A 144,179-nucleotide genomic window follows, 5' to 3' on the forward strand; every position below is an offset into this window, starting at 1 on the left:
AAAAAGAAGTTCCAGAAAGGCTTGTAGAGAAATACCGCAACCATTGATGAAGGCTTCTTCACCAATGCCACGCACTATAAGGTCTTTAACAGATTTCGTTAGCTGGGCATGGGGAGGGGAGCAATATAAATTTTCCATATATAAGCTGAAGGCACAATGGATGTTAAACGAACTGTCTTTTGGGTAATTGCAAAGAGTAGTACAGGTATGTATTAGCGAACTGTGTATCGCTCTTCATGACAAGGAACGGCGTTGCATTTGTCACTTTTGATTATGCGTTAGTTGGTCGCCATTCCCTTGATGTATCTATGCCATGGTCCATGGCATGGTCTTTCAAGTGGCACCTATATATATATATATATATATATATATATATATATATATATGTATATATTGTGTGTGTGTGTGTGCGTGTGTGTGTGTGGTGTGTGTGTGTGTGTGTGACATCTCTGCACAAAAATATCAGGTGAGAGTCAGCGCCGTGTCGTCGTTTTAACCTCCCTTTTCTCCATGTGTTGTGTTGCGCTGCCACGTTACCTATACCCGTTGTCATTAATTATAGCAAATTCTGTGTAGTCGTACAAACTTACTATTGTACAGATGCATCGAACTCTGTCTTTGTACGAAGACGAATATGTTCTATATTATCCTTTCGATTATGTGTGCGATCACAGCGTCTAGTGGCGCCAGTGTCATCTTGTGTATATTGGTCATGTTCCAATAAAGGGCTTGCGCCTCACTGGTTAGGCTATGTTCATTCACTTGCGGCACAGGGCGCTACTACATTTCCTTCTAAATTGCAAGAATTGCGCACGTACATTTATGTCATGCGGATGAGGTCTCACACTGTGCGTGCTATAGGGGTTCATGACGCATATCCGTTCGCTTTCCGAACGGTCCTTCAAACGAAAAGTTATTGTTATCTCAAGTTCATAGTTTCAGTACCGTTCTGGGCACTCACTTAGAAAACATCAGATGTTGAATAGAAACACATCCAAGTATTGCATCTTCGCAATCAGTTCTTTGTGTCTTTTACCTTGTGTAATATCTGCTGCACGAAGTGAAGCTACACCGCAATGGTAGGTCTTTCAAGTGGTAAAAAAGGAACTTTTGTTAAGTCCCGATTCGTTTATTTCTCTGAGTCAATGGAACAAACAAATGCAGTATGTGTTTCGGTCATTTCCATACTCCTAAGCTACGTCCTTTCCAGAACAACAGGCGCTTGACCTGTGCGGACACATTTATGCGGCTTCGACAATTATTGATACGCAGGAATTTGTACCAATATAGAGCTCACGTTCTCCAGCTAACATAAACAATACATTAAAAGAGCAAATACACAGGTCAGGGAAGCTGTCCCTTGAGATGTTCTTTAGAATTTATTTCAATGGTAGAGAACAGATCAGCATGTGTTTTGGTGCCTACATCATAATGTACACTTTGATGGCAATTAAAAATGAACTTATTTTGATGCTCCGTGCATTTTCCCAGCAGGTGCTTGAACTTTGGTGGGTTTCATGTGCAACCTTTAGCAATTTTCTTGTCCAGGATTATTCAACTGAAGGTATGTAGCCACTGAGAAACTAGGCGGTGAGAGAAAGAGAGCGTAAGAAGGGACCGATGTAGGAAATAATATACTAATATCAAATAACTGTAAGAAGAGATAGACAGGAAAAGGCGGCTGTCAATCGGGGGTGCCATCGGGGATGCCGTCAAAGTGAATCAAATAACAAAGAGATGTTTTGCCTAAGGCGATATGCTTAAAGGTCGCAAAACTCGGCACTCGCCTGACCGCCATGATACTCTATTCCGCAGACACGGCTAAGCCTTGCACGGAGGTGTGTGGGAGGCTCTGACCCCTGGCTGCTTGGGTGCGTCGTGTAGCAAAACATAAAATCCGGATAAGAAATGAAATGAAGAGACAGGCTAGTCGGTTCAAACACACACTAAAATTGTCTACGTTGACAAACTATAGTCGACTATACCTACCCCAACCACGCTCTTTTTCAGTGGTAGCTGACGTCGTCTCAGTCCAGAAGCTTCCCAGTGTCTTTATGGCCCACGTGTCACAGTAACTGAATAGAACGTCCGTAGGACAATGAGCGTGCACCGAAGCTTTCCTGTCTGTGGTTAACTGCTTATCTGCATGTATGCGACGCAGCTGTTCAATGCCTAGGAAATGTGACACATGTTCTGTGACCGGCGATAGCTTCGGGATGATGGTTCTATTTCGAAATATCGCTCATACTAAGACGTAGTTCTATCCGTCGAAAAAGCTGGCCGGAAGGACTGGAGCGCCATAAAAATGAGTGCTGTATGAGTCTAGCACTGCATTATAGGCTTTTTGAATCTTCATAGAGCTGCACAAAAACGCGAGTAATACGTGGCCTATTTAACTTCTTTAGCCTTCCTTCGTTTACGTTCGGAGTCTTTCGGCATTACCGATGCGAGTGGTTTACAGAAAAAAAAAACGTTGGTGTAAACTAACTTGTTCGTCTACGCATCTAGAGAAGAAAAAAGAAGTATTTTAATGATTGGAAATGTAGAGAGGTCGGCCGGATAATGGAGCATCTGGCCTGCTACTCTACGTAAGGGAAGGGGAAGAGGGGAAGAAAAAGGGTCACAATGGGGAATGATAATGGGAGGAACGAGGTGAATGACACATTACACAACTGTGGTATAAAGTTTGTAAACAGGGATGAAGTGCCTCAGACAGGCTGGCCAACGTTTCGATAGGAGGACCTATCTTCGTCAAAGGCGGCCTCGTCATCCTCGGCGTGTTAGTTTTAAAGGGTTAGTGCAGTGACGTCACGTGCGGGTGTTGTCGCTGGCGGCTGGTTTTAAAGAGAGAGATTACACGAGGAAACAAGCGCTGTCGTCCGCCGTCTGTGAGCTTCATTCTCAAGACGAGGAGACAAGAGCATGAGAGTGGGCACGCGGGAGAAAAGAAAAGAAATAGAAGCAGAAAAAAAGGAAAAAAAAAGGAAAAAATAAAAAAGGGGGGTGGGGAAAACCAGGGCGGCACCAAGACAGACAAAAAAGGGGGAGTGAAAGAAAGAGAAGAGGGAAATCTTTAAGAAATACGGGGGCTTGGGAGCGTGTTGGGGATGCGAAATGTTAGGAGGTATTCAGGGGGAGTCGTTGGCGGCATGTTTTTGAGGCATTAACACGGCCGGTCAAGCGGTACGCGCGCGAGTAACACAAAAGACAAAAAAAAAAAAAAAAAACCGGAGAAAGGAGAAAGCCCAGACAAAAAAAAAGAAAAAAAACATGAGTTGAAAGTGACTTGAGTAGCATAGTAATAATACGTCGAGTAATTTTGAAATAGTTAAGGTGGCGACGAGGAGTCTGCGGTGCAATGTATGGGGTGACTGAAAGGCAGCGGCATGGTCCTTCAAGGGGCACTGCCCCACGCGCTTAACGTAGGTGTCGTTACGGCGGCATCCAGAGATGCCGATACTCTGGGTTGAGGCGCCGAAACAGGCATATTGACTTCGGAATGTGTTGTCGAGGGGATCTCAAGAGAAAAAAAAAAAAGGATAAAAAAAAGGGGGGGGAGGGGAGGGTAGGGAAGGGAGAGGGGGAGGGGGGTCGAAACCGGTATAACAAACAGGAGGGTGACGCGCGCAGAAGGGGGCAAGTGTACATGGAAGAAGGGGATCGTACAGTTGGTATAGACGTAAAAACCTGAAAGAGTACAATAAAATAAGTAGTAGGCAGGAAAAGATTTTTTCCCCCACTTTTCCCCTTCCCCCTCCCTTTCTCCGAAATGGAAGAGTACGTGAGGTTAAGAATTAAAGTTGGCTGGTGGCCTAATGTGTTTTGTGTATTGGTTGATGATATGAGAGTTTCAGATTTAAGTTACAGCTTTTAAAGATTCTAAGTTGCCGCGTGCCAAATTAATTCCTGTCGGGTGTAGGCAATGAAACTTGTGTATGAGGTATGATTCCGTATACTTCCTTTCGCGAGGGGAACGGAAATTTGTTTGTAGTATATAGAGCCTTGCTTTGTCAAACATATGTCCATGTTCATTAAAGTGGCTGGCTACTGCTTTGGGTAAATTGTGTTTTGTGTCCGCGCGGTGACCATTGAGTCTTGTATTAATTTGTTGTCCAGTCTCACCTATGTATTGTTTGCTACAAGCGGCGCATTCTAGACAGTAGACTACGTTGCTTGATGTGCAGGTGAAAGCCGAAGTTACCTTGTGTGTGTAATTCGACGCTGTACTTTTTACTGTAGTAGTAGATTGAATGTGTTTGCATGTAGAGCACCTGGGGCGGCCACAGGGATTGGTTCCCAACTTCTTCTTTTTCTGTAGTTTGGCGTGCACAAGAACATCTTTAAAATTAGTGTTGCGTCTGTAGGCCACTCTGGGAGGGTCGGGAAAAATCTTCTTAAGTTTCTGGTTGCTGGTGAGAATCGGGTAGTATTTACTTAGGATGTTATTCACGTTTGGGAGTGCGTTTGAGAATTTAGTAGTAAGAAGAGGCGTTGTTGTTCTTGTGATCCTCGGGCGGGGCTTGAGGACCTCGGCTCGATCAAGTTTGGTTGCAGCGATGTAAGCTGTTTGAAGGTCACTGTTTGGGTGGTTCCTGTTTGATAGCGTTTCTTTAAGGTGATCGAGTCTATCTATGTAGTCTTGGTTTTCAACGCAAATGCGACGTAGTCGTGTGGCTTGGCCTTTAAAGATGCCTTGTTTGCAATGTCTGGGATGGTGGCTGGTATATTCTAAGTACTGTTGTTTCAAATTCTCAAACGCACTCCCAAACGTGAATAACATCCTAAGTAAATACTACCCGATTCTCACCAGCAACCAGAAACTTAAGAAGATTTTTCCCGACCCTCCCAGAGTGGCCTACAGACGCAACACTAATTTTAAAGATGTTCTTGTGCACGCCAAACTACAGAAAAAGAAGAAGTTGGGAACCAATCCCTGTGGCCGCCCCAGGTGCTCTACATGCAAACACATTCAATCTACTACTACAGTAAAAAGTACAGCGTCGAATTACACACACAAGGTAACTTCGGCTTTCACCTGCACATCAAGCAACGTAGTCTACTGTCTAGAATGCGCCGCTTGTAGCAAACAATACATAGGTGAGACTGGACAACAAATTAATACAAGACTCAATGGTCACCGCGCGGACACAAAACACAATTTACCCAAAGCAGTAGCCAGCCACTTTAATGAACATGGACATATGTTTGACAAAGCAAGGCTCTATATACTACAAACAAATTTCCGTTCCCCTCGCGAAAGGAAGTATACGGAATCATACCTCATACACAAGTTTCATTGCCTACACCCGACAGGAATTAATTTGGCACGCGGCAACTTAGAATCTTTAAAAGCTGTAACTTAAATCTGAAACTCTCATATCATCAACCAATACACAAAACACATTAGGCCACCAGCCAACTTTAATTCTTAACCTCACGTACTCTTCCATTTCGGAGAAAGGGAGGGGGAAGGGGAAAAGTGGGGGAAAAAATCTTTTCCTGCCTACTACTTATTTTATTGTACTCTTTCAGGTTTTTACGTCTATACCAACTGTACGATCCCCTTCTTCCATGTACACTTGCCCCCTTCTGCGCGCGTCACCCTCCTGTTTGTTATACTGGTTTCGACCCCCCTCCCCCTCTCCCTTCCCTACCCTCCCCTCCCCCCCCTTTTTTTTTTATCCTTTTTTTTTTTTTCTCTTGAGATCCCCTCGACAACACATTCCGAAGTCAATATGCCTGTTTCGGCGCCTCAACCCAGAGTATCGGCATCTCTGGATGCCGCCGTAACGACACCTACGTTAAGCGCGTGGGGCAGTGCCCCTTGAAGGACCATGCCGCTGCCTTTCAGTCACCCCATACATTGCACCGCAGACTCCTCGTCGCCACCTTAACTATTTCAAAATTACTCGACGTATTATTACTATGCTACTCAAGTCACTTTCAACTCATGTTTTTTTTCTTTTTTTTTGTCTGGGCTTTCTCCTTTCTCCGGTTTTTCTTTTTTTTTTTTTTTTTTTTTTTTTGTCTTTTGTGTTACTCGCGCGCGTACCGCTTGACCGGCCGTGTTAATGCCTCAAAAGCATGCCGCCAACGACTCCCCCTGAATACCTCCTAACCTTTCGCATCCCCAACACGCTCCCAAGCCCCCGTATTTCTTAAAGATTTCCCTCTTCTCTTTCTTTCACTCCCCCTTTTTTGTCTGTCTTGGTGCCGCCCTGGTTTTCCCCACCCCCCTTTTTTATTTTTTCCTTTTTTTTTCCTTTTTTTCTGCTTCTATTTCTTTTCTTTTCTCCCGCGTGCCCACTCTCATGCTCTTGTCTCCTCGTCTTGAGAATGAAGCTCACAGACGGCGGACGACAGCGCTTGTTTCCTCGTGTAATCTCTCTCTTTAAAACCAGCCGCCAGCGACAACACCCGCACGTGACGTCACTGCACTAACCCTTTAAAACTAACACGCCGAGGATGACGAGGCCGCCTTTGACGAAGATAGGTCCTCCTATCGAAACGTTGGCCAGCCTGTCTGAGGCACTTCATCCCTGTTTACAAACTTTATACCACAGTGTGCTCTTCCATCTGTCAGCCCCTTTCTTGTTTTTGGACTTCCATTACACAACTGGTATCACAGGCGTGAGTCCAGGCCCGTGTCACCTAGGAAACGTGAAAGTGCACGCATTGTCTCTGTCGTCTGCCAACTCTTTGGCCACGCGCCTAGCAAGAGGTCCTCCGACAGTGGTCCGTTGTGTAAATGTCTCAATGTATCTGCCAATATCAGTCTTTCTCGCGCATACTCAGGGCACACCACGAGCACATGTTCTATAGTCTCTACAGCGCCACACACTGAACAGTCCGGGGAGTCTGTCCGTCCAATAATGTGCAAATATTTGCGCGTGAAGGCGACGCCTAATCGCAGTCTGTGTATCAGGCATGTATGAGGGCGTGGAATTCCACGCAGAATAGGAAATTTCATATCGGGATCCAGGCTTTTAAGGCGGACATGACGAGCGTCTGGCTGGGCCCAGTATCTTCTCGTCGCACTCCTCATTAATTCCGACAGGAGGCATGTGATGTCCGGTCTGGAGAATGGCACTACAGTTCGCAGGCCATTGCTGAGGGCGCGCCTTGCTGCAGCATCGGCCATCTCATTACCGTTGAGCCCACAGTGTCCCGGGATCCATTGGAACACTATGCGGTGGTGTTTTTCTTGAGCGTATGAAAGTAGCTCGGTGATCTGCAGGGCCAGAACCTGATATGCGGTGTGGCGCAGGAAGCATCCCAAAATTTGCAGCGCGGGTTTTGAGTCCGTGAAAATGCACCACTCTTGAGGTCTTTCCCCGCAGATGTGGCGAATCGCTTCCCGAATAGCCACAAGCTCTGCAGCGGTTGATGTTGAATTATGGTCTAGTATGAAACCTCGAGTCATCTCTTGGGCTGGTATCACCACAGCTGCTGTCGATGCCTTAGGTGACGCGGAGCCGTCTGTGTAAACATGAACATATGTCTGGTATTCTAATTAGTGATGCATGGCCTACTGATGTTTGTTTAAGTAGAGCATCGTGACGCAAAACATTAAAAAATGCACTCTTCCAACAAATGAGAACAGTTGTGCAAGATACGCTAATGCTTTTCCAAACATGGTATGATCGCTAAAATGCCAATACGAAGGTGAATAAATGTTTTTTTTTATTTCTACGCGCGGAACCCACGTACTGCTTATGAGGCAAGCCGTAATGAGGGTGCCCGCATTATTTTAAAACAACTGGGCTTGTTTGACTTGTTCTCATATAAGTACATATGCCTGATTTCACGTCAACCCCACCGAAATGCAGCCGCCATGATCAGGATCCAACACGCGACCTCGAGCGTCGCATCGCTAAGCCACAGCCACGAAGCTACCGCGGCAGGTTTTTGTCAGCTTTGGCACATTACTTCTGACGCTTCAATATAGGTGGTAAAAATGATTGTGTAATGAATGGGTTAGACACACGATATTGAACTGATACTAGTGATCAGTCTGGTAACATTAGCGATGAGTTCGTGACAAATTTCACATAGAGAGTAAGATGGTGATCCACATTATCAAAAATCAGCGCCAGGTGATCAGTCCGTCGACCCGTGCACTGCATAAAAGCGATAATTTCATAAAAAAGGGATGTAAGGTGCACCGGAGTTTCTTCGCATTGCTTGTCGAAATGGAGGGCAATGTGGCTGGTACAAAAATTTTGTTTCTTGTATTTCTCGTGTACGATAGATGCACGATGTAAAAATCCAGGTGGTCAAAACTATACCGCAGGCCCCCACGAGTGCGTGCCTTATAACCAGATCGTCCTTCTGGCAAGTAGAACTCAAAAATATAATTTTGATTTCGCTTATGACATTTGGGAGGGGGTGACTGGTTTCGATAACGTTATAGGCGTATTTGCATTTTTCTGTTTGAATGCTGCTTTATAGGAGCACTTTACAAGAACACGTGTTGTGTACAAGCCATAATGGCGGTTATAATGTATTTACTGGTAAGGTAATCCACCTCTGCGGAAAACAAATTTCAGTGTGGCTGCACAGTTGGATTAGCACATAATTTTCGAGGGGCCTCAATATAGTCACCCAGCTCTTTGGCTGTTAATTCACCCTTAGGCAAAGCGTCTTTCGCCTCTTCTCCTCAATTTGTGAGTGCTGACTGCATATATCTTATCGTTTAGTATCCACATCTTCGAACACCATTTACGCTTTCGACGGGGATGTTGATCACCATATTTAAGCCCTTTTATTCTCTAGCATAAGAGCCACATGAGCTCTTCGCAACGGCGCATCCAACAGATGTTATCCACACTTGATTTGTGGCTACTAAAGGGTTTTTAAACACAAGCATCTGGAGGCATGTGCTTACAAAACACTGTCGCCGCAGCATCCTCTGGCGAGAAGATGTGCTAGAACTTTCCAGGACTAATAAGATTTCATGTGATGTAGCCTGCTTGAATTAATCAGGCGTGTAAGAATTGTTGTTTATAACATCAATACTAATACATCTCCATAATCTTCTTCCTCAAGAACTTTGTGTCTACCTTGTACCTGTGCAACAGCTACATGGTGTTCTACCTGCATGGTGTAACAATATGGAGCTACAATAAAGGGGGCCCACGTAGGGATGCCTTGCGGCGCGCATCTTGCATCACAAGGCAAGTGGCACAATACGATGGTAATCATGATGAGGACGATTTTTTATTGGCATCCCCTTTGGAATGCGGCCATGACAGCCATCCAGCCAGCTTGATTTAATCAGACACACAATATATATTTTCCTTGCACTTTTGGATACACCTCCTTAATGTACTTTTATTTCCTCAAACATTCTTTAACTGTCTTGTACCACTACCTGTGTATCTGCTACGTGGCCTTCTACGATGGGGTAATAATATGTAACTGCAATGCAAAATGTACACGTATTGACGGTGCGGGGCGTGTATGTCACAACGCGTGTCTCCCGGCGCGCTCGGACGGGTTTATAGAGCCTATTCGTGAGCGTGCTACCAAGCGCTAGTGTGCCTGAGTAGTTGAGGAGCTGACTCCCCTGTATCGAGCCCGTGTTCGACCCCGGGGACAACTGGGTACGTCTTTTCTCAGTCCCGTAGATAACTGCTACGGCCACCGGTGGCCGAGGCAGCGAAGGCAGAAGCGGCGGCGGACACAATCGCCACCCGAAATGTTTATTAGAATTCGCCCGTAAGAGCTTGCTTACGCTGTAAAACGGTTCTGCACCAAGAAACACTACCGCATGGAGACGGATATGCTTGCGGTATATTGGAGGAGAGCGTTTTCTTTTTTTTTTTCAGCTACTCCTTTCAGACAACTCAGGACTGGGAAGACGGTGAGGATCTCAGCACATCTACCAAAACTGCGTTGGTGGTTCATTAAGAAAGAACACAAATTTGTGAGTGCAATACCAGTATCCCATCTCGATTAGAGAGAATACGACATCTTCTCATCTCATTTTCATCACGGGGGGCCAAACGTTAAACTGCAACTTAATGACGGAAACTGATTGTTCGTTTCATTCTCCAACACGCGTTTCCAGTGGCTTCGCTGTTTCTTTCATCAGAAATTATTCAGATTTATGGCAGGCACAAAAGCGGTAAGATGCGATAAACGTGCCGACTTTGTCGGCGTAGCCACTACCCTCCATCCCTCCATGCCCAGCAAGCGAGCATAGAATCACATGCTGGCACGCCTAGGGGACAAACGCATAGAACACGAGCAAAGAAACTTCTCCACCGTTGTGCCTAGGCAAAGTCAGATATTCAAGGAGCAAAAGACCCCAGGCTTTCTCTCTCGCACCCGCTCCTACTTGAGCCTGCACAGAAACGTCGGGCGCCTCAGCAAGCACCACGCCGCGCTGTGCTTACTAGCAATTTTAAAAATGCAGCCCCGTTTGCCTCATGAATCGTTTCTCAGTCACGCACATCGGTGGCCACGCGCAGGTTTCGCCGTGGTAGAGCGAGATTGTACCGCGTCTACTGACGCAATGTGAAAGAGGAATCGCGCTGCAGTATACGCGTCATACGTAACTCGTTTCGATGGTGGCAACAGGTTGTGTCGCTAAATTCATCCAATGCGAAATACATTCCCGTTGACAGTCATCGTGAGATGTGTTGTGCTAAATTTTTCGCAACTACAACGTAAGTTAGCACATGCATGAGCGACGAAGTTGTGGTATGCACTTCTTTTGTTGCGAGCGTTTTCATTCTGACGTTTTGCATTCTCTTTGGCTTATTTGCATAAAAAAGAAAGGAGCCGTGATATTTTATGGTTGCGGCTATATTGCTTGATCTTCAATGGTTTCGACATTTTTGTGCGGCCACCAAATGCATGCGGCTGGCCGAGCGCTGCCCATGAGATAAAGAGCACCCTGCCGCTTCCTCGTCGTCAGTCACAATGCAGCCGACTTTGTTCACCGAACACACGCTTGACTGCAGCACAATACCACTGCGCAAACTCTCCGTCACGTGGCTTTTTATGTTTCGCGGGCTTTCTTTGCAACACGAAAAAAAGGACTACGTGAGACGTATCCTAAAGGAAACAACCGAGCAGTGGTTTCTGAAGGCGCTCTACTTAATTAACCTAATGAATTTGTGAGCTTTGGAAAACACAAAAAATTGTTTGAGTTACTACAGGCTATTGCAAACAGTATGCGTTCGGTTCAATTCGCTTTCGACGCACCTTTCAGTTTAAATCCTTGGCTCACGTTACGGGGAAAACCCTGAATATATGTATATATAAGTGTATATATATATATATATATATATATACGAAGCCCACATGCGCATTGTATGCTAGTACATTAAGACGGGCCCTCATAACCCTTTATGCTGACCACCAGAATCATACTCAGAAAATTTGGACATTGCTCCTTCAGAAAACTGCTGAATTTAACCGCAACAGACCTACGTAACGGAAGGCGCTGCACTTTCAAAAATTACATCTCGAAGATCGACCTAGCTTAACGACTTCTTGTTTGCAACGTCGATAGGTTACTTTCTTCTAATAATATGCCCATTTATGACACCTAGTCGTTAATTTGTTAGGCATTACAGCATTTCTTCGGTCCGGACTATGACGCTGCTACAAAGCCGCGGCAGAGTGATAACTGTCGCAAATGCGTACGCTATTAGAACGATCTAACCTCTTGACTTTCCTATTCAAGATGTATTAAAACTCGGCAGAACATTTAAAATGTAATGCTTTTAAAATGTTGCCGTTCGAGCGATGCTCATGTACTGCGGAAATGCACAAGAAATTGCTGAAGGGGCAATGTCCGAAATTTCCGGGCATTAGTGTATATAAGTGCATCTGTGCCCTGCGCATAAAAAAAAAAATTCCCCCATCAGATCTGAAAACGTGATGTCTGCTCATAGTCATTCTTAAAGCACACCGACTGCTTAGTGAAAATACGTATTATATTTAATGACTTGATTGATAATCTTTATTTTCTATGATTCAGCCATTCCGTATGGGCAACAGGGTGTGGGCCTTTCTGGCTAATACTCAAGTATGAGTATGTGCCGTTGGGCCAGACGGAGTATAGAAACGTTAAATGTATATGTATGTGTCAATGTGACACATTCGAGTGTATTAGTTGTGAGCTGTGCTGTTCATAAACATGACTGTAGCCGGAGATTCCGCAGGTTGTATAACATGATAGCAAACTCAATTATAAGCACCGCTTTTGGTCTTATGTCATCTGTTTGTACGACTCATCAAAGCTTCATTTTACATTGACTGCAACATGTTTGTTTACTGTGATGCGACTAACCAAGAGCCAGCTTAGAGACTACAACGTTCCCGGTCGTGGATTTGATCCCGGCTGTGGCGGTCACATTCTAATGGGAGCTAAATGCAAGAACATACGTGTTCTTAGATTTGGGGCGCTATAACGCAAAACAACTCCAATTTTCTATTCCAGTGCTGCAATCAGCCCTCCGCGATTGGTCAACTACCTTTCTGGACCACTTCACTTTACCTGTCTGTCACGAGACATCACCGAAACCCGCGATAGCTCGCCATATGATATGACGTGTACACTCTGATTATGCATGATTTGACCAATCAAAAGAAAAATAGTTATTTCTAATTCGGCGTCGTTTCCCCATTAGCCTTCGGCTATTGGTCAAAAGTTTTCGGGCTGCACCCACGTCACGAGACGTCGAAAAACGGCAAAAGCTCGCCGCGTCGAAGCGACGTAAATGCGTTAAACATGCATTATTATACCGAACAAAACTGAGTTTCCTTTTGAATAGCTGCAGGCTGGCGCGTTCCGAAAGGAATAAGATGCTCGCTGCCGATCGCTCAGGCACTGGCCACTCGCGCCTACCGGAGATCGTGGGTTTATTTGCGTATAATAAGACTTCTTGCGTGGTTGTGTAACGTTTTCGAGCACTTTCGGCGCGTTTACGACCTCGTTCTACCAACTCTGCTGAGGATCCGTTTCAGCCTAATTCTTAAGCATCCGTTGCATGCCGCCGTGATTTTCGACCAACCACCGCAGGTTCAGTAAAGGAAGGGGACCAATCGCAGACGCTGGCACCACCCTCTTCATCCGGCTATCGATTTTCAGTGCAGTGGCTCGGCCCCATTCAATCCGTCTCCACTTGAGCCTGCTCCTCGCCTCTTGTCAGCCAATTAGATAAGACCAGCCGCTAATTGTAGGCAATGCTATTTGTTTTCAAAGCAAACAAAAGTGACCTCCTTTGGATCAGGAGAGCGTTTGATTGGTGAGCGCCAGGTGCTTGCGTCGGCAGTGCTTGCGTCAGCCGCACGCTCCATGGTTTACCCACGACGACGTAAGCGAGAATGGACACATATTGTTCATGCTGGAAGGGTTGCCGGGTTTCGGTATTAAAGCCACTTTAGCCGTCTTCTATTCTACGTGAACTTTGCGTGAACGCCACGTCTCATTAACTATCGCTGTGAGCTGTTGCGTGCCGCCCTCGTCCAGATTGTGGATGGCTTTGTTGCTGATAACGCAGCAAATAACGTACTTGTGAAACAGCATACCTGGAGTTTGAACAACTCGCTCACTATATATACGTCAAAAACAAGAGCGGTTTTATTTAGAGCTGAAACAAGAAAGTCATCATTGATTTAGCGCTTTTTCTTGGTGCATAGAAAATTGGCGAGGTGATTGCTGTGAAATGTTTTGGTGGACTCTTTAATGAAAACATCTCGTGGGACTTGCAGTCTGATTCTGTTTGTTCCAGCCTTTCTGGCATGGTTGGTATATTATCACGCACACGTTTTCTTTTTCCTGAGTAAAGTAAACCTGTTCGCGTATAATTCACTTTTCCTTTCAAAAGTGTGCTATTGCTATCTCGCCTGGGAAACCACCAAATTTGCAACATTCTGAGGCTTTCTGTATTACGGAAAAGGGCTGTCCATCTGATTGTCAATGCTCTGTATAACGCACACACAGGGCCCATCTGTAAAAAACCTAAACGTAATACCTGTTATCGACTTGTACGATTCCTTACTAATGAGATGGTACAAACAAGGCATTAAAGCAAATAATCTCTGCTTGAAAGAACTTGATAATTCGACTGAATGAGTGCATGTTTATGACACGCACGAAATGACTTTTTGGTTTACGCCACGGACCCGTACTATGGCCAAGAAATGATCCCGTATACATTGCCTACTCTTTTAAACAACCGGCATCGTTTTCTGTAATGCTGCTGCTGTTTTTTGACATTGTTCTGGGAAGTTTCTCTAATTGATAATAAATTTTATTTTGACCATAAAAGTAAAATATTTCCATTTTAATGGTAATTACAACGCTGTTATTTTTGATTTTTCAGATCTATAATTTTGGCATTGTGAACTTGTCGCATACGAACATTTCCTGTTGCCCCTGTCAAAGTGCAATTATCGGGTACAGACCCCGTCAAGCTTTCGGCTTCTAGCCTGTGCCCGCCTCGGCCTCGGTGCGGATCGGCTGTTGAGAACTCTGAGCGCTTGTATGATCTCCTCCGTGGTGAAGTCGGCGTCAAGCTCTGCATTAGGTTGACCCGAGTATTGGGAGGTCGCGTCCTCGGGAGCTGGCACGTCCGCCACAGGAAGGCACTTGGCCGGCAGTCTTGCTGTGACCTGATCCAGTGTTTCGGTCTTACATGCCTCATATAGTGCTTGCTCCTCGCGTCAGTCTGCGAGTTCTGTTCTAGGTGTTTGAGCCTGCCAAGAGGTGCTTCAGAAGGTTCCAAGAACCGCCTTTGCGTACCCGCTCGTCAGTCATGTTGAAGATCCCGTCCCATTGCTGCCTAACTAGTGTGAAATTGCTGTTCGATGCTCCGGTTTAACTCTGCAACCTTCTTCCGAAGCCGGTGGTTGAGGCGCTGCCCTTTCCATCTTTGCTGTAACGATTGCTTGGCATCTAGCATGTCGGCGAGTCTACTGTCCATCTTCTCACTTTCCAGATCCCTATCCGTCAGATCCATCATCACTATGATGTAGTGGTCGCTGCCCTTATCCACCCCTGTGTTAGTCCACGACGCTCGAGTAATGTTCTTGGTGAAGGCGAGGACGGGCGTGGTGTCCCTGCTGGTGGAAGTTCCCCGTATTGTTGGTTGTGTCGGGTCGGTTATGACCTTCAGGCCTGCCTCAGTGCTCTCTTCCCATAGATCGTTGCCCTTAGGTGTACTCTGCACGTATCCCCACGTCGGATGCGAGGCATTAAAGTCTCCCGCCACGAGCAGGGGGTTACTGCCTGCCAGCTGCATGGCCTTTGTTAGGAAATCCCGAAACCTCTGCCTTTGCTCTTTTGGGCTGCTGTATGTTTTGAGGATGAGCGTTTGCTTGCTAGGTTTCCCCTTACTTGCTATATCTACCATCAGAAATCTTGTTTTTAGATGGCATATGTATGTCGTGCTGTACGAAAGGGAGCTCGTTCCGTACCAGAATGGCGACACTCCCCACTGTTGGAATGCTTGGCCAAGGAGCGATACGCCTGGATTTTAGTGTGCTCGGTGAGTGTCTCCTGTAGCAAGACGCACTACGTTTCGTTTCGCGTGTCCTGAGGTACAGCTGTAGCGTTTGTGCCTTGCCTCCCTGTCCACGACAGTTCCACTGCGATACTATGAAGTCGCTTGTGGTTCCTGCCATCATGAAGATTTCTACGCATGCTAGCGTGACTACCTCGCATTACTCGGCCTGATGGTTGACTGGTCGCCATTCCGGAGAAGCTAGTCACTCGGGGTCCTATTGCATTATCCTATTGCACCACATTATCTAGGAACGCCTCAATCTTGTTGCAGCGTTGGTTGTACCTTTCTTCCATAGCCACCATGTTGGTTCGGAGACTGGTCCTGATAATGTGTAGGTTGGCTACATCTGTTTCCAGACGAGCGATATTGGATTGCATGCCGGCTTCCGACTCCGTTAGGTGCTTGACACTGTTAGTGAGCGCGCTGTGCATCTCACGGATGTCGGAACGAGCGCCCCCGGCCGCCATCAATTCTTGTTCTCGATTAAGAGCCCAGCGCTTGTGGGGCCTCTCTCTATTTATTTCATTATTTGTTTCGTTACTGATCGGGCGCGGTTGAGATGTAGGCTGGATCGTCATCCTAGCCGTATTGCCGCTCCTAAGTTCCTCCAATTCTCTCCTGATGTTGTTGATCACGGTTGGCATATGCGAGTTTTCAATTTCTAGCTTAGCCAGCCTGTCATTGCTCACATGTCCCGTTGTCGCGCCGCCGGTTACCTTGTTTGGCCCGGTTTTCGTCAGGCGGTCGGTCCATGTTGTGCCGGTTGTCGTCGGCCTGCCTCCTCAGTGTTGGTCCTCAAGGAACGCGCAGTGAAACGCTGTCGCATTTCGTATATTGAATGACATTGGGAACCATAATAACATTTTGCAATCAGGAAGATCGACATTGGTAAAAACTGCTCTAGACTAATATTGTGTTAAACGGAACACGAATTTACCGTCTGTATTCCCGAACCAAATTTATGTGGACTGTTTGATTGGCTTTATCCCGTGGATTACATAGTTGTCAGCCAAGCGCGGGTTTTTCCGACCTCTTAGCCAGTGCTGAAATTCTTCGTTAGCGTCTTTGAACAAATCGTGCCTTTCTTCAGCGCTCAGGGTGTTATTTCATGGTATCAATGCCGTCAGCATTCCTGCAGAATACGTACAGAACGAAAAAAAACGATGTCCATGCGCACGCTAAGCACTGAGTATTTCTAAGCAGCGCTGGGGCTTTAAATTGTACCGATTCCTTTATTTTCTGTACTTTTTGCAGTTCTACATCTTCTCGCACGATGCTGCTTTCCAGCTATTAAATAAATCGGGTTTGGCTCGATGGATGATCCGATATACATTATATTAAATAAGAGAAAAATAAACCCTATATTATAGGGGGCTTTAAATTGTCAATTTTCTTTGTTGTAGGCAACATAGATATTTCAACATCAAGTTATAGATAAGACATTGAAAATATTGAGTAGCATAATAAGACAGATCAAAGTGAATAAGCACCAATTTCGAGAACAATGCTTCACCAGGATGTGGCAAGTGCACAATGCTTCAACAAAAAGTCGAAGAACGTCAAAGGTGCGTTTTTTTCGCCAAGAAAGACGCGGCTAAGAGGTGTGTTCATGCTGGCGTCATTAACCTAATATATTCAGCATCATTATTTTGCGAGCTATTAGGGCAGCAATATTTTCAAAAATTTTACCCCAAGCGATGCAAACTTTCATCTGGTTCACAAGAAAATATGAAGAGACGAAAAGAAAATCAAACGAAATGTTTCTAGCAATCGAACTTACATGCATTGAGCATTTCGTCACATATGAACGGAAAGAAAGTTTTGCTTACCGTGTCCCAAAATACTACTGGCCAGCTTCTTTCCGAGCAAGGTTTCACTGGGGTTAGCTTATATTACGTGACTGCGACCAAGCTAAATGCAGTAAGCTATTCGACTAGCCTTACTTGCACGCTGTGAGAAAGATGTTTGGATTTGTCTGGCCTCGCATATGCTAACGAACCTACTGCGGATTGTGTGACACTGGTCGGGGCCCAAATACGTACCGGACCATTCTTGCAGCGGGAGGTAGATGTGAGCCATCTCGCAGCTCCTCAATTCCAGCGCAACGTCTTTCGCCAGTGATCGGACGTGGTTCAGCCTTTCTTCATTGCTCCCCATGTCCCGTGAAGGCGGAATGAGGCCTTCCCACACCTGCAACGGTGCGTTGCAGAGTTAGTCGTGGCAGCTGTGGCACCAGGGGCCGCCTTCACAGAGGTTTTCGTTCGTAAGGATTCTTGGCTATTAGCCGGTTAGCTCCTTCGCTGATAATATCTCCAACGTCAGAATTGGCTTCAGCGTCAGCTCTCACGCGCACAGTGGTGGTGCAGTTCCGTCAATTTCGTCAAACTGCTACATTTTTCACGTCTTTGCCAAGCTGTGCCTTCACCATAAAAACCTCTACGAGCACCCGAGCTGCTGCAAAACTTGGAGCGCCACCGCCACGTGCCCATGCTCTAGCCGCATTTTGAGGTCATATGCCACAACTAGGTGAATGGCCTAATTCTGCAAATTTCATGCCCAGGGAATCGGGTGTGCCCCTGTTGCCGAGTGTCGCGCCATACGAACCTGCGTTCGGCTGCATTCACATGTGATATTTCCCGGTGATGATAGCATGCCTGCAAACGCGAGTGCATGTTTTTTGTGGGACTTATATCTTCAGGCTTGTCTCGCGAGACGCGTCGTTTGTGAGGGAACATCGTTGCTTCGCATGCGTCTTATTTGAGCCTAAGCACATTTGCTAAAATGTGTTTTTGAAGCGCTGATATGCAGTTGCAAAAACGTTACCACTTTTGTCGGTTGCTAATGTATACTCGCCCGCTGCATTAGTTAGCTAGTAACACAAACGGGAGCGTCCACTTGATACAACGCTACCCTGCAATCTGCGAGTGACCGCATTGTAGCTGGGTTAAACGAGCTTCAATAACGATAATAGAGGCCTCGTGGAAATATTTTTGTAATGGGGTGACCGCGATGGTTATGTCATTAAGGAAGTCTCAATGATCCAACCCACACCTTGAAATCTATGTGAACCGTAGGTTTTGCGAAGCGGTTAAAAATGCTGTGAATCCGCCAATTTCGCTTCTTCCTCTTTGGCTTAAAGGTAACCGGATAGCGCGCTTGCGCTCTCTCGCAGCCATGTTACGAAGTTGTGACAATTTTTATATTGTGTTGTGTTTCTTTGTTTCTTTTTACTTTGTTCAAATCTACAGCTCGCCTCTTGGGCAATGCTGCGACGAGTGCCAAGCTAGGGCTACTTTACCTAATGCGGTAATCTTCATCAACATTCAACGATCATTCCGAGGAGGAGGTGGGAACAAGGAAATAAGGGGGGATATTAACGAGAAATACGTCTGGTTGGCTAGCCCACTCTGGGGGATGGGAAGGAGGTAGTTGGCGTTGGCGAGGTGGAAGTGTACAGGTGTACGTGCTATTGTGACTTTATGGCTATTAAAGTAAGCATAGAAAGATAAAAATGGTCTACTTCCTCAAACGAATTGTGTTCTTGAAGACGTACGGTCGTTCTTATGATGATATAATGGTCTCATTCAATTTATCATTGTAGCCAGGAACCTGGAAACCTATAATGCTATTATAGGTGGCGGTGGTGTTCTTCGTCTGAGCTATTCTACGACCATGCAGCAGCAGCAGTGCTCAGCCAGGGTTAGGTATGTCTAGCAGGGCTCGCAAAGACAGCTTCGCTTTAATAGGATCTTTAGCATGCAAGGGCAAGCGGAAGTGAGAAAAGTGCATGAAAATGGTTTAGCATATCGAGACTGATACCACGTGTAAATACGCGCATTGTAAAGCTGACTAGGCTGATAACAATCCTCGAATGTCGGTCGCTGTAAAGTAATGCGTCGGCTATGCCAATGATGCGCGGGTTCAGTGAACAGCACAAGCGTGTTCCGTGATTCGCTGCTTTAGGGCCAAAGGAGATCCGCGTACGCCAAACCACGGGCTTGGCGTACTTGTGAATTCACAACGTCATAACTGATGGTTGAAAACACCATAATTTACAATGCATTTTTAGATGAGCCATGGTTGGAAATATTGCAAAAATGGGTGCACCATGCAAAGCATGCCAAGTGGGAATGGTGCTGCGGTACGCTGTGGTACATCTGCGTTGTCGATGACACGTAGTTCGATGCGCTGAAATATACCATACACCGGAGCTATGGTTGAGGGTCTGATTAGGAAAAAAAGAGAAAGCCGACAAAATCCATGAATGTGTGCTTTTTGGAGTTGGACAGATATTTCTGCTTGTATTCTGATCTCATCCGTACAGATTAAGCAGCGCAAACAGTGTTGGTAATAAACTTCTCGCGCCTTTAAGAGCTCGCAAACCCACAATACTTTTCATGATAAGGGTGTAGTGCCATGGCGGGATCCAAAATGGTGTTCGAAATATTCGTTAGATCGAATTATATGAAGTAAAATAATGAGGACTTCCCTGTACCAGGTCAGCGGAGTACGGCCGTCTTCTGTGCACTCAGAAGTTTGACACACGATTTCAGTAGTTAGTGCAAAGGGGAAGAACTTGAGTGAAAATTGCCATCAATTGCTTCATTGCGCTGCTCCAGATTTGAACTATGCTGATCCAAATGCGCTAAGCTAAATTTGAAATTTCGCGGTCAAAATATTTATCTTTTTCTAGTTAAGCTACTTCAAGTTGAGGATAGCCTGCTCCAAAACTATGATTGTTCTGCTCCAAAAAGGGATCCAAAGCTCTTTACAACTGTCTTATTACTGTCAGTAAATCTGGCGAACAAAATTCATGTATATGCGCATGAACTTCTTTGAAATTTAAGTGGCTGCCAGCTGGTGCATGACCGTAGTACGAGGAGCAACTTGTGCCGTTCACACGTTGTTTCAATATTTCTATGATTGCATTAATGTGTTCATATTTTTGTGTTTGTTTAGGCTTCTAGAGGCCAAGTACTCGTACCTTTACAGCTATGTAGCTTTGTACCTAACAGTCTTCCCGCTTTCCCGGGTGACTGGGCAGTCCATGGCCAAGTCGATACCACGTCGGGCTGCTGTGCTGAGAGAATAGCTTTGGTAAATCCTTGACATAAACTAGGGTCACTGAGCATGAATCATTCTGTACTGATGGGCCTCTCTTCAACGAACCCCAGTTCAGGCCCACATGGGTAAAGGTAGATGTGGACTTCGTATATACCGCAGTTCGAAGAAGCTCTCTGACAACGATTCATTGTTTGATGGTCTTCAATGAACCAATTTGATGCTAACTTGGGTCTCTCAGTATGTGTTAGTATAGGTGTGCTTGTGTTCAATGAACGTCTTGAGACTTTTCCTCCTAAGTGCTACTGAGAATGTACCGCCCAGTAATGGCAAAAAAAGCGTAAGTTTATCCGATGCTGAGTAGAGTCTAACCCAAGTCACAAGGGCTCTTAAATAACGGCAACCTGACGTTTTACCTGCCTGCGCTACAAATACACTTGGCACGTGCCACTTTTCAGTGAAAATCTCTTCACGCCAATGCTTTAGGCAGCTGTGTAACGAATTCAGAGGGTATGCGCTGCTGTTAATTGAGCCTCCCAACAACTTGGGTCACTCATTATGCGCGATTTATGTGTGGGACATGCGAGGGAACTGTTCTACGCATTCGCATACACCTTCGCGACACGCTTTTAGTCTGAAAATTCAGGCACGGACTGTTCAGCAGCGCCACTACATGGTGCAGCGAGTCTAGAAAGAAGTCCGAGAAAGGTACGCGCATGTTTTACGCCGAAGGTGTTGGATGGCACCGAGTGTTCTTAGGGAAGCGTCAAAAAGGAACCGCGCTGCAATACACACGTTATACATAGTTCGTTTCTTTGTTGGCGAAAGGTTCTGTCACTATATTCATTCAATACTAAAGGTATTCCTGTTGGCTGTTATTGTGAAATGGGTTCATGTTGAATTTTTTATGATTGTAAGGTAATGAACCACACGCATGTGTGATAACGTTCGGATAGGCATTTTCTTTCTTGCCAGCATTTTCATTCTAACGTTTTGCATGACTTTTGTCACAATTCTATAATCAAAAAAAGGAGTCAACAGATTATATGGCCGCGGCATAATTTATTATTTGTTAGTATGTACTTAACTTAATTTTCATTGACTTTGATACTTTGTATGGTCCCCTGATGAATAAAATAACGCGTACTGACTTGCCGATGGGGCTGCTACCATTTTGATTCGCAAATTCAAAGTACGTCTTAAATCCTGAACATTTTTCGTTCACTATGACACACGCCTCTCACGTGGTTTGTTCACCGTTGTGTTTATTCAAAATTTTGATCATAGTCTACATCTGTATACAGGTTACTGAAAACTAAACTTCGTGAGGAGCAGCAGATGGCTTATTGGCTCAATTCCTTCTAGTCAGACCTTCTGGTCATCGACGCAGAACACAGTGACACACAATATCTCGCGAAGATAAGCGAAAAAAGTTTAGCTCGAAAAAAAGTTTCGCCAGAAAACGACAAAGCTTTTGGTTTAGAGATTTTGGCTAACATAGTCCGACTGCCTTAACAAAGTTGTCGAGCATCACCACTGCTCGGCACCTTCTTTTACGAACAGTTATATAAGAAGAACATTTCTGGTGGCTACAGCATCTGCTTATCCACCACTCACCTCTGCAAACTTTCTCCAGCGTTCCTTTCTGGCCAGTGCCCTCCAAATTTCTGGTGTAACGTACCAAGCGCCATAAAACAGAAGGCACTCTCCACCAGGCTTCAGTAGCTTCGCCATGTTGATCCATGCCTTCGGCTGGTTCTTCACGCGGTTAAGACTGTTGAAGCAGTAGAGGCGATCGAAAGGTCCGTACTGGTGGAGGCACTCGGAGACGTCTTGTGTTATGTCAAACAGCTCGTACGCTAGCTTTGGATGAGAACTGTGCTGGCGAGCGTAGGAAACCATGTTTGGGCACACGTAGACCCCTACAATTCTCTCTACATTGTCTGGAACGTTGGGCAAAAGGATATTCATGGTCACTTGACCGCAGCCAGAGCCCACGTCGAGGAATCGCAATGGCCCACATGGACTCGCGCTTTCTTGCCCGATGCCACTGTCTTGCGCATTGTCGAACGTCAGGTTGTAATAATTTAGCAACTTAGTTATTATCGGGAAAGAACACGAGACGTTCTTTGAGTACGTACCCGCGTCGTAGTCAGGTTTGTTGTCTGGGATTCTTCATTCATTTTAATTGATTCACAGTGATGGTTATGTGTGTGGTTTCAGTGACTCACGAGACTTCAGTGCATTGACCGTTGTTGTAGTGGACAGTGCGCCAAGCTCAGAGTTGGCAGTTCGGAGTAAGTGCCGAGTTCGAACGACGTGCATTAAGGATAGCTCCAGAATCTCGGGTTCGGAAGAGCTCTACACATCCCAATACGGCTCAATATTTTTGCACTTTTCGCTTAGACGCTGATGGGAAGGAGGCAAGGTAGTTCACAAGCTTTTGGCGCCGGTTGGCTACTCTACAGATCAACATAAACCATTGTGCTGAGGAGTTACAAAGAGACAAAAAATGAAGAACCATAGCACCCTTTGGAATACATGTGAAGCCGTGCTTTAGTCAAGTCGATAATAACGCGCTAAACTAACCGGGATTCACGAAATTATGAAAATGTTAAATTGCGTTAGCATTCTCAGGGCCTTTCACGTACTTCCCGTGGGCTGCGAACTTCTTTCGCGCCGACATGGGTCCCTGTGGACGTGTGACTCGGTAAATGATGGTGCTCGATGAAAATCTTTGACGCCTTCTTGGAGTTAAATTTGAAGTTGCCTGCGATTTGCTAGCCACCCGGTTGGCTCAGACGGTCGAGCGGCGGCCCCGGAAGGGTGGTGGTCCCGCGTTCAAGCCCCGGACAAGGACGAATTTTTCTTCAACTGCGAAGCTTGTCTTTCGAGGAACCCGTATGGGTTACCTCTGTAGCACTTAGCTACGTTGGGGTGGATGTCTCATTTTCGTCTTATTAACTTCTCTCCACCTTGCGGGTTTCCGCAGAACTATTGCGCTCTTTCTTGGTGTAATATGTATGGGCCACTGTGTTTTTGCTGATCTCGAATGAACATCTTTTCTGCTAACTTAGGTCACTGGCTATGTGGCAGTAAGTGTGGGCTGCTTTTAATGAATCCCTTTGATATCAACTCGTCTAACAAATATGTGTCAGTGAGAATGTGTCGCTCATTAAGGTAGACTTCGTTTAATTCAGCGAAGATTACTCTTACACTACCAGCGTAAGTAGCCTAAAAACACAAGCATGTCTAATAATTCATTTTAAACAGTATAAAAAAAAACACACGGACATGGAAGAGCACAGGATCAGCGCTGACTGCTAACAACATCTTTACTGAAGCCCGCATAGGGCAAACGGGATGCTGCCTTATTGAACGTTTACGCGAGCATGAGTACTGTGTCAAGGACTGGTAGTAATCTATCTGTTCAGTGCGCAAAGTGTGTCTGTTCACCCCGCTTAAAAGACACGTGTGTGCTGAGAAGATACAGCAACCAGATGGCCAGGGAAATCTTTGAGGCCTTATCAATTTGTGAGCTAGGAGCCACTTGCGTAAACGCCCCTTCCAAATCTCTTTTCGATAAGGAACTCAAGTTTCTTAAAAGCTAATCGGTTTCCATTGTGTACATGTTGTGTATTTTATATTTTTATACATTTACATTTTACACATGCGCAACGGGAGCTGATTGATGATGACTCGCCTTACCTTTCTTCCTTTCGCTCTTTCAGCCCGTTGCGAATCGTATATATTTGCGTGGATTTAATACAGATGTTGACAGCGCTGCTCCTGTGCGCTTCCTGGTCCTTGTCTTTTTGGCACAGTTTAAAATAAATGACCTACACCAACTAGGCTCGCGCACAGACCCTCCTATTTCTACTAAGTCTTCAAGTTCGCTTGCAAAGTGCAAGGCTTTCAATGTAGCACAAATATTTTTTTTCATCTTTTTCCTCATCGTTCTCCCATCAATCAAGCTCATCGGTTCTTACAACGCATCACCCGTGTTAATGCTCTGTACCCTCCACGTGGTCGCATCGTCAGGCACCTTCAGTCGTTCTTTATCCAAACAGCGAGCGACTTGAACAATCTCCCCTCAAACATTGTCCTTCACGTCAACCCTGTTCTGTTCAAAGCCGGCGTTGAGTCTCTCTTCGTAAACGCCAACGAAATTTCTAAGCGTCTACTCCGACGCCCTTCATGTAAATACAGGTGTACAGGGTCCTTGAAGTTTTGTCAATAAATTAATAAATTCGGAGGCACGCAGATACGCCCACGCGTGAGTTCATCGCGGTGTTTGTCATTGTCAAGCGCAGCACTGCGCACGTCAGCACGGCATCCATTCAATTGCTACACAAGGAAACGCGTGTCTGAAATTTAGCCCTTTGATCCATGTGCTTAGAATTTCCATGTTTTTCAGACTCTCATTTGGTTTTAGGTGGTTTTTCTTTGCTTTCTCCTTTATTTCTATGGCTATATAGCATATTGCCCCTGCACAATAAACCTAGTTCGAAATCAGCGCCCATTTCGTGTGGTGCCTTTCATTGTCTTCATTAGGTAAACTTTATTTGCCGAGATAAGTCGGAGTTGATGTAATCGGGACCCTCATTGTAGGGCTCCAATTTGCTGCACTGTTCATGCATGACATACTCCATTCATTTCCTTGTTCTCGCACAGTTTGCAATGGGCTTTCTTGAAATCAACGTGCCCTACCGAAAGCCTGTGTTGGCTGCTGCACGTTTTGCATCTGCCTTCCTTTTTGTCTCTCAGCCTCCTTCTCTCACGTAGGATAGCCAACCAGATGGTATGTGTGAAAACTTTTATTGTAATGGGGTCCGGAGGCTCGACTTGTTCAGCCAAGGCGGGCCGCTCCCACGTTGGCACTGTCAGGCCAAGCCTTTCAGCGACATCATGGGCCCTCTGGACGGCCCTTAGTTGGTCCTGAAACAATGGGCTTTGAATCCTTTTCTCCCACTGTATCCATTCTTCAACGAGGTTGGGGAGAGTCGCGGGACACCCCGCCAGCATATGTTTGATTACAATGATGCCATTACAATTGTTGCAGTCCATCTTAATCTCCGTCTCTGGATATATTTTATTAATGGTGTACGGTCTGGGATATGTGCCTGTTTGCAATAAGCGCAGTGAGACTGCCTGAGCCCGGCTCAGTTTTGAATGTGGCAATGGGAATTGCCTACGTCCTGAATAGTAGTGTTTGGTAATGTCATTGTATGTTATTAAATTATCTCTAGATTCCCTGGCTTGATGGTGAACGGCTCGGTTGTGACTGTCACGGTTAGCAAGTCCACGTGCCAAGTCATGAGCAACCTCGTTGAGGTTTACCCGAGTCTCGTCCACTTTCCCCATTTGCGCAGAAAACCATCGGATCTCTGTTCTCATAATCCCAATGTTTTCCAAAAGTTTAACTGCAACTCCAGCTACGTAGCCTTTATCGAAACACATTATAGCGGATTTCGAATCACTTAAATGCAGGCCCACTTATTATTCCTGATGGCTAGTGCAATTGCCACTTGTTCCGCCACCATGGGGTCCTTGGTATAAATAGTCAAAGCATCTTGCACCTTCCCTTGATAATTTGAGACAATGGCCGTATATGCTTTTTTACCTTTCACCCAGGCAGCATCAACTATAGCTGCCAGTTGGTTCTGCTGCTCTATCTCCTGCAAAATTGCTTTAGCTCTTGCATTTCTCCTTTCGACATTATATTCTGGATGCATGTTTCAGGGGAGAGGGTTGATTCTGATCTTGTTTCTAACGTCAGTCCTTAATTCTACTTCAGCCTCTATTGGGCTCCTTGATGTATTCAGTTCTGCACCTACTGCCTGTAATATGTTCCTGCCATCTCGTGATTTTGTCAATCTTTCGTGTTGCGCTAGCTGTTGGGCGTCCGCGATTTCTTACATTGGGTTGTGCACCCCTAGACTCATGAGTTTGTCGGTTGCAGCGTTAGTGGGTATCCCTAGAGCTACTTTAACGAGCTTCCTGAGCATCACATTAGGTTGTTGAGTTCTGCCTACTTCCATTTGAATAATCGAGCCACATAAGTGGAGTGAAAGAGAGCAAAGGCGTGTATTAGCCTCAAATCGCTGTCTTTTCCTAAGCCTCTGTGTGTATTGGTAATTCTCCTTAGTAACCTAATGCCTTCTGTGATGTTATTGGGTGCAGGATCACTCCAGCAAAAGGCAGCAGCAGCACGCAGAAGCACAAACATACATCAGACTTGTATTGACGCACACAATATATATAAACGGCACACACACGCGACAGTTCCCCAAAATACCTCAGACGACATGCAGCTATACACACGTATCGTTCAAATATAATCGGCCTACAGTTCACGCGGAAGCGCGTGTCGCCGTGTCGGAGACCTCGTCGAACCGATGTTGGCCAGCGGGGTCGGATAACAGTGTCGGCCGGCCGGGTTGGACCGACGCGTCGGATGGCCGGGTCAGACGGCCTCGCGGGGCTCAGGTGGCCGCCCGCAGTCACCGGTTCGCGTCCACAGCTGGCGGGGTAGCCCTGTGGCCGCTCACCCGAATGCTCGACCGCCCCGGTTCAGGACCGCCAGTCCTCCAGGGCCAGTTGCCCAGCGGAAGAGCGGGGCGCGGTAACCTCTCAGCGGGCGACAGCGTTGACTCGGGTGTGGCGTAGTGGCGCGGGCGGCGATAGCTCCTATGGGCCAGACGCCCAGCGAGGAAGCTCTTTTTCGTCCAACGCTGAAGCTCGCGCACTGCTCACGTCACGGGCACACTCTCTCGCGCCACGCTTTTTTAGGCGCCACTGCCGACGTTCCCAAATCGGCGTCGATGATGATGATGGGTCTCTCGCTGGTATTTGCAAAGAGTCGCTGTCCTCTTCGCCCCCTCACGGCGCACTGCCTTCCTATGTTTATACTTTCCACTCCCTCGTACCATATATTATGACAACTTCATCTGTTTTATTCGAGATATGTTGTATTGTTGTAAAGTTAACATTGTTTCCGTCTATGTGATATCCAAAACCTTGATTTTTCAACTACCCAGATTGCGGATCCTTCATGAGTGCATAAGCACACTCTTTGCTCATCTTCCGGAATGTAACCTCTTGGTTTACGACCTTTTCTGCGATATTTAATGACCAGGAGTTCTGATTTGGCTGCCGAGCATTTCAACCCCATGTCTTTCAGTGTGTCCTCTACAACATATAATCTTTCCTGTATTCTGGTCTCTGTCTGTCCTACATTACTCTTGGCACTCCATATGGTTATGTCGTCGGCATATACCACATAATGAATACCCGGCTTAATTTATTTAATAAGTGCATAGTCTCAGTCTGCCTTATTTTTTTTCCTGTATCTCTGAAATTCCCCAAGGAAAGCACTCAGCTAACTACGACACCTCTATATTCTGCATAAATATTTTATTTATTTTTCTTTTTGCTTGACGTTGTCTGCCACAGCGAGTAGGTCCTCTGCCACACGAACAATACCTTGTTCTGGACACAAGTATTATATAGCACGACCAACCAGCAAGAAGTATGTAAAACAGAAAATGTTTGATTTCCGAAATAGTATTCGCAACCCGCCGTGGTTGCTCAGTGGCTATGGTGTTACGCTGCTGAGCACGAGGTCGCGGGATCGTATCCCGGCCACGGCGGCCGCATTTCGATGGGGGCGAAATGCGAAAACACCCGTGTACTTAGGTTTGGGTGCACGTTAAAGAACCCCAGGTGGTCGAAATTTCCGGAGTCCTCCACTACGGCGTGCCTCATAATCAGAAAGTGGTTTTGGCACGTAAAACCCCATAATTTATTTATTTATAGTATTCGCAGCGGTGAGAATTTTTGGCACATATGGCACAAACAAGAGCCGTATTTATCTCCTAATAATATGTGCTGTTGCCTATCATTGGAAAGATAAGCACAAACGAGTGTCACTTGTTATACAGCACATTCACCCTCACTGATAGCAACGACCATGGCTTTAGCATGACAGAGCATTCTCGACAGCAAAGTAACGAGCGCAGCGTTTTTAAGAAAGAAAATGCGGGCAACACAGATGACGATTATTGTTGGATGGCAAATATATACCCCAAAGGGTGTAAACTTTTCTTAATGTATTTGGCACATGACTGATGCCCTACCTTGAATACTGTAAGAGAAAAAAAATATACTACACAATTTTTGAGGGCACAAGGTGGCGTTGAAAATATGTGTATAAGATCTGAGCAGCTGGCGCGAGTGAAATACCTGACACAACAATTTGTCGGTGAAGAAGTACAACTCGACCAGGAAACCATTTTTGTAAAGTACCAGAGCTTAACGGCGACATCTTTTAAAGTTTATTTCATGCAATTTTTCTATCGTTTGCGGCCCCTACCATCATTCGCATTTGCCAGAAATAAAAATCGCCAAGTAATAAAATTTTTGTCCCCATAAGCATATTGTCACGTGGAGTGACGTATGGAGGACACAGTAGCAATACTGCGAAATACGAAACTAACTTTTATTGGGCGAACCTGTCCCACAAAAACAGGCTACATTTAAAGAACGGCGACAACGGCAACACAGTCGGCGATCGTCAAAATCTGATCAGCGGGTCAAGTGCGTCGGCTTTAATGCAGGAGTCCTCGAATGTTCCTGACCCATCGCTGGGGCCCGCGTGTCTTCCACAAAGTTCTACACCATTCGCGTCACGCGATGAAATCAGATAACACAATGTTCGGCGACAACAGAGAGCGGACAGAAGCATTGATAACATTCCGGAAACTTCCGATACATGCAGGCACGTCCAGCGCTGTGCGATAACATTTGTAAGGCGGCGAAACGTAGTTGCCCGATAAAGATAGGCAAGTACCCGTGTCAATATGAAACTTACCCGTTACGGGGGGACGTGTGAACCATAGGGCGAAACAACCCCTTTAGGAATAAAAATGTTTTTGCGGCTTACGTTGGCTACTAAACATCAGAGATGTACGAATAGTTATTTTGTGAACAGATCGATTATGAAGTGAACAGTGCCAGAAGCATTTTTAATATCGAAAACATTGCTGGCCGTTTTCGAAAAAATGAATGGCCGCTTTGACTATTACTATAAATGAACATTTACACCCTAATATACATAAAGTGAGCAAATTTCTGTTGTGAAATAGATAGGCACCATGGAATGAAGCATCTTTTATTAAAGCAAAGATGGAGCATAAGGAATAAATAAGCAGTTTGTTTGCATGTCTAAGGAATCATACCGCTGGTAAAGGTGAACGATCCCTTTATAGGCGGCGAAGTCTGACTCCCTAACGAACATAGCCTGCTCCAATATAGAAGTTCTCGGGTTATATGTCAACACAAAGCCCGGGGGATAAAAGTTATACTTTAGCTTCAGTTTTTTGTCGAACTGCGGCACAGTTGGCGTCTCCAAATATCTCAAAGGCGTTAGGTAAGTCGCACTCGAGCCCGAAAGCTTGAAATAGCCAAGATTCATATAGTAAATTAGTAGACAGGTATACGAAGTCAGGATAGTAGTTTTGTCAGCAGTATCAATTCGTAAACATTTTCTTACAAACTAAATTAACAACCATGGTCTCACGCGTGCAGAGGCAAACAGAAACACATCTCACTCGAGGAACGCAGACACACGCTTTGAAAACGCTGGCGCGAGGAAGAGCGCAGACCGCAGTGAGCAAAGTAACCTTCGTGCTGCCTCTCTTTTCAACGCCAACTAAAAGCAGCCACAACACAGTGCAGACGAAGGAGGAGGAATAAACATTTGATTGATGAGGAAAAAAAAGGTGGCGGAAGGGAGTGGTGCAGGGTGGTTCCCTATTCCAAGACTCCAGTGGCCATCGCGACCCGCTCAGCTTGATCCAGGAGGCCCTTCTGGGCCTCGAGGTCAGCAAGTGCGAGGATGGCCTCCCAGCGCTCCCTTAGTAAGGTGAGTACCAAAGGTGAACTAATGGCATGAGGTTTTTTGGCGCACTCCCATGTTACGTGAGGCAAAGAAGGCCATGACCCGCACCACGGACAAGAGTTAGTGTACAAGGTTGGGTTTATCTTATGGTATCTACCTAAATGTGGGTAGCTATGCGTCTGTATTCTTCTATATTTCTGCGCCTCCTGTACGTTGAGTAGTTTGTGTGTTGGGCCTACTGTGGCCTGGTTCTTCGCTCGTGCTCCAGAATATCGCGGACCAGTAGGCTATCGTCTTTTTCATCGTTTTGCGTATCTCCAGCTCAGTTAGTAAAGCCTCGAGCTAGAACGTATTCCTCTTCGTTTCCCGAAATACCCTCGTGGCCAGGACACCATAAAATTGCATGATCTTTTTTCAATGTGTCGCCTATGACCTTAAGGGCGACCTTGGGTATGCTGCATTGTAGATATATTCTGCATGCCACTTGTGAGGCGGACACTATTAAAGCTGAGCTGTTTTGCTTTTCCTTGTATGCGATGGCGAGAGCAATCGTCGCTGCTTCCGCTGTAGCAGTGCACCTAGTACGTATCGAGGCTAATTTGTGAAGCGTTCCGTGGCGTGTGGGTTGAACTGCTACTATTACATGTCCTTTGCTAAATCTAGCTGCATCAGTACAGATTACGTCTTGATTGCTGCCGAAGGTTTTCTGAAGATGTTTAGCTCTCGCTTGTTTTCTCGCTGTGTGGTAGTTTTTGTTCATGTTGCGTGGGATTCGGGAGAACACTATGCGCTCGCGTATTAGATCCGGCATTGTGGTCGTTTGTTCCTGGGAGGATTGCGGTCGCAATGGGTAGCCCAAACACGATGGAATGTTTCTACCTGTGCTTTTGAGGCATAGTCGTTCTATTTTTGTCATAATAATGGCTGCTCTTAACTCTTCAAAAGTGTTATATATGCCTAGAGCTTGTACCCTCTCGTTAGCGCCAGTCGTAGGAAGTCCAAGTGCTGCCTTATACGCGCCGCGTATTAGTAGGTCGATTTCTTTGATTTCCGACGGGGTTAGCTCCTGATATGGTAGTCCGTATGTAATTTTGCTAAGAGTAAAAGCCTGGACTAGTGTTATGGTTTCGTTTTCGTGGAGCCCTATACCTTCCTTTGTAATTCTGCTTATTAGTGTAGCGATGCTCCTCGTGCTTGTCTTGAGAGTCGCAATGGTGTGAGTGCCTCTTTTGTTGCTTTCTAACCATAGTCTTAGTATTCTGATCATACTTCGTCTGGTAACGCCTAGTCACCCATAGTTAAGTGGGTGCTCGGTTTGTTTCTGTAGTTACGCCCGTGGATCCGGATAAACTCAGATTTTTCCGGAGCGAATTGCACACCATTTTGTTCTGCGAAGTCCTTCACCGAGTCGATAGCCTCTTGGATAGTTCGTTCTTTTTGCCCTAACGAGCCTTTGCAGGCCCATAGGGTAATGTCGTCTGCGTAAAATGCGAAGTTGAGGTCGTTAATTTTATCTGTCGTGCCAAGCGGTTCATTGCAACATTAAATAGAAGTGCTGAGAGGATGGCACCCTGTATTGTGCCTCTGTTAGGCATTGGGAGTTTGGAAGATCGAATATTTTTCATACCAATTGTGGCTTTACGTTCAGTAAGGAAAAAACGGATGTAATTGAGGATCTCATTTCCACAGCCCATTCTTCGAGCTCTTCAAGTATCAGGGTACGGGAGATCGTGTTAAAAGCGCTTTTTAAGTCAAGTGCTGCTAGGATGTTCTGTCCCCCTGTAGCGATATCTTGTAGCACGTCATCTCGTAGCCTTACGAATATGTCTTGTGTAGAAAGATATTGTCTGAAGATGTAAAAGTTGTGAGAGAGAAGTTCGTGCCCTTCGACATAGTTGGTAAGCCTGATATGAACGACCTTTTCAAAAAGTTTGCCTAAGCAGGAGGTTAGAGATACTGGCCTGAGATTCTGCAATGTTCTTGCTTTCCCCGATTTAAGTATTAACATGGTGGTCGCTTCTTTCCACTGATTAGGAAGTTCTCTCGTTTCCCAGATTTTCTCATTGAAGTATCGGATTAGTCGCTGTAGTTGCTGATCACTAATTTTTCTTAACATAGCATTCGTGATGCCGTCCTCGCCTAGGGCTGGGTTACGTTTTAATGCTAGAGCGGCGGCATATCCCTCTTGTTTCTTTATGGGTGCATGAAGCTTGTGATTGTCTATGTCTTTGTTGTACTGTCTCTTATCGATGTTATCTCCTCCTGTTCCGATGTATCTGTTGCCAGGGTTTGGATCAATGATGCGTCATCACCCTTAAATTCTCCTACCAATGTGCGTAATGCTCTAGTAGTGACTGTTTTTGTATTGTATGGGTCAAGCATGCTCCGCAAAATTGCCCATGTCTTGGTTGTTGAGAGCGTTCCTCGTAACGAGTCACAAAATTGTATGCAGTTGTTCGCTTGTAGTTCCCTAGCATACTAATGTGCTTGTTCTGTCAGTTGTTCTCTTCTAGCGCTGAGCTTTCTGTTTAAGCGCTGTCTCTACCATCGTTTAGTAAGACTTCGGCAGCCTTCCCACATATTGACGAGGTGGGTATCCACTACCGATGTTTTTTTTCGCTTAGCGTGACGTGTTTTGTGTTAGTTTGGTATGCCTGCATGATTTCGTCTACCCAGTCGGGTCGCACCAATACAATATTAATTCAAAAGCTTAAGAATACAACAGCCCAAGTTACGCACATGATCCGGCGAATAACAACCAAGACAAGAGGCATGGGGGAGGCGGACACGCTTCGACTTGTCCAAGCATTCGTCGTGTCTCGAATAACTTACGCTATTCCATACGCGCTACTCAACGAGACGGAACTGAAGAAAATCAATACAATGATCACAAAGGCATATAAGCAGGCGATGGGCCTGCCAACCAGTACGTCCACAGAACGCCTATTACGACTAGGTGTGCAGATCACGGCCGAGGAGCTGATGGAGGCACATTTATCCAGTCAGCGAACAAGGCTGGCGGTTACGGAAGCAGGGAGGTCCATTCTTTTACGCCTGGGGCTCTCTGCCCCTCTGAGCCATCCGCCGCCTCAGATTGTGAGCTTATCCAATGCCACCCGGTGAAACTTCACCGTACGTCCTCTACCTCGCAATATGCACCCAGTGCACCACGCAGAGCGAAGGGAGGCCCGCGCCCTGGCCATACACAAGCGATACGGGACTTCACCCTCTACAGCCTACACGGACGCGGCTTCTTACTCCAGACGCCCAGCCACAACAGCCACCGTAGTCGTCAACACAGAACATCGGAGCAGCATTTCGCTCACATGAAACAATCCCCTCCAAGCCGAGGAAGCGGCCATAGCCCTCGCGCTCTCCCAAACAGAGGTTGAAGTCATAGTGACCGACTCCCAACAGGCGTGCCGCAACTTTGCTAGCGGCAGAATTCATACCACTACGCTCCGGATCGTCAATCAAAAGCCGCCAACGAGATCAGTCATGATCATCTGGGCGCCAACTCATCAAGGCATTCCTGGCAAGGAGGTCGCCAACCACGTGGCTCGAGATCTGACCCACCGAGCCGACGCCGAGGAATCTGAATTCCAGCGCATGCACCCTCTAGTCTCTTACCAAGACATCACACAACACTACAAGCTAACCCGCAGAACATATGCACCCCCACACAAGTCAATACCTAGAGAGCAGGGGCGATTCCTCCGAGCTCTACAGGTTAATACATTCCCCCACCGAACCATAAATCACCTTAAAGACCCTACACAATTCTCTCTGCAATGCCGCTTCTGCGCAGAGCCCGGGTACCTCAGGCACATAGTAGGGGGTTGCAGAGCGGCACCATTAAATCCTCCGAGCCCTTACCCCACTAACGAGCTTTGGGAGAGAGCCTTGGCCAGCTCCGACCTCGAGGATCAGCAACGGCTGATTGCGAGGGCCCAGGACGCGTCCCGAGCTCAAGGCATTCTGGAATGAGGACGCCTCTCCAAAGCTTCATTCACCCAATAAAAATGTTTATTCTCTCTCTCTCTCGTCTACCCATTCTTCTATTGTATCTATCGGATGCTGAGGGGACGGGTACTGTCTACATGCAGTCCAGTCTAAGTTTCGCGTTTCTGAAAGGTTTCTTTTTTTAAATTTGGAAGTCGTAGTGGAGTAACTAAAGATATAATGGTCACCTCCGAGATTTTCATCCAGGTTCCTCTACGGTCCCTCTTTTACGTTAAATGTAAAGGTGATCGAGCTCTGCGTACGTGTCTCCGAAGACGCTATTTCCAAGTCTCGTGGGGGCGAGGGGTAAGGTCTCTAGTTGCATGTTATATTTCTTTGCTGCTTTTACTAGGTTGCTACCCTTTTTTGTACTTGTCCTATAACCCCAATCGGTGCGAGGAGCATTAAAATTCCTGACTAAGATAAACCTATCTTTTTTTTCCAGATGTCTAAGTGCCCATTCAAGCATCTCGGGAAACGCAGTCTACCGTTCTTTCCGTGGGTTGTACACGTTCGCAATAAACGTTTTGATTTTACTCCTTTTTGTGGTGTGTAATCCAATCAATTGGCGCTCCGTTGAGCATTGGGGATCGTAGCGGTCACTGGCCGCGATATTCTTGTGCACCAGCGTCGCCACTCTAGGATACAGGGGATATTGAAAGGTGTAGCAATCTCTAAGCTCAACTACTCCCTTCCCAACTTTCTGTAGACAAATGACGCCTGGTTGAGTTATGGCGGCGTCTAAATATGCCTGTAGCGCTGCTCTTTTCTGAAAAAAGCGGCAGTTCAATTGCCATATCACAGCGGTGTCTGCGGTTCGGGTTGTTTTACTGGCCATGGTTAGCTATGATTTCGGTATACGTCGAATGGGCAACCGCCCCGTTTATGACCTTTCTTGCCGTCGGTGTTCCGGGGTTACTGCTGGCTCTTTCACGTGATCTTTGCTGCAGTTTAGACATTTGTTCGTCGACATAAACTTTGTGGTTCTGCACCTCAGCAAACAATTGCTGTTGAAACGTTTGCAGAGCCTGAGTTTGTTCTACTACCTAATTCATCATTCTTGCAATGTTGCTAATGGTTGTTTGTTGGGCGGCAGGTTTATCCTCTTGTGCTGGTTTAGCTTGCCCAATTTTGGTATTCTGAAACTGTGCCTTCAGCGTTGCCATCTCGATTTTAACTTGTACTGTTTCTTTAAGGTGACGATTTTCAGAAAGGATTCTTTGGTACTCAGGGTTCGCGGTCATTTGAGCCCCTTTTCGTGGCATCCCCGCCCAGCTTACCTTGTGTTGGGTCAAGTCTCCCGCTACCACTGAAGTCCTGGATGGGGTAGGGGATCGGGAGGGCATTCATTGGTGTCTGGAGGCGGAGTGGTCAGATAGCCCTTGCTCTCGATTCTTCTTTCTTGTGATCTTGAGTTTCGAATTTGGGGTTGTGAAGTTGGAATGTCCTCTTGAGTCCGCAATGGAGGCCAGTCGTCATCGTCGGTATCGTCTGTGGCAGACCATCTCCGTTTTGGTGACGATGACCTGATCGTCTTGGCCGGCGTTTTGCCGGCCATCCGGTTTGGTGATTTTGGCTGCTGTCACTGTGGTGGCAGCTTGAAACGACGTTTACATTCCTTGGATCCCGTGAGATGCTTTTCTCCGCAGGTGGCGCGAACTGGGTTCCAGTCGTGGTCTGGTTGCGGCTCCCCAGTACCGCACTTGTGACATACCGGCAGGTGGGGGATCGGGCAGACGTCCATTCTGTGACCCGTTTGCTTGCAAGTCTTGAAGAATTATATGGTATTCTTGTATGGGAAGCAGGGAAGCTCCCCTCCCAAGTAATAGACGTATCGCGGTATGATGGGGCCAAAGAAGGTAATTGCCGCTGTTTTCGTTTCACCCAACATCCTAGCTCTTGGTATATCGACGCCTTGCGTACGAATACGTAGGTTGGCTAACAGGCTTTCAGGGCTTGTGTGAGGAGCAATACCATGTATCACTTCTTTCTTTGTATCGTCGCCTACAGTTAAAGTTGTCGTCGGCGTTCTCGGCGCTTCCGTAGCTATAGTCGGCGTAAGCGTCGCCATCTGTCGCGGCCGCCCACACGAAGCCATGAGCCGTCGGCGTTTATAGACTCTGTACTTGTAACAGATCGCTTTCGTGATAGGGCTGTAGCGGCCGGGCTCAGCCGCATCATCAGCAGCTGCCGACCATTCCGCAAGACATGTCGATAGATAAATAAACTCGTACCTTAGCGCAATCAGAGCCACAGAAACAAGAAAGGTGGACAAAGACAAGCGCTTCTCTTTTTCCACCTTTCTTCTGTCTGTGGTTTTTATTGCGCTATGTGACGAGTTCAGTCATGTAAAACCAACTAGCTCAACAATCAACTCTTCTAGAACGTTAATAAATGGCTAGAGAACTAAAGGACACACTTATTATGGGACACCAGCGGCGGGTTTTACAGGGCCGGTTGGGTATATTAGCATCGAGATCACGGGGGCACTTAACATCGGAAATATAGATAGGAACATTTTATTACAGGAAGACATGCTTCTGTTAGATGAGCGTTTTGCTTTTGCGTTGCTGCGTAAACAATTAATATTTGAATTCTACCGAAAATAGTGTAACGCATATTCGTGAGTACTTTTGCAGTCACTACGTTCATTTAAAGAAATGACTGTATAAGTTACTCTCGTCATTACATACTGACACTCCTCGACAGGTTCAAAGAAGCACATACAAAAAGAAACAATAAGGGCGATGCGGCCAACCCTGAAATATTCGTTGAGATGCGAATTCTTGAATTTAGGTGACGGGTATGAGATGGTGCAGCACTGTGTGTGAGGCAGCCCCTGAACAAGGTTTCCCGCAGTTACTTGGGTAAGTGGTCGACGAATAGTCCCAGTCTGTATACGATGAACATCTGCAGGATCAGGAGAAATAAAAAAAAAAATATTATGGGCAAGCCAGCACACTTTCTTGTAAAACTGTTAGGCGAAGACTTGATGTTGTTTGCAACAGCTGTTAAAAACGTGTTATCTCAAAAGCCCCATAACACGTCAAATATATAATTGATGTGCAAGTACGTACGAGTCACTGGTCATATGCTTCTACAGCAGATATTTTCTGTCAATTGGCTCTTTGTGAAAGAGCACGTGACAGTTCACGTTATGCAACGCATTTTGCAGCATAATGATCACAATCGTTCCAGGCAAGACGCTGAGATTCCTGGAACAATTTCGAACAGCACATACCCAAGCCTTCCATGTGATTCGAGGAATGGACTCAACTAATCGAATTTCTCAGGCTAAAATGCCAGTAGAAATTGTAAGCTAAGACTTGCGCACAACTTATAGACACGATAGCTCTCGGTTTGTAATTTGAATATACGAGAAAACATAATACTGTTACGCGAAAACTCAAACAAACCTCCTTTTCTAGCATTTCTACAATGCATAGACCAGAGACGGCGTCCGCCATTTGCCCACGCCGGCGCGTAAATATATCAGCGTCCACAGAAAGGCGCGTCTGCTTCCTTGAAACACGTCCAGATGGCGCGCGCGTCCGCCGCATCGTACCGCATCGCGGTCCATGCAAAAGGCCACGTCTCTATCAGAGAGCCCGCCTTCATGCATAGCGTTCGCCGGGAGCGTTTCCCGGTAAAAATTACCATTACATGCGCTGCAGTTGCTGGGAAGCGTGAGAAGCAGTCAGACACTTTTGAATGCTGTCGCGTTCCACTCTTGAACGCGAAGCTTGAGCGTCCTCCAAATTTTTCCGCCCGCCTTACCCGCCTGCCGAGGAGGCTTTCGCCGCTTTTCGCTTGCCCGCTCCCCCACTTTGACCGCTCCACCTTCGCTGAGAGCGTGCTTTTACTGGGAACGAGTTTCTCGTGCTTTCTCTGCTGCCCCCCTCCTCCACTACACAAACACACACTTGTGCTGCGGCTTGTCCTGCTGCTCTCTGCACAGCTGTCTGCTGAGCGCTATGCTATGTGGTTCCAGCCACGCTCGTAGCTCTATGATTCGATTCTTCAACAGTGTTAACCCGTGTCGCTGTATGTTCCTGTTGATGCTGATGATAGTCATGTTTTATTGGCATCCCCTTCGAAAGGAGTGGTGACAAATAGTCACATTGCCTGCTTCAGTTAACGAGGTGCAGCACATGCAGCATACAAATGCTCTATGCAACTGCTACATGCCAGGACACCTGGTGGAATATAACGGGTAACTGCAATCTAAAGTTTGTACGTATGGATGCTATGCTGCGCGATGTCACATGGCGTTCAAATAGCACGATACGATTCTAATGATGAGGATGATAATATTATGTCATTCCCTTTGAAACGGGACGGTGACAAACAGTCATCTAGTCGGCTGGAAATAATCAGGTGTATCATACATGTTTTCCATTTCATCAACATGTTTACATCTCCATAATCTTCTTTTTATTCCTCAAGACATTTCTGTCTACCTTGTACCGCCACCTATGCAACTGCTACATGGCATGCCACCTGGTGTAATAATATGCAACTGCAATGAGCACGTCGCACGTATAGATGTTACTCGGTGCGCATCTCACATCGCGAGGCCAGTGGCACAATAGGGTGCTAGTGATGATTATTTATTGGCTATCTTTTTACAACGCGGCGTGACATAGTCACCTAGAGAGTTTGATATGAGAAGTCGTAGGATACGATGCTAATGATGGTGATGATGTTGCTTTATTGACATCATCTTTGAAACGGGTCGGTGACATAGTCACCTAGCCAGCTGGTTTGATCAGGTACACAAAATATACTTTCTAGCATTCTTGAACAAATATACTTAAACATCTTTTTTTCCTCAAATCTTTAACTGCCCTATACCGCTACCAGTGCATCTGGTACACGGCGTTCAGCTTGGCGTAATAATATGCGACTACAGAGAAACATGTCTACGTATCCACGCTACGCGGCTTGCATGTCACATCACGTGTCTCCTCGGACGCTAGGACGCCTTTAGAGGAAATTTATCGGTTACATTCTAGCAAGCGCTGGCGTGGCTCAACTAGTTGAGTAGTTGCTTCCCGCACAGCGGGCCAGTGTTCGATCCCGGCGGGAACTGGGTATTTTTTTCTCCGTCTCTGGGATAGCTGCTACTGACACGGGCAGCGGCGGTGGCCTACACCATTGCCAACCGAAATGGCTATTGGAATGAGGCCAAAACAGCCTACACTGTAAAAGTGTACAATTATTGCATTCTACGGTGAAAACGTAAAGAGCTCCACTTTGGAGATTATAAAAGAACTACAGAACAAGGTAATGACCGCGCTGAAAACGATGAAACGTTATGCGTAATGTTAAGAGAGAGTAAGCGAGGGGCGTGGATCAAAGACTTTAGTAGAATGTTCTTGATGGCTAGTACGTTCATACTTGAAGAACGGTTAGAACTGTGCGAAAGAAAAACGACAAGTGAAGGGTACACACGACACACTACGATGTGCAATGTGTTCGTTTCGCTTGGGGTCGTTTTCTTTTTTTCTTCGCGCAATTGTGAAGGCACGCGCAAGTAGTAGGGGTGGGGTGAGGCAATAAAGAAATGTGCAGGCGCAAGTTAAAATCAACTAGCGCGAAACAGGTGTAACTGGAGATCGCTCGAAGAAGCCTTTCAGCAGCAGTGAACACAAGAAATAGGCTGCTGCTGTTGCTGATGATGAATCTGCTGATGTATCCGCCACAGTGCCTTACTTGCCATCTCGTTGCGCTGCTGAGAACGACGCGACGGATTCCATTCTCTCCTATGAAAATCTCAGTAGAAATGAGTTTGTCATCGTACAATTTTCACAAGATCCTGCCAACGACAGTCACATTTCGGTGGAGGCGCATTTTCGAAAGAAGCTTGCGTCATAGACAGCTTGATAGACAGCGTCATAGACAGCTTGCGTCGTGGACAGAAGCTTGCGTCATAGACGTCATAGACATCAGAAAGAAGCTCTGCGACATAGACATTAGCTATTGCTGGATGCACAAAATTATCCAGCAGCCCCACCATACGGCGTTCCCCATAAACAACTGTCCACATTTGGGATATCCAATTTATCTGAATGTGCTGACAGCTGGGGTACTGCCGACAGTGCGGGAAAGGCTCATGTCTTAGAGCCCAGGTCTTAGGGTCCCATTCCTACGGCGAGCGTCGGCGTTCTGTCTCGGCGCAAGCGAGCGAAGGATGAAAGTGAACGCGGCGCACAGCGCGATATGAAGGACGCGACGAGGAAAGCTGAGAGGAGGGTACAGCGGAACCATTAGGTGGCAAGTGGAGAAGGGTATGGCGAAAGCATGAAAAGAAAAGCCTAGAGCGGCGACAACGGCTTCCAGATAGCGCCAGAGTAGCGGGTATTATCTGGGTGGTCTATGACGGCGGCTCTTGCGAATCACGCCCACGCGTCACAAACGCGCTGGCTCTCGCAGTCTCCAGATTAGCGAGGCGGTCGCGCCACACTTCGTTCGTTTTGCAACGTGTCACACGAGAGAGATTGTCTGCGCCAGTCAATATATCGCGCAATGAAAACACCTACAGATTTGCGCAAAAATTTCGCCTTAAGAGGAAGCTTTAGCTCTGATGCTCCTGTGTAAATACATGTAAAAGGAGAATTCGTTTTTCTCTGCAACCTCTGCACCAAATTTGACGACGTTTCTTGCATTTAAAAGAAAAATATAAGATCTAGTGACTGTTGGTTTCGCACTTTTGAGTTAAAACCTCAGTGTTTTATTAAAAATTGGCAAAATCAAAAATTTAAGAAGCGAAACCATCAAGTTTACAAGTCTGGAACTCAGCTATGAAAAATGATAATACAATTCTGTGAATGGCATCTAATGGTACATCTAAAGCAGACAAAATTGGTGTGTTACACATGAATATAAATATTTTAGTAATATGGAAATACAGCTTTTGCACAACCCTTGTAACCAATGTAACGAATTCACGTAAGATGTAAAATGACATATATAATTTGTCCGCTTTGAATGGTCTAATGGTGCCGTATACAGAACCGCGATATCTGTTCTTGATGCAGAGCTATGAATTTGTAAACTTTGTGCTTCTACTTTTTTCAAACGGTCGCATATTTGAAAACCTTTTTAACAATATTCGGGCACTAAATCGAAATTCCGCCTTCCAACAGCCACTAGAATTTAACTTTCTCTCTCAAATACAACAAATTTCATTCAAATCGGTCTAGGGGTTATCTCAGAAAAACGTTTTTGCGTTTTACATACATTTCAATATGCCGCGTCGGAGTTGGGCACGAGCTAAAGCTTCCTTTAAGGTGTATCGTAATCGTCGGTGATATTGTATTTCCTCGGTTCTTTTTTTCGTTAACCAAGACACACAAATGCGCAAAGCCACCCACAGCTATAGCTGGATTACGTCAGAGAAAAATAACTCATTCGGAAGTTAAGGCTATGGCTCCCTACTTCTTTTTTTGTGCTTGAATTGTTTTTGGTGATGGCTTATGAATTCGGCGAAAAAGAAGCTTATATATGCCTATTACATTGCTACAGTGGACAGAGTAAGAATGATTCACTTCATTTGCTTATGGAATATATCACATGTTTTCTTTGCTAAAATTGTATGTTGCGTAAGATATCACTTAGTGCGAGTGTATTTTCAAGCTGCATTAGTGTATTTTTAGTTATTTGAGAATAGGGGAATTCAGCATTGATGTTTGAAGTCTTATTGGGAAGTTCCTCGTATGATATGAAGCACATTACGTAGGGTATTGTCAGAATATTTGTAGTTACTCACCTCAACAAAAAGCACAATTACGAATCCCATAGCAGCCGTCGTTAGTATTGCCATCTGAAAATGAAAACCAAGAAATAGAGGCATGTGATCATTGCAATTATCCATATTTTGTGTAGCCCAATCTTACTAGGTCGCCTATCGTATGCCTCACACAAGTTGTTGCATTTAACAACCTGAACATAGTGTTGAAATATTGAAGCACATAGTTGCTCGTTCTTTTTTCTTTAAGTGCTTTGCCCCGTTTGACCACTGTTACAAAGTTATAGATAGGGGCAAACTGCGTCTAGATATGATCGAAGCTTCAAGAATCTTGCCGCTGATTCTGCAGTTAGATTGACTTCTGCAGTCAGAATGCGAAATCCAAATGAACGTTGGCAAAGCGTGGGCATCAAGGCGAACGTCCCTAGCGATTCACCAGGTGCCTTGCAGCTACACAAGGCAGATTTTCGAAAGTACTAGTAGGAATTAGGTTCCAGCCACCATTGGGAAGGATGGTTATGGGAGCGACTGCAGGACGCCCTTAAATAAACATTGTGGGCCGCACGCGCTCTGCAACCGGTATGTGAGCTTGCTGTGCTGTTCCAACGAAAAGATAGCGTGCTTGCCTTAAGACGTGACCCTGAGAGAGAGAGAGCATGGCTCCTCGAAAGGGCATGCGTGGGACACCATGGCAAGCTCCCACACAAGCACCACCAGCATGGCTATAATCAAACGCGAAACCAACGAAAGGGGACGAACTGTACGAGCACGTTAGCTTTTCTTTTTAGGGCGCTATGTCATTCCTATTCTGCCAAATCAATCAGCAAAAGAAAACAGGGCACATGACATATTTTGCGCTGGCGTAGCGATCCCTCTCGGTCATCTAATACGGCCGAATTGCCCAATGCAGGGCCAAATAATCAAATCAGTTTTGTTGTCGCAACCAGTCTTACATGACATATTATCATTCACTCAAAAAACGGGACTGCCATCGCCTGCATGGATTTAGGACAGTGACATAGCTCATTTCGAAGGTGGTGGGCCTAATGAGTTTGTAACACGGATAACTAGCCCTGTGTGAACTCCACAGACTGCGTTAATACACTAATTGACTCATGAATCAAAGACCACGCACCTAACTCTTACAATTAGTAAAAAAAAATGCATGAAACGGCCCCGAGACGGCCTAGTTCCCCGGTGAATCACGGTGGATTTAGCTAAGTATTAAGCATCGCGCTCTTATGTAAACCCCAGATCCAGAACTGCTCCCTGGACGCTGTGCGAATAGAGCGGCCGTACCTCTAAGTGGTCATGTCATATTTCAGTGAATGAACACTGTAAACGCCCATTAGAGCCTGCCCCTGTCAATGCCTCACAATAGCGGCCGTAAACCAACGCTTACTGACTACAGCACACGTTTTTCAGCTTTATGCGACCCCTATAAATAGTCGGCGCACTTGACCCATAATTCAAATTTGAACGACTGAAGACTGTTCTCACCATTATTGTTCCGTTTTGACCGATGTTTGCTATTCTATGCAGAAGTTCACCCAATCAGCAGATGAAAATCTATGTAACGCATGTACAGCTTTAATTTTGTACCGTCAATACAAAAAGACGCCTGGTGGAAGTGCTCCTTACTTTCGTACGGGAAACCCTGTGCACGACAAAGCTGTGCACAGCACCAGATCGCAATGAATTAATGAGCTAGCCTCGTGCCATAAGGACACCTGCCGTAGTACGGACGCTTATCCGAAAAGACAAGGAAGCTAATGCGCAAGCCAACAATGATAATAGCAGTTTCATTGTCAGCGTGAACGCTCATGCGTATCCAACCGATGGAGCCCACAGCATTAAATGGAAGTTCCTGGGATGACCGAAGCCTCACTTGAGACATTCGAGAGCGTGTGAACATTCAACACCTGAAGCTCTGAGGACGAGATGCGCTCCGACTTTATTTCATACTGTGACGCCGCAGTTATCACGACGTTTATTCCGCGTCAAAGATTGGGCGAACCGACCACGCCCACAGCACGGATCACACTCGAGAGCCAGCCCCACAAGCGATGATGGAGAACCCCATATGAACCCCACATAATGATGATCATGTACACATGACAAAGAATAGCTTATAAATTCCCACACTAATGTCCCCTCGCGCGAGAGCGGCCATCCTGGCCGCAATTCAAAGGAGCGATGAATGTCTCGTGAAAGGCTTCATACGGAAAACGTGGACAATCTCAGTGGCGCGGCAGCGGCGGTTATTTAGAACAATACCTGGTTCCACGCGATAGTTAACCGGAGAAGTCTGGTCCAAGACTTTGTAGGGGCCCATGAACAGAAGCTGAAACTTGTCACACAATCCAGGAGTACGAAACGAACTGGAGTCCGGAGTAGCACTTCCTCGCTAGAGCGGAAGCACACGACGCGATTAGAGGCGTCGTAATGCTGCTTGCGGTCCTGTTGTCGTGCTTCGGTGTTGATGCGGGCGAGCTGGCGACAACGCAGTATGCGGGACACATATTCTTCGCAGGAGGAAGGACACTGATGGCCAGTTGGCGTGAAGAAAGAGACGTCAAGACAGGAAGAGGGCGAACGACCATAGACAAGCTAGAATGGCGAGTAACCGGTCGTGCGTTGAACGGCGGTATTATATGCAAAAGTCACGAATGTCACCAGTTTCTGTGATCCGGGTCGATGTACATGGCTAGATGCCTAGATGCCACCAGTAAATGAATCGAAGATTTAGAGACTGCGTTGAACACCGAGAACTAGTTTCGCAGCCCGTTCTTCAAGACGTTCAGATAAGTTATACAAGGAGACCGGGCCCTGGCTCATCCTAATGGCGGAGTACAACTAAATAATGAGAACATCGCGATATTCATGGAGAATGTGATGAGTCTCTCTCGGCACGCCGATATTACAGCGGAAAATAAAACTTCCGTTCGGATGCGCAGAGCGAAGCGAGATCTTTTCGCCTGAGCGATAAGGACCCTGTCACAGAGTTTCATAGTGACGCTGCCCTGCGCGATTTCCTAAGCAACACGGCTCTTTCATGTACCTGGCCGTCAGTCACTATGGTATCATTGCGAAGAAACCGGTCACGTCTAACACCAGTGGCCATCTATATCAGCGAAATGGGACTGCGAGGCTACGGCGCAAGACACTTTTGCTACACCAGGTTGAACGTCCTAAGGCAGGCACGTACACAAGGGGGGGGGGGGGGCCGGGGGGCCCGGCCCCTTGCCTCCGAAACTAAGCTGCATACCCCCCCCCCCCCTCAACCCACGCCACCACTCATCACGCACATCTCTAAAGCGCCGCCAAATCAATCTACTTGGCGGTCAACATTTTGCCGTCTTTTACAGAGAAAGCAGTGTATGACTAACTTCTGTAGTTTTTTCGGCGTCTGTTCACAGAAAAAATCATCATGTGGGCCGGCCCTGCATGGTGATAGTGAAGAAAGGGTCCAAGATCAATGGCACATACCCTTTGAACTCGGAAACCTACAACGCGCCCTTCGGAGTCTTCGGGACGGGCCCATGTATGGGGAGCTCTTAACGCCTGCTACGCCTCCGCCGCGGGTGGGCCCAGTATTGCAATATCTTCGGGATCGGCCTATGTAAGGGGAGTTCTTAATGCCTGCTTCACCTTCCCCGTGGGTCGTTCCGGCATTGCACTACCTTCGGGATCGCTCCACGTGTAGCGAAGGCTTAACGCCTGCTTCACCTCTGCTCCGGGGAGGCCTGGTATTGCAATATCTTTGGAATCGGCCTACGTATGGGGAGTTCTCAATGCCTGCTTCACCTCCGCCGGGGCTCGGCCCAGTGTTGCACAATCTTCGGGATCGGCACACGCATGCGGGGTGCTTAACGCCTGCTTCACTTCTGCCGCGGGTCGGCCCGATATTGCATTATGTTCAGGCCGACCCCCAGCGGAGGTGAAACACTTTGCTTTTCGTTTGAGAGATTTGACTGTCGTCAGCTTTCGCTGCCATTCCAAACTTCACAGAGTGGAATGGTTGTCAATTTTTGCCCTCCTTTTGGATGGCGGTAGTTATCGGCATCTCCTGGGGTGTGCAGACCAGTTTTCTGATCGATTCGGTGCCCGCGCTACTAACTCCATATGAACTAAGGCAGGGCGTAGTTTACTGCTTTAACTATAATATTATATTTTGTTTGTAATGCCCAGCACAATTTTTATTTGACCATCTATTCAACGATCACGCGCATCGCTGTTGCTTCGTTAGTTCAACCTTCCTCATGTAAACTGATCCAGGGGCCAGGAAAGGGATTCGGTTCATAGTCAGCTGTTCTGTATGCTCGTGGAACGAGTTGTTGACGAAGAAACTCAGTTGCATTGAACTTTTCATTTTGCTTCATTATTTCCTCGAGTGACGGCTCGTCGCGACGCTGGCAGATAATCTAAACCTTATATCCGCGATATGGGTTAGATAAGATGGAAAATTAGATATTGCGAAACAGCGTCCATCATCAGACCCCGCAATAACCGTTAAACCGATAAGCAATATGACTGTCACCCGTTACCTCGTCTGGTTTTTCCCTAATTGTACAGCACATTTCATGAAAATTGGCAACTGGAAACAAGAGTCGCAAGGAGATGAGAAATTAAGCGATCTACTAAGGGAGAAAGCCACGGCAACAGCGAAACAGGGAGAAAAAGCGAAAATTGTTCATGAAAATATATATGGATTAATATCTTTTTATTTAAAAAGGAAGTAGAGAAAGCGACACCGGAAGTTGAGAATAATTCCGTGTGTTGAATGACGCTTCTACAGTTATGAATCGAGCCGCTTGACGTATCCACTTCCCTGCTGTGCTATGGGGGTGTTTTTCTAACCTTCCGCTGTGGCCTCAGTAGTTCTAGAACCCCACAGCGTCCTGCGCTCTACGCAGATGTACGGGACTGGGGACCACGAATCGTTACGCACCTTCCCAAATAACAGCACGAATCGGTTTTAGAATTTGGTAGAGCAGTAAATGAGGGATGCAAAAGAATTGTGATTGTTTCGCAAATATACATTTCTCTATAATTCTTCCAGAGCTAATTCAAAAAAACACCACTAGAAATCTTTATTTGGCACTTTCGCTTGTTAACTTGTTATTGGCAAGGTTCTTCCAGCGCATTTTTCATGCGCGAGTCAATTTGATATGGTGATTTGTTTGCCAAGTAAAGAAGAGGTGTATCTCACAGGTACACCTGTGAGATACACGTGATTTCAATTCCCTTTTGCGGGCTTACGCGTCTTAATGGCGAATGGTGGGCACTATTCACATTTGTGCTAGTAAAAGTACCCTCCCCCTCATTTGCATAGAAATGTTACCTTGGGTTGGGCCCCCCTCGAAAAAAAATCCTGTGTACGTGCCTGTCCTAAGGCCTTTACCGGTTAGCTGGCAACAACAAAGGAGATTTTACGACCTTCCCTTTCGCCGTCGTCAGGCCTGCACATCTCGCCTCAGCGCCAAATGGGCTGGTACGTTAGCCCTCATCTTGAAAACTGAAAACAGGTATCCATTGAGGTTCAGTTGCTTTTCGTCAAAATGCTCAAGATCCTCGGCGCCCAGAAGGCAACGCAAAATTCATGCTTAGTAGGAAGCAACGACATCGCGCCCTAGGAAGAAGCCTTGAAGCAAAGAATGCGCCACCTATGCCACGCCGAACGGCCTGTTCTATTTTCAAGGTCATGCCAAAAGAGGCTTTATTCAACATCCTCAACGTTCTGGTGTGTGGTACACGCAGTGTTGAGAGCTTCGAATTGGCAGACTTCCCGTGTATTTGAATGATGTCATCCTCCTTGCTGTGACTTTTGACGACCATCAAAGGTGACTTCGGAGAGTACTCGACGCAATCAGGTCATCAAGGCTCACCGAGACTATAGAAAAGTGCCGCTGGTGTCGAAAAAGTTCCTCTTCCTGGGCCACGACATTAGCAAATGTGCATTTTCTCCTGGCCTGTTGAAGACAGCTGTCATAGCAAAACTTCCGCAACCCGTCGTGAAGGAGCCCATACAGAAATGTCCTCTCCTGTGCTCTTACTATAGGCGTGTTGTAAATGAATTCACCAGCATAACCACGGCGCTTACACATCTAAGTGAACCAGCCGTCGAGTTCAAGTGGAAGCCACCAGAAATATGAGCATTTCAAGACCTGAAATGATGCCAGAACTTGCCACGGCTACAAAGCTAAATAAAAATGGCAATACGGAAATCTTTTTCGACGCAAGTAGTATAAAACTCACCGTGGATTCATTCTACATAAGACTAGATTTGAAAGGGTGATAGCCTAGACTATTCAGTAGCTGTGGAAAGCAGCAGTCATTCATTCTATGGTGAAAGAAGAGCATTTTGCAATAATTGAGACTGCGGCAAAATTCCAGCCTTACAATTACTAAAAGTGTTTAGCCGCAGCCGTGCCCTATGTTGGTACCAAACCAAATGGACCCATGAGGTTACCTTGTACGGTGGAGTCTCAGACTGCAAGAAATAAACGTCACTAGGATACAAAATACTGCATGGGAAAACTCTGATGCCGACGATAGCCTTTGCGCCGCCCCGATGAACCCGCCGCCACAAGATGAGGACACATGTCTAGGAACGATAACCGCAGACGACTCCGCAGTGGGCCAGCGAACATCATGAAACTAACAAGCTAACATACTTTGAAAGCGAGGCAAACGAGGTCCCTACTATATTTAACCCTTTAGTGATGCTACATATAAATACTCAGAAAAAATGTTTCTTTTCTATGTGATCATGCAAAAGGGTCCAATAATAGGCATAATTAACAAAACAAATAAAAATGTTTGCAGGAATCTTTAATGGCACTAGGGGTAAAACACCAGGCAAGAAACTGGAAGCGGGCTTCAATCCAAGCCACCTAAGGCTTCGTTTTCTATTTGTATTGACAGCTGTCATCATATGTGAACTATTGGTGTGCATTTCATTTGCTTCACATAAAATGTGCGACACCACATTCATCAGCTGCGAAGCTTTCTTTCCGAGAAACCCGTACGGGTTTCCTGTGCAGCTTCTCGCAAGATTTGGGTGGCGGACAATATTGCGTTTCATTAGGATTCCTGCGTCTTGTGGGACTCCGCAAATCTGACCTGCTATGTTGGGTATATATTGTCACCACGATAACTAAGATGGGCTCACCGAAACAGAACAGCCTTCTTTAATGATGGCCGACAAGGGAAAATCCGGCGCGCAACTGCGACCTTCGTCGTCTTCTCTCTGGCGATCGGTGCCTTTAACAGGCAGCTGACTGCTGGCGATCAGAACTCGTGGTGGGTAGCTAACTTCGCGTCATTACTGTCACGCTCATTGATCAGAGCAAGTAAAGAGCGAGAGAGGGTGCGGAAGAAAATTTATCAGAGGGACACTTCGTTGACGTAGTATGGTTTTATAACAACTACGTGGACAATCTCGGCTCGTTGCCGTCGTCGCCTCCAGCTCATAGTAGTACTATGAGAGACGACCTCGTAGTTCACGTCGCTGAGTCGCCTGACGATCTTGTACGGGCCAAAGTATCTAGGCAGCAATTTTTCCGACAGCCCCTGATGGCGGATGGGTGTCCACACCCAATTGTAGTCACGGGGTTTGTATTGGATGCTCCTCGGGCCACTGTTGTAATTGCGAGCGTCAGTACTCTGCTGGAAGCGGATGCGGTTGCGAGCAAGCTGTCGAGTTTCTTCGACCTTCTGGACGATGTCGTGAGCATTGTTGCTTCTTTTTTCGTTGTCTACCGTGAGCATGGCGCCTAAAGGTGTTGTCATGCAGCGCCCATAAACCAGTTCAAATGGTGTGAATCGTGTGGTTTACCGAACAGCCGTATTGTTTGTGAATGTGACCTACATTATAATTTGGTCCCATGTTGTGTGATCAACCTCAACGTGCATCAAGATCATATCGGCGATAGTTCTATTGAGGCGCTTCGTAAGTCCATTAGTTTGTAGATGGTAGGCCGTAGTTTTCCGATGATTGGCTTGTGGGTCAGTGTGACGATCTTCAGTATTAAGTCAGCAGTAAATACTGTCCCTCAAGCGGACATTAAGAGGGAAGGAGCCCCGTGATGTAATGCGATGACATGCACAAAAAACATGGCGACTTCTGTGTTTTGTTTCTGCGTGCCGCGTTAGGTATTCCGTTGCGACGACTATCCATTTGTTAGCTGCGGAAGGCGTAGGGAATGAACCGAGAAGATTAATTGCATCCTGTTGAAACGGTGCTGCAGGAGGATCTAGGGCTTGCAGAAGACCAGCAGGTTTCAAAGGTGGAACCTTGCGCCGCTGACAATCACGGCAGCTTCTTACGTAGCACTGAAGGAACGAAAACACCCGTGACGAGCAATAATTCTGGAGTATGCGCGCTAACGCTCTGGCGAACCCCAAGTTTCCGGCGCTGAGGTCGTCATGACACAATTGTCACTCTTCTTTGCGGAGTGTAACTGAGACGACGAGAACGAACGTTTCTTGGTTGTTTTCGGCGTTCTTTTTGTAGACAACGTTGTTGTGCAGGCAGTAAGAAGTCAGGCCTAGTGACATCGGTCACGGGACAACAACGTCGGCTCCCTGTAGGTATACGATGAGGAGAAGCAATGCACTGTCTGCACGTTGGAGGTCAGCCATCTCGACGGTGTCTTCAGCACCAAGAAGCTGGAAGCCTGGCTCTAAATAACTTAGCTTCGAAGGTATAGGGGCACGTGAGAAGCTGTCGGCGTCGCAGTGCTTCTGTTCGGATAGATAAAAAACTGTTATGTAGTCCTGAAGGCGGATGGTCCAACGTTCGAGGCGGCCTGAAAGGTCCCTAAGACTCGCAAGCCAGAACAGTGGGTGGTCAACTGCTACTCGAAAAGGTCGGCCGTACAGGTAGAACCGGAACTTGCCGATGTCCCAAACAATGGCGACGCACTCATTTTCTGTCTTGAAATTGTTGTCCCCCACTTTTGTCAGACTTCGACTCGCGTAGGCTACTACTCGTTCGGCGCCGTCTTGCCACTGGATGAGCAGGCCACAGAGCCTCACGTTGCTGGCGTCTGAATGGATTTCTGTATGAGCCTTGTCGTCGAAATTCCCGAGGGTGCATATTGGGTGCATATTGGCGAGTAGATCTCGTTAGTGGTTCAGCCATCATTGAAAATTGTTCGAGAAAACGACGGTTGTAAGCGCAGAGATCTAAGAAGCGTTGAACTGCCTTCCTGTCAGTTCGGCAGCTAGCTTCTCGGGGCCTGGCCGAACACCGCGACGGCTGACTACGCGTCCGAGAAACTTGAGCTATAAAGACAAAATTACATTTCTGGGGCTTGATAGTCAGATTTGCTTTGCTGATTGCGATGACTACGCCAGTGAGTCGTTCTAGCTGTTCATCAAATGTTCTGAAAAACACCACAACGTCGTCTAAGTAGACTAAGTATGACTGCCGTTTCAGTCCAACAGCAGCCGCAGCAAAAGGCGGTGGGCTCAGCTTCATCGTCCGCATAGGCTCGGGCAAAAGACCGCACTCAGGTTGGAGCCCTTGCAGACGGCGGCTGTTACGTTCGTGTACAGGGGTAATCTGCCCCGGACTACTCACAGGAGACATGTCAGGGGTACGCTTTGTCTCAGTTAGTGCCAGCATGTAACCCACACCTCCACCAATAAAATGTCACGAAGATAACTAAGACAGGCTCAACGAAACAGAACATCCTTCTTTAATGATGGCCGATATCCAAAATCCCGGCGCACAACTGCGCCCTTCATCGTCTTCCATCTGGCGATCGGAACTTACTCGGTGCGTAGCTTACTTCGCGTAAACATACATACATACATACATACATACATACATACATACGTACATACATACATACATACATACATACATACATACATACATACATACATACATACATACATACATACATACATACATACATACATACATACATACATACATACATACATACATCACATGTGATGATCTCAACAAACGTTTGTTGTGAGTGACACTACTCATTTCCTTTTTTCGCTCTTCACATACATTATGGACGTAAACGAACTGGCCCAACTCTCGGCATCACTGCACCTCTTAGCTGTTTATTAGTTTCTTTAACTTCCAATTAACTCCTTCGTGAGAACGCTTCTGTGTTTTATAGATTAAGGAAAGATACGCCTGAAAATATCAGTTTTTATTCAAAATACTTTTTTGGTAATTGAAAAATTATACATTCACGTAATATTTCCACGCAGAAAAATTGATGCCGCCCCATCCAAGTAGAAGTATTCGAAAATATTATAAGATAGACAGCGTAGGGTCTAGTGGCTTCATTTTTTTATTGACGCCTTACAGCTGATGTTCACAACCGTTATATGATGAGATTGCCTGCTTTAACTACAATCGAGCCTGCGGGGACACCGCATCGGCTCAATGTCCAATACTTAGAAGAGCCCAAACGTAGGGTATGCTCCTTTCATATAAGAGGTCACAGAACCTTTGTTGTTAATGGGTTCAGGGCAAACCCAAAATTGACTGAGTCACTCTGCAGCTAGCATTTGTTGTTGTGGTTGCAAACAATCTATTCGCGCACTATTCGCACACTATTGTGGAGATGACTACCTCTATATGAATATTGTGGTTAAATCACCACAATGACTCGACAGCTTCTATACGTTTGAGTCGTCCTAATGGCTTTTGTCTTCATCACCATAACCTGAGAGAAGTTTAACATAACGCATTGAAGATGCATATCTGAAACTAATTTTGGCCGTTACACTGCAGCGGAAATCTTCTGCAGGAAGTAAGAAGATTGCAAGAGGTCTTAGGGTAAAGCTTAGTCAACAGAAAAAAATTGAACGTTTAGTGTCTCCTGCAAAAGCGGTTCTAATTTTTTTTCACAATTGACGCCAATTGACATACAAATCACTTGAAATAGTAAAAGCATGTTCTTGAAATTTAAATTTGAATCCTTTTTTTATACTTCCGAAATTTTTACTTTTCACGCACAATTTTTACTTTTTTTTGGCCTAATGTATCTGAATCGCCGCTTAACTTTTTTACGCGCTTTGCTAAAGGTGATTCAAACGCAAGTAACTGGTTGCTATACGTTGCAGATAGTTTCATCGTGCGCACGTTAGTATAGCAATCTATAATATTCTTGATAACTAAAGCCGAGAATAAACTTTAGAAACGAGCTAAAACCTTGGAGCACCATTGCTTACCTCCGAAATCAGAAGTGGGAACGCAAAGACGGGGAGGACTGTCCACGTCATTGCAATCAGCATTACAGGCCGTCGCATTCATCTACCGCACCGTAAAAGTAATGTTCGAGAATCTGAACAACTTGAACAAAGTTACATTGACAAACTTTTCACCGCCACAAGCAGCAGCAGGAGATCAAAGAGCAAGAAAAGTCGGGGCCTCTGAATATACGTCTCATAGACGACGCGTTTCGGCGGTGCCAATTCGGTGTCTGGCTACATTGCTGCAATGCTAATTGCATTAACATCCACATTCATCCTCAGAAGGCTTGTGACACAATGTTTTAGCAAAGAGCATACAAAGTGAACGTACCTTTTCAATGATCTTTTTAGTCTTTTCATCAAGCTCGCCTTTCTTCTTGGGTCTTTTATCTTTATCCTTGTCGTCCGGATTTTTCCGAGCCAACTAGAAAAAATTAAAAAAGAGCTATTATAAAAGACTACCTCGACAGGCTATCATAAACTGCTACACTAGTCACAAGTGCTAACTTCACCCGCTTTCGTCTGACAGGTGTGAAGACTGCATGCGTTAGCATACCACTAGAGGGGTGCAACTTCAAAGTTTTTACATATTCCTAGGGGGGGGGGGGCAGGGCAACCCGGACGAAGGACAAAAGGAAGTGCACAATATGACCGCCGACTAACAACTGCCTTATTTTTTCAAACGAATCATTAAATATACAGAGAACGTGATCTTGTGATGAAGTGACGCGTAGAAGTTGTGAAGGGGTACCAGCCTATCTTGCCAATCAAAAAGTACGTTTCTTTATCATGCGGGGAGATAGAAGTCTGGCTGACGCATGCGCCTGAGTTGGCATGCATGAAGTAGGCTTCCAGAACCTCGTGGTTTACTTGATGTCCGTTTTCATACAATATTTGGGTATTTTCGAACAAGGCTCCGCATGGGCAATTTCTATAATGCGCGGCCAGAGTCGAGCATGTTCCATTCCTGATCGCACCTAACGCCGCGCATTGTCGAAATTCACAACTTCTACGCGTCACTTCATCACAAGATCACGTTCTCTGTATATTTATTCACTTGCTTGAAAAAATAAACCACTTGTTAGTCTCTGCTCATATCGTGCAATTCCTTTTTTTCCTTCGTTCGGGTTGTGCTGCCCACCCCTACGAATATGTTCAGTCACCAACTCGGCCATCTTGCTATGTTAATTCTGAGTCTTCCTGAAATAGATGGCAGTCGATACCATTAATATAAATTTTGGCAAGCACAGCAGACCCTGACATTATAAGCTTGAATATTTATAAGAAGAACCGGAAGTATGTTGATGTTTTATAGATATAAAGGGTACAGAGCGTCCATTGTTAAAGGATCGCTTGTGCGCAGCCATGTCCGGATCTTCCTCTATGGCAACGATACAATCGCCTAGATTTGCGGAAGATGATAAGTGGTTGGTAGCCTTCTCTCGTTTTCACATTCCTACAGTGCTCTGACATCGCTTCCGCCTTCACTTGCAGCCAGGTCCCCAGCAAAGAGAGAGGAAAAAAATTGTTTAATCGAACAGTGGACCGCACTATATATATATATATATATATATATATATATATGGAGAGAGAGAGATAGAGAGAGAGACGACAAGAAAGGGGGTTAACGGAGGGGCCCGATTTTTATTAGTGATACCATAAGAAGCCAACAAACACTGAGACCAAGGACAACATAGGGGACATTACTTGTGCCTACTAAATAAAATATAGCAACGATAAATTAATGGAAATTAAAGTGGATGAAAAAACAACTTGCAGCAGGTGGGAACTCAACCCACATCCTTCGCATTTGCAAACTTAGAGCAAGCCGGAGTGGAGCTTTGAGGTGGAGCTTTCACTTAAGATGACAAAACAGAGAAGTCCTCAAGCTTTCCTCTTGAAATCATGTAATGATACTTATGTGTCTGTCAAGGCCTCTTTTTTGAGGGAAGGTGGTCAAATCAGCATAAGTGACAACCATCCTCTACATGTATTTAGTATTTGCGTTTATCTTTTCATGTGCTTACCATGGTGTCTTATCTTACCTTGTGTTTATATGATGTTTTCATAGTGGTACTTGATGTGATGATAGCGTTCACTTATTTATTTATTGCGGCAAAGTAATTTGTTCAACCTTCTGTTGAAATGCGGAAAATTTGGCCACTCATAAGTGCCCAAGATAGCCAGCCGTATTTAAAGAATTATGATGCAGGTAGAATGCACTTGTTGGGATTGACATGATGCGAAACTTTCGACTAATGGTCAAATAGATTTTGTAAACCCAAGTGCAATATGTACAATTGCCCTTTTTTCATTTTTGAGGGTACCTGTGGTAGGTGGCATAGTTCTAACCCTTGATCTATATTGCTCGATGTGGCGGCCATTACTCTAAAAGAAATGAAAATGTGTTATCGCTAAATTGCTATGAATATGATAATTAACGTTTAAATTATTTACTTTGGGAAACGTTTTCATGTATGGATTATAGCCCGTGAGTTCTCTAGGCGTATCCACTTGGAATGAACTCTCAGTACTGCACCAGTTTCGAGAATTGGTTCCAAGTGGATACCCGTGCGCACTCACTAGCTGGAATTCGTAAATTAAAAGATGGGGTCAAATAAAGAAATAAAAAGTTAGGGTGATTACGTTAATAACGAATTTTGGCATTTTGACATTTCGTAGAAGTTATAGCCGCTTGATTGAGTAACTTAGATCAGATAAGAATTCTGCTATTCGCCACGGGCAACTTGTAAAATTTTCGACCTTCTAGTAAAACTTCAGCTATAGATGCAAGCAGGAAAAACAGCCTTTTTAGTTTATTTTCCTTTATGTTTTTTTTCCATTGTGAATAGAGGCAAGCCTGAAGAACCTGAACATTCAACTGATGAAGGTTCAGGTGAAGAGTTGTTACAAGAAAGAAAAGCCACCGTGGGAATGTTGGCTCCAGAGAAATTGTGTGTTAGACCGCTACTGACCGCATGTTGCTGTTTCATTGTGAACATATGCCATAGCACGTGATACGCAATGTTGTACGTAACACTTAATGCTTTTAGTAATAGCTTGCGCTTGCCACCGGCAAGATCGGGCCCTGTTGTTGGCCAAGGCGCATCGTGCGAGAGAAAGGAAGTGATGGTCAGTGCCAATGCGAAAAATATAGGCATTGATTTCAATATGCTAAATAAAGTGTGCTCTACACTGCATACCCTTATGCCCTTGGGACTGAGAACAGATTTCAGCACACATCTACCACCCCATGAACACTCTACTAGGTGCGCTTCAATGTAAACTAAAAGAAAGTGTTAAGGATGGAGAACACACACACATAAACTCCTTAAAATAAGAAACAAAGATTGAATATTTTTTTTTTTCTGAATGAGCATGTCTTATTCACCTTACCCATGTATTTATTAAGAGCAAAAAAATGGTTCTTTTTCGGGAAGGTAATTTTGTCATAAAATTAGCTTGAGTGCTAGTTACGCCGTCAATGATAACTAGGTAATGAATTACTGAATTGAGTGAAGCTTCGACATTTATGTAGTAAGTGGGGGACCTACAAAGTGAGCCAGGAAAAAATTTAATATGATAAATATTAAGGAAGTAATTGTTCAAAAACTCAGCAAAGTAAAGAAACACTGTCAACTAGGTCAAATTTTATTTGCAAAATGCGCCGCAAATGAAAAAGAAATATTCTTTGCACGCATCTCTATGTGAGGAATGAGTGTCCGAAATTTAGCTTTAATATAGTCATTTAGAACAATGTTATCAACACTTGCGCAACACGAGGAAGCGCAAAATATTCTTTTGAGGAAAACATTGAGAAATGTTTCAAACCCTATCCTAAATGTCAAAAATAACACATAAAGATCATAGAGGCCTGGAGGCAATGTGTAGATCTTTTAGTAGAATAACAAGTGCACAATTCGTACAAGATACCCGTTACTCTTACAGACAGCTTATAATGAAAAAAATAGTATTTTCAATTATATTTACACGAAAGAAAGAGTACTGATTTTCGGAACCATTGCATCCAGTTTCGCTAAACGAGGGTGTGGGTTGAAGAACTTTAACTCCCAAGCTAATGACAGTAAGAAGATAATTCTTTGGTAACATGTTTCTGCATGTTTATGCGCAGATTAAATTTAAAAAAAAATACAAAAAGAAAGAATAAATCTTAGGCAAGAAAAGTGACTTTTCAACGTGGGTTCCAATTTTAGATAAATGTAATGATTGCACTTCTGTAGTAACCATTTCATCATTCCTAGCATGAACAAAGCAATTGTAAACAAGAAAATGACGTAAATTGAAGATCCAAGTGAAGCTGTCAATGCTGGGATTACATCAAAAATAGCATAATTCACAACGGCAGGCTCTTCCATTGTGAGTCACGCCATTTTTTATCTGATCCCAGCATTGACCGATTCAAAGACAGCAGCATAGAGGCAGGTTACATGGAGATAACGTCAACTCCTCCAGTTTGATGAGGGTGGCTAAAAATGAGGCGCAGCATTCGGACATTCGGCGCTTACTGTCGTCGGATTAAAACTAGCAAAATTGCAGAAAACTATGATAGACTTCTGGACGAACAACCTGTCACTCTGGCTTGACCGAATATTTTTCTACAGTTCCTCTCGAAGTATCGGGGCTGTCTTATGCGCATAGATGATATGGTGTTTGTGGACGAAGCATCCTCAGAAGATTCACAAAGTTCTGCAAAGTCTGTAGAAGGCCGCACATCGACTAATTTGTGAGCAATGACAACTTGGACTAACAGCTATCATGCACTTGCGCTACACCACGTTTGAGACGTGGTCCCAATTAAGCACATCCCTTTTCATCTCTTGAACCGTGGTTTCAATTTAGAACTTCATTAAAAATGTTATATAGTGGGCTATGTTTCCATGGACACATACGAGGGGGTGTTGAAAAGTTCCTGGCTCTTCTGACCTGCGTGTAGAATTAGAACATAAACTTGACACCATATAAAAGCTTGATATCTTGTTAAGTAATGGCGACAACGTGAGATGTGTCGGATTTTCAGAACTATTTCAATTTCAAATAGAACCTGGGATCGCAGAGGCAGAAGCTAGTTTCCCGTCATTGGAGTTACGGGGCATCATAAACTTCATGTTCCTTCTGGAAAAATCTGCAAAGGACATTCACACTGAGGTGTCAGAAATATTATGGGAGAAGTGAACTTCTTAAAACAGTAAAAACCTGCGTTTGTCATTTCAAGACCACGCATTTTAGCACTGAAGGTGGACGCCGCAGTGGGTGCCCCACAATCTCAAGAAATCCGGCAACAAGCGATGCTTTCCATAAGCCGATTATCGAGGATAGGCGAATATCCGCCAGAAAGATAGCGCAGTTACTCCACATCTCCCGGGAGCGTGTTGGTTTCATTACTACCAATGTACTACTAAAGTGCAAGCTTTCAGTGAAGTGGGCGACAAAATGTTTGAACAGTGAACAGAAAAAAGGCACAAGCTGAGTCACTCAGAAATGTTTCGATCTTTTTTGATGAAACAAAGGATTTTTTTTATAAATTAGGGGCCGAGGATGAAACCAGGCTCCACATTTATGACCCAGAAATCAAGGAACAGTTGAAGGAATGGCGTCACAGAGTGTCCGTACGACTGAAAAAGTTCAGCACCAAGAAATGGACCACAAAATTCATGTCGTCCATTTCCTGGGCCGCTCAGAGCTGTTTTGATCCTTTTTAATGATACGAAGGATTTTTTTTATAGGTTAGGGACCGAGGATGAAACCAGGCTCCACATTTATGACGCAGAAATCAAGGAACAGTTGAAGGAATAGCGTCACAGAGTGTCCCTACGACTGAAAAAGTTCAGCACCAAGAAATGCACCACACAATTCATGGCGTCCAATGTCTGGGACAAAAACGGTGTTTTTTTTGGCGGACTACCTGCCTCAGGGCTTTAGTACAACCGCACGGTGCTACGACAGCCTTCTGGAGCAGTTGATGGAGGCCGCAAAGTCGAAACACCGGAGGAAGTTGACGAAAGAGATCTTTTTGTTGCAGGACAATGCACCTTGGCCCACGTGCAAAGCTGTATCTGCCAAACTGAAGGGCCTGCGTTTCTAATTGGTCTACGATCCCCATATTCACAAGAACTGGTGCCTTCTGACTATCGTCTGTATAATAACTTGCAGAAGCTACTGAAACGTCACCATTATGACGGCATTGTTCATGTCAAACATGCTGAATTTTTCATCAAGTTGATTAAGAAAGCTGAAGTAACGATGTAACAAGTGCATCATCCTCAGGGGAAATAGGTAGAGTAAATGTGTACTTTCATAACTTTGACTCCATTCTTTCTGTACGAAGCCAGGAACTTTTCAGCACCCCCTTGTATCTACTAAGGAACGGTTGAAGTTCAATTCTACCTCATCAGCGGCATCACTATCAGGAAGAGAACACTCCCTACACAAATTGCAGAACGCGCCTAAGGAAGGCTCAACTTATATACCGTGTACAAGGACAAAGTTCCTTGCTTGACAATACTGAGAAAAATGAAGTTTTGAAAAGTGTAAACTGACATACGAATGCTTCTTGACATTGATGATAATAGAGGCTGCTCTCAAAACTGCAACCAGAATTTCCGTTTAAATAAATAGTTACTTATTTATTATTACTTATATTTATTGCTGTTTTTGGGCTCAAGGTGAGGAAGGTCTACGTAAAAGTGGCTTGTTTAGTGAGTTTCCTTAGTGAGGCACGAAATGAAACCTAGATGCATTTGTTGAAAGTGAAGACACCTAACACTGGGCCTTGACTTAACATAAAAGTTGTCTGACCCCGAATGCATTTCCTTCTAACACTGAACACTGAATCACTTAAGTGAATGAAAGTAAAGGTTAGGTAAAGGGCACTCAGTAAGGAAAAAAGAGTAAAAAATCAGAGTGAGGTGGCATCGGTGAACTTGAACCGACTCAACAGTTGTTGACATAGAGTAAAAAAAGCGAAGGTTATGCGGGGGAGCATCTCTTCTCTCTGAAAAATAAATATAAGCATACACGGTGTAGCAAGCCCCATATTACAATAATGCCTCAAGGAAGTTTTTTTCTTTCTTTGATGTCAACTGAATGGTTGTAGGTCGGCGTTCCGATTTCCGTCTGATACGATGTGGTATGGTTAATAAAAAGCGACCCATACCCCGTGGCACATCATGCCCAGTGACGCAAGTTGGCAACAAAGGGAGTTAATGAGGAGTGGAACATAACCAGTGACACGTACCCAGGTACCCAAGTTAGCGTCAAAGAGGTTCATTGCACAGCGGCACTTACCCCGTGGGACATGCCCTGTGACCCAATTTGACATCAAAGGGGGTTAATGAAGAAGGGTCCATACATAGTGGCTCATACGCAGTAGCACCTACATGGTGACCGAAGTTGGCGTCAAATGTGTCTAATATAGAGGGGTTCATACCCATTAGCACATACGCAGTGGCACGTACCCTGTGACCCAAGTTAGCGTGAAAGGTGTCCACTGAAGAGCGGCGCCTACCTAGTGGCAGAAGCCCCTGACCCAATTGGGCTTCTTCGAGGGTGATTGAAGAGCGACCCATACCCAGTGGCCGAAGCTGGCAGCAAAGAGGTTCATTGAAGAGCGGCACATGCGCAGAGGCACAAGTCCCGTGATACAATTTGGCATCATATGAGGCTAATGAAGAGCGACCCATACCCAGTGCCACATACCCAGCAACCCATGTTGGCCACAAAGAAGGTCAATCAAGAGCGGCACATAAGAAGTGGCGCATACCCTGTGACTCAAGGGAGCGTCAGAGAAGTTCATTGAAGAGCGGCACATGCGCAGTGCACATATCCAGTGAGCGAAGGTGGTGTCAAAGTGGTACATAGAAGAGCGGCCGCATACACAGTGGCACATAAACAGTGATCTAAGCTGGTGACAAGGAGATCACTGAAAAGTGGCACATAAGCAGAGGCAAATACCACAAGTTCACTTGAAATATGTTAGTGACGAGTGACACATGCCCCTTGTCGCAAATGCAGTGACCCGTGATTGTACGGTGGTTCGTTATTCACCAGGTTCATTCAGCACCTTAGCCCCATGTTCTGCAGATTAGACCATGTACTTCCCAGTGTCCTAAATTGGCGCAATACGAGGCATATATAGGTAGATACGAAGAGCTATAATGCATCTCGTAAGTTATTTGCAGTACTGTGGAAACTGCTAAATTCCTTGGTCAATGTAAACGCCGAATGGCCCCCGTAATATGTTCATTCGCACTGCATTGTTTGCTCAGCGGCTGTAGAATTCATGACATAGTACTCACTTCTGCAAAGGTTTTACCCTGTTATGTATAGTTCTCATGAATTACCTCTTAAACAAAAAAAAACAGCTCTATCTTCCCGCCAGTATTCCGTCAGTTATGGCCGGCGTTGTGTACTGCTGAGCAAGGATGTTGCCGGTGTAGGTCTTGTACCTTCATTAGTGCTGCAAACGATTTGTTAGATGGAGTACACACAGGCATACAGCCGAGGTGCTTCCTAGAGGAGATATCAACTACGCCATGCTTCATAATAACATCATCAGTTTTGCGCATAAAACGCCAAAATGTTCTTGCAGTTTCCTTATTCCAGAAATCTGCAGTACGGCGTCCCGTATACTTTGCTGTGCACTGTGACCTGCGTCAGTATTCAGACAAATGCTTTGTGCCCTGACCATTTTACATAATTTGTTTAAGTGAAGCCAAACTAGAAGGGACGTCCAAAGCTCATACAAATAATACAGTGCGAAGAGAGCGTCCTGTTCATATGACGTAAACTGGGCAATGAAAAAATTTCAGCATATACACTTCAGACAGACGTGTGCAAATGCGAAAATATTACTCCACTTGTGGAACTGAGAACGTCATAAATGCGCTCATTTTGTGCACTTGTGACGTGCCGTCAATTGCACCCCATTGTCTCGACTGTTACGTGCCCAATGACGCCTACACAAGGCCACAAGCTTTTTTCAGCCACATGGCTGTGACGTAGCTTGGGCAACCACACACCCACACTACGCACACCTTTAGTAAGCCAGCACCCCGGAGCCGCCTAGGTGTCGAAGAGGAGTGCTTATCTCGCACCCCAGAGGCCCCATTTCGATTCCCTCCGAGACTGAAATGTGCGAAATTTCCTTTTCAAAAACATTTCTTTCGTTTGTTTACAAAAGCCTACACGCTGCAACTGCTAATGAGTGAACTTGCTTTGTGTAAATGAATTCAGTCTCTCCTAGCTGCGAAAATCTGCGGAACCCCTCTCACGACAACTGTCGGCGGCAATGCGTTGAGCACTGATTCATTATATTTGTAATTATGTATGGGGTTTCACGTGCCAAAAGCACGACCGAACTTGAGGCACACTGTAGTGGCGACTGCGGAAATATGGACCACCTGGGGTTCTTTAACGTGCACCTAAATCTAAGCACACGTGTGTTCTCGCATTTCACCCCCATCGTAATGCGGCCGCCGTGGTAGGGATTCAATCCCGAAACCTCGTGCTTAGCAGATCAACGCTATAGCCACTAACCAATCACGGCAGGCATTGATTCAATACAGCGACACAACATATTGCTACTGTCGAAACGAGATAGGTATGAGCCATGCACTGAAGCGGGTTTGCCCTTTCACGCTTCAATAACAACACTTTGGGTCATCTAGCACCGCCACCGTTTAGAGCGCACGTGGCCTCAGAAAACCATGGCTCTCCGGTGCGTCCGAACGCCGAGAAAAGCGTCAGGTAGCTATTGGGCTCCTCACTGGCACTTCTTTCTGGACACGCTGCGCCATCTAGTGGCACTGCCTAGTAGTGCGCCGGTGGCCTCCTAGACTAAAAGTTTGGAGCGCCCATAGCTGCGAACGCTGACAAAGTTTTCCGTGCTTGCCGCACACTCAGTGGCACATACGCAGTGACCCAAGTTGGCAAGAGGGTCATTGAAGAGCGGCACGTCTCCATAGGATTCATGACAAAGCTCACTAAACCGTTGGCGTGAAAGGTGCTCTTTGAAAACTGCCACATATCCAATGCACTTGTGCCGCAGCCTGCTAATGGGTCTGGATGCTGTCCTCGATAAACCCCTGTGACATGGGTTGGATTTGTCTCAGCATTGTAGAAATAATCTTTTAATGCCTCGTTATTTTAGGGTACTTCACGCACTTTCGAAGTACTATGTATTGATTCACTTTATATTTTATTAAATTATCTTTAAGGACCAACACAGAGGGTATGTTTTGAGGGCCCACAAGGAGCGTTTGTTCCAAACTGATGGAGCATGTCATGTTTTCCCACCATCATGGGATTACTAATTTCTAACAACTTTTTTCATCGTAGTCAGCACGGATTCCTTAAGAATTTATCTTGCAATACTCAACTTGCACTGTTTATAAATTACATCAGTTCCCAATTAGACCTTGATGTGCCCGTAGACTCATTGTTTGTAGACTTCGAGAAAGCTTTTAATAAGGTACCCCACAACCGTCTTTTCTTGAAACTTTCAGTCCTGAATCTCAATCCTCTAATTTATAATTGGTTGCGCAGTTTTCTGACCGACCGGCAACAGTTCATTTTTGCAAGTAACTTTTCATCTCCTCTCTCTCCAGTACTTTCTGGAATTCCTCAATGTTCTGTTCTTGGCCCCCTTCTCCTTTTAATCTACATTATTGACCTTCCTAATGACATATCTTCTAACATACACCTAATTGGGGAGGACTGTGTTATTTACCGACCAATTAACAATAGCTGAGATATCCCTGTCCTCTAGCGTGACTTACAAACAGTTGAAAAATTATGTAAGACGTGGTGAATGTCAATAAATGTAAATAAAACCTCATTATTATCTTTCAATCATCGGCGTTCTGATATAGCTCCCTCATATCTCTTAGGTACTTCAATAATATCATCTGTGAGTTGTTATAAATATTTAGGGCTTATTTTAACGCACGATCTTTCATAGTCGTCTCTCATCACTAAAATAAATAAATAACTCACCGCATCTTAGGCTTTCTCCACCGACATCTGAAATTTTCCCCTCCTTCGGTAAAAACGCTTGCCTAGAAATCTGTGGTAAGGCCCAAGCTTGAATACGCATGCTCAATTTGGGACCCTCATCATACTAACCTTTCTAACATCCGTGAATCCATCCAAAACCGTGCAGCCCGATTTATTTTCCATGGCTATTCTTCATATACTAGTGTCGCAGCTATAAAATCTAATGCGAATCTTTCTAGACTAGAAACGATACGTCAAGTGTACAGGCTCATTCTATACCACAAGCTTTAACATGGCCCGATTGGTAACAGCGTCATATCGCCAGCTCACCGCCATTTATCCCAGATCAATCATTCAAAGTCAGTATACCCCCCGCATGCGCGCACATCATCTAATCTTCATTCGTTTTTTCCACGTACAACGAGAGACTGGAATGATCTGCCAGAAGAAGCGGCGGACCACTCCAGTGCGACTGCGTTCAGGACTGCCACCGAACACATTTTTCTTTCAAGCTGCACATCCCTCATGTAAAACTCCTCTCCAGGGGCATTTGAGGAATAAATAAATAAGTGAAAAAATCAATATATGGAGGGGGGGTAGTACAATAACAGGAAACCAGAATAGTTACTCTATAATTGTGTGAGGGGAATACAAACAAAAAGGCAATTTTCAGCAGTGCGTAAATAACAGCAGTACTATCTATCTATCTATCTATCTATCTATCTATGTTCGTGTGTTGTCATATAAACGTTCTTCCACCTACCTGGGTTATTGGGTCGAATGGTGAGGGAATCAGTCTGCCATGCTGAAGTAATTTAGAAGCTTCGAAACCAAGCATCGGACCAACTTGGGTCTCTATGCGGCAATGTGTGCATACGTGCCGCTCTTCAACGAACATCGTTCACGCCGGCATGGGTCATTACAGATGCGGGTCTGGTTAGGTACCACTTTTCGAAGAAGCTCTTTGACACCGACTTAGACTGCTTGGCACGTGCCACTCGGTCTGTGCTGGTTTTCAATAAACCTCTCTGATGCCCACTTGGCTGCCAATAGGTGTGTTCGGCTCTTCGACGATAGTTCGTGAACTGGAATGAACTTTCAAGTAACTTCAATGAACCACCCTGATGCCAACTTCTGTCACTAGGCATGTTCCGGTAGGTGCGTGCCCCTCTTCAATAAACGTCTTTGACGTTAATGCGTTAACATGGGCTTCTAGGCAAGTGTCACTGGGAAGGTACCGCTCTAAAATGTGGAAAAAATACCGCTTAAAGCTGAGCGGATTCGAACTATGTTACAGTGATTCATCAAAGGCGAGCAACTAGGCGCATTAGAAGGCTGCGCCACAAATGCACGGGGCATGAGCCACTTTCACTAAACGCCTTTCACAAGAAAGCTTCAAAGAGCTGCGCCATGAATGCACTTGGTATGTGCCTGTCTTCAATGAAGCTCTCGCCAACATGGGACAATAAACATGTGCAACTAAGTGTGCGACATGCTGGAAAAGAATTCCCAGAGTTGGCAGGCGCCAGCGCTCCGCGTTTTTCGTCTCAAAGGCAATGTACAGATTTCTACGAAGTGTGACTTGATTGCTAGAAAGCCTATGTCCAGAGAGAAGAGCCACGAAGGAGATCGATAGCCGCATGACACGTTTCTTTGCGGCTCATGATGCATTTTGGAGGCCACGCGCAAGCCTCACGGCGGCTCCGCTAGATGACACCAGGTGTTCTTAGGGAAGCGCAAAAGAAGAGTCCTACTGCAGTGCATGCATTATTCGTAACTTGTTTCGACTGCGGCAATGCGTTGTGTCGCTATACTGGCGTCATACTAAACGCATTACCGTCGACAGACACCGTGAGATGGGTTCCACCACCTTTTGTAGGCTGGAGAGGGTGGATTAGTTTAGACCACGGTATAAAGAACAATTTAGAGAGGTGCTGACACTCTCCCCCGAACGCTCGCGAAAACGCTGCTCGCTCGCTCCCCCCCCCCCCCCAAATTATGTTCCGCTCTGTTACAGCTCGGTCGCCGCCGTTGTAGAGGGCGCTGCGAAATGCGGTCCCGGTCTCGGCGGCAAGACGCTTACTGCGTCTTTGTGGCTGCATGTCCGTTTTGAAGCCACGCTTTTTGTCGGTGCGGCGCCTTCGTAGAGGGGCTGTGAAATGCGGTCCCAGTGTTGCCCGGGCGTTGGCGAACATACTATGGACGCCCGGTCTGTCTGTCTGTCTGTCGGTACGTACGTCCGTCCGTCCGTCCGTCCGTCCGTCCGTCCGTCCGTCCGTCCGTCCGTCCGTCCGTCTGTCTGTCTGTCTGTCTGTCTGTCTGTCTGTCTGTCTGTCTGTCTGTCTGTCTGTCTGTCTGTCTGTCTGTCTGTCTGTCTGTCTGTCACTGGGCAGTTCATGGTCTTTCGGAAGAGCAGTGAATGGCTACGTAGGAGAACAGAGTGCGAAATGAGTCATTGCGCCGACTTAGGCTATGCGTACGAGACATTGGGTACGTGCCCCTCCTAACCGAACCTCTTTGACGCCATCCTTAGTCACTTGTTCTGTGCCACATGATATATTCCTCTCATCAGTGAAGCTCTTTGATGCCATATTGTATTACTGCGTGTGAGCCACGGGGTATTTGTCGCTTATGGATGTAAGAAATCATATAAAAGTTACCCAGGCCTGGGCGAAACCGAAGCCGCTTTTTATATAGTCATACAGTCTCTTCTGAATATTGTTTCGCATATGTGCCACGCGCGGACTTAGCGGTGACGCCTAATTCCTCAGCGTGTCTAGTGAGTAGCGTTAGCGAGGGGCGCGGCTTCAGTACACGCCTCATACATGACGAATTTAGGGTGTGACAATAGGCTGTTTAATACCCTAGTTACAAGGGCAGCTTAACCGCGGTTAAACTTAACCGTGGTTAACTTGTTCAACATTGGTGAACGATAACCGTTGTGCATCAGAGTTACGCGACCTATCCTCTTCACGCTTAATGCCATGCACGAGTATGGTCCTTCGCTGGCGGCAACAGTGGCATCGAGCCTAACCCTCATCTCGGTGTACAGGCGTGGGTTTCGATTACTTGAGCGCAGAGCGGCCAGATTATTTTCCCAAATGCGTATCAGCGCCTCCGTTGTAACATCAGGCCAAATGATAGGCATTTGGGAATATATTTGGGAAGCGCTCGCGCTGCCCTCGGGAGAGATACCATCTGCCATCTTGAACGTTTCCGAAACGTCCGTTACACTAAACTAAGGTTGCCATCAACCGCGGCTTGTGTCTTAACCACCGTTGCACCTGCCGTGTAACTGCGCTAGCCGCGTTTAGTGAGAACCGCGGTTACGTAAACCGCGGTTAAGGTAAGCAGTGTAACAGGGGTATCAGAAACCTTCTTCCATTGATAATCGCAATAAAGTCAACAGTCATTGTGGAATAGGTTCTGTAGGGCTTTTTTTTGTCTGCTGCCAACATCGAATAGCGGCTGTCACGGCTATGATCGAACTAGCGACACCAAGTCAGGCAGCGCAATGCCACGACCACTAAAACTCTAGAGTGTGTTAGTTTCTAACATGCAGCCAAAATGCGAAACGCGAATAAACTTGCAATTCGGCCTGGTTTTAATGCAGTCGCCTTGACTAGGCGTGAACCCCACGACTTCGTGTTCCGCAGAAAGCAACGCCACTGAACCTGTACGCAGTTTCAAATTTCAAATTCTTAGGTGAAGGTACTGCACGTGCTGCACTGAAGAAATGTCGCTTCTAAGTGAAATATAAGTTCCCTAAACTCCCTGCACTTCTACCTGAGCATCCCTTTTGGGCTATTCACAAGACCGACCGAGATCCGCGGACAAACATTGTATGGCTCAGTGCTTATGAATGCCGCGGTACACGAGGACGAAGCCGATAAGCTGCCGGCGGCGCAGTGCCCCCTGGGTCAAACAAGTCAGGCTGCTGCGCGAAATTCGGTCCGTCATGTGAGTACCCCATTGCGCCACCCTTTCTCAGTTCTGTAACGGTTAAGAACCATCACTACCTTATCTCCAAGGACTTGATACGACAAAAAAATATTAAGCGGAATGTTATCAAATCAGCTGATAACGTTGAGGCTGAGATGGAATATTCATAAATTACTTTCATGGCCATAATTTGTTTTTTGTTTACAATAATAACAGAAGTGACGGATCAATACACAGGTGAAAACACACTTGTTAAATTAAATTTAGGGTTTTACGTACCGAACATATGATCTGATTATGAGGCGCCCGATAGCGACTCATAATGATTCGATAGCGACTCATGATTATGAGGCGACTCAGGAGTCATTTTGACCACCAAGGGTTCTTTACGTTCCGTTCCACTGGACGGTACACGAGCGTTTCGGCATTCCTATCCCATGGGAGTGTGGTCGCGTTGGCCAGGATGCAGTCAGCGATCTGGCGTTCAGCAGCACAATGCCATAGTCAGTGAGCTACCGCGGCGCGTTTATAGATATATTGAGCTCGAGATCCGTACTTACAACATGTGGCCTGTAACATGTGGTACGCAAGCGTTTCACAATGACCAGCACTTACCGGCAGGAACTTGATGCTCTGCTGCTTTCCGTGTCGTATCGCGCAAGAGAGACAGAGAAAAAAAAGGTCAGTGCTAAGCGTAAAGGTTGAAGAAGTTCTTTACAAGCTAAGGTTGGTGTATTCTGTGCTTCGAACATTACGTCGTAAATGTTTGTTTCTACGCCAGCTATAACTGACGGTTGGCACAAACAAGTTACTATGCAGGAACGCCACATATGTAAGAGCGTTACAGAATAAAGCTTTTCAATATTTAATGATTGAACCTACGATCCACTAAAGAATCCCGGAAAGATCGTGAGTTATTGGCTTAACTGGTTTTTGCGAGAAAGTGTGCATAGAATGGCGCTCTTTCATTACAGGTCCTGACCACATTACACGTGTTGTTGACTAACAATGTTGCATTATACCGAGCCTCTGATAGGCTGCTACCACCTTCGAATTCACATGTGCATACACCTCTTACTGTTTTGGGTCGTCTCTGCAGATTTCTAACACCATCATTTGCACTTCATTTATTAGTGCGAAAGCATCATTAGTGAGTAGACCTTGAGCGAAAACGCGTCGATGACACGAAAGGTACAAAAAGGCTATGAGCCCTCGACCTTTCGAGGGAGTGGAGCCCACGACCTTTGTTGTAAATTAGGGTACGAACCCACGACTTCTTGTGTTAATATGGCTACAAGTCTTCGACCTTTTGTGTGAGTCAGACCATGACCATCTGTGGGAGCCGAGCCTATGACTTTTGGTGTTAATGAAGGTGACGTTTATTCAGGCACACTTATTTAGAAGCAGTTAGGACACTCAAACCCACGACTTATGACCAGAGGCGAACCCAGCACCTTTAGTGGTAATCAAGGGCAAGATAATTAAAGAAGAGCTAATTTAGATACAGACAATTAAGGCACTCGTCCCCATGACCTTTCGTTGTAGTCGAAACCACAACCATAGGTGCGAATCCAGTCTAGGACCTCTGGTGTTAATGAAGGCGAAGTTAGTTATGGCATAGTTTAAGATAGACTTCATGACTGCACTCCAACCCAAGACCTTAGGTGTAAGTCGAACCCTCGATTTTTGGAATTAAGAGGGATGACTAAGGAAAGTATACTAGGCCAATTAAGAGGGATGACATAGCGAACTAAGAGGTTGAGTAAGCGAATCAAGAGAGATGACTAAGTGAATTAGATTAAGCAAATTACGGGGCGCGTGGACGCCATTTGTCGTCTTTAACGCATCGGCACTTGGGCCTTCGCCTTCAAGTCGTCTTAGAGATAACATAAGAGACTGTGTGAATTTTTATCTATTGTTGAGTTATATACTTGCTCACCCTCTAGAAGATTTTATATTCGAAATCTGAATTTCTAAGAGTTCTGTAACCCACGCTTATAATATATTCCAAATTGCAACTAGTAAATTCAATGAATAAATGAATAGAGAGTTGGAATTCGTTAAGAACGCATCCACAATTACTCCCATGTAAGTAGTAATAAGGTAGGAAAGGACGATGACACGTAGCTGGTGGAATGCAAGAATGGAAACGAAAATATTGTCATGCATCTGCGATTAGAGAGAAGCTATAAATAAAACCCATCACCGGTTTCTTAAAAAAAGTCCTTCGCAGATGAACAGAAAATAACGCCCAGAACTTTATTAGAGGAATTATCCTTGAACGAAGCACTGTGTAGTGGCTCCTTATTTAAATGACCATATATGAACGGGTCAAATGATTTCAATCATTAAGCCACCATATAAGCGCGTTTATACAGATATGCGCATATATACAGTACATATTATTATGCGTAAAGAGGTAATCTTTGATCGAGGTATGTTTGCCATCAGAGAGCAGGAGCATCTGTACAGAGCGGCATCTGGGTAGGTGTAGCTTCCAGCTGCCTTTGTCTTCTCCTACTGTCCAATAATTTCGTCATTTATTGTACGGCTTTTAAAATACTGAAATGCAATATTTAACAACCGCATATATCCTTAGTATTACTGGATAACGTAGACATTGTTAGGCTTAGTTTCAGTTAGCATAATTTTGCGTATTCGTAAGCGTAAAATACTTTTATTGCGATGACGATTATACGGACACTGCAGAAGGATAGCCGCCGCGTTGGCGTCACCGTCAACGAAGGTGCTCTGTGTAAACTCCCAGGGCGGTGACGTCTTCACCACGCGCCGTACTTTGTATGTGCATGTGAAAGCGTCCGACGGTGAGCTAACGGTGGCGGCGCAATCTCGCGTACACAAGGGAGGAAAGCAAGGAAGACGCGTCACATCTTTCGTCGCGTACACGGCCGAGTGCTGATAGCTTCCTCTGCGTTGTATTTTTGCCGTTTCGTTCGTGTTGAAGCGAGAGGCAGCATGAAGGTAAATTCGCTCACTGCTGCTGCCGCACTTCCTCGCTCCAACAATTTACAGCCAGTGTGCGCAATCGATGGGTGAGATGTGTCCATGTTTCCGTTTGCATGCGTGACACAATGGTTGGCCATTGGTTACATGGTTACGAATGGTTACAAGTTTACCCTACAACTATGATAAAAGTACTAGCCTTACTTAGTGTAGTGGTCTACTAATTTGCTACCGCAATCGAATCCTCGCCTTTTGGGCGAAACTGCAACTTTTTTGTCAGGTGGACCGAAAAATTGCAAAGGACCTTCGGAGAGGATCCTAAATAATTCTTCGCATTAACAATCATCGTTGACTTTAGATTCAACCCGGGATGAGGGCTTTTTTCGAAGTGATTGCTCTACCCTCTTAGCTAACGAGGCTGAATTGACCAACTCAAAGCACAGGGACAATGAATATGGCATGGCATCCGAGATTTGCTTGAGCTGGCAGGTTTTTCGTCCGGACGTCCCCTTCGCACGGAGAGAGCGTAATTTCAGTGGTGGGGATGGCCCGCCTGTTCCTCCCGCGGCGTTCACACCTGACAGTTTTTCATGCATCCTGCAGGCTTTCTCGTGCTCCTGTACTGTTGCTGCGACTTGGATGAAGCGAGAAAAACAGAATTTTGCACTGCCTTATGATCTCTTACTTATAAGAAAATGATGGCTGATATTGTACGAGGCACAAATCACATGGTGTCAGCTATTTATTCTCGAATGCGGCAATTTTAGGAGCGCAGATGCACTCCCACTACATACACGTCGGCATGTACAAGTGGCACATCAGTGTTAGAATTCGTCATGAGACGGATAGAAAGTATAAAGAGCCAGCAACTAGACCATTTCATCGACCTCTTGAACTACGTATATAGCGTATAATATACGCACGAATAAGCTTGCCAGTTCAAAGGCACATACTCAAATGGAAGTGTTACTTAAGCTGCAAACACACAATGAATGCTTCAGCTGAGGCGCAGGGATCTTTAAAAAAGGTGTCGTTGCGGATGTCACTGCGGTGGGCATTTGCGTGTCCTTGCACGCCGCACTTTTGAGGCGGTGTAGAGCACGATATTGTGCGTAAAGCGCGAAATCATAAATTATGCAGTTATTTGCAGGTTTACTAGTATGCTCTATTTGTCGCCCACGCAGGTATTGTCATAATTATAAGCAGCATGAGTGAAATGGTAATTATATCGAACACACAAATCCTCGTGTTTTTTATCGGTGTGCCTCATCTCATGCGCCTGTCCGCTTACATGTTTATTTTATTTAATATAGCAAATATGCTTATGAATGACATACATGGCAGAAGGAAGGCATTGGGTAAGGCGAAAATAGCAATGCGAAGTGCAAAATGAGTTACTGCAAACTGTCGATGGTAACACGAAGAGAAAATGAGCAATATATTGTGAGACTATTGTGGGCGAGTTCCACCACTGGAAAAGCTCGCACTGCCTTCGGCGTGACGTGGTATGAGTGTTCACGTGTACACAGCGGCCAAGTCGACTGCTTCGGAAGCGCCGCCGTTAGCTGAAAACGAAAGTATAAGGTCTCACCTGCGGCGCGGTTATGATTCAGTGGGAAGGTTTACCCGATTCGGCTGCGTGCTTGACAACACTTGAAAGCCCAATAATAGGTATTGGCTGCCTTTGAAGGCGTCCATCATGGTAGGCTACTGCTCGGTGCAGCAGTGCCTCCCGTACTCAACGGGACCCGGTGTCAGCCTTCATACGTACCCGCAGCACAAGACACTGCGCGAAGCTTGGATCGCGAAAGCAAGAGAGTGGTACATTTTTAGGCATCAGTAACTCTCTGATTTAACCGGGACTAGAAGACGAAGGCTTGCTGCTGGCGTACGCGGTGCTGTTTTGTGTAGGAAGCACGGCGTAAACACATCAGGAAGTGTCACTTACGACAATAGTTCCGGGGTGCAGGCTCTGACAGGAGTAGCCGTGCGTCGTGAAGAAAGATGTGAGGTTTAAGTCACAGCTAACGTCAATAATGCTAAAGAATGCGAGTGATGCGAAACAGATCCTAAATAGGAGCACTAGAACAAAACTACCAGCGGGAAGCCTTTGAGCGCTACAGTAAAATATTCATATTCAACTAATATTGCGGCCTATAATTGACAGTAACTGCATTTTTCATTTCTAACATTTTTATGACATGGAGCACATTGCTCAATTTATTCGTTCAAGGTGGATTCCGCCTGAAGCAGTGAAAATTACTTGCACTATTATTCGCAATATCCAGGTCACTAAATGAGCAAGTTCACTAATGAACTTCTGTAATGCTTCAGGTTAGGACATTTTACAAACGCAAAATATAAGGGGAGAAGTAACAAAATCGTGTTCGCTTAGGAAACAATGGGAACACTTGTGGCGATTTCGGTATATTTATCTTCAGCATTGCGTTCGCGTTACATTTAAAAATTACTTGACGCAATCTTTGGCAATTGTTAGGTGCAGTGCCAATGCATTTAGTAAAGTAATTTATGGACGGATACCCTGAGAGTTGTGCTAGTGTTATGTTCTGGGCTAACACGTTTCTACGATGGCTCGTTTTCAATTTCGCAAACGTACCGTCTGTAGTACAGCGAGTAATTACAAAGTAATTTATTCGATATTTTAAAATAACCACCTGGACATCACGATTTATTGTTTATGCGATAACCGCTTTATGCGGAAAATCTGCCAAAGCAGCGGTAAAGCACTGTCTGTGGGTTAGATTAAAGAATGGGCCCAAACTAATAAACAAGCCTGCCTGGCACCAATCATCTGCATCATAGTGATTACATCAAATGTTCGAGATATTATAGGGAATCTGTCCGATGCATTCCCTTATGACGCGCTCACTTCTTAAGTAGTATGAGCATCCCTCCGCCAACCCTATTCGAGAGATGGGTAAATCATTAGACGTAACTGATTGGAAAAGTATAGACTCGAACCATATAAATCCTTACCGAATGCTCGGACATGTTCTGTTTGTGAAAAATAATGCGTATTGCCTTTGTATAGCAAATACGATCACAGCTCTTCTTGAATTACGTTAGTCATTCATAGTAAAAACTTATTTCTTTGTGGGACATAATTTTGAATATTCGTAACGATAGTAGAGGGGAGCTCTACTGCAGTCTCCGTAATTATCTCGCTCAATGAGATCAATGAACAGGAGGCGCTTCCTGGTAGCCTACCTCACAAGCACTGGATCAAAGTAGTGCTGCTGAAATTCGGTTATCTGACAAGAAACCGTTCACCAGACTTAGGTGCCATTGTTTATGGCAACAATCCGTACATTTCCCTTTAGTTACTGCTTGCATAACTTTAGGAGAATAACTTCTGTAGTCATTTTCTTTGTTTATTATTAATGTAGGATTGTTTCTCTTTTCTTTCATGAGCGTTTAGCACAATTTTCCCTATTGAATATAAATTTACGTTAGAAGTCGTGTAGCGGAGATACCGAGAACGTGGTCTTTTCATTTCATTTTCTCTATGTCACTATATTAAGAAACTGAACTACAGCGATCTCCACTCAAACATTATTGATGCCAACTGTCATCGCTGTTTTATTTAAATTGTTTCCTCGATGACCTAACTGTGACTTTCGTGCACTCGTTGATATAAGGTTTACTCAGTAGACTATTTGACAACTTTTTGCACTGTTTTTCATCGGAACTACTGCTCTCGTAAATGTTATCAAAGTTCCCCTTACTCCTCTGTTCTGAAAAAAAGGCAGCTAGTGTTTCATAGCGGAAATGAAAACGGCAACAATGGCTAACGCCTCTAGATCCACTGGTTATAACCCAAGCGAATTTAAGCATTCGTCCCAGACAAGTTCATAACTTAGCGAGACGATTTTTAAACCGTCGCACATTTTCTTCCGAATAATATTGCCAAAAGAGTGTACATTTCGCTACAATACCACAAAAAGCTGGAACGTGTAATAATCACAACATGCCACATTTTTTCTCGAAACTACAGGACCTAATTTTTCACTTCGCCCAGAGCTCTACTACCACAGCGAAGAAATTATTTTTGAAAGGAAACTATCCCGGCTCATCAGTACATCATCATCAGTACATCATCAGTATATTTCCCTCTAATTTATCGTGCCTGCCCACCGTATGACTTGTTCCGCTAAATGTGCTGTACATCACAGAATCAAGCTGTGTTTGTTTAATGAAAATTCATACGAGCTGATTTTACATTCTGGTGAGTGATAACACAGGGTGTTAGAACAGGCCTACTAAACATTCATATAACGTTGAGCGAAGTCCTTCTTTACACACCTAAGTCTGAATAGTGAAATAGTAACTGATCTATGTAATGAAATTTTAAGTTTTTAATGAAATGCATGACAATTTTCCAATAGTTAAAAGAAAGGCGCGTTTCTCATGCAGTTTTTCTTGCCATTTCAGCGGGGTTATATAATACGCTTTCGCAATAATTCACCTTTAGTCTTTACTAATCAAGGCATTTATTAAAATTAAATGGTAATTGAGGGAGGTGAAACAAAAGCTTGGCATTTTCCTTAACCCTACACCACTCAATGAACAGCGCTCAGGTATTAATGTCCCTTGAATAAGTGTATTTTATATTGTCACAGGCGGCGATCCTGTAGTCGGTGATTAGACCATGATGACGATGACAGTCCGCCTATCTGGTCTGTGTGCGCTAGCCCTGCCACTGCTGCAGCGTGGTGCACCTTGCGTTTCAAATATATCCTCTGTATATATTTCTCCCGCTAACAACATTACTGGAGGTGCAAGCTGAACACGCTACAACATCGGAACTGGACGTTCGCAGGCAACGACTGCGCTCTCCTGCCACCGCGATGGAGGACCAAGCGGCCCACTGTGAACAAAACCCGTCACCGGTGGTTCTCGTGCGCCCTCATGATCCCGGGACATTCAACCGCACAAGCGACCAATGCCCAAGCGACCAATAATGCTTGCCAATGTCATCTTCTATTTTCTGGATACTGTGCGACTCTGGTTTCAGACGCACGAGGAAGATTTGACAAGTTGGGGCGTCTGTAAACAGAAATTACGCGATCTATGTAGGAAACCTATCAGACGACTAGTTGCCAAGAAACAAATCGCCATTCGCATCCAGACGTCCACAGAGTAGTAAATCCCCTATATTCAGGACGCGCTGTCTCTCGGCCGCCATATCGGCAAAGACATGTCTAAAGTGGACAAAGTAGGATACGTATTGAAAGGCACAGCCGATGACGCCTTCAATGCGCTACTGTATAAGAATTACCCTATAGTGGAGTCGGTCATCGCAAAATGTCGGTTTTTGAGCAGTCAAAAAGTCAGCGTATCACTCAGCACTTCGTCCGAATCCCCAATATGGTTACCACGTCCTCATGCCCCCCCCCCCCCCCCCCACCCCCCGCAGATTTACCCACACTCCATCATTTATTTATTTATTTATTTATACTGTCAGCCCATTTAGGGCTATTACAGGAGTGGAGAATAAAAAACAACAAAAAGAAACATAGAATGCGACCGAGTTACAAGCTTTGACTCACAAAGCTTGTCTTACAATGGAAAACACATCTGAAATGCAACATACGAGGGAAAGTAATAAAGAAACCATTCAAAATTTGGCAACTGATCGTCATAGACACAGTATGAGTCACACATGTAAAAGTAGATGCATACATATTGGGCAATTCACTACGTTTTATTACAAAAAAATTGTGATTTTAATACTTTCCAAAAAGGCAGTTAGGGATATCGAGGTTACAAGAGAGTCGGGTAACAAATTTCATTCTCTTATCGTCCTAGGAAAGAAACTGAACTTGAAGCAATCATTGCGGGCGAGTGAAGGAGGAATGTACATACTATGACGTTGCCTCGTTGACGCGTTCACAGGAAGCTCAAAATAATCATCTGGTTTAATATCTACTTCAGCGTGAATAACTTCGAAGAGGAATTTTAATCTGTCGTATTTAGTTCTGACCTCAAGTGATGCTAGATCAGCTAATTGACATAACTGTTGGAAATTGGATCCGACGATATTTCGTAAATATAAACCTGGCAGCTAGCCTCTCTATTCGGTCAAGTCTAGAACAGTTAGTTATGGTGGGTGGGTCCCAAACAATTTTAGCATATTCAATAATTGGTCTAACTAGAATTCTGTAAGCAAGACATTTAATTTCAGGGGTTGCCCGATCGAGGTTCCGCCTCAAAGACCACAGGGCTCTAAGCGATTCGATGCACATATTTTCTGTGTGTGTATTCCAGCGTAAATCTGATGTAAAAGTTAAACCCAAGTATTTGTATTTTTCAACGTTCTCGAGTTTGTTGTTATCAAGGTAGTATGAGTAACTAAGGGTATGCTTTTTGCGTGAAATAGACATAGAGACTGACTTTTGTGGGTTTATAGCCATTTGCGAATCGTCCGACCATTTTTTGATGTTTTGTAGATTTGAGTTAAATTCTTCTTGGTCTTGTGTCGATTGAATTTTGTATATATGACGCAGTCGTCGGCAAGCAAGCACAATGGTACAGTGATGTCAGTAGGCATATCATTATTAAGTACGAGAAATAAGAGTGGTCCTAGTACCTGTACCCTGAGGTACAACAGACTCCACAAGTGAGGGTACAGACTGGAAGTTAACAATTTGAACATACTGTTCTCTGCAATGAAGGTAAGACGTGAACCATTTCGTGATTGCGGAATTTTTGAATATGGCGTCTCCTTTGTGTAATAACTTAGGATGAGAAACTTTATCAAACGCCTTTGCATAGTCTAGGTACACTATGTCGGTGTGCCCACGCCAATTAATGGCTTGGGAGAGGTCACGTACAGTTTCTATAAGTTGAGTTGTCGTGGAAAGTTTTCTTCTGAACCCAAGTTGACGGCTGTGTAATACCTTATGGTAATCCAGATATTAAATAAATGTTTTGATATAATGTGCTGCAGTAATTTTGAACACGCGCTGGTAAGGGAAATTGGCCGGTAGTTCCTGACGTCTGCAGTACAGCCATCTTTGTGTATGGGTACGATTTTGGAACGCTACGAAGGAATCGGGAAACAGCCGGTAGTAATAGATGAGTGAAATATAATGGCAAGCTATCTTGAGACCCACTCCGCGTAGCTGTATAAGAATTCATTGGGTATTTCATCTGGTCCGAGTGATTTGTTTATATAATGCTAAGGAGCATGTTACGAGTTCCTTCTTCACTAATTACTATATCATCTATTGGGACCCTATCGGAAGCATCTACAAAGTGTGGAACCGTACCGTTATCTCGCGTAAAAACACACGAGAAAAAATCAGTAACGCTACCAACCTGTTTATCGTTATTTTGACTCCCATTCACGTGTGGTTGCTTACCGTTAAGATTAACGTTGCGCCAAAATTTTCCGGGGTCTTCTGCAAGAAATTTTTATTGCGAAAGCAATACCGCTCGCACTATCGGCCCATCGTGGTTGTGGCGCCTCCTTACACAGCTGCGCGTCACGTGGACGTGTGACGTCACGCCAGACCGAGAGACGGGGCCCCAGCTCGCGGCATCGATGGTCGAGGCGAAGCCTTGCGCGCCGCTGCTGCGGCGCTACCGAGAGAGGGCGCTCGCTGGTGTGACGTCACGCCAGACCGAGAGACGGGGCCCCAGCTCGCGGCATCGATGGTGGAGGCGAAGCCTTGCGCGCCGCTGCTGCGGTGCTACCGAGAGAGGGCGCTCGCTGTTGTGACGTCGCGCTAGGAGCATAAATGGGGCTACAGCTCGGCTCTTCGCAGTTGTGGGCGCGCTGCCTTGCACTATGTCGGATGATGTATAGCCATAAATTTAGCAAAGGGCAACCATGTCCACACCATCAGCCGAACGAAGGCGGAGCCAAGGGTATTGCTTTCGCAATCTTCCAGGCTTAACCAAGCTAAGCCTTCAGCCATTTTTTTTAAGTATGATACTATAAAAGCTGTCCTTGCTTTCCCGAACAAGTTGTTTTAACTGTTTACTTAGTTGTCGAATGTGTTCCTTATATTGTGAAGTGGTGTTTTGCAAACGGGCTTGTCGTTTCCTTTTCAGTTTCCTTTTAATATGTATAATTTCCCTCCTCATCCAAGGAGTCTTTTTCCTGATAATTTTGCGGCGTTTGGAGACAAAATGTTTGATGCACTGTCGTACAATGTTCGAAAGAGTGTTCAACAGTAGGTCTGTACTGGCTCCGGAACGGTAACGCTTTAAAAACTGGTCGAGGGACCGTTCTAAGAAGTCAAGTGCACTGACGTCATCAGCAGCAGCTAGAATGAACTTTTTTGAGTACTGGGCATGTCCGCAGTAACGGTAACATAACCATATTATGGTCGGATAGACCCTCTGCAACTTCACAGCAAACAAGGAAAGATATCAAGCCTCGCGATACAAAAACCAAATCAAGAATCGAGGACGTTGTTCCGGATACTCGTGTGTAATCGGTTACAACCTGGATTAGCTCGTAACAAAATGAAAGCTCTACTAGCTGTTCACAACGGGCGACTTGTGCTGGTCCAGAGGAATGGGACAGCCAATCAATCCCTGGTATCTTAATATCCCCTGTGATCAGAATGTTATCACCTTTATCACCTTGGTGCACATTCGAATCTATGAAGTTCCTAAGTTTAAACAACGCATCTATGCGGCAACCGGGGGTGGGGGCGGTACACAACACCTATGAAAACTGTACGACGGCCTAAGTTAGTCTCCATCCAGACTGCTTCAATATCACTCTCAACTGGCAGAATCGTGAATGAAATGTGGCTTTTAATCATAATGGCAACACCACCACCCTTTCTCCCTCGACCTTTTCTTATGACTATGTACCCGGAAGGAGTTATTTCCGCATCGCATATGTCATTTTGTAACCATGTTTCTGTAATGACCAGGATGTCTGGGTCATGTTCCAAAACGGCACATTCCAAAAAATCAGCCTTGTTCACCAGGCATCTGGCATTTAAATTTATGATCTTAAAAGCAGAGGGTTCGCGGTGATAAGTTCATGCCGTAGTTTTATCGGGAGAGGCGTGCCACTTGCTCTGGTCGTTTTTATCAAGACGAAGCTTGTAAAAAAATAATTGAACCTTCGCACCCTTACTTCTTTCTTTTTCCGATGATTTCCAAAGTTTCCGACTCGCCTGGAGAAATCTTCATTAATGCTTAATTTTGTATCCTTCAGTTTGCTGCAGGTGCTCGAAATTCTAACTTTATCCCTGAAGTCCGTAAATCTAAGAATAACTGGGTGACTTTGACCAGGGATTTTCTTTCTTAACCAATGTATTCGTTCCATTGAGTTTAGTTTCTGTATTAGTATACCTCCAAAAATTTCCTCGTTCACCTTTTTCATCAAAATCTCATCTGCTTCTGATTCTTCCTCATCTACTCCTCTTATGGTAAAATTATTTCGCCTCGAGCGATTATCCAAGTCCTCAGTTTGTCTTCTCAAGGCAGCCACGTGCACATCCAGTGTCTTAAGAAAGCTTTCCACTTAGGCAAGCCTGTTTGTTCTCAATTTGGTCCATGCTCTGTAACATCTTTTCAATATCCAGAAGTTTTTGCGTTATGTTTATTTCCGATGATGCCTGATTTTCTTGAATTTCAGTAATTTTTGACAAGATTTCTTTTTCGTTCTGAAGCATTTCTTTAACCATATCCTCCAGACAAGGCCAAGGGTTTTCTTCTACATCTCCTGAAAGCATAAGTAACAGGCTTGCCACTGAAAACACATCATTCAAACCATCCAGCACTATTTGTGCTGACTTCCACAAAAAGTCGCCAGGATCGTTCATTGAGAACTCTAAGCCATGGCACCCGTAAATCTTTATGGTGGTAGGCAAGACAACAACCAGTGTACTATTTCCCTAAACCAGGCCGTGACCAATATGGTAATTTTACCGTACTTTTCTAACAGTGACGCTGCTCTTAACTCTGTCTCCTCATTCGTCGCTGCTGCTACACCAAAACAGCTTTTACGCCACGTCCTGAAAATTCAGCCAAATTTCGCACGTCTAATGGCCGGCGCATCTGCTTCACATGCGCTATGATTGGATACATCCCAGCCATTGCCGCAGCCGTAGGCCAGCGTCATACCGATCAAACCACTGCAATCGGTGTCGTCCTGAGGATGTACCATATGCTCCATCGTTACGTGTTGAGTCCTGAAGTGCTGTACGTCCTTGTAGTAGTCCAGCCAGGCGCCTGCTTCTTCGAAAGCCTTGTAGGACTGCGGTGTCCATGGCGTCCACTACACCGCCCCTCCACCTTTTGTTAGGGATGTACAATGAACCTAACTACAGAAAAGACATGGGACGGTCCGAAACAGCCGATCACCAAAGAACCTCGCGCCACTTCTTTCTCTTCTCCGTTCGTCCGGTGTGGCGTTACAATATTGTTACGTAGGAAGACGAGAAATATTGTAAACACTGAGTGGAGAGTTGCCAGCGTTATTTTTGCAATGAGCTGCGTAATGGCTACTTGCGACTCTTGCGGTGTGTGAGGGTTGTTCACGTTCATCCGTCGTTTCAGGGCACCCTCCACATAAAAAACCTGCTGAACTAGCAGAAGAGGTGAAACGGGAAATTATGAAACTGGCAAGAAATTTCGAAACAATTTAGTGGTGCCCTGGCAGGGTGCACACTTGCCCCGTCATGTTGCAACCAGCCCTGTTATCTGCTGTTAACTTAGATGACAGAAAAAGAGCACAACCACACAATACCAACAGGCCGAAGAGCAAACAAACTACGCGTCTTGCGCTGTCATGCTTCCAGTGGTATCCAATAACATTCACAGTTATCCATAGAGTTCTGTCTGTTTTCTCAGTGAGAAATTATCGACAGCTGCTTCAACTGTGCTGCTTTGGAGGAACTACCAGGAAAATATTACTGCCACCTGAACACCAATAATAACGGTATTTTTTTCTTTCACGAGCGACCATGTATTGCTGGTGGAAAAAGGTCGAGTAATTTGTACGAATTTGCCACGACGAATAAACTATAATATAGGTTGTGTCATTTTTGAAAACAATCGTTTCTGACTTACCCAGGAGTCATTTCCCGTGCGGCGGTACTAGAATGAGAGGCGCAAGACATTTCAAGTGTTACAAAGTATTTGAACACGCAATAAATGACGGAAGCACATCTTCAAAAAGTACTCCATTTCTAGTATAGCTAAACACTAAGTGATTGAAGCGAAGGGGTGGGGCTTAGCGACTAAATCCGGCGCACCTGATTTATACTAGGTGAATATTTTCATTTTTTGCCCGATACGCAAAATATTAGGCTCAATTTATTACAGCAATAGATAGGCTGATAGACGTTGTAAGCATCAGATTTGAAAAGTAGTGGGGACTGACTTCTCCAAAGTGATTACTTTTCTTCCTTTCTTGAGTGTTTATCACAGGCTGTCATGATCCACGCTGTCTCCTTTTTTTCGATAAGTACCGGGTATCTCGAATTTCGGCATTCCAGAAATGGTCACGTGAAACATTGAAAAACACGTGAAAAACATTTACCTAAAGAAAATTTGAATCGACAAAAGCCAACAATAAAACACCCGGACACGCCTTATGTTCTATGCACACACGACACTCCTGCAAAATTAGCTGTATCCATGAAAACAACCTTGCCCTCGGCTGTATATTGTTCCTCCATTCGACTAAACAAGTAACCGGAAGTCTCGAAGAACGAGACGTTCTCACCGTCGCCAGTCGTGACGGAATTTGGCCTAGCCTGGCGTATGACGTTGGCCTGCGTGGTTCCGACGCAGCGCCGGGTTGGGGCGCCTAGATGATTCTGAGACCCGCATGGCACATGGTCGCATGACATGACGCGGTCTGGGCCATTCGGGCGTTCCGCCGCTGAAGGGCCTAGGCGACTGCCTCCACGGCACTGGGAAGTGGCTAGTTACGGCAGCGTGAGGCTGGACCTGGGTCGTGGAGCGCAGCCACGACAACGCCGCTGGGGTCAGGATCTCAGGCTGACGCCAGCCAACTCTCGGACGTACCCTCTCCGGTGAATGGTCCTCGAAGCTGCCATTTCCCGTCTCCAGAAGACAGCTGGAGATGCATCTGCCCTTCTCCTCGTCCATGCCAGTAATGCCCAGTCATCTCCGCCTTCGTCAACTTTTCGTCATTTGTTCCCTCTCACGCTTCTCGCGCTTCACGTGTTCCACGTGCACAAACGGAGCTATCAGCTCTTGGTGTGCCTAGACGCCTACAATGTGCGCATCGCAGATCACATTCAAGAATGCGCCATACCCAGCAGCTGCAGGAGAAGGCCCTCGCCTCTCCCCATGATGGAAGACGGCGTGCTTCCCCCCCCCCCCACTTTCCACCCTGGCGCACGCGAGATTAGCCCGCCATCGTAAGCTCGGCGTCACACACTTTCACTCGCAGACGAAGCGCTGGCATGCGAGGAAGATGTTATGGCGAGACGAACCTGGTACGTCGGTACGCCTGGAAAATGAGCTCCGTAGTGGACGTCGCATCGATGACGCCTTGGACTGCTTGCGTGGAGCTAAATACTTATCGTCCATTGATCTTCGCACCAGCTACTGGCAGATTTCAGTGTATGAAATGGACCGCGAGATGACAGCCTTCATCACACCGGATGGCTTATATCAGTTCAAATTCATGCCCTTTGGCGTATGCAATGCTCCTGCGACATTTCAACGTATGATAGACTCTCCAATGTGAGGCTACAAATAGATCACCTATCTTTGTTACCTTGACGACGTTATTGTCTTTTCTCCCACGTTCGGCAGCCACCTTACCCGACTCACTGCAATTCTTGCGGTCTTCCGAAAAGCCGGTCTTCAACTGAACTCCATGAAGTGTCCATTCGGGTGCCGTCAGATTACCGTGTTAGGACACCTCGTCGACGCCTCCGGCGTCCAACCGCATCCGGAATAAGGTCGTGCCGTACGCAGTTTCACTGTGCCACGTTTTGCTTCTGACTTGCGCTGCTTCGTCAGCCTGTGTTCTTACTTTCGCCGTTTCGTCAAAAACTGCGCCGACGTTGCTCGGCCTTTGACAGATCGTCTAAAGAAGAACGCGCCGTACTCGGGGTGCCCGGAGCAGGCACACACGTTCGCCGCTCTCATCGGGCTTTTGACCACCCCTCCCATACTTGCCCAATTTTATCCATCTGCACCGACCAAAGTCCACACGGACGCAAGCGGCCATGGTATCAGCGCTGTTCTCGCCCAACAGTAGAATGGTACCGAGTGTGTTATAGCTTGCGCCAACCGCCTGAATACCGTCATCATGAATATATGATGATGATCATCATTCATTGGCATCCCATTTGAAATGGGGCTGGGACCAATCGTCACCCAGCCTGATTTAGTTACTCAGGTATGCCACCAATATTTTCCCTCAAACATTCTTGTATACATATCTTACATCTTCTCCACCTTGAACCGCTACCTATACCTGCAACGAACTGGTCGTGTCAGCCTCTTCCCTGCCTTTTTGCCCACCAGTACGCCAAACATCTCTTGCTTATGTCGATCGCTGACCGGCTGATACTTCTGTTCACTCTTAATCAAATCGCTTCGGGAAGGTGTACGTTGCGTACAGGTCTCGCTCCGTGAATGCCTTCGTATTCAATTAGGATGTGCTCTGTGGTCTCCCGAATTTTCCTGGAACATACACATTCCTCATAAAATTGCAAATATTTGCTCCGGTATCTCTTTAACATTAGGATACCAGCTGGAGCCTCAAAAAGCAAGGCACTAGCTTTAGTTTTACCGTACAGGTTCTGCCTTTTAATTTGTTTTGTCATTATTGTAAATCTCCGTGGTCTTTTTTTCGTTTCCATGCTTTGCATCTAATTCGGTGTCTCTGTTTCACTTTCTTTCTGATTACTCCTGATTGTGTATCTACACTTTCAATTAACCCTGCACTTGGTTGCTAGCTTTCTTGACCTCTTCCTCATTTATGTGTCCACAATTTTTAGGTACTGATACTTCTGCACTTTAGTCGCCCATTTATTTTAATTCATGTTCCTCAGGCATCAAAAGTAAATTTTCTCTGCGATTCTGTGACTACGAACGAAGCCCCACCCATGTCCATTTGCGCATTCTCATTTGTGGTTTTACCCTTAGCTCCCAACGCCAACCGGCCCATCGTTATTTGGTTAACTTCCAACCGCGATAATATATCTGATTTTAGGCACAGAATGGCATTTGCGAACGTCAGTGCTGCCACCATGACTCCTTTCCGGATTCCACGCACCACCTGACTTTTATTTTGGCCCCAAAGTGTCCTATGCTTCATTATTGCTGCATTCTGCTCCCCGTTTATTTACAGGTTATGTTGGTGGGTGCTTGAGTAAGCCTTTCCTTCGTTTTTTATACGCCAACGTATCTACATTGCTTCACTATGGCTATGACTTGCTGTTAAATCAAAGCCACGTAGTTACTCTTCTAATAATTAAAGATCCTAATTCCCGATTTCCATGAGCTAAAATTAAGACCTTGATTTGTCGTTGCTTTGCCACATTTATTGGCCCGTGTCTGTAAATGTTCTGCACTGTCCGCTAGTAGCACTATGAATGTCCGCATATATCAGTGCAGGACCCTTCAGTAGCGCCATTTGTCTATTACGCGTGTATGATAAATGAAATTCTGGTTGACTGCTCTCCAGTCGTCTTTCTGTCCCTTAACGTAAATCATGAACAAAAATAGACAGAATGCATCCTTGCTTCAGTCCTTAGTGAATTTCCACCACTTCTTTCAATAGCCATTCGCTGCGACCGCCTCTGCGCAGAGGAGGAGCCGGCCACGCCCATCTCTGAAGTTGCGCTCTCACCGTGCGATTGGTACGGCCGGAATAACACCAGCCGGCACGCGCAAATCTAGGATGCCGTACACAGTAGACAGCACCTACCTGTAACTGCAGCTGTTTACTTTGTGCACGACTGGGCTAGACTGGTATCGCGCATATATGGGGCCCTGTAACGTAAAACTATTCCAATGTGTTTTTATTCCGATCTCCTGACGTCGAATATGCGCAACCACCGACGCAAGCATCGGGTGGTGACCGGCAGGGTTGTCTGAGCAGACCTGTCAAAGGCTCTCCTCGTTTATAGGAGGTACTTTTGTTTTCTTTAAAAACGAATAACGTTGCCTAAAGGGAGCGGCTTGTCTTATCTGATTGGCTGACAAGTTATGAGGATCACGGTCAACTGGAGATAAATTGGATGGGGCTGAGCCAGTGCAAGGAAAGTCGATAACCGGATGAAGAGGGCTGTGCCAGCGTATGCGATTCCTCCGTTTCAATTATTTGGCTACAGGTGGCTGGTCGGAAATTGCGGCGGCATGCAACGGAAGGTAAATAATGCCGCTAGAACGGTGCTCAGCAAAGAAGAGCTGGCAGAACGAGGCCGTAAACGTGCCGAAAGTGCTTGAAAACGTTACACGGCCAAGCAAGAAGGTTTATTGTAAGCAAATAAACCCATGCTCTCCGACAGGTGCGAGTGGCCGGTGCCTGCGTGATCGGCGGCCGCCATCTTTTATTCATTTTGGAACGGGGAAGCATGTGGCTTTTCAGAAAAAAATCAGTTTTGTTCGGCTTATTAAAGAATCTTTAACGGGTACACGTCACTTTGACGGGGTGAGGTTTCGCGGTATTGTGACGACACGTGACAGGCAGGTCAATTGGGTGCAGCCCGAAAACTCTTGACCAATAGCAGAGGGTTAATGGCTTAAAGGGTGTTGAATCATAAATAACTTTTTTTTTGTCCAATCATGCATAAACAGTGTCTACGCGTCACATCAGATGGGAAGCTATCACGGTTTTCGTGACGTCGCATGACAGACAGGCGAAGGGGGGGGGGCAGGGGGGTCCAAAACGTTTTCGACCGATCGCGGAGGGCTGATTGCAGAATTGAAATAGAAAAGTTTGGAATAGTTTTACGTTATAGCGCCCATGCTCTTGCCTGGCTGTGCTACGTGGAACGGGCCGGCTTTGTCGTTTGAAGCTCATTTCGAAGCAAAGTCTGCCAAGGCGTCTAACCAAGAGGGGACAAAATTAAGTGCGCGCTGACAAGCGTGCTTGTGGCTTGTTCAAAAGGTTCGCGTGGTTCGAGGCGAGTTGCTTTACCAATAATAAACAAATTTACCGAGACCCAATTACCACTACACCGATAGGCACGACACCGTTTAGTAGGGGTGTCACGACGCCGATTACCATGACGCCGATGGCCGTTGGCAGCCGCGATTGAGCATGTAGAAGACAGTCGGTTTCTTCTGGAAGTACGTAATTATTATCGGAATTTGCAAGCAGATGTCCGCGTACGCCTGTTTAAAAACGTGTATCAATAAATTACGCACTAAGAGTAGAACGAAGCGCACTCATCCAAACACCCTAGTCAAGAGCAAACGCCGATAGCAGCCGCGTATACGAATCTGCTATATTACGAAATAAAGCATCCTGAAAATAGAAGAAGGCTCCTGTATTAAAAAAAACGCGTTTGAGGTAAAAGTTACTTCGCACTCCGCTTGCGAGATTTACGAGCTGCGCAAGGCTGCTAAATTTGGCTGAGATGTTTATAGCAGCGTATGTTACCAGCGGATTGTGTCTTTTCCTCAAGTTCGAGGGATGCTTCAGTGCCCTTTTAAAAAGCTTTAGGATTTTTATTCCAGAATTTTAACTTGTAATGATGAAACTGTGGCAGAACTTGCAAAGCATTTTACTCGTAAGTGGCCTTTTCCAATGGCCAGCGACCTTAGCTAATGGCATGACCAGCATACGGATTTGCTTAAATGATCTCGTATAATCAATTCTAGTGTAACATTATTTGTTAATACGATCCCTTTCCTATAACTTCTATGATTTTCTTGCTGTTTTTTTTGCGAAAACAAAGCATTCCATCCGTAACTGAGGCTACCGCTGAGCGTGACCTTTTGATTATAATCATTTTTTTTTATTTACTAAGATCTACCTCTCGAGTAAACTATATGGTATGATAGGTTCCACGTACAAAACTTTGGAGGAATACAATTTTATGTAGATTAAACAACTTTTCTTGAAAAGCGGCGCACTTATATGTAACATACCACTTTGTGTCAATAGTAAGAAAAACACGGATAATTCAAGTTCCCTCTCCGTGCCGTTATGATCAGTTTACGAAAATATTAAATATCCTTTATTTGCGGGGTTTGCTTTGTTTATTACATATGTGATGGTGAGGGGAATGTCGACGGCGTTAGTATTTATGCGCAGGGAGGCCTTAAGAAAAAAACAGAAAACTCTTCTCTAGTTTGCGTGGAACATAAGAATATCAGTTTCAGTTTGCGTAAAATTATAAAAAAAACTTCCTGGTCTAAATATCCACAGTATATATCATGGGTGTGCAAACTGATAAAAAGGTCAAGATGTCATCAGAATATTTGGCCAGGTATTTTAAATTATGGTCTGTAGACATCTACTTAGTATTCAGTTGGCAACATTGGCCTTCTTGTGGCAGGTTCGGTCTTCGCATGAAGCAGCGTTAGCGCACGTCTTCCGAGAGATGAAAATAACCATACATCTGTACAAGGGATCCTAAAATTTATATGCGCAGTTGATCGTGGCATGGCTTCCGTATTTGACTGGGCGACCCCTATTTTCTCAAAATATTTGCGTAAGAACTTACCTTCTTTCTGATTAGGCAGTGATATTTTCCTTTGTAGCGAAGGCCTATAATTACTTTCAGCGTATATAGAGTGAAAAGTATTGCGCAAGACCTCAGTCGTGCTATATTTGGTAATTGCGACCGGAACGCAACAAATGCACAGGCATGAGTGCTGGTAAGGATACCTTGCTGGACAAGTTGTAATATAGTTCGCAGCATGGGGTTGCCAGTGAAGACATTACAAAAACCGTAGGAAATAGTGACAGAGTGGAAGGCAAACACTAAATTAAGACAGGGAGCCGGACTTAGATATGTTTATTTCAGTCAAACTTTGTCCCCCAACGGGCCAAATGACGCATGTGTAACATCAATCAAACACACATTTCCACGTAATTATAACAAATGGCCATGCACCGCGTAATAGTAGCGATCGTAATTGAGTGCCAATGTATGCGGGGCAGATAAGGAAATGTGAAATTACACATGTGAACACGCATACAAAAAGAAGCTTCTGGACTCTATACAACATTCCATTAGTGGATGGACAAGTGCACGTTGGATAGCCGGGGCTTTGTGTGAATGGTAAGATGCACGAGCATCACAGACTGTTTCTCTTGCGGCGACCTGTCATTGCACTGTAAAAAATGTCGTCTCTGGTCGCTGTTAAGAAACACATTATCCATTGCGAAATGGAATACTTACCAGAAAAGACTATTTTGGAAGCCTTCTGCGTCAAAAATCTAGGCTAGAATGTCGTCCCGGCTCCTGACAAGCAAGGATAACTAATTTTTAGATAGGCACGGCCACTGCTCATTATTGCGTATAAATGTGTAAGTGCTGTTACGCATGCGTGGTTCGCTTTGCAGAGGGATACTGCTTACTCAAATAAAACCAGACCTAAGTTGAGCAGTCTACTATACAAGTAGCGTTTTAATTTGTTTCGGTAACCTTTCCTGTTTACCCGTTATGTTCGCCGCCATACCTACAATCAGTGCGAGTGCCTATTGGCGCCCTGAGAAGTCCCGACATCATCGGCCATGTGGAATTTTTTATCTTCTAAGCGCTTAACAGTTGCCTTACAAAGGGCGCGATTGGCTTGCTTACGTAGTTTCCTAGCGCTTGCCAAGATGAAGCTCGCTTACCTTAATTGCCGAAATCTCACCAAATCCAGGGATGACAGTCGGATTTTCCATTTTCGACCACTGAAACGAGATAAATGGTCATAACAAAGGCTGAGGTATCATGTTCCTCGCATTTCTTCCGATAATAAAGACAGCCGCGTTCAAGGAAGGATACATTGAATTGTGAGGAATTCAGTGTCAAATTGCACGCATACCATATTTCGTACCCTAGAAGAGCACTTCAATTGCGCTGGTATGCTTTGCCAATGTAAAAATGCAATTTTATGCTTGTTATAAATTAATTAACGTCTTCTGTGCACGGCAGAAGCTCACCGTAAAATGGAGGATTTCAATGAGGAACAGTGTCCTGCGGATGCTTTGAAGACCTTTATTGCCCCACAGTTAGGCTGTAAAATGAGCTCCCGAGTAGCATTGAAGACTTCCAGATTGTAGCAGACTCATTTATTTCAAATCATTATTCCCACGTGGTACTGTTGCCAAGTACTGTTTTTATTCATGTAGAAATGTTGTTCTACGCCCGCATAGCTGAAATGCTTTCTTGTTCGTTTTGTATTCCTCCTATAACAACGCGTTGACAATGCTGCGATTTTCGAAATAAATGAGCAGTCGTAAAAGAACAGTCGCACTTTCGTCCGAAAGAGGAATCATTCATTGCCACAGCAAATTAGTCGACAGCTGTACGAAGTAAAGACAGTTGTTTTTGACTGCGTGAACTCGCTGACGAAGCGCTGGAGTGAGGATGCGTGGTAGCAGCAGCGAGCGAATTGGCCCTCGTGGTGCCCCTAGATTCAATGCGAACTAACCGGTGAAAACACAGCAAACATGAGAGATCCCTTTCAAGATAGGGCCCGCGTGGCCGTGCGTACGTAGCAAACGCCGAAGTTGACACCCTCCTCTCTCCCTTTCACCTAGTGCCATTTGCGCGCAGGAAAATGGTGCGCTTCCTCTCCACTTTCCTCCCTAGGGCGAGAATGAGCTAGCGAGAAGGAACCGCCGTGTTGGCTCACGCTGGCACGTTGTCACTAGCGCATATAGCAGACGGCACGCGGCGACGAAGTTATCGCCCGTGGAACTTATATGGAACATCACGGTGACGACGACGCCAACGGCAGAAATGCGCCTGGAATGTCCATATATATATATATATGCTATCACAATAAAACGGTCTTGGGGTGGGCATTATTGTAGCAATATAAAGTCGCATATGCACGGTGTCTCAACTATCATGCGCCAAGATCTAAAAACATGGAAATGCCACATAGCTGGACAAAGCCAAGGTAATGTTGTTGGCTGTCACTTAGAGGTAATCAGATTAATCTTTTTGGCATTCCGCCTAATTAATTAATAATTAATAGTACTATTTACCAACTTCTCAAGTACTATAATTAGATGAAGTGTGTCAATGACGAAACTGTATTGCAACGTGAAAAACTCCTATTCTGCTCTATACGTGCAGCATAAAATTGTTTGTTTTTCAGAGCGTGAAAGAAGCCCGCGAATACACGCAAAATTGCCGCGCCAGGCAAGTCGCGTGTAATCATTTGCGTGTATTCCAGGGCTTCTTTCACGCTCACAAAAGACTTTTGTGTCGCACGTATTGAGCAACAGACAGCTGTATCGGCAGTTTTTCATGGTACTCTACAATTTTCTCTTCTACAATTTTCATCTAATCCCGACATGTGACAAGGTGAGTAATAAAGATTAATAATGTATTTAGACGGAATGCAAAAAGAAATTGTCTGTCTACTCCAAGCGACGGCGAACAACATTACCTTAGTTTTTTCCCCTAAGTGCCATTTGCATATTTTTAAATCATGGTGCATGATAGTTCGGATACGCTGTATAGCGTGCTGTGTAGTAGGTGACGGTAAGTGGGCTGCACTAGCAACGAAAGGGAATTAGCGTAGTGTTAGTTTCCCAGCACCATACGGGCGGCAGTGATTTCATAGTCAGGCACTAAGCCTCTCGAGAGTTGCGGCGGAGGGCTCTCCTTTCCAATGCAGTGTACGACGCCTTGGCAGGAGTCACGCATGTCGCGTTAATATTTGTCGATTTCACGCGCTACTGCGTCGACTTGAAAGGTTTTAGCTCGGTCATAATATAGATTGCGCTATCCATTGATGCTTAACTAGTAGTGATCGGCGCCGGTAAATGTGTAAGCTGTCCATATGCAAGCGTCTGCTGAGGGGTGAGGTGGGAGGCTTCAAACAAGGCGACGTCGTGTTCACGCGGGGCTATTACTTGCAAGAATGGTGGCAGTAAGACAGCAGGCTGCTCTCAATCAAAACGTCATTTGGGCCTATCTTTCGGTCTTTGCGGTGCTGGGCTGTTTGATCCGTCTGCTTCAGTCTTGTAGCATTGTGCGATTTTGGTTGTTTTTTGGGCCTGCTCTCGCTTGGGCCGGCGAACGCGGCTGCTGGTTTGCCGTGGTAAAGATGAACGCTGGTAAATATCACAAATATCTTGGGAACCCTGCAAAGTTTGTCCATGAGTGTATGTCAACGTTCGAACAATGATTGCCATCAAAAGAAGATTACTTCTGCTATCTTAAAGCTCCATGGTCCCCTTTCTAGACAAAGACCAGCTCGAAGAAGAATACTTGCCTCATTGTTTGGTGCTCCCATGCTTAATACCCCTGTTTTCGGTAGGCGGTTCACACTTTTACCACAATATCTTTTTCGGAATTTGCAGTGTTTACAAGTGAATGTTCTCAGCGGTTACTCAGACCCAGTGGTTTAATCATGCTACCACTAACCAGAGATAGGCCCTCTGTGATAGAGACGCACAGTGCAATGTACCAGCCAACGTGTTCAGCCGGCTGCCCTCATGTACGCGGCCTCAACCATCGCTGGTCAAAGTAAAGCCTGTATTTTGCTCATTGCAACTTCAAATCATGGGTGATGGGTCTTTATATAGAGGGGGACAACCACCTGTCTCCGGACACTGGCATGATCAATACGGAGATTAGGGCGGCACCAACGAAAGGAAGAAGACGGAGCAGCATTGATGTCGGGCTTGGTTATTAACGTTTTGTGCCGGAGCCCGGCAATCGAGACTGCGGCAGGGGCTTTGCCGAGACTCTGAGGCCACGGATTGACGTGGCGGCGGTCGTTGTGGGGAGTTTGGTGAGGCGGCAGGATCGTCAATTTGATCCTAACTCATTTGACACAGTGCCCTGCTGCTTTACGGCCAGATGGTCGCCAGGCTGCGGTGTCTACAGAGCTTTACCAGGGACATCCTGTCATCGCCGTCCTCGCATTAAGAGCGACAATGATATTTTCACACAGACGTTACATTCTCAATTCGACGATAACTTCCAGGTTCACAAAGCCCGGACGATGAAGTTCATCCGTGACATCCATCCTGTAGACTCAGCGGTGACATCCATCTTGTACACTGAGCCCTTGTACTCACTAGGGCATTCAATTTCTACCTGGTGTACCAAAGTAGCGATGACGGCTTCAAAGACTGCAGCAGGTGGAAGAACCAGCACTCCTACGTAAATCACAACGGCTTCGCCAGGTCAGGTAACTTCAGTGCGTGGAATAAGAAAGGACTTTGTTGTAATAGCGACGAATGCGGTGCGATCAGATGAAAGTAATGAGGAGGGCGCAAGAGAAGCCTTATTCCAATTTTCGGTAACCTCGAAGTGCGTTAAGTGCATTAAAAATCTTTATGGTGGTCATTTGATAGTCATTGAGGAGCTAGTTTGCCTTGCGAATGTACCGAGTGCTACATGACATGGAGAAAGACAGGGAATGAAAACGAAGAAATAAAATGAGCCTTCTCTGGTAGATGAAGCAAACAAGGAAAAAATGAGTATTCTTCCTGCAATTGATAACGAATAAGCGTCAAAGAGTGTACAAACATGCGCTTGCAAGCGTGGGAGAGGGAAGCCCCTAGGAAAGCTCGAGTTCATTTGTCTCGGACCAGCAAAGTGCGGAAGCCAATGTTAAGTAGTTGAGAACATTTTCAATTTGAAGAGAAGGAAACGTGGACCTATAGGAAGAAGAAATGTCTGCACAATGGAAAAGAAGACTTTTGTAGGCTGGTTATGTAAGAACAGTTATAACGCGTCGGGAAACAAACAACCGAAAGAAAGCAAGACCAGGCAAGAATTTGAGTGCTCAAGCATTAGTATGCGAGTGGATGAGACATCGGAAAATAGCCACGTCCAAAACGATCATTGTGAGTTATCAGAAAGCTCTGTGGAGCCATGACGTTGGTCCCAGTTCTTTGGATTTGATGCTGAAAGCGACTCTATGATAGTGCATGAACAGTGCATGAAGCTCAAACGGGTGATAGTGAACGAACGTTCGATGAATGTCCACTAAGTGGCTGACTGCAACGTGCCAAATATACGACTAGAAAGGAGTACCCTGACACGATTCTCAAGCGCAGATTGTGACCGAGTCGGAACCTACCACTTCGGCATTGTCGAGGGCAGGAAAATGTAAAATAGGCCACACTGATGGCGGCATCTCGCGCACAAATTTTATCATCATGGCTATTCCAGGGACAATAAATAAATGAAGATAGGAGCAGCCATGACCTCAGGGTTGGCTATTTGCAATGGGCTTGACTTGGTGGGGGACATCGCCACCCCGACGCGAGTAGATATAGACCTGTAGAAGATAAATTGTAGAGAGGTACACACTACCGCTAGGAGAGCGAACGAGATGTTAACGGCATTCTACGCTCCAAAACATGAAATGATCAGGGAGGCGCATTTCAGCGTCCGCGTCGGAGTCCCTCAGCATAACCGAGCGAACGAGCACAGCGAAGGATAAAAAAGCGAGCGCAGAACCAGTGGGTGATGAAAGAGAGAGAGATTCTTGATTGGGGGTGAAAGGTGAGGCTATGTGCAGCGCGGTAAATTTCTGTTAATAGAGGACACCTCCACCGCACTGCAGAAAGGGGAACAGAGAGAAAGGTGAGGTGGCAGGAGCAGCGACAACACAGGATGCCTAGGCGGGTCACGGGACAAGCTAAAAGGCGGTCGGCAAGGCCGGCATCTTCGGCGAAGGTTAGCAAAGCATGGAACCGCACCCTGAGAGGAAAGTTGCAGCAGGAAGAGTGCAGAATGAGTTCCACCCCCGAATAAGGCAGGTTGTACTGACGATAGATGCTGACGAAGGCTTTTCGCGCGGCGGTGGTAACCGGGCACTCGCACAGCAGGTGCTTGCAGAATTTCCAGTGCGCCGCAGCCTCGGCAGAGGGGGGATCGGTGCTGCACCGCTGAACCGGTCAGAACCGCTGAACCGGTGCTGACGTTCGGCGGGCCAAACAGAGCTGGTGTGCAGGGCGAGCAAGAAGGGTGCTCCCTCCTCGTGAACCCTGACTCCCGGAGACGCGAGGCAAGTGCCCCTGCGCGATCCGGCTCTCGGGGTGGCGGAGCGCGACGTCTTTCTGGAAATGCTGGCGCACCAAGTCAAACGAGTTGAGCCGCGGCGACAGCGTGGTCGACGGGTGGTGTGTACGCCGGCAAGCTCGTCCGCTTCCTCGTTTCCCGCGATGCCGACATAGGACAGGAGCCACTGGAGTCGCTGTTCCCACTCACGCCTTTCCAAAGCCTGGAGTCGGCAGGCAACTCAGTGAGCAAGCAGCGGGGCGCGTTCGTCGAGCAGGAGCAGCCGCAGCGCCTGTAGCAAGTCGCAGAATTCGCCGCACTCGTGATTCGCGGCGAATTCGGCAGCCGGGTGTATCCCCACAAGCTCCGCGGTTGTGGAGGAAGCGCGGAAAGAGAGGCGCCATCGTCTCTCGACTCCGAGGTACGGTGCAGGGCAGAAAGCAGCCGCCTAGCCCTCTTTGAGGACGGAGCAGTCCTAGTACAGGTGTGTCCTTCCCAACAGATCGTCATGTACCCGCGCAGCAGCCTATGCGCGCTATTGCGCATAGTGATTTGCGGTGCTTGCAACGGACGCCCGGAAGGTCGAGGCACACGTGTAATGGCACGTGCTGGTTCGGGTGCAGCCAGGGGGGAGGGAACGCCGGTGGATCAGCCACCATGTCGTCGAAAGGGTCGAAGACCATCCTCGCACACGGTTCACGGAGTCGGTGGAGTAGGGACAGCATGAGGCCGGCGCCAGGGCCTCGGGAGATACGCTCCAGGTGGCTGAGCACACGCAGATCGGCCGTGAGGGAGGCGAACCATGCGCCAGATTCCGCCCGTGTCTCCGCCATGTGCGAGGTACGGGTGAGGCCGGCGATAGGGAAGAGAGCGCGAGGAGGAAAGAGAAGGTAGGTCCAGCGATAGCATGAGGAGGTAAGCGGAGGGGAGCATGCCAAAAGGGCGAGGAGGAAAGCATAGTGCGGCATGAGACATTCTCCAAGGCGGCGGTCACGCGTGCGGCCAGCGCGTCCACTGGTACCATATAAGGAAACAAAGCACTCGCGTCAGCTTCGGACCTGCTGCGCATGCGCTGTTTCCACTGCGCCGCCGCCATGAGAAAATGCGGCCCGAGCGAGCCAAACGTTCCCGTGGTCACACTTTCTTTCTGAACAATGAGCAATGCAACCGGTGGAGATGCTTCGCGTGCCGATAATGCTAAACGATCTGCCCGAAGAGAGGCACCGTGCTGCCGACATGATAACCCTTCATTAAGAATCAAATTCTTCGCCCCCATATGTCGCGACTTAAAAAAAACCTGAATAGTTGCGCTCAAAATTCGCATTGAAGAGTATCGTAATCGTCCGTGAATTTGTTTGCTTCTTGTCAGCGTGGTTTTCTAAAAGAAAATTTCCAATATTTGAGAAATCTTAGACACTGCGTTTTGAATAAACAAAATAGAATTCCAAGGCCCTATTTGAAATAATATGAATTTCAGAAGTTTTCGCAAGTCTTGCGTATTTGTTTCTAACATGCTTTATATGGACCTGCCTTTTGATAAGTGAATAAAATTTAATATACGCTATTAAATTGCCACAGAAGCATTCAAATATAGAATGGTTGATGAGCGCAAAGTCATGCGTGCATTGCACAAGCCTGTCAAAGGGAAGCCTCTGCGGTTTGACAAACTTGGCAGCACTTGACTGGCGTGCACAAAAATGCCTCTATGTATGTGAAAATAAGCCGTATTTTGAGTGAATAGGTCAGTTCTCTAAACAAAAAGGCATTTCCTCCATTTTACTAGTCACTTATATGCAGCTATTTCATACAGAATTACTGCGGCTAGAAGTGTTATATAAGTAATCTATATTTCACCTGGTTTAGCGCTCGCATACTAACTTCCGCTGGCACGTTAGTAAAACATAACTAGCTCAAAAGAGGTTACTCACAATGTAAATCTGAAACCCGAACAAGATAGCCATAGCGACGATCCTTATTTTGGTTCCAAGTACAACTCTTTCTAGCAGGAGACGGTTTACCTGCAATGAAAAGAGAAGAGCACCTGCCTAATTCGAGGTCGTTAGTGCAATGTTATCGTATAGACGTGATGCATAAAAGCTAAGTGAAGCATTATTTTCTGCTCGAGAAACTGTTCGTTCCTGTAATCGCCAGTGGTCTACGTAGGTTTACTTTCAGTATATATATATATATATATATATATATATATATTTTAAGGAAAAGTTCTGTAGGCCCGGTGCATAGGTAGTTGAATAAACGAAGGCGTACACTTACGAAAATTCCATTTTTAATGTTGTAACGTTTAATGTTTAACGTTTTGTAACGTAAGAATAAGAATGGGCTGGGGTGCGGTTGCCAGGCATTCTCAGATCATGAACAGCAGGTTGCCATTATCCCTCAAGAGAAAAGTTTATAACAGCTGTGTCTTACCAATACTCACGTACGGGGCAGAAACCTGGAGGCTTATGAAAAGGGTTCTACCTAAATTGAGGACGACGCACCGAGCTATGGAAAGAAGAATGATAGGTGTAACGTTAAGGGATAAGAAAAGAGCAGATTGGGAGAGGGAACAAACGCGAGTTAATGATGTCTTAGTTGAAATCAACAAAAGGAAATGGGCATGGGCAGGACACGTAATGAGGAGGGAAGATAACCGATGGTCATTAAGAGTTACAGAATGGATTCCAAGGGAAGGAAAGCGTAGCAGAGAGCGGCAGAAAGTTAGGTGGGCGGATGAGATTAAGAAGTTTGCAGGGACAACATGGCCACAATTAGTACATGACCGGGGTAGTTGGAGAAGTATGGCAGAGGCCTTTGCCCTGCAGTGGGCGTAACCAGGCTGATGATGATGATGATGAAGCATCAACCAGGCAAAAGTCGAGATAAGCAAAAGGCCTTACAGTAGTGGTGGGGAAAAGCAAAGAATAGACTGATACGACCGAATCTGTTACAGGCATAGATAGCGGTACATGGCAACATAAGTTCTGAGGAAGAGAAAAAAGGAAAGTAAAGGACATTCACACAAAATGCTACAATAGATATCATGTGTAGCATACTGATTAGCTCAAGCAGGCTATGTGACTTTGTGTCACCGCCCCGTTTCAAAAGAATGCCAGTAAAACATTATCATCATCATCATGGACGCGTCCCTCAGCCATCATGGTGAACGTTGCAGAGCGAGGGGACGTTCTATTTAGCACTGAAACGGATGATTCATGGTAAGACATTACGCGCTTGACATTGTAGGAAGCGCCTTAGTACGGTGAAAAGCGCACAGCTAATTTTGACAGTCAAAAGGCCCCATCAGCTAGATAATCTGCGCGATTACATTCAAAGCGTTAGCTCTAGGCAACTTGTGCCTCTGTTTCATGTAGCCTGCCTTGGAGTAGCTTACCAACTCGAAGAACTTGGGCGCTTACCAGAAGTTGCTTATCCCAATAACAGAGTCGCGTTGAGCAGGTGGCGTCTGCGTACCACATCTGCGTATGACTCGCTCGATGCGCTACGACGTGGCCTGTTGTGCCAATGCATCCTTATCAAGCCGGTGAGCATTGGAGTGCCGCATGGAACTGTTGTATTGCCCACCATGCCATATACAAATTTCACCCACTGTCATGAAGGCAGCAGAACATGATGACCGCCAACCGATTTGGTGAGCTCGAGATTCGGTGCGCAAATACCAAGCCCGCCCCGCAGCTGAGGAATAAACCTCGTCTTTACACACTCATAAGCATCCAGTGAATTTTTTACACGTAAATTATTGCAGTGACGCGCAAAGTGTTTTACACGCTAAGCGTCTGAAAGCGCCGGCTTGCACGAGGAATATATTGAAGGCCGATTTATTCCGCCTTTTAGACACTCCTCCATCGGATTACAGAGTTGCGGGATTCTCTGTAGGGGGAAGCGTGGTCACCATGGCATGATATGGCGTTGTTAGAAAAGCCTAATAGCGAGTAAGCGGCCTGCCTCTTTCGTGAGTTCTGCTCAGAAACTTGTTCCTTGGTCGCTTCCGATCTCTTTCAGTGGACCAATGGTACAAAAAACTTCAATCAATACTTCAGCCAGGTGCATAGCATCAAACGCAGCACGAGCGATGGCACCTGCATACCTAGTGGCAAAGCCTATAAAAATGAGAACGTAACGGTTGCTTCGGTTCGATTTAGGCGAGAAAGGACCTAATAAATTAACCAGAACACGCTCGAAAGCCGTACGTCTGATAGGCATGTTGTCCAGAAGCGCCACACCACTTTCGCCTTTTGGTGTTGTTTGCTGGCGCCTATCGCCATGCATATCTGTCCAGTAACAACCTGCCTAAGCTCGTCTGTCATACGCGGAATGCCTTGGTGTTCTGCCTTAACACTTTCGCGTCCGGCTCCAAGGATATGTCTTCTAATCATCTTCGGCACGATAAGCCGGTTATATGTCTTTCCTGTAGCAAATCAGTACTGCCGGTTGAGAAGTCCATGTTTTTCAAGGAACGAGTAGCACTGGCCTTTTTGTCACTGGAAGCTTCTGCCAACTTTAGCAAACAGGGCTAAAACGTTTTGTAATTATTTTGTTCCTCTGCATATTGGTCTTTGGTTACTTCACACCATTAGCCTTTGGTACACACAATGGAGTTATCCTCATGTGGTTTAACCGTGGCAGAAACATAGTGAGCGTGCTCCACAAGTATTACATGTACACTGTAGTTTAACGAAGCAGTTTTCTTTTGGTCAACTGCAGCAGTTAATATTTCGCTAGAGAGGCCCTCTGACACATGGTCGGTTTCCAAGCACCAGATCATAAAGTGGCGTGTACATGCATAAGGCTGTTATGTCTCCGGTAAAGTACGGCGTATTTACTTATTGTTTGGCCACTGGTGCCCCACTAACAGAGCCATCAATAAGCAGAACCCTGCTGCCCTATTCGGTCAAATAATGATCCGGAACCAAGGCTCTTCAGATAATTGAGGTATTTCTGACCGTATACTGAAGAATCTTAATCCTTTGATCCAGCACTTGCCCTTAAACTACTGGCATTTTCTTGCACCGGAAAAATTGATTTTCTTTCATTAGTTTTTTTATTAGAAGTGTAATGACCTTTCCGTGTTTTGTCTTTTGCAACTTTGCCGGACAAAAGAGGATCGTAGCAGTTCTCATTGACCACACAAGCGTACCTGCTCCTGCAACTGCGTACTTAAGCAGTCGTCGCTCTTGTGACCTATCTTCACACGGACCTTGCACTTCGTCACTTCTTTGGCTGGGTTGCGACATTCATGACCTTGATGGCGCAGACGCTTGCATGGCATACACCTTGGTGGTGATTTTCTTGGAGGATCGACGGGAATACTATTGAAACATTTTGCGTCTTCTGGAAGCTTTGCGAGATTAGATAGGCACTGGGCTTCAATGAGCCGATCAGTAGCGTCAGCTAACTGTAGGAGTTAAGTGTATTCTCATTCTTTCAGGAATATTGCATGCTTTGGATGGCAACTATCGATAATTTGTCCGGCGACGATATGGTCTCGAAGGCTGTCGAACGTTCTGGACACATTAGCCATGTGAATCCAGCCGCCGGAGTAGCCTGAAAGCCTAGCAGCTAACTGACTCTCGGTTTCTCCATCTTCCCCCCGCGCTTACGAAATTTCTCCTGGTAACTTTGCGCAGTGAAGCGAAATCTTTGCAACAAAGCTTTGTGTACTTTGTCTTAGTCTAGAAATCGAGAGGAATCATTCGGCCAAGTAGTGATAATGCTTCACCACTCAAACACGTGGTCGCATCTAATGCTCACTTCTCTTGCGACCATTCTTGTCTTGCTACGCTCTCGAACCTTTGCAAGCATACGTCCAAATCGTCGCGTCGTTCATCAAACAATAAAATTAATTTTTGCGATTTGAGAACTGCAGAAGCGCCACTCGGAAGAGGCATCGAATCAATTTTTCTATTTGTTGTACAATTTTGAGCTCCATCTTGGAGCTTCAGTTTGAACTCAAGAATTTGTTGAGTTCTTTCGTCTGCTTCCTTATTTGCCTCTCTCTCAGCAGCACGCTCGGCTCTTTATTTGCTCGTTCCTTCTGAATCAACGTGCACATTTCCACATCTGACAATACCAAGCTGTGATGGAATAGTACCCAATCTTTCTGTACCCATTATTTAGTTTTCTTCCAGCGTGCACTCGAGGGAGGACAATTTCCTTCGATGATTTTGCGAGTGTTATCCTGGCAGGTTTACCAGATTTTGATGGGATAAGAGAGGTTTGGACCCAGAACCGTGCACAAAGGAGTGCATTCGACACACGAGTGCATACAGAATACAGAATCTACATTAACCGCATATAACAAACACTTGGCGCGAGACATACAGTTAAAGGTATTGTAACTAATACAGGCCATCCTGCTTCTGCCTCTTAGAACATCCGTCTTAGAACAGAAGTAGTCTTTCGTAGTAGTCTCTAGTTTGTTGACGCGTTGAGGCCTGTGTGGGTCCCGAAGGGTCGATCAGCGTTCGGACGAAGACACCATGCACGTCGCCATTGCATCAAGGAACTTGCATTCGCAGCAGCGACTGTGATGACAGCCATGGTGGCCGACGCAGCCACGGTAGCCGCGCAGTATCTCCAGCTACAGCTATTGCCTCCGGTATCAAGGCTGGTCGACGCAGTGACCGGGAACAGCGGCAGCCTCACCTGGTTTCCTGTACTGGTTGCCTAGCAGGAGCACAAGGCTTTGATACTCCCTGAACCGGCTTCTCACCTCACCTGGTTCCCTGGACCTGTTGGCCAGCAGGACCACAGGCACTTGGCGTCCGAGATCGGTGTAATGGTGGGCCCAGGGCTCTCGGGATTGGGCGTCGAGCGAAAACCGGCTGGCCTTGAAAGCCGAGCAGCACTGAAGACGAGCGCGCACCACGCGGCACGCACCACTAGAGTTCGACACTTCGTGGTCGCCCCCGCACGGCGAACGCGCCATTGTTTTTTTTTTCGCGCGCTTTTCTACATATCATGACACCCTATGCCATAAATATGTATGATACGATGGGATGTTTTATGAAAGTTGTATTGTACTCATTTAAACCCACATGATCATATACTTTGGTACTGACATATGCGTCTTTTCTCAAAGTGAAGTCCAACTTGAGGCATATTTCACAAAAGCGTTCACGGAATTCGAAGAAGTACGATCACTTTTCGGAATCAATCGCCGCCACGCTACACCTGGTTTCTTCTCGCTCAATATTAGCTAACTTTTTAGACGAAGAAATTGTCTCTTTGTACTACACTTTTGAATTGCATCACTCTCCTCTTTATAGCTTTAGGGGCTTCAAGGTATTATTATATGAAGTGAAATGAAATCTGCTTGGAATATTCACACCGCGTGTGCCTTAATGAAGAAGTCGGTACTTACACGATAGGCTCCCCATGCCAAACCAATCGAAAGAAGAGAACTTGCTGCATCAAATGAAATGTCAGCCACCCTAAACACAGTGAGAAATGTGGGATCTGCGGACCAAAAAAAGACAATGCATTTTCTGATAAGCAATAGTTTCGTTTGCCGCACAAGATGCATGACAGACCTTCACTAGTAGCAAAAAATACCTTGAGCCTACTTAGTATAGCTGAATCTTCGACAATCTCCAAGCAATTTAAGTGCGAGAAGCAGGGTATTGAAGGCTTTAGAAACATCGTAGCTGACTTTTAGATTGTTCAGCCTCAAATAGCACTGCATTCAACAAGGAAAAAATATATTTACGTAAACCCGATCTTTAACGTTAGCGAGAAATATAAAACCTGTAAAATTTGTTTCTAATCGTGAATGTGTCAATATATGCAACCAAATGCTCTTTTCCCTATCACTACTGGTGGCTTTGGGCCCAGGCGATATACGTATAGAATAAACAAATAAATAAGTTTTAATTTATTACTATTAAAAGGTACATTATTGGCTTTTAATAGTACACAGGTGAGAGTCTTAAAGTCAAGCGACTGCAGCGGGACCCTCGACTAGCAGGATTGGTACAAAATAATTAATTAATTCAACAGTGTTCAGTGATGCAGTATATAAGTAAATAAAAAGTGAACGAAGGAGTGAAAAGGAGAACATTCGATTTTTATACAAGAAGTCACACATGAAAAAAATTTCACATTACCAGGCTGAAGTGCACACTTTACCAGGACAACCAGTTATACAAGATGAAATATTTCAGTTCATACTTGAACACATGCAAGGATGATAAATTAAGATCATGGGGTAAGTCATTCCACAGTTGAATTGCTTAGAAGTAGGAAGTAATTTCGCAAAAATTTGTGTTGCATTTAGGTAATAGAAGGTTGTGATTATGAGTCAACCTATTGCTATTGGTATTTGTGAGCAACCTGGAATCTAAGAACTGAAACAAGAGCTGTTTGTTAAGTAACGTATATAAAGTGACAAGAACATGAAATTTAAACAAGCCAGATATAGGAAAACTGAAATTAACCTGAAGGAGCGGAGCAGCATGAGCGTAAAAAACTGTTGGTAATAGTCCGAATGGCCTTGTTCTGAACGTGCTGTATGGGAGAAAGGTGACAGTTGTATGTATTTCCCCCCGTACTAAAATCACATGCTAGGTGGCAATGTATGAAAGCAAAGTAGAAAGACAATAAGGCGTGAAAAGAAAAAAAAAATGTACGAGATTTAATGAGAGCTCGTATGCCAAAAGCAGTTTTTTGCCCAACATATTCATCGTCATCAGCATCATCAGGCTGGTTACGCCCACTACAGGGCAAAGGCCTCTCCCATATTTCTCCAACTACCCCGGTCATGTACTAATTACGGCCATGTCGTCCCTGCAAACTTCTTAATCTCATCCGCTCATCTAACCTTCTGCCTCCCCCTACTACGCTTGCGGTCCCGTGGAATGCAGTCCTTAACCCTTAATGACCATCGCTTATCTTCCCTCCGCATTACATGTCCTGCCCATGCCCATTTATTTTTCTTGATTTCAACTAAGATGTCATTAACTCGAGTTTGCTCCCTCACCCAATGTGCTCTTATCCCTTAACGTCAAACCTATCATTCTTCTTTCTATAGCTCGTTGCGTCGTCCTCAACTTAAGTAAAACCCTTCTCGTAGGTCTCCATGTTTTGCCCCGTCCATGAGTACTGGTAACACAGCTGTTATACACTTTTCTCTTGAGGGATAATGGCAACCTGCTGTTCATGATCTGAGAATGCCTGCCAAACGCACCCCAGCCCATTCTTATTCTTCTGATTATTTCAGTCTCATGATTCGGATTTGTAGTCACTACCTGTCCTAAGTGAATGTATTCCCTTACCACTTCCAGTGCCTCGCTACCTATCGTAAATTACTGTTCTCTTCCGAGACTGTTAAACATTACTTCAGTTTTCTGCAGATAATTTTAGACCCATTCTCCTGCTTTGCCTCTCCAGGTCAGTGAGCAAACATTGAAATTGGTCCCCTGAGTTACTAAGCAAGGTAATATCATCAGCGAATCGCAAGTTACTAACGTATTCGCCACTAACTCTTATCCCCAATTTTTCCCAGTCGAGGTCTATGAATACCTCCTGTAAACACGCTGTGAATAGCATTGGAGACATCGTATATCCCTGCCTCACGCCTTTCTTTATTGGGATTTCCTTGCTTTCCTTATGGAGGACTGCGGTGGCTGTGGAGCCGCTGTAGATATGTTTCAGTATTTTTACATACGGCTCGTCTACACCCTGATTCTGTGATGCCTCCATTACTGCTGAGGTTTAGACAGAATCAAACGCTTTCTCGTAATCAATGAAAGCTATATATAAGGGTTGGTTATATTCTGAACCTTTCTCTATCACCTGATTGATAGTGTGAATATGGTCTATTGTTGAGTAGCCTTTACGGAATCCTGCCTGGTCCTTTGCTTGGCAGAAGTCTAAGGTGTTCATTGTATTTGCGATTACCTTAGTAAATATTTTGTAGGCAACGCACAGTAAGCTGATCGGTCTATAATTTTTCAAGTCCTTGGCATCCCCTTTATTATGAATTAGGATAATGTTACCGTTCTTCCAAGGTTCCGGTACGCTCGAGGTCATGAGGCATTGCGTATATAAGGCGGCCAGTTTTCCTAGAACATCTGCCCACCATCCGTCAACAAATCTGCTGTTACCTGATCCTCCCCAGCTGCCTTCCCCCTTTGTATAGCTCCCAAGGCTTTCTTTACCTCTTCCGGCGTTACTTGTGGGATTTCAAAATCCTTTAAACTATTTTCTCGTTCATTATCGTCGTTGGTGCCACTGGTACTGTATGAATCTCTATAGAACTCCTCAGCCACTTGAACTATCTCATCCATATTAGTAATCATATTGCCGGATTTGTCTCTTAAGGAATACATCTGATTCTTGCGAATTCCTAGTTTCTTCTTGACTGCTTTCAGGCTTCCTCCGTTCCTGAGAGCATGTTCAATTCTATCCATATTATACTTCCTTATGTCAGCTGTATTACGCTTGTTGATTAACTTCTAAAGTGCTGCCAGTTCTATTCTAGCTGTAGGGTTAGAGGCTTTCATTGGCGTTTCTTCATCAGAACTTTTGGCTCCTGCGATAACTTACTGGTATTCTGTCTAACGGAGTTGCCACCGACTTCTATTGCAGACTCCTTAATAATGCCCATAAGATTGTGGTTCATTGCTTCAACACTAAGATCCTCTTCCTGTGTTAAAGCCGAATACCTGTTCTGTAGCTTGATCTAGAATTCCTCTATTTTCCCTCATAGCGCTAACTCATTAATCGGCTTCTCATGTACCACTTTTTTCCGTTCCCTCCTCAAGCCTAGGCTAATTCGAGTTCTTACCATCCTATGGTCACTGCAGCCCCCCTTGCCGAGCACGTCCACATCTTGTATGACGCCAGGGTTAGCGCAGAGTATACGGTCATTTCATTTCTAGTCTCGTCCTTCGGGCGCCTCCATGTCCACTTTCGACTATCCCGCTTGCGGAAGAAGGTATTCATTATCCGCACATTATTATGTTCTGCAAAGTCTACTAATAGCTCTTCCCTGCTATTCCTAGTGCCTATGCCATTTTCCCCCACTGCCTTGTCTCCAGCCTGCTTCTTGGATACCTTGGAATTGAAGTCGCCCATCAGTACAGTGTATATTGTTTTGACTTTTCCCATCGCCGATTCCACGTCTTCATAGTAGCTTTCGACTTCCTGGTTGTCATGACTGGATGTAGGGGCGTAGACCTGTACGACCTTCAATTTGTACCTCTTATTAAGTTTCACATCAACACCGGCCACCCTCCCGTTGATGCTATAGAATTCCTGTATATTACCAGCTATATTCTCATTAATCAGGAATCCGACTCCTAGTTCTCGTCTCTCCGCTAAATCCCGGTAGCACAGGACGTGCCCGCTTTTTAGCACTGCATGTGCTTCTTTTGTCCTCCTTACGTCACTGAGCCCTATTGTATCCCATTTACTGCCCTCTAAATTCATTCAATAGCACTGCTAGACTCTCCTCACTACATAACGTTCTAACGTTAAACGTTGTCAGGTTCAGATTCCAATGGCGACCTGTCCGTACCCAGGGATTCTTAGCACCTTCTGCTGCGTCACAGGTCTGACCGCCGCCATGGTCAGTCGCTTCGCAGCTGCTGGGGACTGAGGGCCCGCGTTTGATTGTTGTATTCATGTGGGAGGTTGCGGCCATGTACTGCAGCAGGGTGGCCAATCCTGCTCTGGTGAGGGAGTGCATTACCGGTACTGGTCACCGGGATCAGGCCGCACTTCCGGCCTGTTTATGCAATTTTATCAACACGCGGATTTTTTTTTAATCCGGCAAACATTTGCGCCGCACCGGGATTTGAACCACGGCACTCTTGCACTCGTGGCGGATGTTCTACCTCTGCGCCACCGCTGCACATAACATAACAATAATATAAGCGATATGAATATTAAACTTCAAGTCGGGGTCTAATTTTGTGCAAGGGGAGAATACACAATCGGCCGCTGAGATGAAATGGTGGCCTATGGATCAATTAACGAAATCCTGCCGACTGGTATATTTATTTAAACATACATACATGTACTCCTTTTGAGGCAGCATAACAAAATATGCCCAACATCCACTGATGTTTATCTGTGGTTTCTTTTGTCTATGTCTTCAGATCACTCGGAGGGTAGAGGAAGCCCTCGTGCTTTGAGAAGATATTATATTAGGCCTTCACAAGCATTTATTCTGTATTTGTCATTGCAAAATGTTTTCTCTAATATAATTCCAGTGGCATTATTCTTGAGTGAGACCTGTTTAAGTTGCTCCTTATGTGTCTTACACTCGAGACCTTACACTAGAGCGAAGTAGGAGTGGGGCGAAACTTTATTTTTGCCAATCGTGGAGGGCTGATTGCAGAATTGTAACAGAACAGTTTCGAATAGATTTGTGCTATAGGGCCCCGTTTTAAAGAATTTCGCTTTCTAAGCGAAGTGCATGATATCAATTACTTTGTCTGACCGTTTTCGTGAGCCAATCTCGAAAATAGCACAGCCAAAGAAAGACGACATATGCTCGATGATACCGACACCACCCTGTCGTCGTACTCCAGTGCGGTTAGCTTGCCGGCGCTTGTAGTACCTTACGGTACTGCATGGTGACACAGGGGTAAGTTGAGCGTTCTCTCATTCTTTCCTCGTGAGTGCTAGCATTCGAAGATAACGTCGTTAAGACACTGCGGCTCTGCACTTTCTTCATTCCCAAGGACAAAACTCGTTCTTGCGGAAGTACCTTTCAATGTACAGGTTGGCTTCTGCGTACGGGTCAACCACGGAAAGGCGATGAGTGCTATTGATAACACCTTTTGCAACATATAGCGCTACCAGTTCCCCTCTCATAAAATATGCGGAACGCATTCTTGGATAGTGACCGGGCTTTGTTATTTCTAACTTTTTATTGCATTATGCCTCACTTGTCCATGCTTCGAAGTAGTTGTACGCGTCGGTGATAAATTTAGTTTTTTAATCTTGGTGTTGTTAGTTCTGTTTCAGCTAGAATTCAGCACTTGTTGTTTTGCAGCGGCAATGTCTTTGCCTATTATTTGACGTTTCCTGTAGAGGTTTACTTTGTTGATTGATTTTTGCCAGAAGGATTACCTGGATTTTGCAGCTAGCTCTGGCTCAGTAAAAATTATCCATGCACAAAGCAAATGTAGCAATGTACGGGAACGTAAGTTTATGTGAATAAGTAACTAAATGGTATCAAAGTATAAATTCGAGGCCTAAAATTTTCTTCGCGTTATCCTATGGAGTGGGTAATCTTAAGGTATATTTATGTATAAGCGACGCACAGCTTGCAACGCCGATCGGACGTAATGTTGCTTCTCTCCACTGCTTATCACCTGTGCCGAAATGAGCCCACCAATCCGGCCAGACATACAGGGTGAGACGCAGAAGTAACATTGGAAGGACTAAGGCGACGTTTCAACTTTCGAAAGGAGTATGGCAAACGAACTTGCAATGGATGACCAACTACAACACACCTGAATGAGTTCAGGGCATGTCTATCATTTCTGCGTTACCCTAGCCTGACAGCTGCGTTTCCGTGCTCTATGGCGTTATCCAAATATTGGTTCCGACGCAGTGGGCCAAGAACGCCCCAATCCAACTGTAAGAAATTAAAAAAAAATCATGGAAGTTCTAGAATGTAATGCGGTATGGGATTCAAAAATCCATAGGCTTTAGACATCTTCTGATCTTTAGTTATTGCGATGTACTCGACTGGAGCTGGGTTTAGAACGTTCCAGAAAGACGCTACCCAGGAGCAGTGATAGCAGCTAAATTTTCTGTAATTGAAGAAGCTTGTGTAGGTGGCGTTGGTGCTACAGCATTGGCTTTGGCGCATACAGAGGCTTTGCAGTTCGCCTTGCCTTCAGATTTACCCGTCATGTTCTGGTATGGTCATTCAAACAAAAACCTAAAAACTATTCTCAAAATTTGTCGCTACTAGATCTTTTCTGCCCATTGATTGCATTTTGACGTTCATGGCAATCGTCGTAATATTCTAGCATGAGGCTATACCTTTTAAAATGGCCATGTAGTTGGAAATAGCTGGCGTCAAACCATTCGTTGTTCTGTTCACGCATACAGCACAACGAATACCGGCACTTCGTCCAACTCCTCTGGGACGTAATGTTGTGGCATAAAGTGGAAGTGCATTCGACCTTGTTCCTTTCTGCGAGCTGTTTATCCGCCGGTGTGCTGTAGTTTTGTTTTTTTGCCGTTCTACAACGAGTTAAGCGGGTTGCACCGCAAACCGGGCTTCACGGTTCCATAGCGTAATGAAGTAAATAGGGCGGATAACTTCAAGGCACTTATTTGGTGTAAACGGCCAATTCGAGACGAAGAAGCGCGAAACTGCTATTATGACAATTTCTTTCAATATTCAAACATAAACATGCGCGATAATTTCACTACTATAAAGTTAAAATTGCCAGCTGTTCTTAGATATCGCCTAAACGACGCAATGGCATCTTGTAAAGACTACTGTTCTCACTTTAATCCACACTAATTCCCCTCAATATATCTTAATTACCTTAATTCACTTTCATTCGCCTTAATTGACCATAATGCACCTTAATCCTCCTTTTTCCACCTTGATCGACCTTAATTCACCCTAATCCACCTCTCCCTCTTTTATACAGCTTAATTCACCTAATCAAGTCATTATACTAATAAATAATTACTTCGCTAATCATAAATCATGCCTTATGCATGGCTTGGCATGATCCGGTTCACTTCTGACCTTCCTTTGGTCACGTGATATCTTCTGGACCTCGCAACGCGACCTTGAAACACCGATTTAAGGCTTTCGCCTTAATATATATAATTAGAATATTTAGTGAATGGATTGCTTTATTTTTTGTTTAAGTCATGCATGTCGACCTTGTTAGACAGTTCAACTGCAATGACGTCAACTGAGTTAGTTTGGTAGGCTTTTCTTTTTCAGTGCACCAAGTGAGGTAAAAGACGTCCATGTGAAATTACAAAAAGGTAATCGTTGGTTGGGAACTTCGCTTCAACAATGGTGATTTCGGGAAAAAAACGAAGCACTGAAAGACAGGAAGGTCTAGCAGCAGGCTGATGCTCATCGGACAGTGTTGAACAAAATGCTGAGCCACATTGTCGTTGGCAGCTTCTGCACTTAAGCACCAACAACAGCACTATGGGAGCTACAGGATGTGCCGCAACACTTCTGTGGAGAAAAGCGTCACCAGCGGGCATCGCATATTCGCCACGTATTGTCAAGTTGTATAGAGCGATTGTGCAAATGTAGGAATGCCAAAAAGTCTAATTTAGGAATTTGTCCTTCATTCGATAAGTTTTCCCAGCAAAACAAGCAACACAGAAAACACGACGATAGCGGTGAACACAGTCGTCGATCGTCGAAATGCGGTGAACAGTCCAGACGCGTCGGCTGTTCATGCACAACTCGTCCAGTTGAGCGTAATCTCTGTTGCTCATGTGTGCTCCAGAATTCACACCAGTATATACGCAATAAATATAGCGTGGAAATGAAGGAAAGCTACGTACCCAAAGCGCGAAAAAGGTGCAGTAGTCCTGAATATAGTGTCTTATTCTCCTTTGCGCTAGTTTTGAGGTGGGGAACAGAATAGATACATATCCCACTACTACTACAAGACATAAAATACGCCACTCATTGTTACTTTCAACCTATTTTTATGCCTTTCTCGGCCGTGTTCGGACAATTTGGAAAACGTTGGAGGAGGACGCTACGCTGCGTCCGTATATGTTCCGAGAATTGGAAAGTGGTGCAAAATGCTGCCAAAATACTTCACGCAGTGACATGTGTCAACCAATGTCGACGTGAAAGCAGACAAAGTCGATGTGCGCCGTATGTGTACTGAAATTGGGGCAATAAAGATGATGCAACGCTGCATAATTTGCATATTTTGTTTGTTTGAATTTTCATGTCTTTCTGCACTTTTTCTCCTCGGTTAATTTCTTGTACTTTCTTTCACTTCTCTAATTGGCGTTTGAGATTCCGGGGATGCTACAGCGTATGGTGCCGTGTGGTTCAGTTTCCACTTTGTCGTTATTTACACCCATACTGTTACGTTTACCTAAACAGTGATAAATTCTGTCTTCTTGCTACCTTGAAACCTACAATTCGATACCTTCGCGCATTTTCACACAGATGTCTAAGACAACTATGTTCAACGCTGTCGCAATATCGTAAAAATTTAATTTCTCGATGACGGATTCATAACTGGAACTATAAAACTTTGAGATTGTGCTCTTTGTCACCTAGATTGATTCTAAATAGCCCTGAAAGGAATGCCAACGTACAAGAAAGAATTTCGGGGCTGCGCCGGCTTTCCAGAATTCTTCCAGACTGTTATTTGCAACCCCGATAATACAGGACATTTCTCGTTTTACCAAAGCTAGTAGAGATGAAGCAACTGCTAACATTAGGCAAGCTTCGAAAATTCCTGGAGCTATGAATTAATTATCTGCAACAGTTTCCACATATCAACCTCCCTCAAATTCTACCGTCTATTTTTTTTTACGTAGTATGTGACACATTCTTTTTCAATGTGAAGAAAACCCACTGGCATAGCTGACAACTATGAAAATTTTCGTAAGGTTTGGAAATTTGGGCACGTTCTACAGTTTACAAATGTTGCCGGCATTTTAACAAATAATGAATTGTTTTCGCAATAATGTTTTAAGGTTCTTAAAAGATGGGGCAGCCCGATATTTTAAAAGAAATGTGCGCTAAAAATTACGATCGTAGTTCTAGCCTACCCGTGTCGCATGCAAGGCGCCAATGATTCATTCCCGGTCGGTGCCATTGTGGGAACTCCTAAACGCCATAGCACAGCAAGTATGTCTACGACTCTTACCCGCATGACATTGGTCTCACCGAAGCATCTTTTGAGGACCTACATTTTCACTTTTATACAAGTAATAATCTGATCCATTAGCCGGTTTCATTTACTCGCGCAAAATAAGTATTCAGTCTGCAGGTGTATCTGGTGCTTCTGTCCACTCCTGCTACATACCAAACAGGGCTGCAGTAAGTGCAAAGAAAATAAGTAAATTAGCCAGAGAGTACATGGTTCGAGCAAGCTTATTCACAGTTTCCTAAGCAGGTGACACCAAGGCATACACAAAATTGCTGAGAACTTCAGGAAAATAAAAATGTGGTGCTTGTGAGTTTTCGAGGCTATCTTGCTTCTGCTTGTGTCATTAGAATAAAGACAAACGATCAACGATGAAATGCGTGTGTAGCCCGCAAATGGTGTGTGCTTAGGGCAGGCTAGAAAAAATACACTGGTCTTCCATTTCGCCCCCTTCTCACTTGGCCGGATTAGGTGGATCTTTTCATGAATTTGAAAGGTCATAGGATTGTATTTGTACTGGTTAGATGTGTACAAATTGACACTGTTGCTCTCTCGAAAGCATCTTTAACAATGCCATACAACGGTGCATACAATGAACGATGTCTACAAGTAAAGCTCACCAAAATGCAGAAAGGCCTTTCCGATACTTGAACTGCATAACTGAGGGAGACACATGATGTCCTTGCATCTTCAGTACGAAGCTGTGAACGCAGCTACCTGGCTCAAGCTAGACGCCGCGCTGCTGGCTCAATTGCGGCCTTCGTGGGCACTATTTAATATCAATATCAGCACCGTATTATCAGCGCTACAAATGTATCGACGTAATTTAAATGGTCCTAGATTTTTTCTTAAAACACATTTGCTTGAATTACTTGAATTTTGTAAAGAAATTGACATTGCTGATATTACTCCTGCTTGGTACGCGCAGTTAAAAATGACAGGACCTTACACGGAAATGCTCTTCACAATGTTAAAATAGTCATGTATGTATGTAGGCATGTATGTGTGTAGGTAGTATGTTGTTTTGCGTTCGCATACAGATCGCTATTTTGTAGCTGTCAATAAATACTTTTCTGATTTGAGCTGTGCATATGAGGTAGTACATCAGCACAACTGTTTCGTTAATACTACTCAAGAAAGCTCGAAATGGTAATTTTCTAGAGAGCTATGCACGTTGTATGTGGTACTTCCTAGAAGTTTACTAGCATGAGAATACTGTATAAATAGCGGGTGAAACTGTAGTTGCGCGGTACAGTCATTGCGCTATTCCAACCGTTCATTTGTGTAGGGTGGAGTGATAAGCGTTCATGAGTAAGGCGATAAAGTACTTGCCCAGTTCCTTCGCCATCGGGGTCAGGCATTTACTAATAATGGTAGCCACATTACGGACCTGGAAGAGAAGATTGGTTTCGTCAATTGATTTCTATCGATCTTATTATTCGCTAGGAGTCCGCAAATTGTATTTTTTGAAACCGATTGAAATATGTGTCGATTCGAAATTGATTCAATATTTCGATTGAAATATCGAATCCATTGATGACATCAAAAGGTAAACGCATACGAATGGAATAATTTCAGAGTGTTCGTAGTATAATACGACAGTTATAGTAGAGTGTTCAAGTATAAGAAAATTTTACTTAAAACGTTGATAAACTGAAGAAAACGTCTAAAGAATGGAATACTATGCACTGAAGTAAATTCCTATTCAACCATGGAATGTTGCGTATTGAGTGTGTTACTATGTCGCCGGCTCTTGTATAAAGGTTAGGCACTAAAGGAAAAGAAACGCTAAGCAAGTTCACAGCTTCAGAACGTAATTAAGTACTATTGTAGAGTGAACATAATGGTCAACAGAAACATGCACGATAGAATCCAATAGACACATGAAACGCCTAACAATATGATATTGAACAGGTGGCCCACGAGTATCTGTGTCACAATTACTAAGCCAATCCACACAGCGTCACAGAGGTGCAAGTGCTCGAGCTTCGCCTTATATCTTTGTAGTCAAAGAATATAAATGAGAAAGATGAAAGGCTATCTGTTTGAGATTTGGTTATTTCACGTGGTTGGTCATCGGTGCTGATTATTCAGAAATCATTGTGCAAATATTCAATGTAGCCAATATTGCCTGTTTGGTTCGCGTACAAAATCAAATAAATATACATACGATTGGTTATTCGAAATTCTTCAATATTCAAAAAGCCACATTAGCAGTGCGGCGAGGAACGAGCATGCTTCCATCGCCCTCATTGCACCCCGGCTGCGCTTAGTAATTATTAAACTACGCTGAAAAATGCGCCCCATTTTTGAAGGGCTTACATACTCCTATACGGGTACAATTCCTTTATCATCACAAGCAGCTTCGTAGTTACCATATCTTGGGGCCTTGTGAATTGCACCCGGATAATGTAGACGTACAGCCACTGCTGATTCAACGCGTTTATATAATGCAGATGAGTTAGTGTAGGCTAAAAAATTGCGACATGTGTGCGGTATTGCTGAAGCAGCATATGCAAAACAACAAAACTTTTGTGCACTACATTGTGTCTCGGCAAACGTTGTATCAATTTCCAGAAGTTCGGCCAAACGATGCGGCAACTAATGGAGCCTTTCTTCCAATACCATACCACACAATGTAATGTCTATGGGCGTTCTTTTTTATATTCCAAACAAGAAGCGAAGTTCAGGTAATGTTTAAGTTTAAAGGTTCCAGGACGTGGTTGTTGCAAAAATTTCCACTTTATTCTTGCACCTGAGATTATAAGATCTGTATATATTTATATACAGGTGGGAAATTGATCTCAGTGGAAATCGTAACTTGAAATTTATATTTTAAATGCTGCCTCTAAATCTCATTCGACCGACAGCGGCCTCCATTTTGGCTTGGACTCCGTGACGTCAGGAAATGCGGAGTCACAATTGTGTGGCCTGCTGCAGAACAGATTGAGTCATTTTGCCAAGAACGCTGAGGTAGCCAATGGCTAAGCGAGGGCGTCATCACGTGCTTCCAATGCCTTCACTGACACTATAAATAGTAGCAGCAGACTGACTGAATAAAAAAGAAGTCAAACGAAACAGAAAAAGCGATAGAAAAAATAAAGGCGCAACGCGGCCATAATGTATTTCCAGAGCTCCTGCAATCATTCTCGGTGCTTACAGTACACAAAAACTAGGGCTTCGAGATCGGGCTGCATCACTCAGAGGGTGTAATTTTCATGTATGTGGTTTATTTCGTCATCTCGGAGTTTTGCCTAATTGCTGTATGGTTCAACTGCAACATGAAAAATATTATAGTATTTTTTTCTCTCAACATTACTCTGCTTGCTTGTAATGCGAGTTAAGTTCAGCGACAAACACGAAATTCAAGCTCGATGGTTTGTTGTCGTTGACCCTTGAAGCATCAAAGGCTAAGTGTCACGCAGTGTTTAGGTTTATGCAATATACCGCTTACGAAATATGCCAAAATGGCATGCACAAATCTAGCGGTTCGACGCTTCTAGATTGTAACAAGAGATTTAATTGTGGACAGGGTCATATATAGCTATATTTCTCGAGAGAGGAGTGGTGAGAAGAGGTGGAGGCACAAACTACGATAAACAAATGTAAATGAGGAGGATCGGCCTCACACGAGCACATGTACCCCTCGACCAGGAATTGGCAGCCAAAACAACGAATATTTCGAGATGAATAATTTACCCGGTATCACACATTATACATTATGGCTCTTGTGCATTTCAGAAGTACGTATGAGCCGCCATTTGATGTCACGTTGCAGTGACGGTGAACGGCCAGAGTGGCACAACTAAAGTCACGAAGCTGACTGCTTATCTGGCGAACCTTTGCTCAGCATAAGAATACAACACTCAGCGCAATGATACTGTTGGCCACACTCATAGGTCGTCGATGTCTTACCTGGGGGCCAAATGCTTCGGCTGTTATTGCATGACTCATAGGCCAATTCCGGATTAGTAGCTGTTCACCGCGCGCCTTTAAGAAAGTATTACACTTCCGCATCACGCTCAATTACTCATTGCAGCGGTCGATGACAAAATTGATAGCGGTAAAACAAGGGTTCAGATTTTAGAACGTGCACATGCATGTAAACAGAGCTCGCACTGAAGCGATAACTTCAGGTTCCTAGTGGGCGAAAAAAGACCCCCGCAAGGACGATAGAGAATAATATGGGCAGCCTACAAATGCCAATATGTACATGTTTTATTACACAGACCTGAAGAACGGGCACCACCGCGGCTATGGTAGGGATAATTTCGCGCTGTATAGAGCTTTTCGTCCTTCGAGGATGCAAAGTTGAGCGGTGAGCCTTTATTTCTCTCTAGCTTGTGCGAGTTGGTGCGACACGGCTTGAATGTGTTGCTGTCGCATGCTGCAGAACGATTTGGATATAATTTAGGCAGCTTTCAGTTAAATTTATGAGTTGTCGGCTTATATAAGGTGGTCCGGAAACCACTACGTAGCGTTATGGGGCCGCAGTAACTACAATATGCGCAAATTTCTCTTGGGTACGCAAAAAAGCGACGTGCATCATCAGTCGCGGTGGGTTTACTTCTTGGGAACTATTTCGATAGCATGAGTTTTCACTGGACGAAGAGAATTAGCCTCTGTGAATTGCCAGTGTTTATTGGAAAATCGGCTCGCTGTGTGACCGTTAGGCGTTGGAACTAAAACATAAAAGTTCATTTTCATGTATGGCCAGTCTACCACAAAACAAAAACATCGAAGCGCCTATCGTTATAACATATTTGCATCAGCCACTGGCATTCTTCTCGCGCATTCCAAGTTTAGTAGACGAGGTAGCCATGCTATATCTACGTTATCGCCCTGTATGAGGCTGATGGCGCTACTCAATATAGTTATGACTCAAGTTGATACACAAGGATGACAGATGTGAACTGACTATTTTATAAGTTTACCGCAATTTGAAAAAAAAAAAACAATCGGCTGTGGGAGGTAGCATAATTCATGCCCTTTAGCTCGATTATTCAAAGCGGCGCATATCACTTGCACTACAAATTGTAACACATGTTCAAACTATCAACACTAATGCACAAATTTACGTCCGAATCAATTACTATACGGCATACACTACAATAAACACGGTTGAAACAAAGCGCTGGCGTGGGCTTCAGACTCACTGCACATGCGCTACTTCGCCTGTGGCGTCGCAGCCGTAGTTAGAGAATGCGTTCTACTCTAGCCATGCGTTTCCGTGTTTACGCTTTCTTTCTGTACAGTGAGCGATGGAACCGGTGGAAATGCTTCATCTACCGCTAATGCTAAACGAGCTGCCTGAGCAGAGGGTCAGCGCCGCCGCCGAGAGCATCTTGTGCTTCAGTGGCAAATCATTTCGTGAGCTGAAAATAACTGGAGACGTATTGCAGTAGAGCGGCAACTTGGGCTAGTTGGTGGAACCGTGTTAGAAACTGTGCTTTAGAACCAGTAGAAGACGTAAAGCTTTGCCGCCTTCTTAAAAGCGTAAAAAATGCTGCATGGTCGGAACTTAGGCTGTTTTTCTCTGCTAAAGCTCATAAACCGCACCTACCTTTTCACTCAATCGTATCAGAAAGAGGAACTTGGCAATATGTTGTTTGTCGCTTACTTCAGGATCAACTCTAAAAATTGGAGGTTGTAGATCCGCTCTTGATACCCAATACTCGCCAGTGGTACGGCATTTACAGGATACAAAGCCGGGCGTATGCAATGCGTTCAGCATAGATGCTGAGGATTTGTTTCATGCAATATCTCAACCAGAACTTATGATTGGTGTAAAGGAGTGCATTACGGAAAATATTGACGAGCAGAAATTCATTGTGCAGTGTGGTATCTCTGTGGAAGCCTTTTTGGAACTTTTGTCTACGTATTTGTCAACCACCCATGTTTCATGGAGAGGACAGCTCATTCAGAAGTCGTGGGTCTTTATTGGCTCAAGAGTAGCACCCGTCCTTAGCGACATCTTTCTGTCAAAAGTTGATAGGGCCATCAGTGACGACCTGGCTAAAATAGCTGTTCACGTTTTTCGCTACATGGATGAATGCCCGCTATTAATCGACAGAGAAGGGCTGGAGGAGGGTGTTTGAAAGTATTTGATAAATTGGGGCTTGGACTGAGCTTCACGGTTGAACACCCTCATGAGAACGAGCTACAGTATTCGGATATTCGCCTGTGCTTTAATGCGGCTCATACTTGCTGGCTATTTCGCCCTACATCCATGAAAACACCGTTACGTTTTCCTTCAGGTCATTCTATAACAGTAAAGAACGGCATTGTTGTGTCCAGCATTGGTGCTGCACTAATGAAATCATGCACATGCTCTCCCAAAGCATCTGATGTCACTCTTATGTACATCGTTTAAAAGTTAGCATCGTCGTTATTTGAAGTTGCTCCTCTCACCGATGCAGATAGCGTCGTATACACAGGTTATGTCTCAAAGCTCAGAATTCATGTCAGCAAAAGTTTTGTTCTGGTTTGCTACTGAGATAGCTGTCGCGTTGGTGTAGCAGGGTTTGTCACTGGGATTGCTGTCTCATTTGTTTAGGTTGTTGCCGGGTTGTTGTCGATTTGATATTGTGCACAATGAGATGTTGCAAAGACACCTGGCACATACATGCAAAAAAAATTTTTTAAACTGAGATAACACATACGCCTGGGCGCATACGTGTTTCAATAAAATGCTCGAGCCTAATTTCAGCCTAGAGAAAAAGAAGCCTGTTTGCCGTGCACCGAAGCTGCTTCTAATGTTTACCTGACAAGTGTCCTTGTTCGTCGTGCTGCTTACCATACGAAGCTGCATACTCTCCTTGCAATCATGCTGTTGTACTTATTAGCAGCCACAAAATATATTAGGCTGTAGTTGATGGAAGAATGGATGTTACGTGATTAGTGCAGCGGAACCACCTTCACACACTTGATTAAGTTTTTTGAAGTTCAAGTTTATTGTTTGTTATTGCCGGTACAACAAACGGGCTTACATATTATGTGCAGCATCAGGAGGTCCAAGAGTGACAAACTGCCAAGGGGACCTCCTATCACTAGAGGGTACATAAGAGTATTCGAGAAGCAAGTAGAGGGCGAGCAAAAAAAGGAAATGCGTCAAAAAATGCGATTCGTAGGGAACAAGCTATAAGAAATAGAAAACTTTTCGGTAAGTATGAAAACAGAACTGTACAATAATATCACAATAAATGATCATAAGCACGAATATTTAGTAATGTGTAACAGAAAATTTGGCTCTTCTACATATTAATAGACAGTTTTAGTTACACGTACGTAGAGGCTTCACGTACGCAAACGTGAAAAGCCTACGTGCCTTACGTGCACGCCATCTGAAACGCTTTTAGCTACACGTACGCTACGCACGCCAAGAGGGACCCCGTAGCTACATCTATCGGGAAATGTGGACACGGCGGTAGCCAATTGAATCCTGTCGCCGTGTTTCGATGCAAGCCGTCTGCGCGCGCGCGGCCCGCTATCGCTTGTTTGTGATCTCGCGGAACTCCCGCGCGAAGCTGTCTACGTACGCAAGAAACGCACGCAAAGAATTGAATCTCACGTACGTCCGTGAGACGCGCGCGCGCCCGCTACGTTGTACGCATGCGCACTGCTGACACGTAGAAGCTCTACGTACGCAAAGCCTCTACGTACGTGTAACTAAAAGTGTCTAATAACACAGAAAAATACAAAGTGTTTTACAGAAATATGAAGCCTAACAATACAATAATGAGAGTAATGTAATTAAAATGCAGTAATTATGAAAATGTCTTTATGACAAATGAAAACATGGTTCTGCTAACGGTATTCCTTTCATATTGTGTTTAAAAAAACTGCAATGAAAGAGATGACTTAATATTGACAGGGACCCGATTCCAAAATGGAATACCATAGAAGCGAAGTGTAAATTTTCCATAGTTGGATCTGATTTTAGTTAAGAAAATATTATTGCGTTCTGAAAACCTAGTAATATTTTTGTTCATGAGGTTATCAAAAGGAAAGCTGTCTAATGATATTTCACGATGAAAGAGATGAAATGTAATGAGTGACAACTTGTGATAGAACAGCTGGTGCATGGGTAAAACGTTAAGATGTTGATAGATAGGTAAAGAATGGCAGCGGAATGAGCTGAAAGTCATTAATTTTATTGCCTTATTTTGAAGACATTCAAGTGGTTCGAGATGAATGGCATGTGTATTACTCCATGAAGATAAACCATATGATAAATTAATATTAATATAAGCATGATGCAATGAGCTAATAACATGAGGTTTGAAGAATGTACGCGTTTTATTGATAATGCGGTTGCCTAATGAAACCTTTTTTTATTAGCGAGTTGGCATGGCTATTGAGCTTAAGGTGTTTGTCGAGAGTAACACCCAGGAATTCAACAGTATCAGATGTTGGTATAACATAAATATTTAACGAGACAGGTATGGAAGAAGAAATCGCTGTTTTGGGTAATGAAATAGTACAGTGTTTTTAAAGGATTGATTTGAAGTTGATTATCAACAGTGATCAGGGTACACTTTTAGGCGTAAGTTAAACAAGGACAAAGTACACAAGCAACGAGACGGGGAAGTTTTTATCTATTATCTGTCAGACGCAATGTAGTATAATCTTTTTAAGACACTACGATTATGTATATTATATATGAGCAGTTGACGCAGCTGTGTTTGCCGCAACTGTTGCCAACGCAACTGTTGCCAAATACAAGAAAATTGTAACGAGGACTGTTTCAAGAACCTTGCAAGTTTGTCTGTAAATTTGTATATTGCATAAATGATGTCATCGCATTTATTGGCAGTTACGCTGAAGCCGTTTTAAGAACTTTGAAGATCCTTGCTGCAGCTCATGTATGGCTACTTCACATAATTGTATGTAACATGTAACAGGTGCATATTCTGTGTAGCAGTATCACATCATTAGTGTTTTGGGCGGTGTTCCTACGCCGACAAGGACCTCGCCCAAAAAGAGGCCGGCGGTTCCCAACTTGCGAATGCCATTGTAAGCATGTGTTGCAAGCAAGCTTTGCGTTTGCTCTAGGCCATTTGAAGCTAAATTCTTTTTGATGACTGTTACATGTTCTCACGTCCACATATGCTGACACAGTCTATTCTATTTCTGTATTTCCTCCTGGCGTAGACTCACAGCAAGGCATCCTAATTTCACCTCGGGTGACACGAAGAATACGTTATGGTCGCTGCTTACTTGTGGCTTCTAAGGACATGCATGAAAAAGTTGCCAAATAAATATCAGTGTTTAAAAATGATTGTTGTGTTTTGCTAACAGATTCATTTACATCCCACTCATGTTCAAGGTTACATTAGAACAATGCCAGAATACTTAAAAAATTCTGGACAAAGCGGCAAATGTCACCATTATCTTTCTTAAACGTACAAGAAACTTGCGAGGATGTGTCTAGGCTGAGCGACAGAAAGTTGAAAAAAAAATCTTACTAGGATGTTTTTAGCTTGAGGTTAAAAAAAGTAGGTAGAATGTTTCTAAAGGGTTTCAATTAGGTATTAAGGTGGTTTATAAATCATGCTTTGAATGTTTGAGGCATGTTCATTCATCGTTTAAAGGAAGTTTGTAAATAATTCTTTATTCAATATAGATGGCAAATAGTCGATAGGATGTTGGTATCAAGTGTTATAGGAAGATAGAGAATGGTATGAAAATATTTAATAAACCGTTGGCAGGTTGTAGTAACATTTGTCTAAAAAAATTATTCAAAGTAAGTAGACATTTTTTGTAAGCGTATAGGGTACAAAACACTCCGGGCGTAGGCTTGATATACCGGCTCCGAAATTCGCATGCACATAACCCTATGAAGAGACTTGCGCCTTACATGTGCTGCCATCTGGATGTAGCATTGTGCTTTCTGCGGGCAGCACGCTTGGAGTAACAACAACGCAGAGCAAAGGCTGCCAGCTTCAATCGGGATTCAGTCTTGTTACTTGCCCTTCGTCGCTACAGGATGTCATAAGTCATAAAATATATGTCGCTTAGTTGCACCTCTTATTCAGGACAGAACATTGGCTCTCTCCTGTCGCGGTAATTCACATCGTGCACCTGTGTTATGTAGCCAGGCCTGACAGAACACACTGCCATTGACTTAAAACACCTTTGATTTATGTGTAACGGATGGCGCTTCAGAGTTTGGCCTTCACCGTTCGTTGGCCATACGGGACGTTCTGCCACAAAAGGTCCTCAAGTGCATGTGATTAGTGTCGCCGTTGCACTTAGTTGCGCGCGGCAGCTGAGTCGTAGTTTCAAGCTAGTGAAGCAGTCGAACAATACCAAAATAGGCAACGCGGCTAAGCTGAAGTGCCCTGGATAACATATATTTAAGCAAAATTAGAGCAGAAAGGCGATCAGTACTTTTCGGTGCAGGCATTTACAAGAGATATATCAGCACCGCAAAAGCATTTAGGAAAATTTGTTAAGTAATCTGTTAAGGGTTAGGTTGCGCTGTACTAGCAACAAAACTTCTTCCTGTGGTAGGCGTTTCACCGCTCTGTGTGCTTACAGTTTGCCTACGTGAAGCACAAATGCTTGTAAATATGGCACACTTACGAAGCAGCAAGCTCCCAATAGTATCACAGTATCCGGTGATTCGCAAAGGCACATCCTTGTACAAGTTGTCCACGGGCTCTGAAAACAAAAACAAAGAGCAATCAATCGCTTGTTTACTGCTCCAATGCCTCAGAGTCCTTTTTATCATTAACCGTCAAAACGGCTAGCACTGAACTGTCTACATTGGCTTAATTTTTCAATTTTAAATTATCAAAATGAAATCGAAGATATGTTTTAACTTCTGGCATTGAAAGCATCGTATACGTTGCGATGATGTGCTGGCGGTACTTTACGCAATCGCTTTTCTCGGCCTGCGTTTTCTTTGGCGTATATCTTCTCATGCGCGAAGCCTAGAAGAAGGCGGGAACAGGTCAGTGGACAGTTGATATCGCGTTTCGCACATCGCAAGCACTACCACTTTCGTTGTTTTTTTATTGTTTATGACCTTGATTATGGGGCTATTCCAATCATGTGATTCCATCTGTATGACAGAAAATTTTGCTTTCGACAAATTTTACTTCGCCAGTTAACGTTATGCATCGTCGCGGTTGTGTGTTATTTTGTAGCCGGGTTGTTGGTTACTTGACGGTGAAGTTTAGCGTGCAGTTCTTTGTTCATTCGGGACCCCTAGACAATGTTGAATATTCAGCTTTCTCTGTGGTTCTGAAGATTAAATGGTTTTGACGCACAAAGTTTCTGTAGAGATGAAGAAAAAATTGAGAAATTCAAAAAACAAACAAAAAATACTGAAGGACAACTTTTCCTATAAAGAAAAGCAGGAAAGATATATCTGAACTGAAGGTTTCTCGTAAAAAAAGAAAACAATTTTTGAAAAACAAAATAGTGAAAAACCAAACATATTTATAGAAGCTTTCTGGTGAAGCACCTGCCTGAAAATTTTAATAATTTTTTGAGAAGCCATAGGCTTGATAATTTCGAAACTGGGGTATTCTAATCGACGTCCCATATTATATTGAAAATGGATTTTTTGTGCAATGCTGCTGCAACGCTTATGTGTTTTTGGCGTACGTGACCAGGCGATAAAATTAAGAATAGCACAAAAAAGCACAGCTACTAACTGCAATATTTAACTCACCTTCACGCCATTTAATGATCTTAACTTTAATACTCAAGTCCATCTAGCGATAAGAGACATGTGGTACGCGAAGGTTCAAATTTGAATTTTTGTACTGACCTTTGACACTGTTAAGGAAACGCGTATGTAGGAACGACGTTATGCTAATTATGAAACACGCCGTAAAGAGTGAAAGTGGTCCTCGAAATTATTAAAGCTAGAAACTTGGGCTGCGTAATTTAATCACTAATTGTAATCATTTGCGCATAATTGATTGTCTTAAATGAATCAAGAAATTCCGTATGTGGTCTTCAAATTCACATGAAAGAAAGGAATTCATTACTGCTTGATTACAGCAACTTTCATTCACTTGAGCAAACAGCAACGGCCACACTATGGATCTATTGCTGCGTCTTGAGAGAAAACATTTTTTGGCGCACAGGTTCAGCGTATTTCGTTTTCAATGACTCGAGCTTCCTTTCGAGATATTGCACTCGTCCCATATTCTGCTATGTATTTCTGCCTGAGAAAAACGGCGCGCAAGCATGCATAACTATTCACATATAAGTCAGTATGTCTAAGAACATACTTTAGTCGAGGGATTTGTTGAAAGGGAAAGTGCTGGAAACCTGCTTGGACGATAGACATTTAGGGGCTATGGAAGTTTATGTCAAATGTCCACGCAATTTTCGGCAAGGAATAACTTCGAAACAATGAAATCCCGCCGCTTGATGCGCGCTTGGGAATGCGGCGGCAGAAACGTCGCAATCTCAAAAACATTTTACAGTTCTGAGCTATTACGTGCCAAAGTAACAATAATATATAGAGGTAGCCGTACTGGAGGAAATACGGATAATTCTGACCAGCTCCGGTTTTTAACGGATCCCTGACGCCCCGTTTATGAGACATTTTGCATCTGGACCTTCTCGATACTTGGACCGCATAAGCCAGGATTGAATACGCGACTTCGTGTTCAGCATCGCGATGCACTGAGCTACCACAACCGGTCCATCGATAAATCGACAGGTAAGTAAAACTCTCGGTTGGGCTAGTTGAACCATGCTTCAATGACTAAAGAGCTAGGCGCAATAGACCAGGACAGAAGAATAACACAAACGACAGGACCGGATTTGGATGACGACAAGCTTCAGCTCTGGACCATCTATTGTTTACCCATAATTATAATGCATGTGAATTGACCAAATGCTCAGTTTAGGCAATACAAGTTCATTGGAGGGTGTTATATTGATTAGATAGCAGACCATTTTCAAACACTAAGATTCTCGAACCATGGCCCCACGTGTCACAGGCTTGCAAGGAGACGCGGGCATTGCTACCTTGCGTAAAATCGACTGGCCTCAACGGTCAATTGTAGGCGTGAAGTTATGGACAACCGCATGTATTCAGACTTATAGTTCTTTATTCCCTCCCTATCCTTTCTTTTCTTCTCTTAAATCCCTTCCCCTGTGTAGGGTAGCAAACCAGACCTGAGTCTTGTTGACCTTCCTACCGTTCCTGTGTTCTTTTCCTGCTCCTCTCCCTGTTGTTGTTGTTGCGCGACTTCATGTCCCAAATACAGTGTCCAGTTTCAGCTACACACAGTTTTACAAAAAGGTGAATTTATTTAGGATATTTCGCAATATTTTGTCAGGTTATGTATGCGTCTTTGTGACCACGAGGAGCTCGGAATTGTGCGAAGTATGGCCTATAATTAATAAGGATTTCTGAAATAACTGCTTAATTGGCAATTATACAGGAAACATTGCAGTTCGAGAAGTGAGGGCCCAAAGTGATCCTATTAACTAGAAAAACCGCTCTAAACAAAACCGTCTTGGGTGCTACAGCCTATAGTACTATGGCACTGCGGATGGCCGAGTATGGCAGTACCCAATGTAATATGAAATAGTGCACCAGTGACGTTGATGTCTCAATCCTCTCCATTGCGAGTGCAGACCAACACCAGCGCAAGTTTTCGCTGTCGTGGGCTTCATCGCGGTCTTCTCGTTTTTCGCATGTTGACGCCAGGAATCGGCGCGGAGCGTGCTGTATTCCGTTTCCAATGTTGTGGCGCTACCGCAGATCGGATGATCGCGTTTGCCAATCGCAGCATATAACGAACGGTTTTATGGGTAAGAATGAAGGGAACTCGTAGTTATGATAGCATTGGCGCCCGCGCAGCGAGAAAGCAGGTGGCGTTTTGTTTATAGGGCGGGAAGATCAGCATCACTGACACGCTATTTAATGTTGGTATCCGCGTAGTACCTACGACGATATTTGTGAAGTTGTTGCGCAACATACCTAAACACGCAGTCCTTGTCGCATATCTAGTATTGTATTTGTTTTTATGCGCAATGGCACAATTTAGTTGCATTCGTTTGAGAGGACATCTGTAGGTGTCCAACCAACTACGCGAGTAATCTTTCCGGCTTGGATTTATCACGGCTATGCAATTCCACGTAAAACACTGGCAGAACTGCAAAACTCAGATCACTCAGAAAAGAAGAATTTTTAATCAAAGCTGGTGACAGGTGTCGTCGGTTGAATGGTATTGTTAGCTTGGCATTACGAAAGCACATTTTCACCTGTGATATACAAGAACCCACCGGTTGCTAATGTTTATGTAGCGTTTCAATTGTTAATTCATGAACCCTTTAGGCAGGCATATAACCGTCCTTTCCTTGGTATGGTATGGTATCATGCGATGGCGCACACCCACTGTGGGGGATTGGCCCAGATTTGGATCAAATTAGGCAATCTTTATTAAATGCTAAAATTGGTAAAGGTAACTGGAGGAAATGAGCAAAAATGAAATGTTTAAGAATTCCTTGATTAATAAAACTTCGTCAAAACCCATCTTGCGCCGCGAAAGAAACCTCCTACACTGCTTTTTACAATAAGCATGAAGCATTCGCCCCATGCACTGAACCAGAATGCAGCTATATTGTGAACTTCGACGTGTACTCTGCATTTAATCTCATAACAGAGAATAACCAAGGCGGTTAAAAAAACATATCTTTATGTAGGATACTCACATTTGCTTGTGCCGGACTGCTGCTTCGTTGTCGGTCGTTGATGGCAATGACGAAGCCACAATTATTGATTATTGGCACATACCCACTGTGGCTGATAAAAGATCAAATTGTTTAGGTAAAACCCGCTGCCACTAATGTAATGGTTTGCAATGTACTCAGGAAGAAATAAACGTTTCCTGTCGAACAATGAAGAAATGAGCGCGCGCTTTTAAATTTAGGTCTGAAACACTTACTTAGCCCCTTAATTAGGGCAAATATGTTTACAAAATGAGCTACCCCGTGAGTTAACGTAAAAGAAAGGTTCAAGCTGAAGATTTTCCTTCTGCTGCTCTTTATGGTGCTCATAAAAGAAACCGTTAAGTAACTCGAGTTGCGTAATGGCCAGGAAATCGAGATTACGTAACATAACACTGCGCACATATAACAGACACAATTACTGGATGATGATAATGATGCACCTCCTATATAGCTCGTACCCACTAATGGGGATAGGCTAATAAATGGGCTGCAAGAGGTAGCGCAATGGAGTTCTGATTTGAAAAGGACAAGCAATGTAGCTAGAAATGTGTTTCACTTGCGTACTTCTACATCACTTTGTTTGCTCTGTTTTCTTGTGAGACTGATGCTTAGAGCAAATTCCTTATGCACGTAGTGAGGTATATGGCAGCAATTACTACTCGCAGTGGTCTAGTGGCTATGGCGCTACACTGCTGAGCCCAAGGTCATGGGTTGGGTCTCCATTTCGGCGGCAGGATTTCGATGTGGAGGAAAGGCGAAAGTGTTCGTTTATAATATTTACGTGCAAAGAACCACAGGCGGAGAAAATTATAGTTGAGGTAGTATTTTCATAATGAGACCGTGGTTACGGCAAATAAAACCCGAATAATAATTCAACTCTGCGAGTACTGATTCTCCGTGTTGGCCCCGAATTTCATGGGGGCAATTGATGTGCCATTGCTGGATTGCTTCCGGTATTTTCACTGTGCCCCTCTCTCTCCACTCACCTCCTCTCGGATTTCTGGCTTTATAAGGCGCTGTCCTCCTTTTCTTCCTTATATAACTGTTTCTGCCGCATGTACATGCAGCGCGGCGGCCTTGTAGAGAACTGAATGCGTTGGAGATCCTCACAACTACCAGTTCTCCTTACATCCTTAGAATCCTAAATCCTCACAATGAATGGCAGTGATGGGAGCGAGCGCATAGTCACCGTAGGGTACTGGTGGAGAGAACTTAACACCAACACAAGTCACAAGCCACAGCTTGGGCGGCAAACGGACCTGCGCAGCAGCACAGAGGATACGCTTGATTGGTTCTAATTTATTAGTTACACTTGGTAGGTCAAGCTATACAGTACCAAGACCCGCCGTGGTTGCCCAGTGGCTATGGTGTTGGGCTGCTGAGCACAAGGCCGCGGGATCGCATCCCGGCCACGGCGGCCGCATTTCGATGGGGGCGAAATGCGAAAACACCCGTGTACTTAGATTTAAGTGCATGTTAAAGAGGCCCAGGTGGTCGAAATTCCCGGAGTCCTCCACTACGGCATGCCTCATAATCAGAAAGTAGTTTTGGCACGTAAAACCCCATAATTTTTTTATACAGTACCAGCGGAACAGTCGTTGAGGGAGAAGTGGGCGGATAAGAAGTAAAATCGAGGATGACATCATTGAACCAGCAGGCGAGAACAATGAAAAACAAAGTCACTCGCATGACACATGAAAAAGAAACATTGACACTTGCAGTATAGAGCCCCCCAGCTGCAGGAGACGTGTCACCGTTGGCCGCACGTACAATACGTGATGGGGCTGACTGCTGACGGAGGTGACGGACTTCCTGCAGACGGAGTTGATAGCTCATAATAGAAATGTAGGCGCTGGTGTCGAGCAAGTCGACAGGTACGCAATCCACTTCATAGTCGATCAGGTTCGCATTGGTAGGGAGCGTCAAGAAAGGAATTTCAGCACAAGTGCTAATAGCAGCGTCACCTTGATCAGCTGCCGCCGTCAATGTCCCGAAGGAAAACGCCGGAAGTAGGACGGGGTCGGCAAACGGGGTCGGCGTGGTGTATGGGAACGAGAAGGTCGACGTCATGGTGAGTGTGACCGGCTGTCAGGTGTTTCTGGTTCGGCTTCGGTTGCTACCTGTTGCGAACTTCCCAGTAGAAAGTGGGCTGGAGAAGCATGTTCGAGAAGGCGTGGGTCAAGGAGTTCGGCAATACCTTGAAACGCGTCCACCACATCTTCACAGGAAGCATGCGTCCGGTGTTCCCCAGGGGTCGGTACTGAGGCCACTGTTGTTCCTAATAGGCATAACTGGCTTGCCTTTACGTGTGACATGTCAGATATGTCAGTTTGCGGACGACTGCGTATTTTATCGTATTTTAATTAACCCTTCTGAGCCGCAAGGTCTTCAACATGCTCTTAACTGCATTCAAGTATGGCGTGACGAGTGGCTCATGACACTTAGCCCCACGATATGTAAATCACTATCTTTTTCGCGTCGTCGTAGCCCTTTATCTGTTCCTTACGCTATCGGTAACGTTAATGCGGAGAATGTCGAAACATATAATACTTAGGAGTAACGTAGTCATATGATCTAACATGGTGCGCACATATCACTAATGTAGTGATATCCGCTTCAAAACACGGCTTTCTAAAACGACATTACATCACGGGCCGGAACACTTGAAGTTTGTTAGTTACAAATCCATTATGGAACCGGAATTTGAGCACGCCGCTGCCGTCTGGAGCCCGTATCAGGTGTACATTATAGATGCACTTGAGGCAGTGCAGAATCGAGCAGCCTGATTTATTCATTCATCCTATTCGTATCGTACCAGTGTATAACCCGTAAAGCATACGTAGCAATACGTAAAACATACGTAAAGCAATACGTAGCATTAGGATTATTACAGTGAAAAAAAAGTGTAAGCGTGTGAAGCTTGGCAAGCTGGTCACATGGGAGAGGTAGAGAGGAGAAGGGACCACTTAGAAAAGTATATATATATATATATTTATATATATAATGGTGTTATGCTCCAGACTCCGCCTTCGGTTACATTTCGCTTCTCGGAGGGACAGGAGGAGTGTCGAGTTACGTAATGAACAATACTGCAATTGAGTAAACGTGGCATAAATCATAGATCCAGAACCTCACAGAGATTCGACGTAATGCTTACCGCATTTCTATCGCATTTACCGCTAAATTATCAATAACTTTTTCCTTTCCCCATGTGTACGGCAGCCAATCGGGCACGTCCATAGTTAAACTCCTTACCTTTCGCACTTCCATTATCTGCCCTGTTGTTTAGTATGTTGCACTTTTTTTGTCGGTGGCCTGCCTCACCTCTCACAAAACGAAGTACAAAATGCAAGAAACCTAGCTGGTCTAGTCGAGGGCAGCTTTTTTCGGATTCCTGATGCGTCTGTTTAAAAGATATATTTCCTATCCAAGCCTTAATGACAACAATACAGGCGAAGTAAGTTATGGTAGCTCGTGGGTTTGGACTAACTACGCTACTCACGCAGAAATGTCGTGTGTTCAGTGGTTGGGAACCGGAGTGAAAGGCAGGAAGGTAACACGCCTTCCCAAAAAGAAAAATTTCCAATGACCCTTTGTTCGAAGGTTGGACGTACGTCAAAGACCACAATAGGAAACACCTTCGAGAGGGTATCATTTTACAAAGGGGGAACTCAGATGATACGTTTTCAAGTGGATAGGCTTTTAATTATCTTAAGGATATTTTTACGGAAATTTCCTTCCTTGCCACAAGGTGAAAGCAGACTAATAAGCATTTAAATTTTCTTTATTCCTGAGACCTGTGAGTGTCCAGGTCTCTAGCTGTCATTTACAACTTCTTAGATTAAAAAGTCAGTTGTGAATAATAAATTATTTGTATAATTGAGTAAACGCACACGCAGCAAAAATCCTAGTCCCTTTCTCAGTATTCCCTTAATGACGATGTAGCACGTCTATAGCCATATCTAGATTTTCTGGACAGGAGGGGTTAGTTCTCGCGGGTGCCACCACGTGGCATACTGACCTTAAACATTTCAAACCTCCCGCGGGGACGCGTGATGACGTCAGCAAACGGAAAATAAAATAATTAAAAGCTATCCCTGCGCATTGAACTTTGCCACAATGCTTGTCCTGCCGGTGTAATCAGTGTTGATAAAGCGTAGCCGCTCGTCGCCTGGAAATGACTCATCATCTTAAGAGCGTTTAGTTGCGACGAGCGATGATGGATTCTGAGCTTTTTATACAGCTCTTTTTTTCTTCTTTTTCTTGTTCTTTATTTTTGATGCTACGGAGTAAACAAGTTAGGTTAACCGTCAGAAGCACTCCGTGGCATCCTTTCTACAGTCGGCACACATCGTTAACGTCCCAACATCGCACAGCGTCTACGAGAGACGCCGTCGTGGATGGCTTTGATTTCGACCTATCAGTTTCGTTAAGGTGCCCCCAATTATTTCGCAAGCGACTTTGCTATTCGCACTCACGTGCTACCGCCTCAGCTGCAAATCGAGATGTGCTTAAGTATTAAGACATATACATGGATATGTTGGTTTTGCACCTTGACGCAAAAGTCACGACACAAGAATTGAGCAAACAATCTCTGTGTCGTCGTCGGTAAGCATGGAATGGCCGAAGCTGCTGGCAATATTACGTCACATTTACTGGCTACCAGGCCAAGTACATCCTTGGGTACGACATATAGAGTACTTGCAGTTAGTTTCCAAGGTAGTCTCTTATGACGGTTATCCACGTGCGTGAAGGAAGAACGCATTTAAAATTATTGGGCAGTAATATATGCGGGATTTTGCACTCTCTGGTTTCACCTGAACTGCTTCAACAGCCCATTTATTTTTGCCAAAATTTGGCCACCCTGTCAATGAAATCGTGTCTTATTTTTAGGTCATCTTTTATATTTAGGCTGATGCTGTCCTGAGATTTCCAGCGTTCCACCTTTCCCAAAATGCCTACATTTTTGTCGGCTTCTCTTCCATTTTGGATGATCTTTAATAGACGTTGAAACCATTGCATCACCACCACGCTGGTCAAAAAGTCATGTAATTTCCCTGAGGTCTTGTGCAAGCTTCTGCGTTCTTGCCATTCATCAACCTCCGGGTTTCTCTGTCACTTCTATTCCCATTTTGACGACTACAATCCCACGGAAGTTGGCAACAATATAATGTCGATGGCATTAAGGCCGTTTAAATCAATTCCGCAGTGAAGACGACAGCCGCTTTCGCTCACTGTGAATACAAATATTGCTATATTGAGCGCTATTCTTAAGCGTATAAATTGATAGTGTAAAAACTATGCGGATCTCACGTATGTGTGAATTGATGTAAGCGAAGCTTTCTGCGTTTTTGGTGTCATTGTCGTAGGTAATCTCCACAGAGTAGTCAGGCACCCTCTAATTAAGTGCTGTCAATCTTTGCCTGATTACGCCTGCCATTGTGATGCGAATAAGTGTAACTTCAACTCATTTTCACAGAAATAAACGCTGAATGAAACGCTGAAGTCATCCTTAACAAGAAAGATCATCAAGCGCCGTAGTGCTAGACCTTATGATGCCTCTACTGGGAAGGTTATTTTCGTGTTTGCTTTTCTTTTGGGAGGGGGGAGGGGGCGATGTGCTCTTGTACCTTAGAAACGTCCCTCGGACGTCTCTAATGTGCTCGTTTTTATTCTCAAGCACCCAGTGAAAACAGTCATCGCTGCAACTTAAAATGTCCTGGTGGCTGGCCACCATGGCGTGTCGCGCAAGTATGACCACGCTGATTCATTTGGGTTGGCATATACTATTTTACGTGTTATATTTCGCCACATTTATTTTTCAAACTATTCCAGAGCTCGAAAAGGCCGACCAACTCACTAGGTCCCTTTCCTCTGTTTACTTCCGCAAAGTGTCCATCTATCACTGTGGTTACAAAATATGCCCAGCGGTATGCTATTACTCAAGCCTTTCTGTCGACCTGAGCAACTGAAGTCGCAGGCTTTCTTCAACCGGCGTCGCCGTTCAATATGGCTATCCTCAAGTACTTCTCGCGGACTTCGCTCACCGCCTTCTCTCCAGTGTCATCTCTTACACTACTCGCTCCTGCTATACACAAAACAAACTCGCAACGACCGCAATGAATTATCATTTACACGCTAGCTGTCATGCTGTCGATGTACCTTTCCGCTGAGCACCGGGAGTGCAGCGTGGTCTTGTCTATGGTAAAATTATCGGTCTACAGCCTCGCTCAACAGCACTGCTCGTTACTCATCACTTTTTTTTTTTTTTTTGTCGACAGCCGCATACTGTATTTCCTCTGAATATACTTGCGGCTTTAGGTGTGACCATGCACGCCCGCTTATTCTGTTCCGTTGAAGGCGACCGTTGTCGTCAGGCTGCCCCCTCATTCTGAGCTTCGCCCTCACCAGAGTGCACAGAAAGTTGTTTTCACAAACAAACCACCGGGATTGAAGCCCATGTATTCGCAGTATCCTCCATTTGGGAGCTGGGCGCGCTAACCATTATGCTACTACCTCCCTCCACAATGTTCTGTTTATCCGCCTTCCCACTTCTCGTTTTCGTCGCAGACGCAGGCAGAACGGACGCAGAAACGAAAAAAAATGTAACGATTCCTTGAGCCGCCAGCTAACACATGACCTCAACTTTGGCAGGTTACTCTCATTGCAGCACGTGTGCTTGCGGCTAAGTGCAAATCGTGGGTCGCCTTAGCTTTATTGTGAATTTGCTTTCACCGACTCTTCTCAGATAAAACTGAAACGCCGGACAATAAGGAGACCAGCCGTTGTATTTTTTCGAGGCCATGTCACTGCCAATTTGGGCCAGCACTACGTATCGACGAAAGGGCATCACACTGCCGATGCATGCGGCAGGTTACTTAATGATGAAAACGGGAAACACGACTGTTTTTCAGTTCACGCAACTTATTAGACACAGAACACCAGGCGCCCACATCCATGACATTTTTTTTTACAACAACGACACACAACGGCGGATTGATATGCTTCTTAAAGGGGCTTAATGTTATTTATTCTCGCAGAACCGCAAGCACAGGGAGCGCCCCACCATATACCGCTGTCACGTACTCTAGCCGCCCTCCTTTTCCTCTATAAATATGGCCGCCGGCGGCATCACAAGCTCCCGCAGGCGACGAATTAGACTGTCACTCCAGAAGTTTAAATATACAACGTCTTTGCATAGAAACGACACTATTATTGCTAATACACTGTTGGCTTGGATATATCTTGCAGGGGGTTCAAGACGGCACCCTGTCTTCTAACGCGTTCTTTGTTTGCGAACGCGTCTCTGTCATGAAGGGACGCACACCGTAACATGCTGCAATGGTGCTTGTGTTGAGCGCATGTAAGGCGAGAAACGCTGTTGTATAATGTCTGTTGTCTAACTTGTGCAACAAAGCCATGTTTATAGTATTCCCGCAATAGCAAGAGTTCGAGTGTAGCAAGAGTAACCGCAAGCGTCAAGCTATAGTCGTAACTTGAAGCGACCGCCTAGTTCTAATCAACGGACCCTGCCAGTAAGGAATGAGTGGTGAGGCATGGCTGATGAATAAGTAATTGCCAAGGTTGGTTTTCAGTAAACGTTTGTTAACAAGAACGGCGGCTGCGTATACTACCGCAGAGGGCGGATGCTGGGCGGTGACCAATAATTTACTCGCCACATCCCACATCTGCACTGGAATTCAACTGGTTTCACCAACTCTAGCTTATATTCTATCGACCCTAAACTGCGACTTCGCCTGCCACTCGGGCTCCAGCTTTTCCTCTCTTTGTGCCTCACTTCTTTCCCAATGTGCCTAGACGTGCTTTCACTGATGCTTGCTGCTACTTTTTCTCAATAAATGAAGGCATTCATTCATTCATTATTAAGTTGCTGCAGAAAATAGCGTGTCTTCATCTCCATACCTACCCTGTCTCTCACCTGGACTCTCCCACCGCAAAACAATGTTGCTGTGTTGCAAATGGCTGGGCGTCACATATACAATTTTATAGGAATGACCAGCAGCGCCCCGTGCAATGTTCGGTAGTTGTCGAGACAGTATATAAAGTGCCTTATCTGCCACATCCGCACTTAGCGCTCTGCTCCGTGAGCTACTATTAGCCGCTAGCACGCAGTACGAAATGAAAGAAACCTGACTGGGCATGTCGGGGGCTACTCATTTCGGATTCTTGATGCGTCGATTTAAAGTATATATTTCTTATCTAAGCGTAAACGACAGCGATATAGGCGATGTGAGTTACGCTAGCTAGTTGATTTGGACTAACGACGCTCTTCATGCAGCTCTTTCGTCTTACGCCTGCTTTCGAACGGGACTGAAAGGCAGGAGGGTAACAAGCTGGATATGATTATCTCTCCTGCGGTTGCTGCTTATTTTTCTGAATTATACGAATATTCTAGGGGTTAATATTAATTATACAGAGGAGAGCGAGGCGCTGCTGTACACTGAGAGAGAACGGAAAGGAAAAAAAAAAAGAATAAAGGTTACACATGCAGGAGAAGAAAGTCCCGTTTGCTACCTTACACTGTGGTGGCGAAAAGATGAGCATGATATGCAGAAAGACATGGAAAAAAACTGAGAGAGACAAAACAAGCACATTTACACGGATCGATTGCGATAGGTTTCACAACGACCGATAAGGGTTTCTAAAAGTTTTTACTACTCGGATGAAGCTTCATAAGGTTGATAATGACACACGGCTGCGAAGAGATGAGCAAGTGGCACAATGTTTACCCATGCTTAAATCCCAGGTGCGTTTATGCGTGAATTTTTCCTCGTATTTGCTCAAGCGTCATGCGCATGCTTCTGCTGCGAGATAGAAATCCGCAGAATTTGTTTTCACGAAATATGCCTTATTTCTCTAGGGACTACAGTACTGCTGAAGGGGAGGCACTTCGGCCCGTCTGTGCCTAGCCATGGAGCACTACCTGACAGCCGATAAAGACTGCGCAATAATCTCCAAATCTTTTTGTGTTTCGTGATGCCATGAAATAAAAACGGGGCTACGCACGCTTGGACAAAAAAAATATATCACAGCCTCACAAGAATACTCGGTGATCGGTTTGTATTAAGAACATTGCGGCGAAAGGCAATACGAGACCTGCTTATATTATGAGGCCCAGTAGCAATAAAATATCGTCACGTACACCGTCCTCATCTAATGGCAAGCCTTTCTTCAAGGTATATTGGAGTGTATCCTAGAGAATCACTTCCCAACAATTAAGAAAGCGTGCTCAATGTGTTCCAACATTTAGCGTGCCAGTGCGGAGATTGAAGAAAAGTGTTCACACACCAAGATGGCACGACAATTTATTTACCACCTTTAAGGCTATCTTGTCGGTGGCTTACAGAATACGAGGGGCAACACTAAAGTAGAGCACTAACAGTACTTATAGCGTACTGGTAAATTGTTCAATATATGTCCCACGTTGACAATCGTAAATTTTTCTGATTCATTTTGAATTTCCTTCATGGTCGCCTCAGGAGGTTAAACGAAAGTGCAGCGCAACAAGAGCGTCATTCGATGCTCGCGCCACTAAAAAAATAAATGCCCCCTAGCAGGTAGACGAGGGCGATCGACAAGCATTGAAGAGCACACACGTGAATTAACTCAGACTATGATAGCAGAATGAATAATTTCACAGTCACCCTATAGATCTCGGTGCCACCAAGATAGCGGTAAGGGCAACTGAAGGAAAAACAAAGAAGTTGGTGTATGTCACGTGGATGCCACTTGAAACTTGCGCGTCAGCGCTGGCCCTGGTAATAACCAGGGGGAGTAGGTGCAACACACTCTTTAGGGATCTGACGAGCACTGCCCCTAGCGCCACCGCGAAACTTGATTCGTATTGCACACTGACGCAGCGACTGGTCAAACGGAAGGACACCTGCCTAGGCTTCACACTCGAGATTCGGCTATGTCCGACAGCGCTATATCGAAGAGCGTGCCCGGCGAAGAAAAAGCTTGTGCAAGCGAAAACGTACTATATTCGAGATCTCGCGGTGCCAGTCCTCAACATTCAAGGGCTTCTCTTGAGCGAAGTTCAAGGTCACAGACAGAGGACGTGGTGGAAGCCAGCGGCGGCAAGCGTCAAACCGACACTTCTGCCAGCTTCGAGGATCCACGGGTTAGCAGCGCGGTTCTCGAGGAACTTGAAAGACAACGCGACAGGCCAGGGTGTCCCAACGTGGCAAGTTTGTCGCAGAGAAGCCCTTCCCCAAAGCTTCCGTCTTGGGGAGACTCGCCCATGGAACGCCACCGAATTACTGGTTTGTGGGTGCGAACGCAGCGTGTTTCGCCGGGTCCAAGGACGACAGCTAGGGCAACTAGAAGAATGGTTGAAGTGGCCGCTCCGCAGACTTCAGCCAGAAGCCTTTCCCGGCTCGCTGATCTGTGCAAATTATCATAGGGACCGTCGAAAGGAACGTAGGAAGTGTTCGAGAACTGTTCGCAGGAGGCGCCGGATAGGGAAGTACTGCGGATGCCGACATCCAGTCCTTTGGTGTCACTAGATGACATATGTAAATCACTACATCGAACGACACGGGCTCCACATTCTGAAGGGCCCGTGGTGTACCATCACGCGCAAGCATCTGGAGCCCTATGCCGATGACGTCAATCTTTAACGGACAGATCTGGTACAAGGTCGGCCTTCGTCGAGCTCATATAAATCAGCCATTAAGAATTTGCCAGAGCCAACAGAAAGTCTCGAATGAGAGCCGCAAGAGGGACACCCAAAGGCTTGACCCAACAAGGTCACCAACGGCAAATGCATGATATGGTAGTCGCTCTTGTAGATCCATCCAGCATATCACCAGCATTTCGCACGATCAATACGGATATCTTGATTGCTATTGCACAGCCACAACTATAATTATACGCGACCGTTTCGTGTTATTTTGTCTCGTATGACTACTCGTCGTAAACGTTGCAGTGACCGCACAATGAACGTTTTAAATTTTATGTCTGTTCCTTGGCTTTCCCGTCGCTTATTTGTTATGACGACGTCCGAATAAATGTGCCGAATATGTTTCTGTCAATGTGTATTTCGTGATTTCTGCTTCATGCAGCGGCCACGGGGACATGATTTCCCGCCGCCGCGCATGCAATAATGCATGTTTCACTGGCTACAAGTAGAACGAGCTGCGCACGGGTCGCGAATCGCGTGTAGCCGCACTGAGTTCGTAGAAGGTAACGCTGCGCCCCTAACAACTAATTCTCACTTGGCCTTGTCGTTCGAGCTAGCGAAACTGCGTTAGCCGAAAGCGGCGAGACCAGGCCGATGGCCCAAGGGTACTGTTTCGAAAAGCTTCATCGCTGATAAGTACTTGCGCAGACACTGTACTTGTAACGCGAACTTCGATAAATTGCGAACCGCGGGATGTTCTACTTGCAGAGCCATTTCGCGACTTGGTAAATGTCAATGAGAGCGAATCTATGGTGAGCGATAACGCGCGCTAGCTCGTCGGACATGCACCCCCTAATTGTAGACTAAGTTTAAAGGGTCAATGACACTAACTTTTCGAAAACGGTTTCTGCGTTTGAAAACGATTTCTATTTTCATGCTACGCTATAGGCGTCCCACAAAGCGCCGACTATATTTGCGCAGACAGTATATACAAAAATATGAACCGTTTTTTGTGGTACAAGCATCGAGTGACACTCTTCTTGCGCAGAAATTCCGGTTCGCCTCCTCAGAAAACTCAAAAAAAGATAGTACTGTACTAAATTCATAGTTTTCTTTATACATATGACCACCGCATAAGTTTAGTTGCAAGGAACTTTCTAATGTCTCTGGAATAATGAGAATTACTCAGAAATCGCTGATTACCACCCACCAAAACACAGAATCATGGATATTAAAGACCCGCCACGTGAGCCCGACTATGGCGAAATTTCTGCAAACAAGGAAGTATGAAGCGGAAGTAATGACGTCACATACAAGCGGGTGGCATGCCATTTAACCGGATACTTTTTAGAAAACAGTTGCTTGGCAGAATCAGCCTTTTTCACGGCGCGACTGCGCATGCGCCCTGCCCTAGCAGATTAGCTGCGAAACGTTCTGCAAGGGACGCGCGCGCGGCCGCGTGGCGAGATATTGGGGGAAAGTACCCCGGAAACAAAGCACTTGGATGGGCGCTGTTGCAAAGGCTCGTGCCATGCAACGCGTCGAAATTCTACCGGTAGCTCGACGTCTGCGTGGTGCCGAAAACGTGTGTAAGGCTGCAAGTCCACTTTGAAACAGAAAAGAAGCAGGGCTTCGTCCTGACTGCACCGTGAACCACGTAAGTGCCGCCTTGCATTGACGGCTGTAAAATTTATCGACAAACCCCTGCGTTTCACTTGGGCGACACTTCAAAAACACGTTGCTGACGCAGTCTTCTTGCAGCGTCGACCTACTGTTGCTGGCGGGGGAGCGCGTGCCTGACTTCATGTACTCTTTTAAGCGTGGTAACACTGTGTCGATGCGAGACCGCCAAGACGCGGACGCCGACGGTTGGCCGACTATTCAGCACTGTGTCATTGAGATCATTTGATCATAATGGTCCGACAACAACGCAGCCGACGGGTGCGAGTTGTCATATAGCGCCACGGACTTTCGTGTCAACGGCACCGACAAAATCAGCGTGCCAATCGTGGTAGCTTGTCCGAACTCTACGTGATCAACTGTCAAACCGACAACGCGATAGCTACAGCTTATAATTGACTTGTAAATATCATTATTCGCGCTCAAAATGCGTCGACATGCCTTCGAAGTTGAAATGCACGAGCTTCAGTCCTCCCAAGCTGTGCACGTGAAGTTTGAGTCAATGTTGATCCTATCCCGCGAAGTTTGGGTTAGACCTTACCCCGTCGAGTACGTGTACCCGCTACCGATGGAGCTCGAGTTAAAGAATAAGCAGTCAGGACGAAGGAAAGCGCTCTTACAGTTAGGCTGCGGCCCTATAGCGATTTGATAACTACTGTTCACTTCGCACGGCACGTACACAATAAGCGGCAAGCGGTGACACAGCACTGTGCCAATATCTTGTACTATGCTCATCGTTCCCGAACGCTGCCGGTCGCATTGCCGTAGGTGGTGGGTCTATATATGTTACGCTAACATTCCAAACAAGCGCTGTTTACCTCTGGGTCATACAGGAAAGAAGAGACAGTGCATTCGGTACAGCAGCATAAACTCGCTCAGTTGCCAACGGTGCCAGCGATGGCATCCGCGTTTTCGCAAGAGAACTACACGGCCTATAATTGGGGACTTATGCCGAGCACAGTTGTCTCTAATAATACTTTACTGCACGCGCAAACTGTAAGTATGATGAAGTTAAACAAAAGCGAGAATCAGTAGTAACAGCCCCTAATATATGTGTCTGGTTCACAGTTGCAGTTGTTTAAGGGACTCGGCCGCTCATAGTGCCTCGTCTGTATGTTTTGCTACGTTTGGAGATTATTTCACATCAGCGATACGCCGTTTCTACAATAACCGAAGCTAACAGCGATATGAAGCTGCAGAGGTAAACAAAGGCACTGCTTTGGCAAATGGCATATCCCACGTGGAAGGCTGCGCTCGAAGGCTTCTCGAATATGCGAAATGTTTAGTGAATGTGTAAAAAAAATACAAAAGAATTGGAGGACGCCTAAGCTTCGCCTTCAAGAGTGGAACGCGATAGCGTTCTCGTCGACCTGCCAAGGGGTGTAAGACAATGCGATACGGTGCACCGATCACTTACGAGGCGCCCCGCATCGGACTTTGCACCCACAAATCCCGCGGTGAGCGCCGAGCCACGCAGCGTTCGGCGCGGCAACGAAACGTGCTCCTGAGCAAGCGGAAAGAACCAAAGAACTCGGTGTCTCGGAGGGAGAAACGATCAACGCGAGCCAAACGTCGTGATCGTCACGGACAGCCGGGCCGCTACGCGCATCGCACCAGTCCCCGCACAGCCGCGAGAAGCGGGCGAGTGGGGCGCCACCTGTCGGGGCAGCGCCGTACATTGCGAGGAGGGGGTCTTCTGTGTTTGCCTCAAGATGGCTCTGTGTGTGCGGCAAGCGCAGAAGGAGTGTAGCGCAAACGTACTTCGCTACGCGTTTAACTGCGACTTCTGTAATTTACATGCTCATAATTACCGATATACACCGCAGAATAACTTTCTACGGCACGTTTCTAAGGTAACACCGCATTCACTAGAGGCGCTTTTGTCCCGCTTTGGACCATCGAACTCATGGCTGAGTGGTAGCATCTCCGTCTCACACTCCGGAAAACCTGGTTTGATTCCCACCCAGCCCATCTTACAAATTCTTTTTATTTATGAATTGCTTTCAGGGATTTTTCCCTCACGGCCAACGCCGCCATCACCGATGCAGACGAAACCGGCCTTTCTTCGACACGAGCTCCATAACGCTGTCGCGTTAAAAGCGATGCACAATCGCAGACATCACTGACAACGAACTCAAGGCAGCCGCGTCGATAGACGGAACTCAGCGTGTCCTTATCGGCCGCGCTGTTACCACAACAGCACACTTGGGCTTTTTCCCCCACTATAATCTATGGGTGAACGGCATGCTTCCCCGGAGAAACCATTAATATTTATCGCGATCCACGAAACGCACAACCGACGCACATTCAACATAGGCGCAGGTACACAAATCAACCGGCCATATCCCCGACACCCTTCCAAAACGTTTCCAGCAGCGTGCGTCAGAGGGCAGCACACGAACATAAAAGAGTCGGATTGTGAACATCTCCACAGAAGAGTACGCATTTGGACTGCTTGGTTCATGATTACGAGCAGTAAAACAGCGTTAAACAACAGGACGAGGAGAGGGACACAGACACCGTTGGGAGAGGGACCAAGGTGTCTGTGTCCCTCTTCTGGTCCTGTTGTTTAGCGCTGTTTTGCTGCTCGTGAACATCTCCCTAGCAGAACGTATGTGACGTCACTCCCTCTTCTTTCGCTTCTCCTCTTCCGGCGCTCCCCTGCTCACTCGGTCGCCAGCTTGCTACAACAGCTGCGCGCGCTCCTTCGTTACATGCTCTGACATCAGGACCGGAGAGGACACGTAAGGTGCGCTTCGTACAGAATACCTACGCCGAGGTTCGAGTTGGGCTAAGAGACATCTAATTCAAAGATTAGGGCCGCCTGCCATATTTTCACTTTTTTTTTGCCTCCGAGCTCGTCAGGCATTATAATGGGAATCGTGACACCAATATTTATCTGTTTTTTTTAAATTACATTTGCTCGCCGTCTTATCTGTGACCGTGACCACTCGGCTCAAGCAGGAGCGGCAAATTCGTTCGCTTGCCTCCTTCGGCACTGACTTACGTTGACTTAGTGTCATCCCCACCAGTGCCCGACGGTCACTACATCGCGGCTCCTATGCAAGACGTCCTCCTTACACACGGGATCACAGTACCTCAGACAGCTTTATCTTTTACGGCGAATTGCGTCTGCCTGCCAGTGGTAAATTTTGACTTGACGACACAAGTGCTGACACGTGGCGTGTCTCTGGCCCAGGTTCGCTCATTCGAAGCTCAATCAGTAGCATCAATTGCAGTAGACGACAATTCAGCTTATCCTCCTCTACCATCACAGTCGGCAACTTGTACCATCGGCGACTTACAGAACATGACTGCGCCCGACATGGCGTACGAGCACGCTCGTGAGCTCTAGCTCGTGTTTTCCTACCACGATATTTTTTACTTTAACGATCGTCCATTGGCCCAAACTGCAGCTGCTAAACATTGCATTAACACCGGTGATGGCCCTGCTATTCATCGCCGCCCGTATCGAGTGTCACTGGCTGACCGCCAAGTTATTCAGCCGAAGTTCGCAAAATGCTTGCCAAGAACAATATTCAACCGTCATGCAGTCCAGGGGCGTCACCTGTTCTACTAGTAAAAAAGAAGGATGGCTCATGGCGCTTTTGCGCGGATTAACGGCACCTTAACAGGGTTACCAAAAAGGACGTGTATCCCCTACCTCGGATTGATGACGCCCTTGACTGCCTTCACGGTGCTCGCTATTTCACCTCTATCGACCTTTACTCCGGCTGCTGGCAGATTGCCATGGATGATCTCGACCGCGAGAAGACGGCTTTTGTAACACCCGACGGTCTTTATCAATTCAAAGTGAGGCCGTTCTGTCTATGTAACGCTCCTGCCACTTTTGAACGCATGATGGGCTCCCTTGTTCACGGTTTCAAATGGTCCACGTGCCTGTGCGACTTGCACGACGTTTTAGTAATCTCCCCAACGTTCGCCATGAACCTCGAGCGCCTAGCAGCAGTCCTGGACGTTTTTTGTCGAGCCGGTGTGCAACTCAACGCGTCGAAGTGCCTTTCCAGTGGGGCGATAACGTGGCCCCGGCATTCTCGCATCTAATCGACCTTCTCACAACGCCTCGCGTTCTGGTCCATGCTGACCGGCCTATATATCGCAGTTACCGGGACGAACGCTTTTAATGCGAAGGCGTTCGATGGCTCATGGGTCGAACAATTACCCGCCCGGCGTTATCGCACCGTAATTCAAGCGCATGCGCCAGTATTTCTTGATAAATAAAGAAACAGAGCTCGATTATCTGTGATTGAGTTGAACGAATATCCTTATAAATAATCATTGTGGCCTCACAAGTGGCTGTGTGTCGCGTTCCAGGGTTTGTTCTTTGCCGAGCAATGTATACGTGTCTTATGACGGTTTGGAGAATATACGTACGCCTGCGAGCGCCCGAAATAAATTTGTTGTGGCAAGTTAGCGATGTGTTTTTTTCTGAGTTGCCTTTCCCTGTTAATCCAATTCTGCGTGGGCTACAAGAAAGAAGAAACAGAGAGAGATAAAAGAAATGAGAAAGTCAGGGAGGTTAACCAGATAGGTAGATCCGGTTTGCTGCCCTACGCTGGGGAAAGAGGGGAGGGGGAGGTAAAGTAGAAGGCACCGTATATACAAGCAAACGTAGCTACCTTCGTCGAAAATACGAAATTCTTTCATTGAAGTTGCATATGTGTCATGATAGTCTTCGTAGATTTGCCACGACCGTTCTAACGTGCAATTAACCCCGCGGAACCAGT

The 144,179-nt window shown here is 45.3% G+C and overlaps 2 protein-coding genes and 1 long non-coding RNA gene across 3 annotated transcripts; all 3 read right to left on the reverse strand.

Annotated features, from left to right (window-relative positions):
- Nucleotides 1–16,633: 16,633 nt before the first annotated feature.
- Nucleotides 16,634–22,490, reverse strand: LOC126543412 (juvenile hormone acid O-methyltransferase-like). Its single transcript, XM_055077956.2, has 3 exons — nucleotides 22,206–22,490; nucleotides 17,570–17,717; nucleotides 16,634–16,659 (listed from the first exon to the last, which is right to left on the reverse strand). Exons 1-3 carry the CDS (start codon nucleotides 22,488–22,490, stop codon nucleotides 16,634–16,636), a joined length of 459 nt encoding a protein of 152 aa, XP_054933931.2.
- A 14,514-nt stretch (nucleotides 22,491–37,004) lies between these two features.
- On the reverse strand, nucleotides 37,005–83,503 carry LOC129388009 (uncharacterized). Its single transcript, XM_072284676.1, has 6 exons — nucleotides 83,256–83,503; nucleotides 82,457–82,483; nucleotides 69,044–69,140; nucleotides 53,805–53,897; nucleotides 42,263–42,316; nucleotides 37,005–37,401 (listed from the first exon to the last, which is right to left on the reverse strand). Exons 1-6 carry the CDS (start codon nucleotides 83,501–83,503, stop codon nucleotides 37,351–37,353), a joined length of 570 nt encoding a protein of 189 aa, XP_072140777.1. The 3' UTR covers nucleotides 37,005–37,350.
- Nucleotides 83,504–90,176: 6,673 nt separating this feature from the next.
- Nucleotides 90,177–102,997, reverse strand: LOC129388267 (uncharacterized). The gene is made up of 3 exons (XR_008615275.2): nucleotides 102,908–102,997; nucleotides 97,455–97,544; nucleotides 90,177–90,236 (listed from the first exon to the last, which is right to left on the reverse strand). It is a non-coding gene; the product is annotated as an uncharacterized lncRNA (long non-coding RNA).
- Nucleotides 102,998–144,179: the final 41,182 nt, after the last annotated feature.

This window comes from Dermacentor andersoni, chromosome 10 (assembly GCF_023375885.2).
Source record: "Dermacentor andersoni chromosome 10, qqDerAnde1_hic_scaffold, whole genome shotgun sequence".
Taxonomy (NCBI): domain Eukaryota; kingdom Metazoa; phylum Arthropoda; class Arachnida; order Ixodida; family Ixodidae; genus Dermacentor; species Dermacentor andersoni.

Excerpts from the sequence above, each read along its gene's own strand:
- LOC126543412 (XM_055077956.2), bottom strand. The coding sequence starts at position 22,490 with ATGGTTTCCTACGCTCGCCAGCACAGTTCTCATCCAAAGCTAGCGTAC. Across the intron at positions 17,718-22,205 it reads GCTGGAGAAAGTTTGCAGAG|GTGTGGGAAGGCCTCATTCC; the intron begins GTGAGTGGTGGA and ends GCACCGTTGCAG. Across the intron at positions 16,660-17,569 it reads CCCGCTGCAAGAATGGTCCG|GAATGCTGACGGCATTGATA; the intron begins GTACGTATTTGG and ends CGTATTCTGCAG.
- LOC129388009 (XM_072284676.1), bottom strand. The coding sequence starts at position 83,503 with ATGGACGAGGAGAAGGGCAGATGCATCTCCAGCTGTCTTCTGGAGACG. Across the intron at positions 69,141-82,456 it reads GCACGGGAAATGACTCCTGG|AACTTCTTCAACCTTTACGC; the intron begins GTAAGTCAGAAA and ends TAGCTTGTAAAG. Across the intron at positions 37,402-42,262 it reads TAATTGTGCTTTTTGTTGAG|ATGTTCATCGTATACAGACT; the intron begins GTGAGTAACTAC and ends CTGATCCTGCAG.